The sequence below is a fragment of the Drosophila ficusphila genome, unplaced genomic scaffold (genome assembly GCF_018152265.1).
Source record: "Drosophila ficusphila isolate 14025-0441.05 unplaced genomic scaffold, ASM1815226v1 contig_127, whole genome shotgun sequence".
In the NCBI taxonomy this organism is placed as follows: domain Eukaryota; kingdom Metazoa; phylum Arthropoda; class Insecta; order Diptera; family Drosophilidae; genus Drosophila; species Drosophila ficusphila.
The window spans coordinates 2,545,451-2,686,464 of record NW_025064016.1 but is presented as its reverse complement, the minus strand read 5'-3'; the positions used below and the strand labels follow the sequence as shown (position 1 = coordinate 2,686,464).

The 141,014-nt window shown below is 40.4% G+C and overlaps 13 protein-coding genes and 3 long non-coding RNA genes across 23 annotated transcripts in view; 12 read left to right on the top strand and 4 right to left on the bottom strand.

Moving 5' to 3' along the window:
* Positions 1–3,662, bottom strand: part of LOC108095071 — a 4,321-nt gene extending 659 nt beyond the window's left edge. Inside the window, exons 1-2 of the long non-coding RNA XR_001771606.2 lie at positions 3,534–3,662; positions 1–236 (exon numbers count right to left, since the gene is read on the bottom strand). The exon at positions 1–236 is cut by the window's left edge and continues 659 nt beyond it. This is a non-coding gene — a long non-coding RNA (uncharacterized LOC108095071). The remainder of the gene's footprint in view (positions 237–3,533) is intronic.
* Positions 3,663–12,544: 8,882 nt separating this feature from the next.
* Positions 12,545–32,670, bottom strand: LOC108095086 (cytoplasmic dynein 2 heavy chain 1). The gene is made up of 25 exons (XM_017196018.2): positions 32,634–32,670; positions 32,247–32,563; positions 31,894–31,978; positions 31,644–31,773; positions 31,129–31,589; positions 30,541–31,069; positions 30,053–30,476; positions 28,018–29,927; positions 27,717–27,933; positions 27,391–27,660; positions 26,519–27,208; positions 26,060–26,242; positions 24,945–25,834; positions 22,115–22,240; positions 21,920–22,054; positions 20,877–21,804; positions 20,689–20,805; positions 20,369–20,482; positions 20,207–20,309; positions 19,108–19,563; positions 17,719–19,051; positions 16,359–17,659; positions 14,914–16,292; positions 14,525–14,830; positions 12,545–12,845 (listed from the first exon to the last, which is right to left on the bottom strand). Exons 1-25 carry the CDS (start codon positions 32,668–32,670, stop codon positions 12,573–12,575), a joined length of 12,714 nt encoding a protein of 4,237 aa, XP_017051507.2. The 3' UTR covers positions 12,545–12,572.
* Positions 13,781–24,881, top strand: LOC108095084 (transcription factor SPT20 homolog). Of its 5 annotated transcripts, none has more exons than XM_017196014.2 (4): positions 13,781–14,003; positions 19,849–19,995; positions 22,440–22,571; positions 22,847–24,881. In XM_017196014.2, the coding sequence occupies exons 1-4, from the start codon at positions 13,944–13,946 to the stop codon at positions 23,990–23,992; spliced, it is 1,485 nt and encodes a 494-aa protein (XP_017051503.2). In that variant the 5' UTR covers positions 13,781–13,943; the 3' UTR covers positions 23,993–24,881. The 5 variants fall into 5 exon arrangements, with proteins under 5 accessions (XP_017051503.2, XP_017051502.2, XP_017051504.2 ...); XM_017196013.2 differs by having other exon boundaries at positions 22,440–22,586; XM_017196015.2 differs by lacking the exon at positions 22,440–22,571.
* A 4,026-nt stretch (positions 32,671–36,696) lies between the features above and the next one.
* LOC108095066 lies at positions 36,697–39,320 on the top strand. The gene is made up of 3 exons (XM_043209450.1): positions 36,697–36,762; positions 36,815–37,645; positions 37,901–39,320. Exons 2-3 carry the CDS (start codon positions 36,823–36,825, stop codon positions 38,668–38,670), a joined length of 1,593 nt encoding a protein of 530 aa, XP_043065385.1. The 5' UTR covers positions 36,697–36,762; positions 36,815–36,822; the 3' UTR covers positions 38,671–39,320.
* Positions 39,321–42,655: 3,335 nt separating this feature from the next.
* Positions 42,656–43,757, top strand: LOC108095067 (proteasome subunit beta type-5). Its single transcript, XM_017195990.2, has one exon. It carries the CDS (start codon positions 42,829–42,831, stop codon positions 43,687–43,689), a length of 861 nt encoding a protein of 286 aa, XP_017051479.2. The 5' UTR covers positions 42,656–42,828; the 3' UTR covers positions 43,690–43,757.
* Positions 43,758–60,688: 16,931 nt separating this feature from the next.
* LOC108095073 lies at positions 60,689–61,223 on the top strand. Its single transcript, XM_017195996.2, has one exon. It carries the CDS (start codon positions 60,853–60,855, stop codon positions 61,081–61,083), a length of 231 nt encoding a protein of 76 aa, XP_017051485.1. The 5' UTR covers positions 60,689–60,852; the 3' UTR covers positions 61,084–61,223.
* Positions 61,224–61,517: 294 nt separating this feature from the next.
* Positions 61,518–62,030, top strand: LOC108095097. The gene is made up of 2 exons (XM_017196033.2): positions 61,518–61,633; positions 61,685–62,030. The coding sequence occupies exon 2, from the start codon at positions 61,705–61,707 to the stop codon at positions 61,855–61,857; it is 153 nt and encodes a 50-aa protein (XP_017051522.1). The 5' UTR covers positions 61,518–61,633; positions 61,685–61,704; the 3' UTR covers positions 61,858–62,030.
* A 29-nt stretch (positions 62,031–62,059) lies between these two features.
* Positions 62,060–62,509, top strand: LOC108095095. The gene has a single exon (XM_017196030.2). It carries the CDS (start codon positions 62,168–62,170, stop codon positions 62,507–62,509), a length of 342 nt encoding a protein of 113 aa, XP_017051519.1. The 5' UTR covers positions 62,060–62,167.
* LOC108095094 lies at positions 62,484–63,221 on the top strand. Its single transcript, XM_017196029.2, has one exon. The coding sequence runs from the start codon at positions 62,599–62,601 to the stop codon at positions 63,013–63,015; it is 417 nt and encodes a 138-aa protein (XP_017051518.1). The 5' UTR covers positions 62,484–62,598; the 3' UTR covers positions 63,016–63,221.
* On the top strand, positions 63,146–63,893 carry LOC108095096 (male-specific sperm protein Mst84Dd). Its single transcript, XM_017196031.2, has 3 exons — positions 63,146–63,277; positions 63,351–63,646; positions 63,762–63,893. Exon 2 carries the CDS (start codon positions 63,427–63,429, stop codon positions 63,598–63,600), a length of 174 nt encoding a protein of 57 aa, XP_017051520.1. The 5' UTR covers positions 63,146–63,277; positions 63,351–63,426; the 3' UTR covers positions 63,601–63,646; positions 63,762–63,893.
* Positions 63,894–65,235: 1,342 nt separating this feature from the next.
* On the top strand, positions 65,236–123,840 carry LOC108095087 (insulin-like growth factor-binding protein complex acid labile subunit). Of its 3 annotated transcripts, XM_017196019.2 has the most exons (15): positions 65,236–65,905; positions 87,994–88,037; positions 95,333–95,353; positions 113,831–113,963; positions 115,621–115,821; positions 117,112–117,239; positions 118,044–118,187; positions 118,263–118,367; positions 118,433–118,559; positions 118,667–118,863; positions 119,021–119,176; positions 120,225–120,371; positions 120,534–120,696; positions 120,961–121,092; positions 122,290–123,840. In XM_017196019.2, exons 4-15 carry the CDS (start codon positions 113,831–113,833, stop codon positions 122,871–122,873), a joined length of 2,217 nt encoding a protein of 738 aa, XP_017051508.1. In that variant the 5' UTR covers positions 65,236–65,905; positions 87,994–88,037; positions 95,333–95,353; the 3' UTR covers positions 122,874–123,840. The 3 variants fall into 3 exon arrangements, with proteins under 3 accessions (XP_017051508.1, XP_017051512.1, XP_017051511.1); XM_017196023.2 differs by lacking the exon at positions 87,994–88,037; XM_017196022.2 differs by lacking the exon at positions 95,333–95,353.
* LOC122320863 lies at positions 70,951–72,199 on the bottom strand. Its single transcript, XR_006245887.1, has 2 exons — positions 72,085–72,199; positions 70,951–72,032 (listed from the first exon to the last, which is right to left on the bottom strand). It is a non-coding gene; the product is annotated as an uncharacterized LOC122320863 (long non-coding RNA).
* On the bottom strand, positions 78,940–80,192 carry LOC108093854. Its single transcript, XR_001771526.2, has 2 exons — positions 80,075–80,192; positions 78,940–80,022 (listed from the first exon to the last, which is right to left on the bottom strand). It is a non-coding gene; the product is annotated as an uncharacterized LOC108093854 (long non-coding RNA).
* An 8,001-nt stretch (positions 123,841–131,841) lies between the features above and the next one.
* Positions 131,842–134,065, top strand: LOC108095088 (phosrestin-2). Its single transcript, XM_017196024.2, has 4 exons — positions 131,842–132,062; positions 132,507–133,314; positions 133,603–133,732; positions 133,793–134,065. The coding sequence occupies exons 1-4, from the start codon at positions 131,954–131,956 to the stop codon at positions 133,838–133,840; spliced, it is 1,095 nt and encodes a 364-aa protein (XP_017051513.1). The 5' UTR covers positions 131,842–131,953; the 3' UTR covers positions 133,841–134,065.
* A 1,301-nt stretch (positions 134,066–135,366) lies between these two features.
* Positions 135,367–137,252, top strand: LOC108095092 (protein croquemort). Its single transcript, XM_017196028.2, has 5 exons — positions 135,367–135,525; positions 135,587–135,889; positions 135,955–136,766; positions 136,831–136,921; positions 136,982–137,252. Exons 1-5 carry the CDS (start codon positions 135,397–135,399, stop codon positions 137,177–137,179), a joined length of 1,533 nt encoding a protein of 510 aa, XP_017051517.1. The 5' UTR covers positions 135,367–135,396; the 3' UTR covers positions 137,180–137,252.
* Positions 137,253–137,766: 514 nt separating this feature from the next.
* Positions 137,767–140,339, top strand: LOC108095068 (protein croquemort). 2 transcript variants are annotated; one of them, XM_017195991.2, is made up of 4 exons: positions 137,767–138,198; positions 138,404–139,200; positions 139,336–139,429; positions 139,490–140,339. In XM_017195991.2, the coding sequence occupies exons 1-4, from the start codon at positions 137,770–137,772 to the stop codon at positions 139,664–139,666; spliced, it is 1,497 nt and encodes a 498-aa protein (XP_017051480.1). In that variant the 5' UTR covers positions 137,767–137,769; the 3' UTR covers positions 139,667–140,339. The 2 variants fall into 2 exon arrangements, with proteins under 2 accessions (XP_017051480.1, XP_017051481.1); XM_017195992.2 differs by lacking the exons at positions 139,336–139,429; positions 139,490–140,339 and having other exon boundaries at positions 138,404–138,745; positions 138,850–138,974.
* Positions 140,340–141,014: the final 675 nt, after the last annotated feature.

Genomic DNA, 141,014 nt, shown 5'->3' with positions numbered 1-141,014 from the left:
GTTGTCGTCGTCTTCGCTGCCATTAATACGCTTAACATGGGTAACATGATAAGCTAACAAGTGTGTTTGTCTAGGTTTTGACTTGGTTTTGATGTGGTTCGCCCTCACCGCTCGCTGATGCCTCGCACCCACTTAAAAAGATTACGGCCTTGACTTGGTTTCTTCTCGGGCGGTTTTGTTAAGATTACCTTGATTTAGTTCCCCATCCTGTGGCAGCATATGTGTGCACAAGGGATCTGGAAAATAAAAACCAATTTCAGAGCGGAACACAACACACAAGGAGTTTATCAACTTATTAAGAATACTGCGTAAGTTGCTCAAAGTTTGCTTTTAATAATTAAAATTAATTAGAATCATGTTACATCAAAGTAATTCATTTCAAGGTTAGGCTTATTCTATTACAAAATTCTCTTTTTCGAATTGTTGTTGAACAATCTAAACTTAATTTAATTTAATTTATTTGTTGTTTTCTGCGGTATTTAACAACGACAGTGGCCGAAATTAATTGCAGTTCATTATAACCATTACAAATCCAGCAACCGCACATGGAAAATCAATTAAAAGCAGCGTAAGATAACAAAACATTTGCACGGCCACCGCAAATCGTTGCCGCAGAAATATAACACAAAAACATTTGAAAATTGAGCCACCAAACACCGAAATCGCGCCCGACAAACCAATGTGGGAATCCAACGCGGATCGTGTCAATATTGGGCCAGTTTTGTGGGCCATCAAGTGGTTCGAATGGGGAACACTTTGGTTGTTAAATGTTCAAAATTAACAAATCGTGTTTGGCTGAAAATACCACTTCATTTATTTATAAACTTTTACCATTTACCTTTTATTTTTAAGACAAGCCTTCCACTTTTGGTTAGTAAAATGTAGAAATGGATTCTAATTTCAACAATAAAATAAAACTTTTCCAGTGTCACTTCCACAAGCAGCATTTGCACTTGTTTGACTTTCGGGTAATATACACATTATAAATATATACAGGAACTTTCGAATAATCCGAGTGAATGCAGGTAAACTGGTTCCAAGTTGAGATACAGATTATCCCCAGACGAAGACACATGGCAAACAAGCAGAGAAAACACACAGCAGCTGAATTGAACAAAAAGCGCAAACAAAGAGCGGGACAAATTTGCATTTGATGCGCGTATTCCGCACCCACAAAAACCACCCACAGACGCAGGATGCAAGGACCTTGGCAGGGCGGAAAAACCAAATAAAATCCCTCAACAATATACATAAAATATCGACTGCAGCTTTCCGACTCCACTTGCATCTGGAGAGCATAAAAATTGCATTCAGCAAAAACTGTAACTGAAAACAACGAAAGTGTTTTCCAACGTTGGAAAGTCAGAGGGGAATTAAAAATGTATTTTTATAGAAAATAACAAAAATGATTTAGAACAAGTGTTATGAGGGGAAAAATGGAAATGTTTTTTAAATATTTATTTTCCTACCCCCTTTGGGTATCAGGATTTAATAAATGCGTTTTCAAAAGTTAAAATGCAAAAAGGAAACAAGCTGAAATATTTTTTGTATTTAATCTTTTCATACTAACAAATACAAAGATTCTGAATAAATGTAAAACGTATTGTTGGTAAGATTTATATGAAAATATAGGGAAAAGAAACTGTTTGTTTAACACCACTCTACAACCAAAGATCAGATGGATGCTTTCGAATTAAACTCACCCCGTGGAAACGCACGCCAAACATTCAGCTCATGATGGGGAATGCGAATGATTTCAGCATCTGAGGCTGATCCGAGTGGGTCGGCATTCGTCAGCAGATGCAAGGACACCTGAGACTGACACACTTTCCCTTTAAGCCAGTTGTAAAAGCGAGAAATTCACGGTATTAAGAGCCGTAATCCAACGCTTCCTCCTCCATTCGCAGCGATCCAGCAGCCATAACCACCAACCCAACAGTCCACTTGTGCATCGGAGCGTTTTGCCAGCGACTTAACAACATTTTGCATTCTGCCCACTGTCATCAGCCGTTGTTGCCTCTTCTTGTCCCCTCTGAATTCTCCCAACCTACACCCGAACCACCCCCCCTGAATTTTGCCACCCACCTTTCCCCAATTTCCCCGCTACAACTACCACTGCAACGGCTGTCGTTGTTTCCGTTGCCATCGCCGGGGAGGAACATTTTGCGTAATCTTGTTAGATAATTACCGTGTAGGGACCGTGTGGTTTCCCCATCCGTGTGAGCCTTACTCCCTAATGCTCCCTTCTGCGTATGTATGTGTGTGTGTGCGATTGGAGTGGGGGGAAGGGGGTTGGACCAGGTCGGTAGGCCATTTCAATTGCCCAGCATGCTCGGCTGCCAATTGGTTTCAGATACTCGGCTACCGACCCAGTTTTTGGTCCCAACTTTGAATATAACTGATGTGGGGAAAAAGTTTGAATGGAAGATCCTGGATTTACTTGGAAATCCAACTACATATTTAGAGCGGAAATTTAATTAAATTCGGACTGGAGCAACTGCAAAGCCTGTACTCAGACAAGTCAGTCCTATAGTTTCCCTTAACAATAAAAAATGTTATTTATATAATCTATTAACCTTATTTACCGACCTAAAAAAATCAAGTTTACTTTTTACAGTTAACACATTTATATTCAATAGGAATAAATAAATTAAAGTTTGTTTGCATTCTAATGGTTGGTTAACAGTGAAAATTAAATAAGCGTCTGTAAAAAAAATTATAAACTCTCTGGCAAACAAACCGAAATTCAGCAAATTATTTTTAAAAATGAAAATATCGATTTGTTATGTGAACTGCCGGAAATGAATTTCCAGCCGGACATCCTTGAACAAAACAATTCGCTATCAGTGCAAAGCTCTTACACTCGTTTAATAAGTATTATACAACAAAGCAACAAATTTCGGTTGCTTTTAAGTTTCAATTTGAATTTCGAAATCACTAAAACCAATTATGCGGCAGTGCAAAAGCCAATAATCACCAATTTAACGCAACAATACAACTAGCAACTAATTTATTTATTAAGCCAAATTATATTTGGGCAAAAAAACTTCATCGAACGCTTTCAATGGCAAAGTGCAAAATTGGAACAAATAAAATGTATTTTATTTATGCGCAATAAGCAAAAGAAATATGAGTAGCAGACTGGGAAATTGTCGACTTAATGATTCAATTGCATTTATGCTCGATCAATTGGAAAACAATTATCACAATTATGAGGAAAAAATTAAATGGGAAAATAAGTATTCAGGCGAGGGTCACGCACGTAATTTGTTTACTGTTTTTTCTCACGAAAATGATTTTCTGTTTGCCTTTGGCTCACTTTCCACTTTCACTTCCCTGCCTGGCAATTTACATAATACAATTTGCAATTATCTTTAATGCGCTTAAGTTGGGCTTTTAAATGGTTAACTTATGCGTTCCAATTGATTTTTAAGTTATTTATATTTTTACGAACTATTGTGCAGCTAACTGAAATAAGAAAAAGGCTATTACATTTTCAAACAAAGTGTTAAATATAATTAATTTAAGCTCACCTTTCCGAATATTTATTTATTTATTTTATGCATCCCAAGATGAGGCTTCAACTATAAAAATTAAGCAAGCAGCACCAAAATATAAATAAAAGCAAAGAAAATAAAAAACTATCATTTTATTTTGATGAATTTTGAAGCATTGCCAACTATGATAAATGTTTTCAGATATCCGATTATGCAGATAATCCTATTTCTGGTTGGTTATTTTGTTTAGTTAATTAATTTCAACAAAATATTTCTAGTTTAAAAAGTTTTTAAAGCATTCCTGAAGAGCACTGCGCAGGGTTTATTTTGTTTCCGATTCCAGCTAGTCAGATGAACTTCTTATTTGCTTACATTTACAATTTTAATAGTTTTTCAATTTTTCATTGAGTTTGTATTTTTTCCCCTCGCTTTTCCGCACCTCTCCCCTCAGTCGAACTTTTTGATGAACAACAAGCAGGAAGCGCCGGCAGGGAGATGGATGCCGCCAGCCGGGCCGCATAAATATTTTAGATTTTCCACGCCAGACTTTGTTGCTGTCACTGGGAAATGGTGGTGGCATGGTCGTGGGTGCAGAGGGGGGGTGCCAGCTATGAGGGGGGAGGGGTGAGGAAAAGAGTTTCTGCAGTGGCAGCCGCACTTTTGCAAGGCCTATTCTGCCAACTGCCAACTCTGGATTGTTAGCCGCTCTGGCCGTGTCGTTTCTGCCTAGTTGGCCAAACTTGGCAGCCGGCAACTGCAATGTTGACGCTGCTGTTGCAACAGGACTGCGGTGGCCGGAATGAGGATCCTGGCTGGATGAGGGGTCCTGCAAAAAATACACAGGCTGCGGGCTGCTGCACAGAGAAAAACACGCTAATAAATAAAAGTATTCAGTTATTTTTCTGCCAATTGCAGTTTGGTGCTGTAGCCTCGGGTCTAATATTCCATTTCATTTCGATGCAAATCCATTTTATATGGGGTTTTGTTAAGAAAATATAAAACCAAAACAGGAACCGTTTAAATATTGTTCGCTCAACACCAATCATTTAATAAACAAATTTACCTTGAAAGATTATTTGTTTATATTAGCTTTAAATAATATTCTATTTTAAATTTGTCAAAATCAATACCATATTTTCCACAGTGTTCTTCTGTATCCTCAACTTCTTTATAAATTGTTGCTGCTTCGGGTCTTTTCTGCTACATGATTGGAGGTCTTTGGTATTAATTTGTTGCCTGCACCAAAAGTGCTTAATAAATATTTTAATTGAGAAGAAGCACAGCTCGTTCGGGTCAGGATGCAGGATTCAGGATGCAGGATTCAGGAGCCTCTGTGCACGGATCAAATTCAAGTGGCACGCAGGTCTAAGGGTCTTGAGGTTAACGCAGATTGAGAGGCAATATGTGCAGACTAATGACACATCACGTACGTGCTTTGATGGATAAATAATGTGATGGGGAAAACAAAGTCGAGAGGGCAGTTGAAAAGCACAAAATATTATGACAGGGTGGGAAAAAGTTTATGGAAATATTCATTAGCCTTGATCAAGTTTGATTAAATTGAATTTTATATTATTATAAATTCTTAATGAAGCAATATCTTAGCTAAGCTAGATTTATTAAACATAAAAATTACACTTTATCACTTAATCCGACTTTAATCAAGAAACTTCAACACTTTATGCATATTAAAAAATGCTATTTTAATTAATCAAATTTCTCAGATGTTTTTTTTAGCCAAACGATTAAATCTGAGACTAAAGTTTATTCCGAAAGTTGGCCAAAAACTGCAGAAGTTCAAGTTGAGTCGAAAATTGCATAAACTCATTTGTATAATGCACACGCTCTGCCATGCAATCCCCCCTCCCTTCTGCCCCTGCTCCACCGCTTTTCCCCGATTTTCCTCCGCCTTTTATGTGTGTGTGTGTATGTGTGTGTGAGTGTGTGGTGTCCCGCTCATCTGCATATGCAGCGATAGAAGCGTTGAAAACTATGACTCGAAAATGTGACCTGCTGGATGCGTAGTCGGAAAATGGTAAAATTGCGGGCGGGTGGCGTTCGTTTGGGGTTGAAAAAGGGGGTCGAAGGGGGCATGGCCTGGCCTTGGGCGACATTTAGCACTCGCCACGTAGCCCGGCCACGCCCACCCACTTGGCCGCCTCCCGAACTCCCCGAACTTAGCCAACGAACATGGCGGAGCTTAACTGTGACACATTTTACACATAATTTTCAACACCTAAATCCGCAAGTTAGTGCCAACCATCAGATTTTGCACACGTTAACGCAAACATAAAGCGTCGGATTTTGGATTTTCGACTCTGCAGAAGGAGAAAACGAGAACCTTTTAGGTACCCAGCTGGACCAACGTGTTTTGTGCATTTTAAAGCGACCAACTCATCCCGGCCACGACTAAAAAATGGACCATGAAATGCACAACTTTTTGTGCATGCGAAAACAAAGGAGAAGCGAGTGAATATTCAGTGCAGATTGGCCAAAGCTGGAAAATTTCACGTCTTCTGGTCCGAAAGTTTGCGAACGGACAAGATGAACAGTTAAGAAAGTCAAAGGAGCTTATAAAAGGCCAAGAATATGAAAAAAGCAGGATAAGAGAATTTCAGAGGTTATTAAAGATAAATAAAGAAAAGAAATTCAAAGCAAACAAAATTGTATTAATCTTTTCTAAGAACATAAAGCACTTTGCAAAAGTTTATCCCGCATACAAACATACAAAAACCATTGCTCAACTGCACTGCCAACAAATGTGGAATAATGCTTAATAAATTTAGAAATTTGCATGTAACACATTATACATTTACGCAGAGGAGCAGCTCTTTTGATTTATCAACATGGGAACAGGACCCAGCAAATGTTGAACACATCTGGCTATATGATTTACATATCAAGCCGACCGTCAACTCGAGTGTTGTTTCTCTTGTTGTTCCCGAAGTTGTTGACCGTCCATCACGTGACGTGTACTGTTTGTTTTAAGCAAAAGTTTACATTACCGGGGAGCGGGGGAAAGGAGAAAGGAGAAAGCTGGCAGATGAGTCGGTTGGAGCCTCCTGCAACTTGAAGCGGAAATTAATAAAAACAAAAAATGTTTCTGGCCAGCTGGACACAATAACATAAAAAATACCAGGGAAAATTAATATGCAACTTTGTGATGTATGTTCTTTGTGGCATATGTTGCATGTTAATGCAAATGTATACATTTTAAACGGTGGCCTTTCCTTAAAAAACTAAAAGCTTATATCCTAAATAATCCAACCGTAAAATGAATATTTTTAATGCAACTTCCGAACATCTGAATTCAATTAGGCTAATCAAGTTCGGTTCGTGCTGCGGCATAAGTATTCACTAAAAAGAGTTTCGTATCGAAATATTTTCCCAATCAAGTGCAGCCCCCAGAAGACTGAAAAAAAAACGAAGAAGCCGAGCACTTTCGCCAGCAACAACAAACTGTTTGTATATATAAATAACTCGGAATACAACCTCCTTCTTTTACCTCCCCCCCTTTGCCCCATGACCTCAACCCGGTGACCTCGGACAAAATCAGCCCGGTTGGCCTGGGTTGGCACAAAGATAAAATGCCCCCAAGGAATCGGGCAACAGTTTGTAAAAGTTTTCAATAAGCTTCGGTATATCGAAGCAGTTTGTGGATGCGCAGCGGAAATGCATAAACATTTATAAGAATTTCCTTTGAAAACATGTTAAACATAATTTCCAGCCGGGCAAACGAATGAAAGAAGGCGCCAGGGGAAATGTGACAAGAGAAATCAATTGAAGTTACTTGTAAGTGAATTTCAAGTTGTCCCCGGCAAGTTTTCGTTATTTGCTTAATGAACAAATCCAAGGTTATCAGCTTCTGGGAAATACATAATTTAATTTTGAGATAAATATTTGCTTTGACGATGGGCGAAGAATATAAATTTAGAAATGAGACTGAAATAGAAAGAGGGAAAACATTTGAATTCGAATTTAAATTATAATTTCTAGTGCTATTTTTTTTCTTATATATATGTCTTATTATGCACTTATTTGATGAACTCATTCCACTTTATATTTTTTGTTTTATTAAAGTGTTTCATTATTTACCTATAGGATTTACTGAACACTCCCTAACCATTTAAAGTTAATTTGTTTGCATTTATTCAACCATCAAGTGGGCGGCATTCTCTCTAAGGGAAAAGAACAACAGAAACGAAGGCTCATCCCTGGAGGATCTACCCCGCCTAATGTCACCATAACTCAATGGGAACCTATTGAATCACAGCAAATTAACATGCATACATCTGGGCGCAGCGATGTGGTGGAGAGTCTCGTGCAGAGCAGCCCACGAGGAAACAAGGACACATGTCGCCCCATGGCGAAGCCCATGCCCATCCTGTGTGGATCAGAACAGGACTCTTGTGCCGTTTGGCATACGAAATAAGCGCAAACAAATTCGATAACAAATGGTTCGGAATCGACACAGCAACAATGCACGGGATATATATAATATATTTATAAAGAAGGAGACGGAACAAAAAAAGCGAAGCGAAGGACGCTGCTGAATTTAGGAACAAATGACATATTGTCAGGGGCAGAACAAAACAGGAGAGAGAGACAACATATGGTTAGCAGTCCGCTGTGACTTTCGGTTCGTGTTTGTTTTTGTTTAACGTAAATATAAAATTTATTATCCGGCGGAGCGCATAAATTAGCCAAACAAGAAATCAGAAGCAGACGCAAATTGAGACCAAAAGCCACTTCTCTTCTCCCCACTGAGCTCAACTTGATGATGATAACAAATGAAATCAAACGAGTGGAATGTAGGATATAGAATCACATAGTGGTTATGGTGGGGGAAGGCAGATACCATAGCTGGCATCATCAATTGCTGGGAGTTCACAATTTGAATTAATGAACTATCACATGCGGTTCTCAATTTACGAAGCGATAAAACAAACAAACTTATTTATTGATACTCTTGTATGTGTAAGTATTAAGTTTATAGTAAGTAGAATTTGAAACAAGTTTAAGACGCCAAATGTAATTATCATTTCCTTAGTAGATTCTGTTTAGTTTATTTTAGAATATTATTTATATACCTTAAAGATCTTCGTAATCCAAAATAGTTGTGTTGATATTCCCTGTGAGCCCCATCGCCTTGAATAAATATCAAATATCAGAGCCAAATGGGCCCTCGGGGCATTTCATTACATTACGTTCACACTTAACCATAAACAGGCTAATTAGTTGTTTTGCGCTCGACGCTCACAAGTGTTAATTTTCCCAAAACAAAGCACACACACTCACTCACATTCGGTTAATTAACACATTTTCGCAGTTTTCACAGTTTTCGCAGCTTTTGGCCGACATCTCTTCTCTGTTCTTAGCACCACTACCGCAAAAAGGAGCAAAGAGCATCCAAAACCTGCGGCCAAACGTGGCTTTCGATGTGTTCCGACCATAACTTTTGCGGCCCAAAGTCGCTGCCAAGGCTAAGGACCACCGTATATGCAAAGTGCCTACGAGAAAAAAAAGCTGGAAAATCCCTGCGAAAATCCATGGAAACATGACCAGCAAGCGGTGGTAACGAAAAGTTTTGGACAAACCGGGACGAAAACTTTCAAGATTCCCAACTGCAACACTTGCAGACTGCGTTGAAAGTGCACGCACACTCGTCTAATCCCGCACACAGATACCCAAAGCCCAAGTCCACACACACACACACACACACAAATGGACCATTGTGCACATCCTGCATATCCTGCCTGTTTACCAAATGAGTTTTGTGCTAGTTTGTTTAATGCCTTGGGCCGCAAAATTTATGATGACAGGCGGGGGGCAGTGAAGAAATGGAGTGAAGAGAAGGGAAGGGAGGGGAAGGGGAAGGGGATAAAGTCCTATCTATCCGGAGAGTTTCTTGGTGTAATGGACAGATAACTGTTGCCTAATTGTTCTGACATTCATATGAAGCGAGGGCGCAGTCATAAAAGTTTCATTCCATTTAATTCGTTCTCGATTCATGTGGTCTTATTTTATTTGCGCTCTGAGTTTCTGGGTTATTTTCGGTGGCTAAACGCATTTAAAGACTTTAATTACAAGTTGACCTTCGGCGTGTAAATAAAATGAGAAGATAAATAAAAAGTTATGGTTAGTATAAAGTGTTTGAAAATGAGAAAAGAAGTTTTTTTTATCATTATTTATTTGTATATCAATTTGTTCTTTATTTTTGTTTCGTGAATAACAATAACCACTGAAATTATAAAAGCCATGTTTTTTGCACAACGATAATTCGAGATAACAATTAAATTTGAATTGCCTCACTCATCATGTGTTGGCTTATGTTTATTAAGCTTTTGGAATGCGAAGGCCCTTGAATGAGTGCACCTGTTGCCCGGACAACGATGGTATCAAATTAAGTTGGTCAGAGGCAGAAGAATATTTCACCACATTCTGGGCATAAATTCCATTTCATTTAGCCCTTAATTCAATTTTATTTGCCACATTCTGCTCGTGCCCCATCAAATTACAGGGGGGTCACAATTATTGAATGCGGTACGTAAATTAACCCAGAAACGTTTTCGTGCATGAAATGCCAAAAATTTAACTAAAATTATGCACCTTTGTGCGTGCGATGGCGGCGGAAAAAACGAGACAAGCCACCGAAATGAGCGGCCTTTCGAATGGGATTTCCCGAATCCCGTGCTGGAATGCATAAAACGCTGATTGCAGCGAGGCTCGCCCACTGTTTTCACCCCCTTTTCCAGCCGAACGTGACTGGGTTTACACGCAAATAAATACAAAACTTGGCAAGAGCGCCAGCTAAAACAAGAAAAACACAAATCCCCAGCTAAGGAAAAAGTATGAAATGTGGCTGCCGAAACAAAAATGCTATTTATTTGCCAAGCCATGCAAAAATAAAAGAACAAAAAGGATATTTTTTTGAAAAAACTCGACTTTATCACGTGCCTGTAGTGCGACCGCCAGGTGGCGCTAGTCAGCGAGCGGCAAAACGGAACCGGAAACGCCGCTGACAGCAAAGCCTGTTTAAAAACGAAGGAAGACACAGCTGCCATCGCGTTATCTGCATTTTGTTGACTCTACTTCCCCTCTTAGCTCACTCCATCTCGACTGCGCATTATGCATGAAATATCCTCTATGTTTCGCTGCCTTTTCTGCTGCTCCAGAGCTCAAGGGCCAAGGTGAGATAAGTTGGGATTACCATTAAAGAAATAAAAGAAAATGTTTCACGATGCAACTGAACTGTACTCAAAAGGGTTATATATACAATAAAAAATAAACGAATTAAGATGTGTTTTTATTTAAAGCAAATGAAGCGTTATTAAGTAAAATCTGTGAAACCATTTCTTAAATTGCTACTTCTTCTGACTCATTGCACCCCCACAACAGTTTTGTTTTTCAAATAGTCATCAAATCACAGAATGCCCTCAAAGGAGCATCCGATAGAGTGAGTGGTCTTTCAAACTCTTTCAAGTGAAAGGCATAACCCGTTTGCTGGCATTCAATTGGTGACCCGAGTCATTAGATTCCATCGAAGGGGAGTAAAATTCAAAAACGAACCCGAATCTCTTGACGAAAGATTAAAGTCCCGGTGCAAAGTCAAAAGTCCGGCATTAGTGAAATCTGATTAATCACATTTGAAGGGCTTACGATTATGGCAGTTGTGGGTACCAGGAAATGGGCGGAAATCACATGCGACTGTCACATTAGCTTTATACTTTAATTAATTTCTAATCCCAGCTCATTGCAGTCTCGGCAATTAGATGCCGGTGCTTGTAGGCTGGCAAGGATTACAAGGCTACATCTACTTGCCCCTTACATTTGTCAAACACTGCCCAAGCCGAAGGATATCAATTTGTGCATGTGAGTGTGAAGTACGGACTCGTCCGCCCATCAAACACAAATTACACATTCGAAATTTAATCGGCAATGCGAATTTCGGGGGTCGGTTTGGGGCACATACCATAATTAAGCTGCAACTTTGTGGGGATTATCCAATGCGAGTTTCGAATAACCGAGCCACAAGCTTTTAACATTAAATACGATTAACTATTTGGGTATATTGGTAATCCAACATTGCGGTGGACTGAATAGTTTAGAGGTCTCATAAATGTGGTTTCGGCTTGCAAATTTGAAAAAATAAATCTGCCGGAAAATTGCATTTTATTTCTTGTATGGCTTTGTTCTATTGAACAAATATAATAGAATAGAATAGAATTTGATCCAAACATGTTAGTTTAACTATCTTCCCGCAAGCATAATTCCTTTATTCAAGCCAAACAAAATGTCTTTCGAAGCATAATTAATTATTTATTGCGATTGGCCGACAGCACAACAAGTTAAGAACGCCGTAAAGCAAAACCTTAGAAATCTTTCCCAGATAAATATGCAAAATGTGTTAACAAATAGCCACGCCCACCGCATCGGGGGCACTTTGATTTGTGCGTGGGGCAAATTTATTTGCCGCAGTAGCTAGTTACCACGCCCCCAAAGACCTGACGCCCCCAAGAGCCGCCCTTTTGCCAAGGAAGGCACTTTACACTCAAATTGTGTTAATTTGCATATTGGAAACTTTTGCCTAATTGAACATAATGCCACTTAATTAAAGTTAAGACAAGTTTTTGACGGTAAAATGGTTTTTAGGCCCAAGGGGACGAAGATGTCTTGGCAACTAAAAGTATGGCCAACATTTATGGCAGTTTGTTGTTGAAATTTACGGCAATTAGTTTAATATGAGCAGATTATGAGGGACGCAGGAGGCAATAAAATCCCTTCGGCAGTGGCAAATTAATTTTTGGGGGGCATCCCCAAATAAACACAGACAGGCAGACATATGGAAATCAATTAGCACTTGGGACTCCTGGTTTTAAATGTTTAATGGCCCCTTTTGCTGTTTGTGTTTCGGCTGCCTAATTGTTGGTTGCTCAAATATTTATTGACAATTAGTGTAGGCTAAAAAGACAACACCTATTACTTTGTTTTTATTTGAATTCGTTTATTTAAAATTTTGAAAGTTTTCTGATTATATTTATTCAGCTTTTCTTTTATTACATTTTTGATTTTCATTTAATAATCTTCTACGATCAATGCGGTTCCAGCTAAAAGGATCTGTTCCGATGTGCCCGTTACAATATCAATATTTAGGTGGCAAATTAATTTGTCCCGACTGCTCCGAGAATATAGGGGCAATTTAGGATTTGATTCGTTTTTTTGTGTGGGATACAAAGAATTTTTTCCATATTTTGAAGAATTTGCAGACGCAAGAGTTTCTTTTTCCTTTATTTTGTAGCTGATGTAGAAGGGGTTTGACTTTTCCATTCCACTTTTTGCGCCATCAATCTAAAATTAAGAAAATATTTAAATTAATATAAACAGTAAATGATAAAAATTAAAATGAAACTAACTTAATTATCATAATTAGATAAGTTCTGAACCAGTTAACAAAAGCTTCTTTTAGCTGGCACGCACATCACCCACAGCTAGCCAATACACCATCCTTCGTATAGCAAGGAATCAAACCGTTTTTGTATCGATAGTTAGAAACAATTATCGACTTTGTTGCATCTCAAATGTGTTTCCCTCTAGTGACGGAATGTCAATGTAAAGCCAATTAGCTATTTTTCAGTCAAAGTTGGCTATTAAAAAGGCCAAAACACGAAACCATTTGAGTTGACGACAAGGCCGGCAAAATTTAATGACTCCAGACGGATTTTACGGACAGACGTTGAAATGTTGTTTTTTCATTTCAATACAAGCACTTGGCGTGTCGTAAATCTACAGAATTCAGATCTTTTTCTTGTCTCTTTAGTTCGCGGTTTTCAGTCGTTAAAGACAGCTCCCTCGAAAAAGAAGGACCGAGTCAATATATTTTAAGTGGTTATTAACCAACCTTGAGAATTTTCGGGTGCCTTTTAAGCTTTTAATTCTTGATTATTCTGAAAATAATCTGCTGACTTAAGCATATTTTATGCAAAATATTACAACGAGTCTGTAAAAAATCTAAAGAACTGAAAATATGTTAAAGTAATGCTTTCATATGAAATAAACTTTTTTTTTTACTATTTTTCCTTAGTCAGTTTTGGGTGGTATGAAGCCTGCAGTTCTTGATTATTTTTAAAACAATCTGCTATTTTAAGCTTCTTTTGCGTAAAATATTACAAAAGGTCTGTATAAAATCTAAAGAACAGAAAATATTTATTAGTAATATTTTTATATGAAATCTAGCTTTTTTTTCCCCCAATTTTCTTTAGTCAGTTTTGCCATAACTGACGACCGAGAGTGGGCAACACTGACCGTCAATCAAATAAAAACAAAAAAAGCGGCGTGAGAAAACTGAAAAGAACGGGCAGCCAGCGCAAAATCGCACCTAAATCTCGATGCATTGAACGGATACGGCGGACCGGAACCAGGAGGCACAGGATAACGGAAGCCGGCGCCATGGAAACGGCGAGAATGGAGACTGCAATGGAGACCCATTTTATGGCCAAAATGGGGAAGGTAAGACACAAAGACAAGAAGACGACGCACAGAAGCTAACGAGGAAGAGGAGGGGAGGGGAAGAAGAGGAAGAGAAGATGCAATCGGTGCCACAAAAGATGGGTAGATACGGATATATCTAGTAAGGATCTCCATTGTATAGCTCAATATCTATGGATCACTCTTTCTAAAATATCTGGCTGACAATCCGTCCCAACCCAAATAAATGACCGACTGACAAGTTGAATTGGATTATCTCATAAATCATCTACTATATGGGACTAAATCATGTTAGGCTACATCATTAAAGGTGCAATCGTATGCTTCCTATATACTGTAGACTGTAGCATATAGTGTGTCAATTTCAACTGACAACTGACAACTGACATTGAAATGGAAACTATGAACACAATGATTGCTATTGGAACTAAAGTACACCTCTCCCTTGACCAACAAATCAATGGGTTGATTTGGTTAATCCATAAGGTAATTGGTTCTTTGAGTAGCTTTTCTAAATGGTTTTTAAAATGTAATACACTCACCTTCAAAGGCGCCAGCTTGACTATTGTATCTGACGAATCTCCATCGGAATTTTGTGGCTCACAAGTTTGCAGTTCCAAATGTTCAGTTGAAACGGCCAACTTTCGTGATTGCTGCAACTTCAAGCAGGCCAAAAGGTTTTCGCAGTTGAAAACTTGCACGAGATTGATCTCCTCGCCAAATTCCAGAGACAGTTGCTCCTTAAAACGCAGTTCTGCAGCCTGGGCTCTTACTATAAGGGCTCTTAAGTAATCTACGGCACTGTTGCTGCCAGGACCACTCCATAGTTTCAACCAGTTGGCAGGAATCTGGGGACCAAGATGCATTACCATTATGTTATATTTTAACGAAATCTTCCTTTTAAATTCTAGCCTTAAAGCTTTATTCTTACCTGCTGTTCTGCCAGGGCTCTTAAAGTGCTTCCATCCACATCCTGTGAGTCCTTCAGCCAGGCATGCATTTGGGACAAAGTCTGGTGGACAGTGCCATATAAATCCGCACCCAATTTCAATTCAGCCAGCACAAATAACGCCCAAGGGGACTCCCCAGAGTTGTCTTTCATCTCCTTAACCGTTTGGACTATAGTACAGGATCCAGCTAACTTCCTCCACAAATTCAGCAATGGCTTAATTTGCTGTTCCAGCTGCTGACGATCAGTGAGCTGATCGCTTCCTCTAGACTCTCCCGCTGTTCCTGAATCCCCTGCGGTTCCTCTACCGTAATGCAAGCCCCTTAGTTCCTTGATAACTCGTTTAGCCTGTTCAATTTCACGTTGTTGCTGTGCCTGATGGGCCAATCCGTACATACTGGGCTCATCTATATCAGGAAACTTTTCCAGTGCTGCGTAATAGTCCTGGAGGTTACTACTCGTGGGTATCGATAGGGATAATCCAAGTGGAGACCAGCGGTTGCTCAAAACATCCGCAGAACAGAATTGATTGAGATAGGTATTTAATATTTCCAAGTCCCTTTGATTATTTACTCTTCCTCCGAAAGCCAGAGCTTCACTTAGACGTTGCAACAACAACCAATCGCATTTTCCAGAGTTCAGTTGCTGATCCATCCATTTCAGGATACCCAAAGCTGCTTTTAGGTCCGCTTCACCAAATTCGTAATATTTAGACCAACCTTGGGGAATAAATTGTCGTCTTTGCTGAAGGACAGCGGTTAGAATAAAGTACACTAGTCGCATCTTGAGACTCTTTGGTTGGTTTTTGAGGCTCTGATCCTGTTCAGCTGCAAAGTTTTGAAGCAAGCGCATCACAATTTGCTTGAGTCCTTTGGGCTGTTCGTACCGCACTTTCAGGCATTTAAAAACAGCGGATTCTGAAAAACCTTCGGTGGATTCGCACAGAAGCCACAAACGAAAGTCCTTGGACTTTTGTATCTCACTTAGTTCCCTTTCCATTTGACTGAGGAATTCCGGAACCAAATGGACATTCTTCACACACAACCAGTGACCATCGAGTGCAGCTTGTCTCATTTCGGAGAGAACTCTCTTCTCAGCGCCTTTTCCGATTGCCATTTCCCTGTATTTTTGCTTGGCCCACTTTTTCAATTCCGTGGTGGGATCGTTTTCCGCTTTACTGATCATCAAAATGGGTCGATCACAGCTGCTTTGCTGCAGCAACTGTTCCACCGAAGGTTGAGTTGAGGAATCTGGGGAAATTCCCAGCAAGTCGCTGCTCACCTTTCTCAGTTGATGGATCATCAGGTCGGGTCGGAAAATCTGAGCTATCAACACTCGTTGAAAACTGGAGCCCAAGGCAGCTGTAAGTGGAAATATATAAATAAATTTTTGGTAATTCGAAATAATGAAATACTTCTTGAACTTACGCAGCACATCATCTGCTTGAGCCTCGATGAATCCTCGCCAGATATAATCCTTCTCCAACTGAAGTTTGCTTCTGAGATCCGGAAACAATTGTAGCAACATGGCCAGCTTTAATTGAGCCTCCTTGGCCATGCAATCGGGCAGTTTTCCCAGTTGACTTAAGAGCATGCTGCCATCCGAACTGCCCATGAAATTGTTGACAAACAACTCCCATTCTTTGGAGTGCAATTTATCGGGATATGCCCGATGGCAAACCCAAAGGGACAAGGATAGTTGGCTTTCTCTGGATGTAGCTCGTGCTAAGTTCATGTAGACACTTCTTACCAGTAACTCATAGACTTTGGACTCGTCTCGTTGATTTTTCGAAAGTGCTCCCAAAAATAGTTCAATGTAAACTAAAGCAGATAACTCATAACCCTGAATGAGGCCTGCATAAAAGTCTGATGCCCTGGAGCAAAGTTTTCTTAGGGAGCCAAATTGGGATAGTAGAGTATCCCTGATTTGTCCACTTTGCTTCAGAGCCTCATCTATTTGGGCGCTGCTCTGCTTAACTTCATTTAAGCTGCTCAAAAGTTGCTCATTTCGCAGGATATCTCCTTCTGATTTAGAGAGTTGTTCCAGAAGTTTATCCTGCATTTCCATACGCTGTTTGAGCAGATCTCCCTCCTTTTGCAAAAGTTCTATCCTTTGCTGCTCCAACTCTGCATTCTTCAGAACAATTGCCTTTGACATTAGCTGATCGGCCAAACCAGCAGTTGTTATTGTAAATCGTAAAAGGTTTAATTGACTCCTTTGCTCTTCTGGCAAATCCAAGCGATGTGATTTACTTATCAAAACCAATTGGAAACTCTCGTGGAGATCCACCAACTTTGAGCCGATGGCTAGTTGTCGCTTGTTGAATCTCACATAAATGTGTCCCTGGAGGAGTTGGAGGATCGGAGGACGCAGCTGTTCGCAATCGGTGACCAGGAGGGTCTTGCCAAAACGAACTGCTAGTTCTAGTTGATAGGACAGCCTCTCGTTTCCATGGGTGGTCAACTCACAGGCTCTTCCGCTTCCTTTGAGATGAGCCATCAACCATTCGGCTGCAGTTTGTGTGGGATCCAACAGCAGGGGAATAGGACAGGCTCCATACGGCAGGGAAAGCATTTCCCTGAGCAAAGCTGCACTCTCGATAATTTGGGCATCTCTCGCTAAACCCTGACTTTCCCAAATAATCTGCTGTTGTTCGGTGAGCAGCGATCCACGAAGATCGAAGTTTGAGGGCAGGTGGAAGTCCTCCGACAAACGTTTGAGGGAAGAGCTTAAGGATTAAGGTAATGATGATATATAATAACTTGAATAAATAACATAACAACTCACCTCCTCTGTTCTAGACCCAATCCTGCATAGTAATTAACAGCCATGGCTATTAGTAGAGTCTTGCCATCCAACGTTTTGTGTGCCTTCTTCAATTCCGCCAACTGATCACTCCATGTGGCATACTCCGCACTTAGTTTTCCCACAAGAAGCTCTGCAGCCTGCAAAGTTCCACTGGCTTCCTGGAGTTTCAGTTCCAGAACTGCTGCCTCTTGGGTGTAAGTCTGCAGTTTGGCAGACAGTTGCTTGACCCTCTTATCCACGTCGTCCAATCCACTTGCCAACTCTTGCATTTCATCCTCGGCTGCATTGAGATTTTTCTGCAATTCATTCTGTTCCCTTTCGAGGGGCTTGATGCTCTGGATCACCCGGGAATACCGAACACTAGCCTGCACCCAAGCGGCCAAAGGAGCAGCTGCAGCCGAAGCACGCTTGGCGTTTTTGGATTCGTAGGAATCACCTTTGGCCAGGAGTAACCTCTCCACAGCTTCACAGTTTTCCGGACTAATGCGAGCTGGATCCAGGGAGCGGATATCCTCTTTTACTCCCCTCTTGGCCAGAAATGTTTTCATGCTGTTCCAGGAGGTATCTCGAATGCCCATTAATCGCAGAACGCCCTCCAAAATATCCCTCACTGCTTCTGGCGGAGCTCTCAACGATCTGATTTCGGACAGGGCCTCCGATTTTATTTGACCCACGGCATTGCTGGCCTCCGCCAAAATGGGCTCCACCTCGGCCAATTCCTGCTGGATTTCCTTTTGCCGGATTTTCAATTGTTCGCTGCTCTTTTGTGTCTGTTGTTTCAGCTCCAACATACTGGACTTTTGTTCATTAGCATTTCGCATTGTGGATGAAATCATTTCGAGGGCTTCGTTGGCCAGCTGCCTCTTTTCACCCAAAGCTTGTTCTTGAGCTGCTGCATTCGATTTTAGGGTGTCCACCAAAGCGTGAGCCGAGGCCAATTTATCCACTCCCATTTGCAGTTTGCCCAATCTCTGATCGATTTCATTGGCCGCATTGCTGTACATGTGGAAATAGCTGCGGATGAGTTGGTAATATCTTTGAGTTGGTTGGTCTGTCGGAAGTTCATCGGATATATCTGCAAAGTGACTGCAGGCGGGCACCTTGCCACGCCCACTTCCTCCTCCTCCTCCGACTGATTCATTGAGCAGTTCTATATACTGTTTGGGCAGAACCGCAAGAGTTTCCCTGGACTCTGCTCTAATGTAAAGCAAATCCATTTGGCGATGCAAAGCAGGGAAGTTGTTGAAGTAGTCCTGAACTTTGGAACTGCTGGGATCCAGGACAAGAATAATGTGAAGATTATCACGGGCACCTAAATGGGGAAAACATTATATACTAATCAGAAATTCATAAAACATTGCTACTTACGCTTCATGAAGTATGTTCCCAGTGATTCCTGGTATCCTTCTAGTTGTGCCGCTTGTTTTAAAGTACTTGCTACCGTTTCCAGATCTTCGCCAAAAAGTTCTAGGATCTCGCTGCCTTCTAACAGAGCTTCTATAGGCTTAAGGATATCCGGTACATAACTCAGCCAGCAGTGTTCAATTAGCAAATACGTCATCTGCTGCTCCAAGGCAGCAGTTTGCATGGCCACTTTAAGATCGTTGTAGAACTCGGAGATGTCATAGGAGGATCCTCCTTGCAATGTCAGCACCTTGGCCTCCTGCAAAGTGGCCGCCGTGTAGATGGCATCCAGGTGTCTACCTCCAGATTGCCCCAGAATGAGCATGTGGGCATCAGTTCGCGATAGAACTCTGGTTATTCTAGCCGTGGTATTCAGGAGTTCCTCTGTGACAGGTGCTGTTATGCTATAGCTTTCGGTATCTAAAAGAAAGATTTGAACATATAAGATATTATCTTTTTACATCTTAAGGCTATACAGAAAATAGTTCATAGATGAATCAGTTATTAAGAAATTAATGTATTTAATTAATTCATCACATCCCATTTAAAAATCCCTTGCATAAGACATCATTGAAGTTGACCACCAGGTAACCGTTTCTCTCCTAACTTGAGCTTACTCTACCATCATTCCCTACCTCTACTTGAATCTCATTGTCAAATAGAACCGATGCTCAGACGAAATTCGATGATTCTGTCTACTTTCAGTGGATGACCCCCGAGGAGGAGGCGCGCCAGAAGTTCATCATGCGGGAGCGGGATCGCGAGCGGAAGCGGATCAAGCGGATGAATCCCGAGTACCGGCAGATGGAGCGCGAGCGGGATCGATTTCGCAAGCTGACGCCCAGGCCCAGTGTAGTTATCCCCGATTACCCCAAATTACCATCCATCTCCTCCTCTTGTCTTGAAACAGCGGAATTACCAACGGGCAACTTCAACTGATGCGTGAGCAGAAACTCTGACATTTCATTTTAAAGGGGAAATGGGTTTCAAAAATTTCTTTAATTCACAGATAAAAGATAGAGTTATTATTACTCAGTAATTTAAAATATGGTTTAATACTTACTGCAAATGGCAACCTGCCTCTGAACTTCCTCCAGCCACTCATCATGAGTTAGGCAATGCAATTGACCCTTCGACTTTGGCGATTTGGGCACGAAAAATGCTTTCTAAAAGGGTAGCGTTCATTAACTTAGTTTTCATTGAGCAAATCCAAAAGTGAACCCACCTCCTTGCCGTAGTATTTGCGCATCGTTTGCTTCAGAATCGCCTCGAACTGCTGCACATGCTCTTCGCTAATCAATCTGTCGCGGAACATGCCTAAAAGCTCGCAATAAAGGGCCTGCAAAAGAGCGAACATTTTCAATCTGATTAACTCTAAACTGAGAGAAAATATTAAGAGTTGAAGAATGGGATAGATAGATACGTGCTTAAATTCTTTTTAGAACCATTTCGTTTTTAATTAGAATACCCTTCAAAGTTTAGTTTAAAATCACTTCTATAAATTGTTAAATTTTCCACCAAATTTTGTTCTCACTGCAACCATACCTCATTGAAATCACTGGCGGGATAAAAGGCGAGGGCGTCCAGCAGCTTCATGATGCACTTTGGGCTGAACTGGTAGTGCGCCTGCCTTCCTCCAGTGGCGGTGAAAGTTGCCTGCAGCTGAAATGGGGTAAAGTCAATTAGCAGGTCCTGCGATGATGAATTCCCCCTTCGGAGGTGAGCGAACCAACCTTCTCGAAGCACTCCATCAGGCTCTCGCTGACGTGCTGTAAATTGACCCCGGACCCTCCTCGAATCGTCGAGCCCCTGAAATGCTCCGCCAAAAGAGGCTCCAATCGCCGCTGGACGATTTCCAGCATATCCTGACTGGAGGGTCGGGAAACGCGCAAAAACTGATTGATGGCAAAGTAACGCGGTGCGATTTTTCCGGGATTTCCGCTAATGGAGGCGCATATCTGCAAGCCGCTCACGCCGATCCATTCGAGATTCTCGGCATAGAAGCCACCACGTTGAGCCAGTTGGAGCAGCAACTCCACCACTTCGCAGGCTCCCCAAGAATCCTGCTGGCAGAGGTCCAGATTCTTCATAAAGAGCACTAATCTCGCTTGCTTCGGTCGGTACTCCCTGCCCTTAACTCCACTCACTGTGACGCAGTGCGTCCTCAAGGTGTGCAGAATGTAACTAGGAGTCAGTTGAGTGGAACAATTAATTGTCGCCAACTGATAGCCAGAGTTCTCCAGCACCGCTCTCTGGATGAGCAGCGTTTTCCCCGAACCACTTGGTCCAATTAGCATGAAGGGTGGGATTCTATTTCCCTGAGTTTTCAGCAGTGTTTCCAGTATTTCCAAATACGATTTAATGTAGGCAGTAATTATCAGTTGAGAGCCCTTCTCTGGTATCTCCATTGCGTCCATGGGATATTGTTCTAGGGAATTTCTACGGCTGTCATAGTAAGTCAGTTCAGCGTGATTGGGATTGGCTACGTAGAGATTGGCTCGCTTTATGATCAGCTGTGCGAATTCCCTCTGTCGATCGTTGGGTATATAGCCAAAAAGAGCTCGAAGGGTGGCAGCTCCGTATTCCTCTAGAGATTGAGAACCCCGGAGTTGTAGGAGTAAAGAACGCAGGAGATGGGCCCGATTTATTCCGGGAAGATGACTGTTTAAATACAAACAAATTAGGAGTTAAAAATTATTATTAATACGGGAATGTTTAAATGAATTTTTAATGTTCGATTTTTTTTTTTAATATTATAATTTTATTATTAGCTCACCTCAATAAAGCTTGACTTTCCAACCAGTCGACAGCATATTGAAAATTGCCATCCACGTAACTTTGCAGTAGATCTCCATAAGGTTCTTTGGAGAGCTCATGTTTGAGTATCTCCTTAGCAGGATAGTAGTCAAAGCTATTGTAAATAATTCCATTAGGTATTATGTATTTATTTATATGAATCATTAACACCAACCTCATGTTGACAATACCCATTCTGGAAATGGTGGCCGGTGAAGCATGCCTCACATCGTCTGTTTCGAAAATAAAGTTCACATTGCTTCCGAATTGAATTCTCCAGCCAGAAGGCAAAGTTAAGAGCCTGAAAGTATTATAATGGAATATTTTGAAATGGTTGGATACTCCGGTTTCAAGACAAGAAGAGCAGAGACAACACAACCCCGAAAAAGACCACGTTTAGCCACACAAGAACACTGCCCGAGAACCAGATTCAGATATCGAGACGAGACCCCATCTGCTGACTGCCGATTGCCAACCAACCACTCTCTCTGTAATTTCAGCTGATGACCCCCGAGGAGGAGGCGCGCCACAAGTTCATCATGCGGGAGCGGGATCGCGAGAGGAAGCGGATCAAGCGCCTCAATCCCGAGTACCGGCGAATGGAGCGCGAGCGCGATCGATTCCGCAAGAAGGCACGACGTGCTAACGTAGCATTTTTCCAATATTCTATATTATTGTACAAATTACATTATCCCACACACACACGCATTCGAAACACACGACACATACACACACACACACACACAGAAACACTCATTCGGCTTGAGAGATTGATAGGAGGGGGGTGGGGGTGCCTAGAAGAAGATCCCGGGACCGTTGACACATATCGAACCCTCCAAAAACCAGACAAACCCCCACAGTTTCTGTGGCCCGCAACGCTGTGCTTTAATGTGTTCTCCCATTGCAGTTGACGCCCGAGGAGGAGCTGCGGCTGAAGATGATCCAGCGGGAGCGGGATCGGGAGAGGAAGCGGATCAAGCGCATGAATCCCGAGTACAGGAGGCTGGAGCAGGAACGTGATAGGGACAGGAAGAAGGCGCGCAGAGCCAACGAGGCCTTCAGGCAGCTGGAGAAGCTGAGGGATAAGATCCGCAAGGATCGCAAGAAGGGCCTTCTGGTCACGGATCCCGCGCAACTGCCGCCGGAGTTTGCGGCCATGATACCGCCAGTGCCTGTGGTGAAGCCCGAGGTGGGCGTGCCACCAGCCCCGCCCCACAGTCAGCAGACCTCGCCACTGCTGCAGCAGCAGCAGCAGCAGCAACAGTTGCAGCAGCATCAGCAGGCGCAGCAGCAACAGCAGCCGCAGCAGCAGCAACCTCCGCCCACGCATCTGCAGGAGCAGCAGTTGAGTCACCAGCTGGCGCACCAGCGGAACCGCATGATGTCCAGCCAACTGACCCAGCTGGCCACGCCCCCCGCCCACGCCACGCACCTGCAGCAGCTGAACAAGTTGCAGCAGCTCTACCCGCCACGGAGTTTCGGACATCCCGCACTGCCGATCGCCGGAGTGACGCTGATGCCGCAGCTCTGCCATCCCATCCTGCATCAGAACATCAGTGCCAGCTTGTATCCGGGTCCGCCGAATGGCATCAAGCAGGAGTACGGCCAGGACATCTCCGCCTCGGCGATGGCAGCAGCTCAGGCAGCGGCATTGGCCTCGCTCAGGAATCCCCAGCAGCAACAGCAGCAGCAGGATGATGCCGAAATGGTCATCAATCTCGAGCCAGAGATTGTGCTCCAGACCGGTGCCGATATCAATCCCGCCCAGCCACCGCCGCAGCAGCAGCAGCACCACTTCAGCGCCCATCAGCAGCAGCAGCAACAGCAACAGCAGCAGCAACACCATCTCCAGCAGCAGCAGCATTGCAACATGTTCCAGCATATGGCGCCTCAGGCGCACATGCAACACATGCGATCGCTGCCGCCACCGCCCCCGCCCCCTTCGCTGACGTTGCCCCCTCTGCCGCCCCCGCCACCTGCAACACACCAGCAACAACAACAGCAGCAGCAGCAATCTGCGCCGCCACAGCAACTGCAACACGCGCCGCAGTGAGAGACTCTCGCCCGTAGTCCTAAGCTCAATTCTCTAGCCAGCTAAACGCATCCGAAAGTTTGAGGGCACACACGCCTGGAGTTGTGATCTAATTGTTTGTGTAAAGTCTTAATTTTATTACGTTTTCAGAAATTATTTGTGTTACCATGTTTGTATTTAAAGTTAAAAGTTAATTTTTTTTAAATCTATGCTCCAAGCATTCTTTGGCAGTTAAGTTAGTACCAATTACACCCATTAACCAATCTCCTACCAATCAACAAAAGAAAATACTCAGCAACAGTAAAAAATTGTATAAACTTTCGAATGAATAGACATTGTGATAAAGTGCACCTTTAGCTTAAATACTCATTGAAAACTTGGAAAGCTTGTGCTGAAAACTGATTGAAATATTTTGTGCAACTTGTCTTAAGTGTTGGTAGAAACGTGGTTAATATTTATATGAATTAAGTCTGAAAATCACAACTCCCAAGGAAGTGTGCCAACATCTCATACGCACACACTCGCACTCAAACCCACTCATGTTCATTTCTGTGTATGTTAAGTAGACGCCATTTGAAAAATGCCGATACGTATTATGTTGCGTTACGCAATCCGCATTACGTTACTTTAGTGGGCTTCCCCGTCATAATTTGTTTATGTCGTCATCGTTTCAAGCATTTCTCTGTTTTTTAGGTCTGTACGTATTTTGTTTAGTCGCTAAGTGATAGATGATACAATATTTGCCAGATTAGGATGATACGATCTACAATACGATATAACGATAACTGTATACCTATGTATATGATATAATGATATAGTATGGCCAGCTGCGAAATAATTAATACGAATTTATGCGCAAAAACACAAGCGAAATATAAGCAGCAAACTAATCGTTTGCTAAAAATTGAAATCGAGTTGTGTAAAGTAGATTTTAAATTCTGTGAAAGTAAATTATTAAGTTGGTTTTCCTTACTTGTTATCATCCAGAACCGAGTTGAGTGCCTCTATCCACTCCGGATCGATGCTGCCATCGCAGACGATCCACGAGTGGACTTGAGATGGCTCCTGATTGACCGCCACCGCCGTGTGGGTGAGCACTCCGTCCTGCCACTGACGGGTATCCGCATCCAGGCGTCCCAGCAGCTGCACTCTGCTCATGGACTTCGGACTGATGGTGTGCACCTTCAGTTGGGAGCCACTGAGCGCCTGTCTGAGAAGGGCCATGACGGTGGACTTTCCGCATCCTGGCGGTCCCACCAGCACCACGCCCATTCGTTTCTGCAGCTGCTCGTGCAGTTGCAGGGCCTTTTCAATTTGCCTCTCGCTTCGACAGAGTCCCAGTTGGGCAAAGGCGGCAGCCAGAGATTGATGGAGCTGCGTTTCTGGCGCCGGAGAGCTGCCAATCTCGGGGAAGACATTCCGCAGCAGCATCTCAAATCGAGTGACATCGTGTGGGGCCAACTTGGACATGGTGGACGAGCGCAAACATCGAACCACAACCGACATCTCCTCGTTGGCAGTTGATTGCGTATTTTCCGCGCTGGCTAATTGCCCCCTCAATCCTTCACCGCAGACCAGAAGCACTGTCTTCAGTTCCCGGAGTCCCCAGTCGTAGTGCCTTTGGGCTGATAACATCTTCCCGCACAAATCGAACAGCTCCACGATGCGGGATGCAATCGAGGAGGCCTCGGCAAACCCCTCGACGAAGAGCATTACCCGAGCGATTTCCCCCGGTTCCGGCTGTTGCATCACAATGGGTCGGAAAAGCGCCTGAATATTCCCGGGGAGCTTCTGTCGACCTCCATACTCAGCTCCAGCTGGATTTAGAGTTACGAAAATGCCACAGTGCTGGTTTAGTTGGACCTAGGAAAAGAAAGTAGTTTATATTATATTTATAAATATGTTTTATAAACCAATTTCCAATTTGTCTTAAAATATTTAATACCTGAGTACTGTTTTACATAACTCTATAATTTTCAACTAAAAAGTAGATCCGACTGAACCGTTTGCCAATGCAATTAATCATCCCATAAATCGCCTCGCAGTGAATTTCAACTTTCGACCCGCTCCATAACTCATCCTGCTCACCTGTCGCTCCCCAATCTGGACGCTATTCGAGCGCTCCTTCAAAGCACTCTGGATGGGCTGGATCAGCATGGAGATGGAGGACAGGGTGGCCTCCTGCAGCCGGTTGAACTCGTCAAAACAGCCCCACGCCCCGCAGCGGGCCAATCCTGTGAGGATGAGGCTCATCGACTCGGTGTCCACGTTCTGCAAACAATCCATGGCATAATGACGTATAGCAGGGGAATTATGATGCACTTTGCAAAATAATTTAAAATTATTTACAGGTAAATAAAATTTAAATTGATAATATGCATTTTCGTTTCCAAAATAAAAACAAATTTCTGTTATTTATCTAATGTTATGTTTTGAAAAGTATTTTTCATATGGGTGGATATAGAGGAAAATACTGCGAACCAATTTTTTTTAGTTAAATTCCTCTCAGTATTTATGATATATTTTCCACTGTGTACCCACACTCACCTCGTCGCAATTGAAAACCAACACGAGGCGACCCAACATGGCCCCGAGGGCCTTGACGCATTCCGTCTTGCCGGTGCCGGCCGGGCCAAAAGGATTACCGCCCAAGCCCATGTGCATGGCCTGCGTGAGGATGAGATAGCAGCGGTGGGTGAGCCGCGTGTGGACCAACTTGCTGGCCTGGCCCAGGAACTCGTAGGCGTATTCAAATTCGGCATAAACCATGCGCACGCAAACTTGTCGATTGGCATTAACTGGACCGCCGCCCGATGTTCCGGCCGCCTTTCCCAGGTAATATCTCAGTTGACACAGCCAGTGCCAGTCGCTGGTGTGGACCACATTGTGCTTCTGCAGCTGCTCCACCACACTCGAGTAGTGCACCAAGTCCAGCAGAAGGGCTCTCAATTTGAGGCTGACCAGGGTTCCGTTGGCAGATTTGTTTTTCAACGCAGCCAGGTGGTTGATTTCGTCCTTTAACTGTTGCTGCAGTTTTCCCAAGGACATGCCGCCGATGGCCTGCTCCGCCTGACGAGTGAAATGAAGGGCTCTGGACGTGGCCAGCACCTGGCTGGCGTAGGTTTTCAGGACCTTCTCACTCAGGTTATCGCTGCCTCCGGAGGTGTTGGTATAGCACTCGTAGATCTGATCTCGTAGAGTTTCCTGTATCACTGTTACCAGTTGGTTTAACCAGCGCTGCCAAAAAAGGTTTAAGTAATAAAATGGAATTATTATAAATATTATTATAGTTATAATCAAAACTATAAGGTTCCATTCTTAAATATCATGAATAAATTAAACAAGCTTTTTAAATAGGATTTTTCTAATATGAGTAAATATTATCACGAATTTTATGCATTTTTGACCAGTTGACTTACCTCGATGTCGCCCTTCATTTCGACAGGCTGGCTTAGCTTGAGCTCATCGCCCTCGGCACTGTGCACTGCCATAATGCTGTACTGATTGATCTCGGAGGATGTGGCAGGACTTGGATTGGCCATCTGCCGGATGCTGAGACTGTGACAACCGGGGAACAGTTTACGGATGTGCCGCTGGATGACATCCGCATCCTTGCTGGCCTGTCCAAGCAGCTCAAGGAGATCATCATCGCCCAGGAAGTAGAAGCGGGGAAAGGAGTTCCGCTTGTCCTGCAAAAGGGATTATAATTCCTGATGGATTCGGATTGCAGGACTGCATTACTCACAGTTATGTAGCTCATCAGATTCTGCTGGCACCTGGCCAATTGGGTTTCCAGTGCATTCACAATGGTGGTGATGTTGTTTATCTTTGTGAGTGAAGTTACCCGAGGGTCCATTTCGATTTCCCGCATCACAAAACGAAAGTCCTTGTCTATTCTTTTGAATAGCGCCTGCTCCTGTTGCAAAGTTCCAGAGCCAAAGACAGGTGCCAAGTAAACCCAGCTGAAAAATATGGTAATTAAAAAAACATTTATAAATATGTAAATAATATTTAAGATTCCTATTTATTTTTAATATTCAACTCACCGCCTTTGGGAATGATTTAAGCTACTAAGAAGTGCATCTAATGTATTCAACCGACTTTCCCAAAGTTCCGCCTGATCGGAAAAGCTATCAAAAGCAGCCGAGTTCTTGGCAGATTGCAACAACGATTGATTGTCCCCGATCTTGTTGAGCACCTCCTGGTAGTCCTTAATCAAAGAGACATTCTGACCAGAGGCATCCGTTCTGGTGATCAATTTCAGTTGGGCAGTAACCGACCACTGATCAAGTTCAACCAAAGCCTGTCTCACAATTTGCTCACTCGAAGCCTGTCTAACTATACTTCCAATTTCAGTGGAGGCAGATTGCAGGACATCAAAATCATCTAGGATATCCTGAAGAAGTATTGAGTGTAGAGGCTTGGTTTCCTTATGATTCAGGAGCTGAAATATCCTGGCCCAGTGTCGTTCACTCAACGAATCCGATTGCAATTGCTGCAGAATGGGCAAAGCTGCTTGAAGTCTTTCCACCTGCTGACGGATTCTCTTTGAGGGTAAATCAATGGAGGCGTGAACAGAGCCCTCCCACTTGCCAATAAATTCATTAAGGACATAGGGACGTCTTCTGTAAATGGCCCACTCCTCCTGAAGAATTGGTTGCAGTTCAGTGAGGAAAGCATCGTAAACCTGCCATTGTTTTGATTGCTGCTCCATCTGCTCTTCGATTTCCTTAAAGGGAAGAAGCATTTCCGATGGAAACTCCATGTTAAATTTGGAACACTCCTCCAAAAGTTGTTTCTTCTTCTCCTGCAATTGCTGCCAATGGAGTCTGCGTTCTTTGAAAACCTCTAAGGTAGAATTTTCATTGGCTTCCAGTTCGGCAATTGTGGATTCCCATCTTAAAAGGAATTTCTCTGCTTCGTTTTTCAGGTTTTGCAGTTGTGTTTCCGCCTGATTTTTTATCATGTCCACTTGCCGCTGGAGGATCACTGCATGATTTTCCAAAAGAGGTTGCAGCTCTTCCCATTGCTGAAGAATTCCCGAAAGAGCGGTGACTCTTTCCTTGCACCAACCTGCCAAGCAGGCATCCTTTTCCTTAACCGAATCCAAAGTTTTCTCGATCAGCGGCAGCTCACTCATTATCTTTTCGTACTTCATGCCCGATTGACTAATGCTCCCCTCATCCATTGGCACATTTTGCAGAAACTGCAAAGCACTTTGCAGGAATTCCTGAATCAAACTCACATCCGTGAGGATTGCAGTCCTTAAACTGTTCGCCAGAGACTCCCAATATCGCCTGCTTATGTATTCTATATCCGATCTTAGGGGAAGGACATTGATAACTATGCAGTCAATGGATTCCTCTGCCTGCTGAAGTTTTGCCAACTGTTGGCTAAAGTGTTTGCAGGATCTGAAGTTGCGATCCCAATCATCGGCTTCATTAAGGTGAATTCCACACAGTTGCTCCACATCCACACATCCCAAAGCGATCCAGGGCAACCAAATGGTCTTGAAATCCTCCAGTTTATCAAACAACTCAGCTGCTCTTTGGTAAAGTGGTCCAAAGTGATGACGATTCACAGTAACCATGGATTTGAACAACTCTTGGCTGTGCTCCGATAATCCATGGAAATTACAGGGTCTTTCGATAAATCTTCTCAGCTGACTGAAGTACAAGTCACGAATTTCCTCTTCCGGCGGACTGTATATCAGTTCTCTCTGTCGCAGAATTAGCTTTACATGTATGTCTGGCAGCTTATTGTTCATGTCGAGTAATCCATAGATGTACTGGTATTCAAGGACCTTGTATAATTGGTGATCCCAGTGCAGCTTGAAGGCATCCAAGTGGGTGTATCCCTGACGCTCCAAAGTGGCCACCAGTTCGCGAAGATGACGCAGCTCGTCCTTCCAGATTTGGTTTTGAGTGAACAGATCCGTGGACATTAGTTTCATTACCTGAAAATAATTTGTTTAGTTAATGAATATTCCCACATAAAACTTATTTAAATTACTCGAAAGATAATCTCAAAAATGTTACAATTAAATGAGATTAAAATTAAGGTCTCTTTTTAAGAACCTACCGTTCTCTTGGCCTGTTCATGATATCCCACAAGAAGTGTATTATCCGTCGAGAGTTTCGAAACAGCTGCTTGCAGGATATCAACGTATCGCTGGACAGAGGACTCGTCCTGCCAGGCTACAGTTTCGCTTTGTACCAATCTCTGCAACTCCAAGGCATTCTTCAGCATAATTGGCCGCTGGCAGGGAATCATTCGATCTCCAATTGTGTTGTGAAAAGTGGCGATTTGCTGCAGTCTTCTGGCATAGCACATATATTTGGCTGCATGAGTAGCAGCAGCTCTTAATTCAAGAGGGACATTATAGCCAAGATTCTCGAATTCGCGCACATCCTGGCAAAAGGTGACCAGTTTAGGGTTGAAGGTCACGCGCATCAGTTGGCGACCTTCTTTTTCGAACTTTACAACAGCTTGATCGTCACGAAGTCTAAAATAAATAAATATATTTTACATATAAAACATTCATTAGGCATTAAGTACTAAGAACTTACCTTAGTTCCCCGCTTTTCACAGCAGTAGAACACTGTCCCGACCAAATCTCAAAATTCGTACGAAGCAAAGACTCGGTTTCCTCCTTGATTTCCTGCACTGCCTTGTTGATCTTGTCGAAACCCTCGCGTCCACTTATCAAATGGCTAACCTTCTCGATCTCCTGGATCTGATGTTGCACCACTTTTAGCCAACGGCATTCGTTACAAATCACTGATAAGTGACCGGTATCGGGTTCCATATTCGAATCAGACATCGCCTTGCGTAAATCCTGCAAAAGGATGTGCAGCGATTGCAGGAATTGCTCTCTTTCGATGGTAAGAAGTTCCAGGACAGCCGGTCTTTGAATAAGAGTTTCGTACTTAGAGAAGATGAAGATCACTTGTCGTGGATTACTTAGGTGGTTATGCAATTGAGCCTTTAAAGCCGCGGCAATTCGTTCGTCGATTGGCTGCAGGACCTGCTCAAAATGGTGCAGAGCCTTGTGCCATTTTGTTTGCCCCAGCGAGGATGTGTCAAAGATGTTAAAGTCTGAAAATAAATTTTTTAAAATTAATTAACTTAGGTAAACATTTATTATGGTAACTCACCCGTAAAAGGAGCTTGTTCCTGAAACATTTCCTGCAGTTCTGCATCGTCGAGCAAAGTTGCGATTTGTTTGTAGAGCTGTTTGATGCTCCGAATCTCACTAAGTCGCTCCTTAAATTGTTGTCCCCTTTTTGGCAAGTGAGGATCTCCCAGCCACGGATGCTTTACATAATTTGGCCAAAAGAGTCGCGTGAGGGAGTCGCAGAGCTGAATCCATGCATCCACCGTATCGATGCTTTGACTCATCAAATTGTTGACATGACTTGAGTTCAGACTCCAAATGTCCTCGGCCAGCAATTGGGTCAAACAAACCTCTAACAATCGCTTTCCAATTATGTCCAGCAGATCTGACATTCGCTGCTGGGGATAATTGTAGGGAAGGCGCCACAATTCATCCAGATTGTTATGGGCGTGGTCGAGAAATTCCTCAATCGTGCCACTCGGATTTGATCCGTCAATTGTGCTGGAATAAAAAACGAGATTAAATTAGGGGCAGATTTGACTAATAAAATCTTACCTCATTTGTTTTTCAATGTTCTCCAGGACACCAATAAATACTTGTGCTGCTTCTCGGTCTAAACGAGAACTAGACTTTTGGCCTAGCTTTTGTTTCCAATATTTGATCTCATCTCGAAGACTTGTGATGCCTATTAAAAAGAATTTAAAAAAAAAACAATTTTCAAAATGGGAGATGTGGATGCATTTAATAGGTTCTGCAATTTCCAGTAGTCCTATAAATGTCCTTTAATATAGAACTGGTATCTCACCACTCTGTGGCAATCCCAAGCTGGAACCCAAGTTTTGGTGCAAGTTCTCCAGAATGCCACTCAACTCGGGCCCATATTCGCTGCGCTGAAAGTAATAAAATATTTAAAGGTAGAGCAGCGTGCAGAATAACCCTAAACCTATTGGAAAAAACAACTTGGATGGAAGGGCAAGCCAAAGTATAAATGGCAAAATGAAATTGCAGACTGGATTGAATTATGCGCAAATGCGATTAAGACTGCAGAGAATGCGACAGCGAGATGCAAGTTAAGCCGAGTGAGGGAATTAGCCAGGTAGAATATTACACTAGACTACACAACACCACACTGGCCGGCACACGAGTGGCTCGACTTACCCGGGCTGAGTTGGCAGAGGGCGAGAACACCCGAGAAACGGAATTGTAAATCGACTTGACCAGGCCCCCTTCCAGGGTCAAAATGCCCAGAAGAGGCTCACCGCCTCCCTCCCGGGGATTTTGGCCCACCTGCGGCACCTTGTAGAACAGCAGGCAGAGCTCCTCGCTCGGAATCCGATGGTGGAATCGGATTTTGCCATCGCTCTTACTGTGCACCGCCGAGATGACGGTGTGCTCCTCCTGTTCGAGGAACTCCAGGATCATGGCCGTTTGTTCGTCCAGTTCGGAGCCCGGCAAACGGGCCGAAAAATACTCCACTGAGGTAAAGAGTTATTAAAGTTTGGTATTCTATATCACTTTATGTGGTTTAAAGATTTGAAAACTCACCGGAAGTATTTATTATAAATTTAGTGCGCTGGGTCATCTTATTAAATTTTCTGCATCCAACTTTCAGTTTTTAATGAAGCTCTTTCACTTTTTCCTTTAGTCAAACTATTTGTTGTTCTTTTCGGTTGCCACGGAAACCTACACAAGGTTACCCAAGGGATGGTTTTTGCACAGAAAGAAAATATTATTAAGTTATAAAATAAATAAATAAAATAACTGCGATAACCTCTAATCTTTTTAATTGAAATGCATCTTAACAATAAACAAAATCTATAAATTATTAAATTAAATTATTATTAAATTATTTTAAGTTTTAGCATTTTGCATTTAAATTACAAACTTTTTTCTACTAGTGTATTGGCTCCTGTAACTAAGGATGTTGTTGTTTTTAGGGTTTTTTTCTCCTTGCACCTGTTGTTTGCCTTTGGGCAAATGACACGTGTTGTGTTGCCATGGTTGGCATTTGGAGTGGGGGTGATGGGAGTTTTGTGTTTGTCCCCGTCCAGCTTTCATGCATCCCCTCCTGGCTTTACCTCAATCCACTCGGGAGTCCTGCTAATGAAACCGAGCACTCGACTGGGCGGCTGCACTAAAAATGCCTCAGCAGGTTTATATCATTTGAATGCCCATTAATTGAATTGTGCGGGCGTGTTCAAATGCCATTTGCCGGCCAGCTGGGACGAATCCGAAGGAGGACTCGGCTCAGGACATTCGACAGATTCGACAGGAGCCAGTTTTATGACTTTGCCAAGGCTGTAACAACTCAATCTTTGGGGAAAAGCAGGTGAGGTTAGAAGTTCGAGGCAGAAATTAGAGCTTTTTAGGCCACTGAACTTGTTTTACCACACTAGATTGCACTTTTCAAATTGAAGATTTAAATAAAATTGAGATAAAGACAAAATCGTAAAATTAAGTAGAGTAGTTATAACATCACAATTTACTTATTATATGATTATCGCTTTAATTTATTTTATATACACCAGCTACTTTTATTGAATAAAGTCAGCCGTTTATTTCCTTTATCCCCCTTTCTTCTTAGGTAAAAGTTCACTTGATTCTAATCACATTTTCGGTGAGCCGAGGGATCCAAGTTGCGCCTAAACTTTTGGCATTGGCGCAAAACTAAGTTACGCAAACTAACTCCGTAAACTATGAGTTGGACTACCGCATATCCTAGGCGAAGGCTCAGGCTAGAAAGGATGGAGCGGAACTCCACGCAAATTTAATAACCGATGCAGGCCGGGATGATTCACAGGAGGGGTTTTCCGCCGGAAAAGCCAAGCATCAAGCGCTTAAGCTGTCTGCATGTGTTTGATGCAGAAAGCGCCGAAATGTTTGCCTTCTACTTCCTTTCACCACCACTTCACATTGCCAACACTCTTCATTGTTTGGAATCAAACAAAGTTTCATGGGCAAAAAAGGGAATCACTTTTTGCTGCCTGGCAGTATCTTTTTTTTAAACTTTTTTCTCTGAAAAGCTTAAAACTGTTACTACTGTCAACACTTGAATTTCTGTGGCAGACTTCTGCCATTTAAGCAAATTAACTGTATAATTAAGTTCTTCTATAGTTCCTTCTCCTTGTTTTATTAAGCTTTGCAGTTTGACTTCATTCCAAAAAGAATTCTTAAAGTTATTGTTAGTAGCTTGAATATAAATTTTTAAAAATTTAAGAAGCTGATACAATTTATGGTTTGCAGTTCATTTAAGCTTCTGATCAAATCAAAGCAATATCCCTCTAATTGGGCGTTTAATAAAATGGAACCGAGCATTACATGATAAATACCCAAAAGTGGGCACTAAATTCATTCACTGCTGATTTGGGCTCGCGTCTTTAGGTTGATTTAACATAATAGTCGTGATGGCTACTGACTGATGGCGATTTATGGTCTTGGGGAGATTTTATGTGGCTACCAGGGTTGCCAACTACTCGCTCCCGTATCGATAATATTTTATGCGTTTGTGCTTTTCTTTTTATTGTCTGCGATTACGAGACAGTTTTCTTGGGGCCTGCGAAACAAATCCACTGACAAAGACAATGGAAGGAACTTCCTTCGGGGGATGTGGCAATTTTAGTGCCGGCTTGGCCAAGAATTTATGGTTTATGGATTTTGTCAAATTACATGTTATTCCTGCCAGCTTTTCCGACCAACCTTTTGTCTATAAATTGTCAACACATTCAAGGCGTTTGCATTTGGGCATGGAAATGGGAAAACTGGCTACCATGTGCTTGTGTTTGTGTGTCTTAGCCTCTTTGCATTGAAATTGCTCTTTGATGTCGCCGTACATTGTTTACTTGTTTACATGCCTTGTTTTATTTTTTGCAACAATAAAAACATATAAATGTGTAAATTTTTATCGCCCCACATCCTGGCAACCATGAAGTGGAAATTATATCGAAGATTATGATTGTTATGGGTTCTACGACATTGTATTATATTTATGGTTGTCCAGGCTAATAAATAAATATAAATTGAAAACAGAAGGGCAGTTACAGGTCGTGTGTGTGGGCAGACTATGCAAATTACTTCTTATCTGGTGATTGGCAATAAAAGTGTGTAATCTTGTGGTAGATTATTAGGTACATGATGAGCCCTTTGAACGGAGAAAAATGCCTTAAGAATTATAGAATGGTGAGCAGAAATATAAAATTCTCTTGTAAGCATTTGCATTCTTTAATACCTCTGTAGGCAGTTTTTAGTTAAAAGAAAATGTGCTTAACTTTTTTGTGTAAAATTGGTCGAAGGTCTACACCTCCGACGATTTCCTATTCCAAAAACAAATATCTTTCTAGGAAAACCAAACTTTCTGCAAACATTCACCCAAATTCCCTTTCCGGTGAAACACGATTTGGTTAATTGCTCGAATGGCTTAAATGGCAAACAATAGAAATTGGGCCAACGGTCGATGGTCATTGAATTTGAAATATTTTTGGACTAGCACACCAAGCAGGAACGACAAGTCTAATTGGGGTTGGATGGGGGAAGAGTTTGAAAAGAAATCAGGTAAAATTGAAGAGCGATTGTTTATGTTTGTGGCTGCCTGTGTGGCAGTAAACAATGAATATGCATGACTTGCCATGAAGCATGCCACACATGCAACAACAGAAATCGAGAGACAGGAAGAGCAACTTGAATTTGCGAAAGTGATATTCTGGCCGGAAAAAAAAGGATATGCCATCGAGTAGCAGCAGAAGGAGATGGCTGGCTCACATCTCTATTGACATGCATAACGTTGATTAATTAATGCCGTCGATACGTCGATGACAGTTGCAGGAATTTCCTCCGTTCGAGCGGAAATAGGACTTAGACGACTTGCCTGGCTTTCATACATCTGGCTGGAAAGTTAAGAGCAGCTTAACCCGTTTCATTTGCGAAATGTTCCCAGTTCTGTTTGCATAAGAAGGAAGTTTTTCGATTGGGAAACGAACTTCGAGTCGTCGCATCTTCGAGGGTCTCCTGTCTCAGTGTCTGTTGCATAATCTGGCAATTAGTAAATGTCAAATTCCCAGCTCGCATTGAAAGTCGAAATTTACAGCCTGCGAATCGCAGTTATATATCATCGGGCGGTCCAAGGAGACGGCGCCTGTAAATATGCAACGGAAATTGCAGCTACGCATGTGATTATGTTGTCTGTGTCCCCGAGGAGCGCATATGTATGCAGGAATATGTAAACATGTGCTACACATATTCGCCTGTGTGCGTGGCTGAATCCTTGGCTTGATTAAAAGCCTTGTCCCGGCGATGAATTGTTGCTGCATACTTTGGGGCTTTCCTCAGGAGCAACACTCCTTCCTCCTTCGTCCTTTTAAGGTGAGCTGCGTCTTATGCTAAGGATGCGCTGGTGTAGAATTTAATGTTCAGGAGTTTATCAAAAGGATTCCTACATGCCACATTAAGAATGCATACATCCTTTAATCATTAATTCGCTGTTGACAATCAATTCATATTGCATATTTTAAATATCATTTTTAAAATGGAAAAACATCACTGCTTCACCAACGAATTTAGAAGCCCAAATAAGCAGCATTTGTGATTTACGTATTCAAACAACATTATTGTACGGCAAGTTCGGTTGTATAAATTATCATAGAAAACAAATAATTTTTCTGAAAAAAAAACTAAGTTATTGGTAAGCTAAAGCCAAATAAAACTAACGAAGGGCTAATTGATTTGGATTCTAGAACGCAAGATGGATGTTCTATCAAAGCCAGCTATACGTATTCACCCTACGGCTCCAATAGTTGAGGTTAACGATCCAGATGATATCCAAAATCAAATCAATTCGAGCCTTTACGATGAGAAAGAGTGCAATTTACTATTCGAGGAAATAGAAATTATGCGTAAGGATTACGACAACTGGGAGACAATTTTTAAGGACATCTATTCCAAAGTGAAGCCTGAGATTATTTTATGGGAAAAGGCTTATAAGGACGTATGCGAAATGCTAGAAAAAAACAATACCCAGGAGAATTTCACTGGAAGCGAATGTGGCCCTTATGTTAGAATTGTGCACCAGTACAAACAGTCTCGTTTTCTTAAAAAAGAAAGCGAGGAGGAACTCCCCCTTTTCACATTGCCCAAGGCTTTGGCTTTAATTCAGCAGAAAATAATTTCCCTTAAGACGTCAATGATAAATGTCCAAATTGATGAACAGTATGTAAGCCTTCAGCGGGATAAAATCAACTGCATAGAAAAGTGCCTTAAGAATAGGGAAAGATATCTTACACATAAAAGAATTGCTGAAGAGAAATTGGCAAGTTCGACTGATAATTTGGAAAAGGAATCTCAAGAGTCTTCGGAGGGTCAGCAGGATTGCAATGAAAAATTCAAGGAAGTTATGTCATTGGTGGAAAAAGACGCCTCGCTACTAAGCGAAATAAGAAATGACATTTCTCTTCTTTTCAATGAGCTACCTTCTTTTCAATCTGAAGATGAACCGGATTCAGGAGTTAATTTAGTTAGAAAAGAAATCGATGAACTTCTCTTGAATTGGGGTAAAGAAAAAGAACAAAGTAAGTCAATAAGTGTGAGTGCAAATAGTTTAGTTGAATCTATATCTGCTAATATAAATTTGAATGAAATCGATGATACTGAAAATAATTTAAGTAATTTACAATCAATTAACGAGTCTGTCAAATTAGACTCATCGGATAATGATTTCTTTTCGTTTATGTTACCTGATAATATTGATTTGACAGATTCCACTATAATACATAATGAAAATGAAATACCTAACTTGAACTCGACTGAAATTGATTTTATTAAAGAAAAAACACTTGAAATCGAATTGGCTGAAGATCAAGATAATCTCATAAGTTGTAAAGAATTCGAATCTACTGAAACCACGTGTGCTTCACAGATAGGAAAAGAAGATCACAATTTTGTAAGAAATCATAGGGATGAAATAAACTGCATTGAAAAGTGCATAAAGAAGAAGGAAATATTGCTCGCTCAGAATAAGATTGCTGTGGAAAAACTTAAAAAAATAAGTGCCCATTTGGCAAGAGAATCGCATAGGTTTTCGGAAGATCTGCAGATATCTGACGGAGAATTCAACGAGTTTATGTTAGGAGTGGAACAGGACAATAATTCTCTAAGCCACATTACAGAGGATATTGTACTTCTATTCAATGAGCTTTCGACTCTTCACTCAAAATTTGGAACGAATTCAGGTATTAATAGCGTTAAAAAAGAAATTGATGAGCTTCTTTTGGAATTGGGAAAGGAAAAAAACCAAGCCAAGCCGACTGATTTGTTTAAAAATGATTTAATAGTCTCAAATGGAATCCATCCTAATGAAAACAATTCATGTGCCATCGATTCAACAGGAAATTTAACTAAAAACAATTGGAATAAAGATGAAACTAATTCGACTGAAGGTAACATCATTGAATTTGAATCTTTAAAAGACACATTTACTTCACATTTAGGCAAAAAAGATCACAAGAATGTCAATTCTGGCTCTGAGAAAATGAACTTAATAAAAAGGTGCATACAAAAAAAGAAGTATTTCTGGCTCAAAACAAAATTGCTGTAGAAAAACTAAAATATATAAGCAGACATTTTTCACAGGAGCCCCAAAAGTTTTTGGTAGGTCAGAAGGACTTAAACGCAGAACTTTATGAGTTTATGTTGGAAGTGGAAAAGAACAACACTGCAATTAGCCATATTACAGATGATATTTTACTTCTTTTTGATAAGTTTTCGGCTCTCCGGTGTACAAATATCACAAATAATGCTATAATTGGTGTTAGAAAAGAAATCGATAAGCTCCTCTCGAAATGGGGTGAAGATACAGAAAAGGCCGAGTCAACAAGCCCTTGTTCAAATCAAACTGAAATCGATTTAAATAAAATTGATTTAATTGATTTGACTCAAGAAACAGATTTGTGGAATTTAACTATAGTTGATACGACAGAAGAAATCGGTGTTACTGAAAATGGAAAAGGTGAGTTCATTAAGATCCAGTCTACTACAAATGATGAGGTTGAAAGAAATACTTCGACTGAGGGTGAGATCAACAAATATAATTTAACTAATGATGATTCTACAAATATTGAACCTTCGGAAACCGTAAGCACTGCCCAAAATGAAAATAAATGTAAAATTGACTCCGAAGAGGAATGTCTTCTTAAATGTAGTGGTGAAAATAAAAGTACATCCAGAAATTCGGATTTTGATCATATTGATGAAGAAATTGATTCAAAACCTGCTGCTCCGGATCAAGAGCTTCATAAATCAGTAGATAAATCCTTGCAAGATTTGAGAGACCTTCTTAGCTTATGCTCCCTTAGCTGCACTGAAAGAGAAGAACCTACAGATAACGAATTGACTGAAATTGATTTGAGCAAAAACAATTCGACTAAAGTCGACTTATTTATTCCCGATTCTATTGAAAATGAATCTGTTAATAAAAACGAAGAAAATACTTCTAAGAGTGGAAAGCCAGATTTAGAAGTTCATAAATTAGTGGATAACTACTTAGAAGATATGGGAGACCTTCTTAGTTTATTCTCTCTCCATTTTATCAAAAAAGATGGTTCTATTGACAACAATTCAAAAGAAATAAAATTGGATAAAAAAGATTCGACCGAAAAAGAACCGATTGAAACCGAGGGAAACAAATCCGATTCCACAGAAAATTATTTGAAGAAAATCGACTCCACTGGAAATGATTCTATTAGCATCGATAGTAATTTAGAAGAGGAACGCAAGTCAAGTTGTGAAAATCAATTTATAAATGATGCAGAAAATATGAATCCAAACGAGTCACCGAACCTTAAACTACATAAATTTGTAGATGATTCCTTAGCAGATATGAGAGACCTCTTAAGCGTATTCTCTCTCGACTCTACCGAAAAAGACGATTGTATCAAAAATAATTTTGTTGAAATAAAATTAGACAAAAGTGATTCGACCGAAAACGATTCGAAAGAAATGAAGGAGAACACAAACGATTCTACTGAAAACTATTTGGACAAAGTCGACTCTACTGTAAATGATTTCCCTAACATCGGTACTAGCTTGGAAGAGGAATGTAAACCAAACTGTGAAGACACAAATTTAAATAATGAAGAAACTAAAAACCAAACCAAAACACCTAATCCAAAACTTAATGAATTAGCCAGCGATTCCTTACAAGATTTGGCAGACCTTCTAAGCTTATGCACGCTTCAATCTCCCAAAAAAGGGAATTCTGCTAAGAATGACTCTTCTGGAAAGGAATTAAACGAAACCAACTTGACTAAATATGATGCGACTGAACAAGATTCCACAGAAATCGGTTGGAGTACGTTTTTAAACCATAAGTTAGAACATTGTGTTAATGATTCTTTGGATGATAACTTTTTGCAATCGAAAATAAATTCACATGATTTATTTCCGGACTGCCCCGATGCTCAAAACTTAGCTGATACTAAGAAATCTATTATTATTCATAAAAATACTGGTTATTGTTCTTTCAATGAAGTTCTTAACAATTATGAACAGCCGATAATCGAATCGAAGGATGAGACTGAATCAGACGTTGACATATTTTATAATTGTGAATCTCCTGAGAAGACTTATGTATTTAAAACAGATCAATAAGTAATTTTTTACTTTGTTATGGATATTGAACTTCCTTTCGTACTTTTGTACATACAATCTGATTTATAACGCTGAAACTTTATAAATAAAACAAACGATGGCCTAAGGTGTAAGAGCAGAGCCTAAACATTTTAAAAAGTGAAACAATCATATAAAATATTTAGTTTTTATAAAGTGGTTGTTTTGTTTTTTGAAATGTTTTCACTCTGTGATTGCATTTTATGCAGCTACATTCTGTGATCTCTCTGTGTAATTAAATTATTCATTTGAGTCTTGAACAAGAAAAGAAGCTTAAAAATTGTCAATCCATCTATTAGTAGCTGAGAAACCAGAGCAACTCCACTGCAAAATCCACTACAAATGACGCCTCCCAAATGAATAATTAAACATAATTAGCCACCATTAACAAGAGCACATCCCCCGGAGCGAGTCGAATCCGATTGCAAAGCGCAGCCCTGACACACAGTTGGCCAGCCCAAGGGCATTCCGGCCAAATCAAAGCGAATCAACAGTTCAATTGGATGGGGTCAGGGGGTCAAAGTGGGCGGCAGACCCTAATAAGTCAACTGCAATGCATAAATTTCGGACCAGCAGCAGGCTTTTGGTCCAGGTGGCAAACCCAAACACAAAACCAAACCCAAATCGGAGGACCAGGCCAAGTGTTTGCCATTCCGACTTTGGCAAATAACCCAGAGATTCGTGGATAGACGGGGTAAAGGGTACGGAGCAAAGCTGTGTTTAAGGAATTTCCTGATTGACAATGCGGCCTCGATGGGACCACCCACTTTTGTCGCCTTCGTCGTTGTTCAGTAGCAAATTTGGCAATACAACAAAACGCTTTAACCTTTGACAGGCCGCACACATTTCAATTGTGGAAAATTGTGGCTCTCGGCCTTCGGGTCGGACATTAAAATTGATTACCCCAACAGTTTGGCTAATAGATGTTCTGGATCTTTGGGTTCCAAGAGCTTAAGTGTTTTCTTTTACATCCATACTGGAAAAAATATGGCTTCGATACAATCATTTTTGGTAAAGTTATACAACAAATCATACAAGGTAGTTCCGGGAAATTAAATCTAAGAATCTTCAGTTTTCTTCAGTGCATTTTCTTAGAATTTGCTGATATTTCATTTTCAACACATTGTTATCATTTAATCTGAATTGGAAGCTATTTAAACAAAAGTTGAACAGCCTTAGCTATTTTAAGGAAAATTAATATAAATGACAATTTCCGCATTGCCTTAAGCGGTTATCAATTGCCGCTGTGTGATACTAATCGTGTAATCCTTTTTAAATGATTGCACAAACAAACGGATATTAATGTCATAAACAATTCACACATCCAACTACACCACACTCACACACCATGTAATTCTGTTTATTGCTTGAGGTTATTTAATATTCAATTTTGGGCTCTCGTTTCTTGGCCATATCCTGGGCACCTCGTAAAATGCGAAAAAACTCATAAAAGCCATGGCAAGCATATTTTAATCTGCACATGGGTAAATGCTGCCAAAAACGAAAGAAAAAGTAGAAGCTGGCAACATGAATTTATGACGAGGATATTGTAAATAAAAAACTGTTTGCGTCATTTTTATTGAGTTCCGTTTAGTTGGATGTGTAAATTTGTGGCCGCAAATATTAAATATTTTTATAAATCTGCACACAAAAAAATCTAATCTTGCTTTTGTAATAGATGCATCATTATTTTGAAATAAATATTTACTAGGATGAATAAAAACTATTTAGTTTCCTATTCCCTGGAATTTGTTTGTGTTATTTTATTTGTATTTTGTTAATTTTTTTATGTAACGATATCCATCCGGGTTTAGAAAAATGCTGTCAAGGATTTCTATTGAATATGCAAATATATTTATTTACATCTTTCTTTTTTAAAATTTTTTTCAAACATTTTAATCAATACACTTGCCGAGCCAGTACTGCCAGAAATTAACGAACCCAAAAGTCATACAAAACATTTGTAAATTTTTATCTAAACCAAAAACGACCTACACGCCAATAAAAGAAAGATCATCGCGAGATTGTTTATATAACCATTAACTAACCATTAACCATTAACTATACATATTACCCACTGATTATCACCATGGCCCTGGAGCAGATTTGTGGAATGGATAAGCCAGAGTTTATGAAGGGATTTGGATCTCTTTCCTCCGAAAGGACAATCGAACAAATCAAACTGGCGTCGAGTAACTTGGATAATCCCTTCGCAATAATGGCGCCACCATTCGAAAGACCCCAGGAACGTCTTAATGAGCTGGCAGTCCAGAATAATTTAAGGATAGACTTTAATCATGGAACTACCACCCTAGGATTCATTTACAAAGGTGGCATTATTCTGTGCGTAGATTCGCGGGCCACGTCGGGAAAATTTATTGGATCGCAGACCATGCAGAAAGTGGTGCAGGTAAATAAATATATGCTGAGTACAATGGCCGGCGGTGCGGCGGATTGCACCTACTGGGATCGGGTTTTGGCCAGGGAGAGTAGACTCCACGAACTTAGGTATAAAGAGCGACTGTCCGTCCGATCTGCCGCCAGATTTATTTGCAACGTGGCTGCGGAATACAAAGGCACGGGTCTCTGCATGGGAATGATGTTGGCCGGTTGGTCCACTGAAGGACCCAGCTTGGTTTATGTGGATTCCGAGGGACTCCGCATCCATGGAAAGGTCTTCGCCGTAGGCAGTGGTGCCTCGTATGCACTGGGAATCCTGGATACTGACTATCACCACAATCTCACCGACAAGGAGGCCTACGATTTGGCTTTTCGTGCAGTGTATCATGCCACCATGAAGGATATTTTCTCGGGCGGTTTGGTTAGACTCTACCACATGAACCAGAGTTCCTGGAGAAATGTGGCCAACAAAGATTGCCAGGAGTTGCATGAGAAGTACTCAACAAGTGTAAATAATCGTGAAGTTCCGGGTGATGAACGCACACTTTAAGGCTTGTTAAATCTGGTTAAGAATTTAAATCATTACTATAAAGAATAAAATCAGTATATTTAAACACACCCCTTTGCATTTTTTATAATTAAGGTTGATTCCTATATAATTTGCTTACACGTTTTTAATGAGTGTGCCTTTTATTTGCCTACATTTTCACCCAATTTTTACACGCTTCACGAACTCTTATCTCAGCGAGCATTTCAAAGACCGTGAAAATGGCTAGTCGCTAATCATTTTGCGCTAAATTAAGTGACCTAATGGAATGCTCTGATTTTTTTTCCTATTTTTAATGCTGATACGGAAGGTTGGGTTTTCCCTTCCTACCCCCAAAAAAAGCATAAAATAAGTAAATTGCCTCCTTTTTGGACATTGGCACAACAATTAAGTTGGCATTTAAGTCGAATAAAGGACAGAAGCAGACAGCAAAAAGAGTTAGCAAAAGTCCCTGCATAAATCAATGGCAACAGCATTATTTGGGCATAGAAGGCTGGCGGAATGAAAAAGGGTCGAAATACTTAAATTTTTCTCGCCTCGTGTTTTTTGCCAAAGCACAGCAGCAATAACAAACAAGAAAGTGTGAAATAAAGCCAAATGGATATAAAAATTTGTATGTCCAACACGAGAAACCGGCAGCAGGAAAAAGTAAGGAAAAATGCAGGCACAGCAATAAAACGCGGCGAGTGCTTTTAATTTGAAATGCTGCGAGGATTGGACCAAAAGTCCCTGGAATACTCAGCTCTTTCCCATTCTCTCGACTTCCCTTTTAAGGATTGGGATTGGGATCGGGATCTGTGAAGGCGAGGGAGCACTTATAACGCTTGTGTGGATTACAAATCCCCACCGGTACAATAAACTGCTTTATTTGCAAAAGTTCGCAGCGTGAAAAGACGAAACTGAATAAAACAAATTTAAATAGTATGAAAGCATGTTGGTCGGTTGTACAATAAAATTGAAAAATAAAGTTATAGCAAAGTTTTGCCTGGCATCAAGAGTGAAAATTAAATATTAAAGTTGAGTTAGTTAATTAAAAACTAGAACACAAAAACTCACTGTCTAAGTTAGATATCCAAAATATCATTATTATAAAGAACAAATTCAGCTTTAAAGCGCATTGCAAGTTTTTTTTAAGTGCTGTGAAACAAACTCAGTAACCTAATTAGTACCTCACCTGCTGAAGAACATTTATCATTATCTTCTAGACTGCCGGGACTGAAAGTAGGAAGCCGTCTAAACTATAAACTCCGCTTCTCGTGTTTTATGTTCGCTGGCCGTAATAAATGTTGTCATTCAGCCGCTTTTTCCTCTTCCTAACCCGTTTTAAAACAAGCAATAAATGTCAGCAGCTCTGGCGAACCGGGCATAAACTACAATGGCCGGCGGATACTTTATTTAACACTTGCATAAACGGACATGACCGGAGATATCTCCCACACCCTCCGAATGTGGGGGTTATAAAAAGCGCAGCTTCCGAAAGAATGACTGGGAAACCGGAGAATGGAAGCACGTGTGCAACTCGTTATTTCTATGGGGTGCAATCAAAACGGGTCCTGGCCCAGCACTTAAGTTCTAAAAAAGATGGAACAATAGAAATTTGTGGCATGCTAAAAATGAGATAACCCAGAAAAAAGAGCATTGTGCATCCGAAGCATTTTGCTTGGCTGTTTTTTTTAATCTCTGTGGGAAAATGGGTTTTGAAACTTTTTTCTAAATTCAATTCCCTGTCTCTTCAATCTATTTTCCATCTCCGTTTCTAAATCTAATGACATTGGATTTACTCGTTTACTATACTGCAAATGTGTCTCCTAAATCTAAGCAAGCCGTCGACACTAAGCCGTTGGATAGAAAGACTCGTTGAGTGACTCGCTGACTGAAGTGCGAAAACCAAAGGGAAGCACTTGCAAAAAAAAAAAAGAGAAAAAAGGTTTACAGAAAAAAATCAAACCAAAATTAAATGGTTTTTATTAATTTTTCCCTAGAAGCATTAACACATTTTCTTACCCAAAATTTATGATATATTACTATATTTTTAACCAATATTTTTTGCAGTGGAGCAGCACAACCAATGCTTGCCACGTCCCCAAAGACCTAGCGCCTCCAGCTGGAGAAGCATAAAAAAAATATTATGTCAATAGATAAAAGTCAAAGTGGAGACGACAGGCAGCGAAGACAACATCGCGGATAACAAACAGCAAACATTGGCCAAATGTCGCGTGTTCAATTGTGCAGGCCCAGCCTCCTTTTGTGCCCCGCTTAGCACCACCCACTGTGGTGGCCCAACCCACCACCCACTGCCACCCACCACCACCTCCTGTCACTGTTTATTTTATTGATGTCGCTGACTGTGAGTTTGCCTTTGCAACTGGAGGCAACCATGACAAAGTCATCAGCGGGTGAAAATGTGAGGGAAAGTGGGTGAAAAGCGGATGGAAGAAGAGCTGGTTTTGGGGCGGGGCTGGGTGGGTCAAAGGGCAGTGGATCCCTTCTTGTTTTACGAGCAACGAAGCGGCCATAATTGTGCATTCACAGTCACAGTCATAGCCACATTCGCATTCACTTGCTTATTATAGGCACTGAGAAATGGCTGTGGCCTGGATGGATTTCCCTCCATCGCCTCCTTCTTCCTGGGATTTCCCGATTCCCTGGTAATTTGCAAGTGATTTATGGGACCTTATGCATAAAGCAAAGGAGGGACCCAAAAGCTGGCCTCCGGAGGCAACCATTTCCATTTGGCGATGGTTCTCCGCTGGAAACACTTGATTAGCCGCGATGATTGAACGGTTATTGGTAAATTGAAAGTTGTGTTCTTTGGTGCAAGCGAAGTACTTTTGGCGGATTATCCGGAAGGAATGGGATATAATTTAGGGGAATTTCTGACAGGTAAAATTATATGTATTAAGTTCGAGGTAGAATGGCACTTTTATTTTATGGAGAGTGGTCAAGGGTTCTTCCTGTTAGGAGATGCATAAAAAGAGAAATGTGAGAGTTCTATTACTTAAATACAATGCAGAAAATTATATACCTTATAAGCAATTACGAAAAACCTAAACATGACTAGTTTGTAATTATTCATTAAAAATAATATTTGCTTTTCTTTGTGTCCTTTTTAATTTCGAAATGACATCCGATTTTTGTGACACCATAAAAACTTCAATTAAATTTCTCGCCCGCTGGCCTACTTTGGATTTGATATGGCACACATAGAATTTTGTGCTTCCGTGATTTATTAGCCCCTGCCAACCGCAGGCGATGACGTCACTCAGCAGCACTCCGCAAACCGTAATTTGTGTTTCCCCAAAACATACAAAAAATAGCCCAACACCCAGATACACGGCCAAATGACAGCTGAAAAAAATATTATAAATATAAATATTTTTCGGAGCAGCAGCACATGCAATCTTGTGCAATTTTCACGCTGCAAGTGAACAAAGGGGAGCGGAAACTAACACAATCCCGAGTAGAAAACCCCCCTGGAAAGCCCATCCCCTTCCCCCGAAAAAACCAACCAGGCTGTCAGCGCAAACAGTTACAAACAGACATGAAGATTATGGTACGTAGGGGGATTTGCGGAGCAGTCGTTACAACAAGTTACATATAACTGCGAACTATATATAAATATATAAGATAGTCTTCCGGATCCTCACGTTTTTCGTTTGTTTGTCGGAGAGGCAAATTCGGTAATTTTGTTTCTAGCACACTCGAAATTATTTTCTCCCTTTAGCAAAAAAAGAAAAAACACAAAAGTTGTGAGTTTTGGCAAAACTTTTTTGTGGTGTAAGTTGAGAAATTTATTGAGCTTGCCGTTAAGCACTTAGAGTTGGGCTTTAGCAAACAATTTTGATATGGGAATCGAGCTTGAGTTTTATATTTTCTACATACTTAAATGTAAACAAATTTGTCACCCAGAGCTGTAAATCATCTTCTATTCCGTTTAAATTCGAATGGGGTGAAAAGCAGCTTTAGGGATTTTCGATGCTGATAAATTGAATTTCAATTGTAGCCGAGTGTTTAAATTTATCTGCTTTTCTCATTAGAGTTGTTGCACTTTTCAATTCAATATCTTAGGTCATTTCCTCCTAAGAACATAAATCCCGACAGCTTGAGTTTGTTTCCTTTTTTCTGACGCCGCCACGACTCAAAAGGCCTTAAGCTGTCAACTTTAGCATATTTCACGCTTTTTTTATTCATCCCACTTTGCTGATTTTCTTTTGTCTTTTTATTTGCTTTTCTTTGACTTCTTGCCACTGCTCTGGTTTTTGTTGTGAAACACTCCTCTAAGCTGCTGGAAAATTGCAAATTTATGTTAATTTTACGTAGACATTATTGTAAATGATGAGCACGGAGAGGAAATTAAATGAAATAAAATACAAAATTCGCAAACGAAGTTCTGGCAATGATACAACCAATCTTTTTTTTTATTTACATACCTATGGTTTTCTTTTTTGTGTTTTTTTTAAACTTTTCCAGAGGTCAGTTGTACGATTATTCAGAGACTCCTTTCGCAAATCACCGAAAGCCAAAAAGCTGCCATTGAAATCCACTTAAGAAAAGGACCTGCCACTGAGCCAAAGGAAATACAGACATGGTAATAGGATTTCCACTACATTTTATATATTTTCCCCAGTAGTTTATCTTGCTTCACACATTTCATTTGATTTCCCTGAATGGGTAAAAATAAACGCAAAAATTTGATAGATGTTCTGGCTGAGCAAAAGTGACGCATTTTTCTATTTTCCTTGGCAGCACTTTTTACACCATTTTTATGCGCTCGGAAAAGTTTGTTTGTCCGCCTGTCGGTTTGTTTATACATCACTATCGCCGCACCACCGCCTTCCTCTCCGCCTGTCTATTTATTTATTTTCCAAATAAATGCTAGCTTCCTGTTTCTTCCTTCGCTCTCGTTGAACTCTCAAGAATTGAATCGAATCGAATTGAATTAAATTGAACAAAGTTTGCTCGCCTCGAACTGCAGCGTTGAGATAAGGTTGCTCTGAAGACGACGAGGGAGTTCGGCATCGCATATAAATGCTCCACTTTTTGAGCGATGCATTGGGATTTTTCTCGATTTATTATGCGCAGCCAATGATGTGAACGCAGGCAGTTTAATTCTCTTTGCCTCATAATTGATGACTGCAGTGTAGTTGGTGGAAGAATGATTGGGGATTATGCGGTTGTTAATGTGGCTACGATTACTTAATACTGAATATACAAGTTCACTTAAAAATTGCAGCTTCAAGAAACAATTTTCTCTTCGAAAACATTTCAAAAATACCTTCCTTTAGGTTGCAATTACGGACTTATTAAGTCAGTTGGCAAATAGCAAGCCGAGGAGCCCAATGCAAACCTTTATCTCCACCGATTTGGAGCCCAGAAATGTGTTTGCTCTTTTCAGGTAAACGATTTCCCCGGAAAAGCCCTTTCTCCACTCGTCGGCCCGTCTGTCAGTTTGTCCGTCTTCCGCTTTTCCATGGGGTTTTGTGCTCCTGGCATTGGCATTGCCACGGCATCCTGTTCCTGTTCCTCATTTGGTAAACACACAATTACCTGAGCGTGGTTGGGCCATGATTTGCATTGCTCTTGAATTATTTCCGTTTGCAACGCTTTACATTCCCGCAGCGGTAAAAGTGGAAAGTGGAAAAGCGGCGGGCGAGGCGGAAAAGCGCCGGCACATATGCATAATTTCATGCTCGCTGCCGCTACGTGGCGCTCATTTAGTTTGCCTTAAACGCTGTTATAGTTTCCACCCACACACTTTCCACTTTCTCTCTCTCTCTCTCTGTTTTTTCCAACTTTTCTCTGTCTCTATTATGGCCATATCTTCCTGTGTGCCACGTGTTCGCCGCCTGAAAGTGTGCAATGCAGCTGAGCTGGCGCTTTGTATGCAGATTACCTGCATTTGGGGCCGGAGTTGGCCTCCCTAATGAGGGTAGAAAAAATCGCATAAAACAAAAGAAAAGAAACCCCGAGTGAAGCCGGGGAAAAGGTCCCTCGACTTCTGCGTACATGCTAAATTTATGCGCAATGAAGAGTGAAAAGCAATAAGCTCTGCCAAGTTGTGCATGAAAGGGAAATTGGCATTGACATGGGCCGGCTGGCAACCCTTCGATGTAGGTCGGTATTAGCGCACAATATGTTTATTGAATTGTCGGCGTCTGGTATCGGGAAAACTAAAGGAAAAGCGCAAAAGTTGGCCAATAGTTGGCAGGCTGAACGACGGAAATGAACCAACTCTTGATCTTATCAAGGTTTAAACAAAGGCTGAAGACCTGAAAGGGTTTTCGTTTCAAATGGTTTTAATATTATATCTCACCTAACTTATTTTATATAAAGAGCTGTTGAAAAATGCGATAGGGATAATATTGTTATGAATCAGAAAACCAACTTGTTATTTAAGAGTACTTAATACAAATCGTTATGTATAAGTAGTGCCCCAACAACGAACGATTTGCTAAATACTGCACTTAGCACCGTGTAATTTTTAAGCCCTTCCATTAACCGGCAGCTGACCACAAACTAATTAGCCGAGCTTTTTAATTAAACACTTGCATTTGGCCAAAACTCCGTGTATTTTCTACTTTGGTGCATGCCAAACACAGTTGCCTTTTTATAATCAACACAAACGCTTCATTAGCTATGGGGTCAGGAATATACACATATAGATTCGGGGCATATGCATTTTAGGCATGGTCATAGTTGTGTTTGCATTCGAGTGGGTGCGGTTTTTAATTAGTTTTGATTTCGATTCGGGTCGCCTGCAATCAGCAGTGAATTTTCAAAGGACGAGAAGCCTTGCATCGCAATGAGCCGCGAATTGGCCACTTCACAATTTGATTGCGGTCCTTTTGGCCCGACTGCTTATTTGCCAAGGAGCTTTCTTTTTTAATTAAAACTATTAAAACAAATACACAAGGCTTGCAAAAATAGAGTGGGTGGGAGCTTTAATTAAATTTTAACCACAAAAGTATTTGTTTTGCGACCAAAGACGCCTGAAAGTATGCACCACAAAGTTGGCCACAAAAGGCTTTGGCAGCTTGAGATTAAACAATAAATATTCGTGGTGTGGCCTTGACGCAAAAGCGAAAAAATTTTTTATAAATATGTTATGCTATTTTTCAGCCCGGTGAAGTCTCACATTCGTTGGGCACTTTCTAATGCCTGAGTTGTGCACATTGTTTGCCCATACTCTCTGCATAGTTTCGCTGCTTTTTGGCAGTCTGAGTGGGCCAAGTTGGCTTTGGCTTTGGCCTTGACCTGGAAAAGCCAGCTCAAAATGGAGGCTGGCCATAAATAGCTTTTGTTGATTAGTGGCCCTGGAAACGAGGGTTTAAATGGGTTTTCAAAAATGCATAGGTCGAGAGTGTCGGCGCATCTTTTTAATTATTCTTGGACAGATCCTGACAAGCGCAATCCCCGCTCGAAAAGTTTTCAATGAATTTTCCCACTCCCCGGCAGAAAGAAACCTTAATGGGCATCCTTGCATCCTTTTAAGTGGGTGGAATCGCATGTTGCGGTAATTATTATGCCAGCCTGCAGAATATTTATACTCGCACGCAACGTCGGCCGGTCAGTCAGTCAGTGTTTCATCCTATCAACCTATCAACCTCGCAGCCGTTCAGTTCTGAACAGAAACAATTACCTCACTGCAACGCCCAGTGAGTGGCAATTATAAGTTGTTCGTGTCTGTTAATTAAATGTGTCCAGCGAAGGCATTTAATAGGCTTCAGTTATTTACAAAGGCACAACATGGCGGATACGCGATCGAGGAGGCTTAAGCGAAGTCCTGCCAGAAGCTTAATCACCCGATATCGCATAAAGCATGGCTTTCAGGGGTTGCAAAAACGTTAAGTTGAAAAATTCGATTATTTCTTCGCTTGGCAGGCAATAAAAGCGTTTTCCTTCTGCGAGTAAGCAAGGATTAATTAAGTGTCTCCATAACTGTTTGCATTCCTCCTTTATCGCCTCTGGATTATGAAAGTGTGAAAGTTCGCGCTCGTCATTAAATGCCAGGTGTTAAATTGGGGTCTTCGGTCGATCGGCGGACAAACAAACGCTAATTAGGCATTAAGTCGAAGCTGGCAATTAATCAGCTCAAAACTGTTCATAAAAGCAAGGCATTTAAGTGTTAACCCCAAGTGTCAGACGGAAACTTTTCCCCCATCGTTTTCTTCTTATTTTCCACACCCGCAGCCGACACGCGGTTTTCCGGCTTCTGCGGAGGTGGGCTTTGCGAAAATGGAAAACGCACACGGGAAGTAGCTAAAAACTAAACAAAAAGCTTTAATAGCAGTCGTTTGCTAGAAATACTTACATATATACACGAGGGTTGTTTAGAAAACTTATAGCTTTGACGTTTACTCTTTAAACTTAAACATTATTCCTGCTACAGTTTCTTTTCTTAGATTATTCTGATTTTTTCTTATAATATGTTATCTTAAATAATTCTGAAACTTTTACAGAAGGCCCTGTTGCCAGTGCTTTATTTTATACAATAAGTTAGTTTAGTTTTGTAAACTTTTCTATCTTTTATAATAATAATATATACATTTTGAAACTTCTTTATAGTTTAATAAACTTAAATTTGAATTAAATATTTAAATCGAAAAGCCACACATTCAATTCCTGAATCAACCCACGCTTATTATGCAGCTGTTGCATAGTAAATATTTGCATACGTGTTGCAAAATTAGTTAAATAAGCATTTATTGTTGTTCTACACTAAGCTGGTTGCAGCGTTTGTGGGTCTTGAACATTTGAATTACTTTTAACGTTTTCTCCGCCGGGAAGCAAGAGCGCGTCCTCCACTATTAACAAAAAGGTAATTTCCCAGCAAATTGACATAAAAGACAGCGAGGGTAAAAGTTTACCCGCTTAACTTGTGTTGTTTAATTTTTCGGGTACCGCACACACACACCAAGCAATTCGCAGAGACAACATCAAAATTTATGTAAATGAAAATTGCATTGCCAGTCGCTGTTACGTATACGCAGTGTGTGCAGCAGCCAACGAGGCGAAGGCGGCCAAAACCATTTTGCACGTAGTTTTAGCGCGTCGCTTTCATTATTTGTTCCATCTTTTAAGGCCGGGTCCACGGCATCGAGCCATTAAGCCAACCATCTGCCATATTGCCCCAGGTACCAGAGTATATATACTGCTACATGGTAGGTCTATGGCAACTTTTGAGGCACTTTTCCCTTAGTTTGGCTCTTTCTTTATTGGTTTCTTGCGCCTCGTAGCCAAAACTTTCAACAAGTTTGGGTCGAGGCGCAGTAAAGGGTGAACCCACAATTCTGCCAGTGACAAAATTGCCAACTGAATACCATCATCTTTTATAGCCACTAAATAGTAAAAGACAAACACGTTTGGGATATGCGCAAACCCTTTTCCATTCGTTTGATTAACTAGTTGGAAATCTAAATCACAGCTGTTTTAGAATAATTTAAAAAACTGCAATACATCAAAGTTATGGCCTATGAAGAAGTCACTTTTTATCTCCTTTAGGCAAACCACGGTAATCCCAAAAAATCGGACAGAAAAATCGACCATCTGAAAGCTGAAAACTTTGAATGCAGTTCGATTAGGATTGCGATTACAAACGTTTTAAGGTATGCCACTTTGGAATCGGACTAAAATTGGAAAAGTAATGGCCTATGAAGTCGTAGCTTTGCTTCGAAAAATAAAGTGTTAATTGTTACTAAAACTACTATAGAGTATATACAAGTTTAAATATCCCATAAAGCTTAGTAATATCAACAGTGGTGTATCCTAATTATATCTGATTTTCTCTAGTTTAATGACATTATACCAAGCAAACACTCGATAATTGAACTCTCTCTGCAGGCCATTAAAGCCGGCATTAAAAGGGGAATGCAGGGAATTCGGAAAGCGCGGGGAATCTGAACTATGCTTTGCCAATTATCCAACCACGAAGGGTGGCTGTGCGGCTGGGAAACCACTTAACAAGCCCGCCGACCGGCCAGTGGTACCCAGTACTCCGTTGACAACTGTCCGCGGACGCGGGATTGTATCAAATATACAAGTAAATTGCTTCATTTTCGAATTTCTGTCATAGCCGACGTGCTCTCTCTTTCCTTTTGTGCTGCCGTCTCGCTCTGCCTCCCCGTACGAGTATATGTTTTGGAAATCTATTCGTGCCACGAATTTAATTTTCAAGTTGGCAGCTGCACTGTTTGTTGTTGCCGAAGTGAGACGTGCAACGGCTGCCAGGCAACTTATTAAAAATGTCTGCAGCAGCAGCAAAAAGGAACTCAAATAAAAATATATAAGGAAAAAATGAAGAAAACTGCAGACAAAAGAAAATTATTTGCCGCAAAACTTGAGGTTCCGGGGGATGAGTGCAATGTCGTGCCATGTAATTGTCGAAGAGAGTGCGACAGTAAAAGTGCTTTGATTTCCGACATTGAATTAACTGCACGCCTCTTTAATTGTCCCCGCGCACATCCTTCAATTACCAACTACCAACTGGGAAAACAGAATTTTCAGGTAAGTGGAAATGGCATTGTCAATGAACTCACACAAAGAGAAAATCTCGCCAATCGGTCAACAATGTGCATATACCATATATTATAGGGAGAGGGCATTGTCGTCACTTTTTTTAATTGCGAAATTTGTTGATAAAATAACTTATTTTTATCATGTAATATACATGGTTGGATTCGGAAAAGATCTGGCTATAAAATGCAGTAAGTATTTCGGACATCCTTTCATTTGTTTATTAATACGAAACTGTTATCTAAAAAGAAGGCAAAATTGGAAAATTAAAAATCGTGGGGCAAAGTCGTCACCCCCCTGGGGCAAAGTCGTCACATAGAATAATGAATGCAAATATAGGTACCCATGTGCACAAAACTATTTCAACTTGTCAAACACACATTTATTGATATTCATACATATAAAAAAGTGGAACACTATACCTATTTTTGCAAAAATTTGACACATTCAGATCTAAGTGAAGGATAGAAAGCAAAAACAGAATTTCTTAAAGATTTTCTTTGTGCGACCTCTTTTTAGAATTTTATTTTTTTTAAGAACATTTTGGAGAAATTATATTTTATATTTAATAATTTACATAAACAATCACAAAACAATAATAAATTGATACGAGTTTGTATTTCAGTCTGAGATAATACAGTGACGACTTTGCCCCACCCGTTGAGTGACGACAATGCCCCACGCGACATTTTTGATAAAAACATGAATAACAAATCGAAACTCGAATCAGGTGTTACACAACCTACCATCTCGTGTTCGCCAAACATTTCTCAACAATAATAACTCACCTTTATACTTCTTTGATCAAAAATGTACTTGGAAGAAAAAAGCTCTGCGCCGGAGAAAATTACTTTTGAGGCTCCGAAACACTTTCTGATGAATAAATAATTATGCATAACCTATAATTCTACCAAACTCCGTCAGTAATGTAGGAATAGTGCAATACACTTACGCTAAAAAATTGGGTTGGTACCCCTTTTATTTTTTAAAATAATAGCGAGTGACGACTTTGCCCCACTGACGACATTACCCCACTCTCCCCTATTATTAAAATAAAAAACATGTTGCTTTGCGTATTAATATTTCACATAATTATTTTAACACCTTTCAAGCAACTTTTTTTTTAACATCTTTAAAAAAGTTTATTTTTTATTGGTTTTTAATGAATTTAATTATTTTTTGTTTGATATACACTTAATCTGCTTTGTATACTTTTTGTTTTGAGTTCTATGTTTGTCAAAGTTAATTAATGTTATAACAGCCTTGCAGCAATTCAATATTTACCCATTAATGTTTTTCCTCTGTAGGAGCTTTGGCAAATTGAATCCTACGTTATGCCATATAAATCGAGCCACCTTCATATGAAATTCACTTACAACGGCAACCAGGGCCAAAGAAAGAATTGCAATCGAAATTACTTTTAGCTCTCGGACGAGAAATTCAATTTGCATTCAGGGCGGCTGGAAATGTGGGAGGTGTGTATGCTGATGGGGTTGTATGGCTGGATGGCTGGAATGACGGCTGTCGATGCATCATCAGGGCTCAAGTATCTGAACTCCCCGACTCCGGCATCAATTATGCTACGAATTTCTTTATTACAATTATCTCGTTGTGCTCTCGAGCCTTCGTTCGCATTGTTTTCCTACCATCATCATTGCACTCATGTGTGGAGGGCTCTTCACTCTTTATTTTTTCTCCTTTCCTTATTTTTTTTTTATAATTTTTTTTTGATGAGCAACTGATACGGCAGTCCATGGGAAATTGGTTTTAATTTTGCAACTTGACGAGGCAGGCACTTGTCGTGGCACCGACTCCCCTTCTTCTCCTCTCGAGTTTCCTCCGATGTCAATGTCTCGGTTCTCATTTTCAGGTGAGCTCGATTTAATGAATGAAGATTACAGGGACCGTGCGTTGGCTCAGATTTATGCGTAATGATATTCAAACAGGTTATTTATTGACTTAAGCCTTAAGACTTTGGCTTCGGCTGACTCTATTTGCTTTCCTCGGCAGCAACTGGATAATTAAAGCATCAAATGCAGACAAGCCAGTTCCATGCGGATATATCCAATGGGATAATAATGTTGCAATTCTTATGAGGCTCTGAATAAATGCTCTAAAATCAGCAGGGAAACTAAATTATTGGATGTTAATAAAATTGGTTTTAATTTTTTATGGGTATAGTAATTTGATTTGCTTGATCAATGTTTAATTAATTATACAAAAATTATATTTACAAAATGTTAGTTCCTAAATTTTAGATTTTTACAGATATTAAAAAAAAATCAACTGAAATTTGGGAAATATCTTGGCTCCTTTATAACGTTTAATGGTAAATAAAGGACCTTGTACAGTAACTGTAATATTTTTTATTAGTATTATTAATTTTTTTAAATATGAATATACCCTGAGTTAAGGGGTATCAACAATGACCAAGCCCGATGCAGAGATAGAACACATAAGCGCCGTCACACTTGAGCAGCACAACCAGAGTACCAAGACAATCGGACAGACGGAGATCTCAACAGGAGACGAACGACGAGCAGGTGTTCCAACTTATTCATTAAAAACAAAAAGGAAACAGACAGGGACAGGCAGGAGCAAACGGAAGGGGGGGTGAAGTGGGGACGGAACCTGGGCCAACACCCAGTGCCAGTTTCAGTTAAAGTCTCAAGTTCTCACTGAGGAGAAACCTGACAGCTTAATCTAGTTCTTAACAATGTTGTGCCATTCAAAATGTTGGAATTATTTATGGGCTTCTTTAGTACTCCAACAAAAAAAATCATATGAAAATAAATGTAATAAAATTGGAAATAATTTAGAAGTAAAGATCAACATTTTACACATTATTCTGATATTTTGTGAAGTGTACTCCCTGTTGTCTCAAAGTTTTTCGCCTCCTTCGGCTGGTTAAGATTGTGGTCGACACGCAATTGCGGCAATTTGAAGTTGGATGCGCTCACCTCGCTCTGCGGGGCCAACCATGCGAAGCAAAAGCCAAGCTAAACGCTTAGAAGCCCCCTTTTGCCCAGTTACCAATCCCCAGGTACACACATCCGCCACAGTCCATCCTGCCAAGTTTCTTGCGGCAGCGGCAACGGCAACGGCAGCGACAACTGGCAACCTGCAACTTGCGACTGGCAACGAGCAACTCCCAACCAACGACAGCACTGAGAACAATAACAAAGTTTATTTTTTGTTGAAAATTATATTTAATTCTTAAAATAAAAATGATATTTTCAACTGTAACTCCTTTATCGTAAGATAAATTTCATTTTTCTTATTCTGAATTAAATAACTCGATACTTTTTAACATCCCTTAGGGCTCAGCCATGTTTTTTGACGTGTGTCAACTGGCAAGTTCAACTGGCTGAATCGACTGAAACCGAAGCCGGTTTCGGGTGTGTTAACTTTCTATGCCCGGTAGCGCTGATTGCCAAGACAACGACAGCCCAATTCATTCAGCGGTCTCGCCTTTCAGCGGCAGCAGCTGCTCGAGATTCCTTTAAGCCACTTCCTCCCCTTTGTTCACCGCTTTTGTGCTCTTGGCCAACAGTTTTGCATGGCCAGAATCTCTGCAGGCGTTTCCAGTTCGATTTATCACGAACAAAGTTATGATCGCTTAAGTGCCGCCGTTTATGATTCCAGTTTTAGCCTCTTCAATTGCTCCTCATAAATTTTTCCCATGACAACACTAATTGCGGTTTGCTGGCATTAATAACAGGTTGGGTATAATTTTAGCTACTTATTCTGCAATAAATCCAATTGGCTTAAAAAGATCTTGATTCCCTTATCGATGAATATTTTAAATAATTTGAATTAAATGAATTCCTTTATTGTAGATAGAGTATAAAAGTTATACTGCTAAATAAACCTTTGTTCCATCTAGGAATTTTAGATTTGTACTTCGAATTTAGTATTCTGAAATCATAAAGAAACCTCAAGAGGTTTTCATAAATGGCGTGACCCAAGCTAATAATAAATTTCATATACATTAAATGATAGAGCTTTGAAAACATAAACTCATATTTTTTCCTGATAAAGCCTTCAATTGTTCCCCAGTTAACACTTCCATCGACCATCGAAAACATGTCATTCGATAAGCGTATTTGGCAGCCCATAATTGCTAGCAAATTAAAATTATTTATTCAACAAAACCATTTTTGATTGCCGTTCGTGCGGAGTTTGTAATTCATAATCGATGGTCGGTATGCCAGGCGTATAAAATCAAAAAAAACCACAAAATAATGTACACAAATATGTGCAGTATGAAAAGATCGTTTCCATGCTTTGGCTATGACGGAAGTCTGGCCCACCGCATAGGAACCAAGTATATATACGGAACCCCGCAACTCTTTCAAAAAGAGGCCATAAATATTGTTCATTTGTAAATAAATGGGTAACAAAAAAATAGAAAAAACTACCAGAAGTGAAAAGCCCAACAACTGGCAAAGCATATAAAACATTGTTCATGTTCATTTCCAGTACTTGGTTTTCTATTTCCTAGGCGAACATTCGATGGTGTTCATGTCGCTGTTGTGTGTCTCTACTTTTTATTACAGTATCATCTTCCGGTCACTTTGTCAGGCCCCCAGTACATTTCTCCAACAGTTACGACGGGACAAGTGGCCCCAGCGCGTGTGCCTAGTTGGGTTCGAACTTGAATTATTAAAACCAAAAGCGGACTCCAAGAAGTAATGGAAGTACCAATGACCGATAGACGGAAGTTGGATAGACAATGTCGACGCGTGGATGGTGACCATTTAGGGTCTTACACTGCAATTATGTTTCTTTATTCAGATTCTAGATAGAAATACTAAGTGATGAGTCAGTATTAATATCAACTTTAACAAAAAAGAAAAATGAAGCTGACTAAGAATTTAATGCTATTAAGATTTGAAGAGAGTATAGAATTAGTGCTTAATTTGATTTTCCAGTAACCCAATCCTTCCCAACCACGACCACCGTTGACCAACATCGCCGTCGCCACTTAAAAGCAGTTCGCGCGACTGCACACTCGGTTCAGTGGTTCTAAAAGTGCTGCCGTCCAGAGGAGAACTATTTGGCTTGGAGTGACCGGCACCCAAGCTGCCCCCTCTACTTGTAGTAATCCCCTCAACACCACCACTCCAACACCCATTCCCCAACCCATTTTCCAAAGCACCCACACACGCATCGCGTTGCGCTTTGAATATAAATTACACAAATAGTGCACACGACTTTGATGGCTGCAGCCGGCGACATTGAACACTGCACAGTGGGTCGGAAAAATCTAAAATTAATTTATTTAAAGAATATTAAAATAGATAAAATTCAGATTGTTATGAGAACTATAAGATTGAGTCGAATATCTTATTCACTAAAACAAATCTTTATCTGGAAATGTTAAATTTATTATTACTTAACTCACAATTTGTTATTTAAATATTATATCATTATTTTAGTTTTCGGTGTCTATAAATTTTTTATTTTACAACAAGTAATTTTATTAGTGTGTTTTCTATTTACTTTTTTTATTAACCAGTGAACCAGTAGAACCACTGTGACTATCGGCTGCCAGGAGCGCTGGTCATGTCACCGTCGCCCTTTGATGCTAATGACTCTGACATCGCCTTTAAACCGGCGGATCGGCCAGGAATGGGTGGCTCGGAGCTCAGAGCGCAGCGAACTTAGCGGGCAATCAAAAACCGTGCTGCAGCAAATTGGCATGCGTGATGCAGATGGATGGAGCTGCAGCTTTTCCACGGGGGGACTCCACATATTTCTGAATGGAGTTGCTCCGCGGGGGCGGGGGTATGTGGGACAAGTGATTTCCGCAACGCTTTCTGGATCGCAGAAGCGAGCCAGTGCGTTGATTGATTGATTAATTGACAAAGGAATTGCCGTTAGTTTTCCATTTGCATTTGCATATCTAATTTATGAACGGCCCAAGTCTTGTCCGCTCGAATGTAGTTCATTGTGATAGCTATGCAAATGCTGTACTTCCGCTGCGACCGACCGTCTGCACAACGCAGCTTAATTATTCATTAATTTCAACTTAAATTCCATATTTGTGGCTGCAGCCATTTGTGGCCCAGTTTCGATGGCCAGCATAGGGAGTTGTCTGTGCGCAGGCTTTTGTCACCATAAAACTGAAGTGTTGTTCGATTATGAAATAATTATAAGCATTCTGCACGTTCTAACCGGTGATTAAGGGTGTTTGCATTTGCACTTTGATTTGGCTTCAGAGTGGGGCCTATAAGTTTGATGTTTAATTACACTAAAACGCAAGCTTTTTGGAAACTTAAGATTTTATTCAATAAAACTAGTAACAAATGTGGAAAATTCTGGTACATTTCAGCAAAAAGTGTGTCAATGTTTAAAAACTTGTTGTACCATTTACACGGATTATCTGCTGACCAGTTTTATTAAATGCGTCGATGCTAATACGCAATTAACCAGTCTCGTTTAGAGCTTTGCGCATATCGGGCATCTAGTTGGCCGTTTCCATTGTGTTCTAATCCCTGTTGGAATGGGGAAGTTTTCAAGCCTCAGTGTACCAAAAATTTGCATCCAGTTAGCATCTATGTAAATTCACAAAATCTATAAAATAGGGACCACCTGCCTCCGCCATCCTCTGTCCGCCTCGACTTTGGTTCCTCGTGAAGGAGCTGCAACATGCCTTGCATATTTAATCCCGGCTACATTGGGCCCGATCCGCCTTGCTGTGACCCGGATTGCCTGGTGGAGGGGCACTGCACGGTTCCGGAGTGTGGGCTTTGTCCGGAGTACCAGCTACCCCGCTGCATTCCGGCTCCGGCGCCGAAAAAGAAGAAGCCAGAACAGACGCCACCGGAACAGAAGTCCTGCAAGGAGCAGAAAGCCCAGAAGGAGCTGCAGAAGGAGTGAAGAAAGGAGGCGGAGCAGCAAAGAGCTTGGAACAATGGTCCTTCAGTTCTTTGGAGATGTGTCGAAAGACCTCCCAAACAAACTTGCATCTATATGTTGCTGAAACACTATAAATTCCTTGTTTATGGACTTAATTAAAACCTCTTAGTGTTTATCTTATTTATGGGTGGACAATCGCAATAATTTGTTGTACATTTCTAAAAATTACAAATTAATAGAGCTTTTAGAGAGCATGATTTAGCTAATAAATAAACTTAAATAAATTCGAATATGTTTTTAATATATGTACAACCAAAACAAAAGCTTTATTTAAATGTCATTAAATCACTTTTATGGTAATCCCTGATCTGTTTAAAACCGCAGAGTTAAGACACGCATATTTTTTTTGAAAGGGAACAAACGGTTAGTTGGCAAATTCAAATTAGGATGCTTGATTTAACTGTCAAAAAACGCTTGATGATTTATTTAGTCAAAATTGAAACACAGAACGTGCTGTTTTGGTAAAATATTTATTAACACTTACATTCCAAATTTGTTTTTGAAATTTTGGGTAGGTTATCAGAGGAACCGTGACAATAATGATGTAACTTACAATTTGCAGACTCTTGTCAAGTACTCAAAATGGTCTATCTTAGCCGCCCATGGACTCCCGTCTTCAATCCATACTACATTGGCCCATATCCAAGCTGTTCTGCATGCCCCTGTAACATTGATCTTTATAAGAGATATAAGGGATCCGGTCATTGGGAGAGTCGTTGTTATCACAGCTATTGATGAGAGGACCTGCTCAAGAGTCAAGATAACCAAGAATAAAATGGAAATGACAAAAAAGTTGCAGAACATTTTACCAATTTATTATGTATACAAACACAGAAATACTACTGATTTATGTCGACAAAATGAATCCAATTAATACTAAAAAAAACATAAGCCATAATTCACAACAATTTTTATTGCGTTTTGTTTATTTTATTGAATGGTGTAAACCGAAAAAATCCGAAACATGTCAAAATCTGTGTAACAAAAAATAATTTCCCAAATTCCAAATTCGAAGACAGATCTCTTTTTTGTTTAACCTCTCCTGATGGCCGCGTCTGTGGATCACGTGGTGCACAATGTGCTGGCCCCGATGGCGATCAATGTCCTCGATTGCATAGTGCCAGTTCTCCGGCAAGTTGTGATTTCGATTCATGAGTTCTTTTTGGCGGATCACCGGGAACCGGAGCCAGTGATCGATGTGTCCCGCTTGATCCCTTCAGCGGTTCGATTGGTGCTAATGGTCAACGATTCAGGGCCGGAAATAAGTTCCGATCGGGAAACGGTGGTCAATCCGGATGCGCTTAGTGGTCTACTGAGTGATATCTCCCAGAGCATTCGGAATCTAGCCCGCTCCACCTACGATACCATGTCGGCACTGGGCGAATAGCTATGGAGTAGCCCCAGCGATAGATGTCAGCCCGGTCAAACAAGTAATCCCACATCGGTCCTCCTGATCCTCCAGAAGATCCCGCAGCCATGGAACGGGTGCACACGGCCATCGGAGTGACGTGCATAGTGGCCTTGGTCTTGGTGGTGACCCGTAAGGTGGGCCAGGTGGGTGGCATGGTGCTGGCCGAGTCCCGTGCCCCGATCTCTGACCTTGTGACCCGCGGCGGTCCAGTGGCGGATCAGCTGACGGCGGTCGAGGGAGAAACCCCGCTGGTGGAGGGGGATCGCATGGACGGCGCCTGCTCCGTGGTGCAAAAGGTCGGAGGCAAGGTGTGTGCCCTGGTGGGGCCTCTGCTGCCCAGACTCGGAAGTGATCGAAATTCCGGGGACTCCACGAAGGAGGAGGGGCAGGATAAGCAGGAAAAGGCACCGGAAAAGGAAGCCAAACCTGAACCGGAAGCACCGCCTGCACCGGATCCGCCGGAGGAGGAGGCGGCAGAGTAGATCCAGCTGGCAAAGGGAATGGGACTTCGGATGTGGAACTCCCTTCCTATTTATTTTCAAATTTTAAGTAGGCCTTGGATATTTAACTTTATTTTTTTGTCGGCTTTGTCAAATTCGAAACCTAGAGAGCTCATTCATTTTTAACAGCTCGGACTGATCACACCTCTTTCGTTAAATAAAAAATAATATGAAAATTTGAAAAAAAATTTTAAATTCATAGCCAAGGACTCCAACGTATTTCTTCGGCAGTAAAAAATTCCAAGTAATTTTTGTGGAACTTGTGCTTATTTTAAATGTGTTTTAACAAATTGAAACCTTTTTTCGGCCCTTGACAGCTGTGGCATTTGCGCTCCAGCTGCTGATTCTAGAAGAGATTCGCGAGTGTCCCGAAGCAACTAGAAATCTTTCAAGATGGTTCTGATGCTCTGCTGCAGCTTCGATCCCTTCTACGTCGGTCCCTGCCCGCCCGGCTGCCTGGCTCCTCTGGGTGGCGGTTGCTGCGGTCCTAGCTGCGGTCCCTGCTGCAGTCCTTGCTGCGGTTGTGGTCCTTGTGGTGGTTGCAGCTCGTGTCCCTGCGGCTGGTGAAGCGCTTATGAAGGATGGTGGTGGAGATTAAGGTCTCTGATCATTGGTAAGTTAAAAGCTAAATCGCAGCTATTAGTATTTGAGAATAGAAATGGTAGTTCTTTTAAATCCATTTGTTTGTATATATTAAATTTTATTTACTTTTTTATGTTTACCTTTAGCATTCCACCTGCTGAAGAAATATGTTGCTGTGCGGAATCCTTTCCTTGGCTGGTCCTCTAAAATCTGAGCTCCATAACAACGTATTTTTTTAAAAACTGCTGTTCAAAAATAAATGAATTAAGCTAAAATAACACCATGTGCTTTAAATACATCTGTTTTAAATAACAGAATTTTAATTACCTCTTGTTATTTTTCAGAAAATAGTAAAAAAAAAATGATATTTTATAACTTGAGCGAATAAACAAGGCGGTAGGAGGATTATGGCAATGTAAACATCGGTGGCCAGCCTCCAGTCATTTGGTGTTTGGGCTGCAAGGACCTAACGCCCTCACGGATGCACATGTTGTCCTAGGTAAAGGACTCGTCTAGAACAGCTGTTTCGCCCCAAGGATAACTGCGCAGTCGCGTTTCCAACTCGAACTCGAACCTAAAACATAGAATGTAGAGCATTGTGCCAGGTCAGAGATTTATTTCGGGGATTGTGCCACCCTTCTATTCCCTATTTCATCCGAAACCGAAACTGAAATCTGATGCCTGATACTATGTTTTGTTTTGGCTAAGCGCGATTTATGGCGCCGTGACTGAGGTGTCCCTGTGTGTGCGTTGTGCCTCCTTGAGGTTTACCGAGAGGGGTGTGTTTCCTCCGAATCTCAGTGTGTGTGTGTGTGTGCTCGACCATTTCACTCTCATTTTGGCATCGCTTGCGTTGCTTTTCCCGCGGAATTTATTGCGGTAGGTCGGAATTTTCATTGCTTTGCCACGGTCCCTCCTCCTGAAGGTTGCTTTTTTCCTTCCTTCCTTTTTTCCTAGTTTTTCCTGGGTTTCCTGCGCGTATGAGTGTGTGGCTTTGTGCCATGTTTTATGGCCAAAGTTTCCTGACTTCTTATATTTGACTTTTAGTTTTTGAGCTGAAACTTTTCGACTGCATTGTCGTTCCCCTGAGAATGTTGCACTTGGGATAAGTTCCTTTCGTTTTATATTGTTGTGATAAAGCAACAGTTTCTACCAGGTGTCACCCTGAACTTTATACATTTAGCTGCACAATTTAGCTTTGCCAACTACAATATTTTTGGACTTTTGTCGTAAGCATAAACAGGTTAAAACACCAGCATCAAACTATTTACTAAATATTTAGGAAGTATAAAATGGTTCTATTGTAACAAATATTATGTATATTAAATAACAAATAAAATGAGTACAAAAAATTTAATTAAAAAAATGATCTACAACTTTTGAAGTCTTTTTTACCAGACAAAAATTAAGAAACTAAAGTTAAACAATTACTTGGCGTGCAATGAATCAAGAGCAAAGATCGGAAGTCCGGACTTAAAAACATAGAACCACGAAGTTGACAGCGGTCTTGCAACATGTTGCAAGTGGCAGTCGGATTGACTCGAGCCGCTGGAAGCTCGAACCCCGTTCTCGAGTTCGGATTTAACTTTCAGCGCGCTTTCGGCCGACTTCAGTGTTCGTTTGGTTAGCGGAAAGCGCGGTTTGCCGTTCGATTCAGTGGCAAACGCTCCAGTGTTTTTAGCGTATTTCATCCGAAGGATTGCCGCAGATCTGGCAGATAAGTTGTGACGCCTGCGAACTTGGCCACAAATCAGGGCCTAATCCTGGGTTGCCGGCCTAATTGAATTCGGGCGAGTTAATTGGCAGCCAAAGTGTTGCCGACGTAATGATGCTGCCATTCATCTGGCATTTAATTTAATTCTGTTCCGCCGATCGCTTAGCTGTGCAAAGCCTCTAATATTTGATTAGTGCGCGTTACCAAAAAGTAAAACAGAAGACGGGAAAATCAACAGAAAGTACGGTTCATTTGCTAAATACACGGGACCCAGCCGAATTTTCCCACTCAACTCGTGTGTGTTCATCTGTATATGAATGTGTGTATCTGTGTGTGTGTGTGTGCTCAGTGAGTGAGAATGTGTAACGAATTTCATTTATTGGCAGCCAGCAACTGATTTGAATATTCACACACACACGCCAGGATCTCCTCCACTGCCAAAATACTACTGTACTAGACCAGATTGTGGCTTCTGTAGGCCAGTGTGTGTGCAGCATGATTTATTGGTCCTGCAGCAGGCGTGATGTAAAGTGACAATTTCTGGTAATTTTCGATTTACATGCCGCTGTGCATAGGGTAAGTTTGAAGGAAGGTCCCTGAATTTTATTTACAATGTTTAGATTGCATTACCTGGAATTAATGTAATGCGTAAATTTGATTGTCCTTGTAATGGAGGAAATGGCGGAAAGTGTTATTTTGCATACTTCATTTCATATTGCTTAAATTCTGAAATATAAATGAAGGTTTTATTAAAAGATCTATTCATAAATATTTTTATTTAGTTTCGGCTTAAGTGCTTTACGTTTTAAGGAAGCAATCAATCGCTTAAATGACTCTGTGTTAATCGAGAAGATTTTTATTTATTTTTCCCTTCAAAAGCCACGCGTGAGTCTTAGCCACATGAGAAGTTACCTCCGTTTTGCTATTAGCTTACACCTGCTCAAATGACTTAGCAATGAGAAACCGCGAAGAACATATCATATCGCTTCTGCTTCCGCCCTTAAAAGGTTTCTATTTAAAGTGCTTTCCACAAAAAAGTTATTTTCTAGAAACTTAAGAACATTCAAATAAATCAATGAGTAATTACACCCAGCGAATCGATTTCCTATTCATTTCCTCTGGAGCATAAATTAGCGCCCATAAATATCGCGACATTAAGGAAATTTTATTGGTCTCGGACGGCCGAGGATGATATTAATGGCAGCCATTAATATTTAATCTTCGACAACAGGTTTTGCCAGCGTTGAGAGCGAAAAGTATTAAAAAATATATAAAACCATCCATCCAATTATTTGGCAGAAGGCGAATCGAAAAGTTTTGCCAAACTGCACCTGTGTCTAAGGACTTTTAATAAAATCTCCCGAAGAAGTGGTGAACTCAACAAAGCCATTCGTCATGCTCAAGAAACTCGAAGGTTTCGACTTCAGGGATTTTTCCCCCTTTTATTTTTTTGCTGGTCAGCCAACCAGTTTGGCAACATAATTATGCAGCCAGGCATGCAGCTGAGGACACAGTCGCCGGTCGCCAAAAGGGTTGAAAGAACCCTTTCTTCGCTTTTTATGCACACTTTAATTTGGGTCACTTGCGGCCGAAGCAGATTGTAATTAAAATATGAAATTTCCATGCAGGCATTCAAAATTTCACTTTTCATCTTAATCATAATAATCGCAAAAAAAAAAAAATTGAATTTATAATGGAACAAAGCCGAAAGAATTTTCGCTTTCGCGACGGCCTTGGCGGGTTAAAGAGTCCTGGCTGGTTGAAATTATCGTCATCAGCCGCAGGATTCCTAACCACCATCATTATAGGCTGCCGGTCTGCTTTGCATAATTTCATACATAAACTCTCGTTTTTTGTGCGCATAATCCGCAGCTTTGATGACAACAAAATAGAAAAAAAAGCGCCGGTGAAAAGTGTCATGCCACACACTCCAAAAAGTTGGTCTGCTTAATGCTCGAAAAATGAAGCGTTGAAAAGTTGGTCGCGTTACGCATCCGCCGTGTTGTGCCCCAAGTGGCGAGGATTATGGACGAGCGCTCATATAGTTAATGACATGCAGCTGCTGTTTTACTTGCGGTTTCTGCCTAACGCCCCGAGTTCTCGGTGAATTCACCATTCCTGCTTCCGCGGACAAACTTATGAATTTTAAGGTGATTTCCATGTCGAAAGGACCAAGTTCACGAAACTTTGGAGCGGGAATCCAGCGGGAATGGGGACCCCTTTCGGCATGTCACATCGGGAAGTTGTCAGCAAAGGGTTGATCGCATCATAAATCAAACGAACTGTTAGCCCGGGTCGCAATCAAAATCATTCTGCGGTCTCCAGCATTTGTTCCTTCGAAATGGTAATTAATCATCGAAAGTAATTGGTTTTCTGTTTTGATTTGACATTTGAAAAATTGCAGCTGTGACAATTCAATCCCAGTTCCGTTTATTTGCGTTTCCTCCACTTTGGCGATTTTTTACGCACGATGTTGCAAAACAAATGCAAAAGTTTGTTTTCTTTTTTTTTGCCGAAGTGAAACGGTGACCTATGCAAATGTTTGAATGCAAATTAAATACAAACGAACGCATAAATGCGGCTTAAAAATATATTTTCCCGCAATATAGGCGAACAATGGGATTAACTTGAAAAAGTTCGAGAGTACCCTCGAAGTAAATGTTTGCTGCGCGGATATTGATTGGCTAACAAGCCAATATTGCAGTAACTCTGGCTTTAATGGAATTATGTCGCTAATTTAATGCGTACAAATTGAATACTTTTCTGTAACAGTCACTGAGTTCAACCGTTTATGAAACTTTTCAAACAATCCAAATAAACTCAGAAATTAAACAAAGACGTAAATAAAGTTTCTTAAGAACAGCCGCGATGTTGGCACTTAAAACTTCTCAAATGCAAATAATACCCCAGCGAATTCTTTGACAATAAAAAATTATTAAAAAAGCGTTAAAGTCTTTAAAGAGAATTATGCCCTACAGAAGCAGACATAAACCCAACTTTGTGCTTCTTTTTTGGTGGCACTTCAAAAGGAATAAAACGAAGGCACAAAAATATCCACACAAAAGTACACACAAGTTCTCAAGCCTGAAAGTGCCTCTCGTGGTTCGTATTTGTGTTTTGTTTCAGCTTTTCGGGCGATATGAGCAGCACTGCTAACTCAATATCACAATTTATGTTATTTTTTTCAAGTGGCGTCGTCGTGAACAGAAGCACCGCTCAACGCCTGTGTTTGTTTTTATACTGGAGTTTATTTGGCATTTTTATGATCATGGTAAAGGGGAAGAATTAAAGTGCTGTTGATTGCAATGCGATTCGAAAAACAAATAATGAATTAAGATGGACGTATATTTATTTCGAAAAGAAATAAAGTGTATCTTGAAAAAGTGTATATCAAACAAATATTGAAAAGCAAAAATGGAGTATTCCTTTCAATTTGCTTTGGCAGTAATTCATCATTTCTATGACGACAAAAAACACTTTGAATAAATTCTTTTACACCGAATATCTTTGAAAGCTTCACATTCTTTATTTTTTTTACCGCCACGTGCTTCTTATATTTTACTTCTCAATTAAATACCACTTAGCCCGTCATGAATGCGCATTTTTGCTGCTGCTGCACATAAATATTTATGCGGGACTTAATCAAAGGGAAAACATGGCATTGAGCTCTAAGCCAGCTTTGGTCCTTTTAGCCTCCAGACTCTTTTCATTGCGCCTGTTCTATTTGCAGCAGATCAACTCATTTCTGTTTATTTAAACATTAAATGTGCTTACATTTGATTAGCAGGCCGTGCTTAATTCCATATCAATGTGCTTTGCCAGATCTCTCTGGTAAAAAGCCATATAAAATTTATGTGTTTGTCTTCCTTTTAATTTGTTTTCATTTTTGTTTATTTTTTTTTCGGCTTGTGTAATTTTCCCTTTTTCGGTTTGAGCTCATTACAATTTCTTTTGAGTTTGGGTAGATTTCTTTTATGTGGGCAGTCACATTAAAATGCATGAAATGCGCAATTAAAAACGAGGACAAAGTCCCTTTGTAGATGGCAACCAGATACAATTTCCTTTTAATTAAATATTTAAAGGCGTTTCATATTTAAGTACATATCGATGCTTAATTAAAAGCACTCTGTGTGTTCAGTACATTACGCAAAAAATGGTTTTACCATTTGATCAGAGGGGGGTACTTGTGATTTATTTTTGTGTATCTTAAAAGCAAACAGATTGAAGAGTTTGCCACTGGGATTTCTGCTGTCGGGGCTTTTCGAAACACTCAGCCATGACAAGTGGCACTGAACTGTTGTCAGCTCGTTGTCCAAATGACAAATGGGTGCATTTGCCTTTTGTCAGTCGGCGGAGGCATCGAATCCAGCATCGATATGGCAAAGTCGCGACGCCGGGCAATAAAAATAAACTGTTTCAGCGGCGAATTCGAAAACAAATCGCTTTCCTCCCGCTCCTTGGGACTTGGCCACACACGAAGCGATGAGCAGTCGAGTGTGAAAGTATGCGAATAACTTGGCATATTTATTTATATTCCGCGACCCGCCAAAAATTGTCAACATGGATCAATACGATGCCAACTTTCATCTGGCTTTGTCATTGGGTTGTAGCCCGGTTATGTAACCGTTGGCAGATAAACATAAAAACAATGTATTGTGGCTTAAAGTATCATATTCTCCCCATATTCAAAATATTATGGGGATTATCGCCAGGAATCGTGTGAGCGTGTGGTGGGGGAATAAACAAGCCGACAAATCAGGCACTGAGAAATTGTGTTTCCAGTTCATTTGGCTTGCTGCGTCCCTCGTTTGCCGGCAATGAGGTTAAATGGTTCAGGAACATAACAATCGCAGACATGATTGAGCCATTAAAGTGGGTGTAGATGGATGAGCGCGAAAGGTTAAGCTATACCTCCTTTAAAGTTTTTCATATGCATTTTAATCCTAAAAAATTGTAGCGTGTAACGAAGGTATTCTGTGGTGAGTTCTAGGATCTGTCCTTGCGGGTGCACACTATAGGGTCCGGCTCTCGCTCGTCTGCTTTGGGGGTGGAGGTCTTGCTTAGACAAATCCGCACACTAGCTACATATTATTATTTTTAAGACCAGAATTGAGTGTGCTGACGAAAATAAATGCGAGATATCAAAATCAGAAGAGAAATAGATAAAATTCAAAAAAAACAAGAGATAGAAAAGATCGAGAAAAGTTAGAATCAGCGATGCCACAGATGTTGTCGTGGTCGCGAAATGCCCACCCTACCTATGATCACCATCCTTCAGAGCTAAACTCCGGTGACCCCTAATACCCTACGATTGTGGAAGCATCAGCCGAGTTAAAAAAACGTGAACTACTCGAAATTCATTTCAAATACAATTTAATTAATAGTTATACAAGAATTCATTATTGTTATTTGCTAACAGGTAGATACTACAAATTTTATATAAATATAATAAATGATATACAGGCGATAAAAATACTATTTAGATACTTAAATATTTAAATGATGTTATCCTCATAAATTAAAGTAGTTATAATGTTCGTATATATTTAAAAAGATAAGAAATAAGAAAAATATAGGGTATTCAGATATCGTACTTCACCAATAAAAAATATTACTCTGGTATAACAATAGATATTTAAATTTCATTGCTTTAATTTATTTTTTTATTTCACTAAATCATCTTCATTCTGTTTGATATCTTTTTGTTTAATTTAATTTAGTTTAGTGAGGCTATCGGTTCAGGGTTCTTTAAATTCACAGTTTCATTCAAGTAGATTGTTAAAAATTATTTCATAGAGTATTTCGCAATAAGATATAAATAGAATAGATATAAATGCAATAATGAGAATAATAAACTCACAGCTTATACGTTGTTCCAGCGGCGAAAGATCGATCTCCCGGGCAGGTGGCTGTAAAGGGTGAAATTGGGGCTCGAAAACACAAAACTATTCTATAAAAATCTTTTAACTTGGAACCCTTTTAGGCCTACATATTTTACTGAGAACCGACTGTGATATCTTCACTTAACCACATTTTTAAATTTAATATTCACTATTGTTTCTTATCAGAAGTTGCTATTTTCAAATTATATTTAAATTTACAAAAAAAAATAAATATTTAATTTATCGCTTTTAAGTCATAGTTGAGCGAATTTTCCAAAACAAAATCGATGCGTAAATAACTCCACTCGTGAAAAATTAAGTTTTAAATTTAATTTAATTTAAATATTACGTTTTAGACTGAATCATTCAGACTTTAGAAAATATCACTTAAACTTGATTTTTACGGCATGTTGCTATCTTTGATTCATTAAATTTTCTTCACTTTGGCACGTTTCAAAACTTTCAAATTTTTAATTATAATATTTCACTTTAAAAAAATCGCAGTAGCGGCTTAAAAGCAATTCCAGGTTATATATTCCCTTTTGTGTCCATATTTGGCTATACTAAATCTGCTGCTGCTGCTGCCGTGGGTAGAGAGGGTTAAACATCTCTCCAAATCACTTCTTTAATGCCGCATTCTTGAATTTAATTCCAGTTGAAACTCCTTATTTTTCCTTTAATTCCGATTCTTATTCCTTAATTTTCCTTATCCGATTTAATTTGGGGCACGATATACAATCATGCCCCCCACTGTCTTGAAGGGGTGCTCCCACGGATGCCAATATTGATGGCCACGTGAGAAATATATATATCATATATATCTAAAGAAAATCTGGGGTTAGAATTGATAAAAAATCTACTTCCACCACTTACATCGCAATAGTTTTCCAAAATTAATCACAAAAAATATTACTCAGCTAGGCTCGCTGCACTTATTCCTCTTATTATTTTCCACGATTTCAATATATAGTATTTAAACAAAACTTTGTTGACGTGAGAAAAATTGGCACGTCTGCTCATATCGGATGTCAATCAGAAAAGAACCTTACCAAATATAGGTAGTGTTAGGCTAGGGTATGGTCGGAAGTTCGCCACAGATGATAACACCAGATGTCTAAGACGAGCTTCCCACTGCATCTCTGTTACAGCTGATTTATCAAACATATGTGTAATTAGCTAAGACACTAAGCCGAGCTTAGATATATTTTAAAGCATGCTTCTAGGCCGAACTAAACTATCTGGTCGCTACAGGCGCCGTTACAAAACCCCCTGCCACAATCAGACTAGGGTATTTCATTCTAGATACCCTAGGCTGATACCGCCTGGAGTGACGTCATTGGCGAATGTCTTTGGCGTGATAATTACCCAACAGTCGCCCTTGCAAATCTTCAAGCTCGTAGTAATTATTACCTATCTTTCTTTTAATGCGTGCTTTTACGAAGGAAGGTCCAAATTTGGCGTTGTAACCTGTTTGAAAGCAACTCTGCTTGAAGTTACGTCGAAATACCTCCTGTCCTACCACAAAAGATACTTCTCTTGAACGTAAGTTGTATCTCTTTTCGTTACGATCGTGAGCTTTCTGCATTTGCTTACCAGCTTCTTCGCGAATTATCTGGAAAGAATCCTGTCTATTAAACAATAGCGAGCGGTCGTCTAGCATATTCAATTTTCTTAACAAAGCATAAGTTGATCCTGAAGTAACCATATGCTGACCAAAAGCCATATAGTATGGTGTGGTACCAATACTAGAATGAAACGAAGATCGTAAGGCACAACATATCTTGTTCAAATACTCATCCCAGTCTTTTTGATCAGGACGCAAGTACGCTCTAATAGCTGAGATGACAGAACGATTTACGCGCTCAGAAGCGTTGGCCTGAGGCGAGTGAACAGCTGTTAGCGTGTGTGAAATTTTGTACTGCTTCATAAGTTTCTGAAATGCTACAGAACGGAATTGTGACCCGTTGTCTGATACGACAGTTTCTGGAACACCAAATGTCATAAATAGTTCGCCTTCAAGGTACTTTATTACGACATCAGCATTTATCTTTCTAACAGGTTTTAAAAATACAAATTTAGAGAAATGATCGAGGACAATGAAAATGCCTATGTTTCCACTTCTCGATCGAGGGTAAGGACCAAGAAAATCAATGAAAATTCGTTGGAAAAGCCTAAAAGTTATTGGTGCTTTTCCTAAAGTCGGTCTGAGAACTTGATTTGGTGATTTGGTTGTTTTACATGTCTCACAAGCATTGATATATGCTTTGATGTCAGGCACAAGACGAGGCCAAAAATAATATCTTCTAACACGCTCGATAGTCTTATGGATGCCACCATGGGAGGCCAAAGGACTGTTATGTGCTTGGAAGAGGACTTCAGGTATCAATTCTGTCGGTATCCATAACTTCCAGGCATATTCATCGTGAACCTTTTCACCTGTCAAATGTTCTGCTTTTCTGTAAACATAGCCGTCTTCTGTTTTTAAGTCAGGGAAATTTACTTTATTTGCCGAAACTTTTGCTACCAAATCTTGATACGCAGCAGATTTAAAGTGCTCTGAATTTAAATCAACCAGCAACCCTTCACGAAAATCTAATGCTGCTACTTCATCTTCGTTAACGCGAGACAAGGAGTCGGGAACGATGTTTAAAGAACCTTTTCGATGCTCAATCTTAAATCGAAATCTTTGAAGAGATAATGCCCACCGAGCTAAACGAGAACTAAGGTCATGATTGGACATGAGCCACTTGAGCGATGCGTGATCGGTGATGATGGTAAATTCGTGTCCTTCCACGTATGCTCTAAAATTCTTCAGGGCTACTATAGCTGCTAAGCACTCCTGTTCGGTTACGGTATAGTTTCTCTGCGCACGATTTAGTTTCTTCGAAATAAAAGCTATCGGACGTTCGTCTCCCTCTTGAGATAATTGTACCAAGACGGCACCGACACCAGTCTTGCTAGCATCACAATGGATGGCGAACGGCTTAGAAAAATCCGGGCTACTCAATACCGGAGCTTCACTAAGACGACTCTTCAGCGCTTCGAATGCCTTCAGTGCTTCAGGAGTCAAACAGAATTTACGTTTTGTTGTCATCAAGTCGGTTAAGGGAGAAGCAAGAGAGGCAAAATTTGGTACAAATTTGCGATACCAGCCGCATAATCCCATAAAACTCCTTAAACCTCGTAAAGTTTTAGGAACAGGAAATTCGGTAATTGCTTTGACCTTATCAGGATCTGTTCGGATTCCGCCATCGCCAACAATATGGCCAAGATAACGCACCCGTTGCATACAGAAATGACTTTTGCCAATATTGATTGTCAATCCTGCACGCTTGATGTGAAATGCGATCTCTCTGAGAACGTCAAGATGACTGTTAAAGTTGGAGGAAACCACAAGAAGATCGTCTAAATAAACGAATACTTCGTTTCTTAGATGCGCTGGAACGACTTTGTCCATTAAGCGAGACATAGTACTTGTGGCATTGCATAGGCCAAAAGGCATTACCTTAAATTGGTAAAGAGGCCTACCGGGGACTGTAAACGCAGTCTTGTCTCGAGAATTAATTTCTAAAGGCACCTGCCAATAAGCATCTTTCAAGTCCAAGCTTGAAATATATTCCGCCTTAGGCAAACGACTCAAAATTCCGCTGATTTGAGGAAGCGGATATGCGTCTTTCTCTGTAAAGCTATTGACTTTTCGACAATCTAAACAAATTCTAACTTTACCAGGTTTGGTAACCATCACTATAGGGGAAGACCAAGCGCTTTCCGATTCTTCAATTACGCCCATTTGCAACATCCTGTCAATTTCGGCGTACATACTCTTCTCAACAGCTGGCGACACTGGAAAATGGCGCTGTTTAATCGGCTTCGCTCCACCCACATCTATTGCATGAGTTATTAAATTCGTTTTTCCAAGTCCTTCCTGCGTGAATGACGGGAAACAATTGATGACATTGCCAAGCTTTGCTTTTTCCTCAGCAGACAAGTCGTGTTGATCAACTTCGACCTTGCTGCTAGCTTCGATAGTAGTTTCTAACTCTGATATATTAAGGTTTTTGGGGAGAAGATCATATAGTCTCCAAAAATCTATACCTAAATAAAGATCATGTTTCAAAGACGGTACTAGGTAAATATTTAAAGGTTTTCTCTTGTCTCCATATTCTACGTCAATTTCCATTCTTCCTACTACTTTCTGAGGTCGTCCATCTGCTGTTTTGGCTTTAATGTTTAATGGCTTGTATTCGGTATCATTCGCCATAACTTCTTTAGCTAGATCTCCTCCAATACAACTTATTGAGGCCCCTGAGTCCAGCAAACCAAAAACAGTACGGTCTAATAAGCGAATCGGCAGAAATGGTCGTGGATCTCTTGATCCCGTAGGGAGAGAACAAATATATTTCAACCCGAGCCTACAGCTTTTAACATTCTGCCAAAACCTTTTAATTCTTTCGGCGCTGCGAGACTTACGGATTTCTAAGAGATGTTCAGAAAACACAGTAGGAGTTAAAATCTGAGGTAACTTTTTAAGTTTACAATGCAGTAGAGAGCCGACATTGCTTTTTGATACGTCCGGGGAAGTTGGTGATGCGACTAATGGTGCATTCACATCTGATCGGTCATAGTTGATTGGTGACGAGAGGCATTCAAAGTCTTCGGTTTGAACTGCGACTTCGAACTGCCGGGCTTTAAGTTTTTTGAGCACTTAACGCAGTTTGGCTTATAGGTGTTAGCGGTTCCGCAACCGTAACAAAATACGCGCTTCTCTGATAAGCAATCTTGGTATCTGTGCCCTTCTTTGCGGCAATTCCAGCATACCAAGGAAAATGCGTCCACCTCTAATTCACTTTCGGATTCGGACCCATTCTGAGAATCTGGCTCTTGAATAAGCTCTGAGACTTCTCGTCTAAACGGTGTGTTTTTACTGTATCCGTGAGAGCGTTTGACATCGTCTAGAAAAGCTTCGCGTCGACGACAAGTTTCTCTCAACTCAGATACTGAAGAAATGTCAACATTCAACAATTCATGGCGTATTTCGGGTCTCAAATTGTTTTTGAGAATTCGGACAAGTTTTCTCGGCGACCATGGTACTTCTAACTGATCGACTAATACGTTTACACTATCGTAAAAACTATCAAAAGATTCATTGGGCTTTTGTTTTCTGTTTCTGATTAACTCTTCTACATCAATATCGTCCCTTTTTTGACGAAATTGCAATCGCAAGGCAGAACATAATCTATCCCAACGTACTTCGGTTACCGATTTATGGTAACGCCAATAAAATTCGTTGGCTTTGCCCTCGAATAAGACGCTAGCATTTCTGCAAAGCACTGAGAAGTTGCCTTCAAGTGTCTGATGCGTCAGCGCTTCGACTCTGTAAATAAAATTGTCTATCGATACACCTGATCCGGAATATTTTATCTTCCATCCATTCAGGATATGCACGACCTTGTCGGGTCTATTTAAGAGATCAGAAGGGATACTTCTATGAGAACTTGGAGAACCTAAGTTAGGCGCGACAAAATTTGTGTTTTGGATATGTTCATTGCCAGAAATTGGTCGGTCTAAGGGTGGTGGAGTAGCTGACCTATCTCTGTCATTCGCATTGGAGCTAGATGGAGGGAGATTAATCTCTGAATACTGTCACTCACTGAAGTTTGTATTAACTCAGTCATTTTCTCTGACAACACTGTGAGCAGTCTTCGCTCCATTGAGAGTAACGTCATTGCATTAGCAACATTAGCTGGATCTACATCCCTACTGCTACTACTATGAGCGCCTCCTGACGTACCAGGGACGTTTTCAGATATATTTCTATCATCAATACTTTCTGTGCCACGACTTTTAGATTGGGATCGCGTTTGTAAACCTTTACTCTCGGCTACTGGCCTGCAAGAAATTCTGCATACTGGACAGCTTTCACTTTTCTTCAAATGTGCCTCAATACATTTCTTGTGAAATTCGTGATGGCATACAGTTTCAAATAAATCGGTTGCTGCCTTAATATCTGCTTTTACATAACGGACAGACTGGCTTTGCACCTCCTTGCGATGCTTTTCCCGGAGAACGGTCTAATCCCATTTTGAAAATTTATAAAAAATATAACAAAAGCAAAAAAAAAAAATGTTGTATCCTTAATTTCCAACGATTTAAACAACAGCTCAAAACCAAAATAATTTAAAACCAAAATGTTGTATCATTAATACCAAATGATTTCAACAACAGCTCAAAAAGAAATAAAAAGATAAAAAAAAAATGTTGTATCATTAATATCAAATGATTTCAACAACAATCGGTAACTCTCACGATATAAACTGTGGTTATAATAATAAAGATAAAGCTTTAACTCTAGCTTGATGTCCACAACTCGTAGGATAAAAATTTTATTTACTACTAACATTTCTCAGGAAAGAAGAAAAGAATACAGATGAAGTGAATTTCTTGCCTTTCTTACTACAAGAAAATTCAATAAGGGAAGTAATTAGGCTTTAATAAATATGAAACGGATAAGTTATTCTTAAAAAAAAAAGTTCTTATGTTCCAGTCTCAACTCACATAAGTCTAATTCCTCTAAGAAAAATTATAAATAATTCTTTCTAAAAGTCAACCGTGGATAGGGCACTTCAGTAAAACAATGCCTCTATTTTCCGAAACGCCTAAGCTTGAAGAAAGCATTTATTTAAGTAAGTGTGAATATTGTAGTGATTTGGTAAACCAGCAAGGGCCAGAAGATCAATCGCAATTTGATACTCTCTGTATTTTCCTCAGACTAAGTTTTCCTTATCATCACATACAAAAGGAAGGAAAATTCTTACACGGACTTTTAATTAAGGCCAGACGGAAACTAATGTTCACTTGCTCTGTTATCCATAATAAATAAAAATCAACATAAGAGATTTTGATCAGAAGTTAAAGTTGAAATAAATGAAAGAAAGAAAAGAGATTGAATTTATCTATCGGTGAGTCTTAATGAGGTAATACTGTACTCACTAAGGCCCCACACGTTGGGCGCCACCTTACTTAATAATAATAATAATAATAATAATGATATTATAACTGTAGCGTGTAACGAAGGTATTCTGTGGTGAGTTCTAGGATCTGTCCTTGCGGGTGCACACTATAGGGTCCGGCTCTCGCTCGTCTGCTTTGGGGGTGGAGGTCTTGCTTAGACAAATCCGCACACTAGCTACATATTATTATTTTTAAGACCAGAATTGAGTGTGCTGACGAAAATAAATGCGAGATATCAAAATCAGAAGAGAAATAGATAAAATTCAAAAAAAAACAAGAGATAGAAAAGATCGAGAAAAGTTAGAATCAGCGATGCCACAGATGTTGTCGTGGTCGCGAAATGCCCACCCTACCTATGATCACCATCCTTCAGAGCTAAACTCCGGTGACCCCTAATACCCTACGATTGTGGAAGCATCAGCCGAGTTAAAAAAAACGTGAACTACTCGAAATTCATTTCAAATACAATTTAATTAATAGTTATACAAGAATTCATTATTGTTATTTGCTAACAGGTAGATACTACAAATTTTATATAAATATAATAAATGATATACAGGCGATAAAAATACTATTTAGATACTTAAATATTTAAATGATGTTATCCTCATAAATTAAAGTAGTTATAATGTTCGTATATATTTAAAAAGATAAGAAATAAGAAAAATATAGGGTATTCAGATATCGTACTTCACCAATAAAAAATATTACTCTGGTATAACAATAGATATTTAAATTTCATTGCTTTAATTTATTTTTTTATTTCACTAAATCATCTTCATTCTGTTTGATATCTTTTTGTTTAATTTAATTTAGTTTAGTGAGGCTATCGGTTCAGGGTTCTTTTAAATTCACAGTTTCATTCAAGTAGATTGTTAAAAATTATTTCATAGAGTATTTCGCAATAAGATATAAATAGAATAGATATAAATGCAATAATGAGAATAATAAACTCACAGCTTATACGTTGTTCCAGCGGCGAAAGATCGATCTCCCGGGCAGGTGGCTGTAAAGGGTGAAATTGGGGCTCGAAAACACAAAACTATTCTATAAAAATCTTTTAACTTGGAACCCTTTTAGGCCTACATATTTTACTGAGAACCGACTGTGATATCTTCACTTGACCACATTTTTAAATTTAATATTCACTATTGTTTCTTATCAGAAGTTGCTATTTTCAAATTATATTTAAATTTACAAAAAAAAATAAATATTTAATTTATCGCTTTTAAGTCATAGTTGAGCGAATTTTCCAAAACAAAATCGATGCGTAAATAACTCCACTCGTGAAAAATTAAGTTTTAAATTTAATTTAATTTAAATATTACGTTTTAGACTGAATCATTCAGACTTTAGAAAATATCACTTAAACTTGATTTTTACGGCATGTTGCTATCTTTGATTCATTAAATTTTCTTCACTTTGGCACGTTTCAAAACTTTCAAATTTTTAATTATAATATTTCACTTTAAAAAAATCGCAGTAGCGGCTTAAAAGCAATTCCAGGTTATATATTCCCTTTTGTGTCCATATTTGGCTATACTAAATCTGCTGCTGCTGCTGCCGTGGGTAGAGAGGGTTAAACATCTCTCCAAATCACTTCTTTAATGCCGCATTCTTGAATTTAATTCCAGTTGAAACTCCTTATTTTTCCTTTAATTCCGATTCTTATTCCTTAATTTTCCTTATCCGATTTAATTTGGGGCACGATATACAATCATGCCCCCCACTGTCTTGAAGGGGTGCTCCCACGGATGCCAATATTGATGGCCACGTGAGAAATATATATATCATATATATCTAAAGAAAATCTGGGGTTAGAATTGATAAAAAATCTACTTCCACCACTTACATCTCAATAGTTTTCCAAAATTAATCACAAAAATATTACTCAGCTAGGCTCGCTGCACTTATTCCTCTTATTATTTTCCACGATTTCAATATATAGTATTTAAACAAAACTTTGTTGACGTTGAAAAATTGGCACGTCTGCTCATATCGGATGTCAATCAGAAAAGAACCTTACCAAATATAGGTAGTGTTAGGCTAGGGTATGGTCGGAAGTTCGCCACAGATGATAACACCAGATGTCTAAAACGAGCTTCCCACTGCATCTCTGTTACAGCTGATTTATCAAACATATGTGTAATTAGCTAAGACACTAAGCCGAGCTTAGATATATTTTAAAGCATGCTTCTAGGCCGAACTAAACTATCTGGTCGCTACAGGCGCCGTTACAAATATAAATTAACTTGCCATAAATATTGTACTACGGTTACTCAGGTTTTTATGAACATTATTTTGTGGGTTTTAATCAAAAATAGATAACAATTTAAAAATATAAAATTAAGAGCACGCTTGGATTACCAAAGCTTATAGGAAAACCGCTTTAAATAACCTCTGTTAATATATCTTTAATGAGCACTTCCCTCCCACAATAACTTTTTCTTGTCTAGGCGGTCGTAAAAAATGTACCCGTCGAGAATCACATGTAAATTAATGCCAGCCAGTTGCTGCCGCTTGCTAATTTGATCTAAATTCACGCACTCATTTACTTAAAATATGCGTAATGACAATTTGATTAGGGTAATTTGATGTTGATCTTCAGCGGCGCGTTGCCAAATCCACAACATCGTCAGAAAGCCAGCAAGGATACCGAGGACAACAGGGCGGAGTGTCGTGTAATCATTTTGGGGGCAATTTGGTGATGGTTGTGAGCCGTTTATGTTAAATTAATATGCAGCAACAACGGCAGCCGAGACGCGCAAGGCAAATTGCGGCAATAAATTAGATGCTGACTGGAATGGAAATGGAAATGAAAATGTTTCCTTTGGCTCGTTCCTGCCGCAAGAACTTAACCGAAAAGTTGTCTCCAACTTATGAACAATTTCGTCCTGAAAAGTTACACGTTTAATGCGAAAACTCTTTCCGTACTTTGAATAATTGCACGTTTTTGGGGTCTATTCGGTGGCCAAAAATTTAACTGCCGTAAATGTCCTGCGGCAGGCGCTGCCTACGTGTCCTGGCATCTTAAGAAGTCGGCCCAAATCAGTTTGCCAGTTGGCGAACAATATCGTCTGGCTGCCTAATTTTCATTAAGACATTTTTCACCCACTAACCATCCAGCAAGTTATTCAATTTCCCTTTCTCGTTCCGCCTCGTGCTAAATTGGGCAAGGATTTTTCATGTCCTTAATTTGGTTCAGTAAGTATTACATTCACTTGGTTGAAAAGGAGAAAAGGGTAGGGTGAGTCAAGCAACCGAGTTGAGAATACCTTGGAAAAATAATACAAGTATTTCAAAAAGTATAACAACTATTGCATTAGCTCATGTATTGTGAAGCAATAACATGAAATATTGTGTAGGCACTTGGAAAAGATAATGGTTATATTTAGTTAGAACAAATAGACTTTAACTTACGGTCAAAATCACACTTTGGCTGCCGTGAAATCCCGCAAACACGTTACAAAAAAAAAAAAACCACAAAGAACGTAAAGCAGCAGCCGCAAACAAAAACAGAAAGCAGAGTTTTCCAAGCCAGACGAAAACTCAAAAAACACAATACATTTTATAAATACACACACACACACTCCGACCGAAATACTTAATGTGTGTGAGTGCGCATTGTTACAAATGGCGAACTGAAAATACAATTTGAGGCAAGTGTAGCGAAAATATTGTGGTAAATACTTTAAATTTAATGTAAGTGCCCGACGAGAGGAAAAACCAGCTCTTGGTTTGTGAGTGAAAGAGAGAAAAAAGAAGAGTGAAAGAGAGAGGTAGTGGGAAAAGCATCTTTTCGCCCAGAAGTGTTTGGGCAATATTTTCATAATTAATGGCACGTGCATTGAGTGGCCAAGTCCATCAAGGAAATAATTACAATTTGAGGTGTAACGTGCCAACATTGTGGTCAGCTCAATTAAATATAAATAAAGCTCGGTCAGGATGTGTGGAGCCTCGATTGCGGTTATCGAACAGCAGGCTTTGGCCACCAAGGAGCTATTTCTTTGCTGCGGTTTGCCAAAGAGATTAGGCCCTTATTGGAGCACAAAGCTCTTTAAAATTGTTTGGCTTACCAAAAAAAAAAATGTATTTTAAGCGATTTAAAATTGTTAGGTTTTACTAGCAAAACTTGTTGATAGATTCATAAGAACATTATTTACTTGCTTTAATTTTGTCTTTAAAGGTAAACAAACATTATTAAGTTCAGTAATTATTTTTAAATTCTCCATCCAATAAACTAAAATTAGGAGATTAAGTTTTGCTTCTTTAGATCCATTATTAATTTGCCATTAACATAATTCTTCCAAGGGCTGGCCACTTTTATTTTCAGCCAAGCTTTAAGCAATTACAATATAGAATTATGAAAATTTCATAATTTGCTTAAATGGCCAGCAGCATTAAGTGGAGGAGCCCCCAACCCAAGACCCAAATATTTCTCCCCCGAACCGCCGAAAATGAAGAAGAAACAAAAATGTTGCGGGGAAACCGCAAGGACGAAAAGCGGGGAACAAAGGACGAGGAGCCTGCCGTCGCTTATCTATGGGCATAAGTTATGAAGGCTGGGGCCAGAAGCTTCTCATCGTTAAAACGTGTTCAGTGTCACGTTGGACAAGGATCCCACGCCCCGCCTGTTTTTTTGCACGGCTTAAAGCCAGATAGGGAGTATTTAAAATGGCAAAATAAAATGTTAACGTGCTAAAGGGAATACATTAACACATATTCACAATTAAGGACATCACGTGGACTGTGCAGGCAGTCGTACTCCCCAATGCACTTATGGGCAATGGAATCACTGTCAGCCGGATAGACATTCAAAGCCAGAGTCCCAGGATTCGATTCGCTCCTAGGCAAGGCCATATAAAATTAAACAAGAGCGAAGGGAAATCGTACGAGTGTGTTCCGGCTTCCTTAATGCGGACTTGGAGAAGTGACCGCAAATATCGGACCCAATCCCAATAAAGCACTGAAAAAATAAAACTAGTTTTTCATAAGGAAAAACATTAAGTTACGGTGAATGGAAAAGTAATACATATTTATTGAAAATATTTATTATTGGTTATGAACTGAAACTTTTCTTATACATTATTTTGAAATGTTACGGCAACTCCAACAAGGGCTCAGAAGTTTCTAGCTTGTCAGAAAGTTCCTGAAAGAAATTCTTATTTGTGTAGAAGACTGATTCCTGAGCTTCAAGCATTTATTTTCCTGTGCATTTTTGAAGGCGATGAGGCGTGCATGAGGGCATCCAAGGAGCCTGCCCAGCTGGACCACAAAACCTTTATGGCTGCCCATACACACATACACTGGCATACCGAAGTGTGCGGCTGCAGTGTGAGTGTGTGTGTATAAATGTTCTAGTACTTGTGGGTCTCAAGTGCAGCAGGGACATACTTGGTAAACCCTCGCAGAAATCCTGGCTTACGCTAAAACCTCCCAACAGTCTGCCTCGTAACTTCTGCCTGCCCCTTTACGCATTGTTAATTTTTTATGGGCCAAACGAAAATTTTCACTCAAGATTTATGAGGCAACCGACAAAGTGCTCGAGTGCAGAACTCCAAAAGAGGGGCTTTTCGACCAGGAAAATGTAACTGAGGCATACTAAAGGTAATGCGAATTAGTCACTCCAGTAGTCTAGACCAGTCTACGAATTTAAGCTGCAATAGCTGCACAAAATGCAGGAAAATGCACCTGTTAATTTTTGTAGGCTTGCATTCCTCTTTAAATTCAATCCTGAAATAGTTTACATACAGCTTAAAATTCATAACCTGATTTCATATTTTCTAAGAATAAATGTCATTTTCATTTTTTAATTACCAGAGAGCCAAATATTTGCGAATCCTAAATCATTTTGCGACATCTTCGGCCTTGAGTCGTTGGCAAAGCTTCAAATATTTAATTTTTTAGACATTTTTGGCCGCGATGTTTGCCTTCCTTTGGTCACCGCACTCACCACAAGTGCTAAATTTCCAAGGAACCCAAAAAGGAGCAAAAACAGAATTTGCCAGGAACCGAATTCAATTAATGCGGAAATTCGTTGGCACTGCAGAAACCTAAAATCAAAGATAAAAATATATTTGAGGTGGGGAGTACACATCGAATCGGGATTTTACTCCTTTGGGCTCCATATAATATCGATTAGCCGACCCGTTGACCACAGAATTTTGTTTACCATTGCCAGTGGAGAAACTTTGGTACAATATTTATGTGAAGCCAATCGCACCGATGGCATTCATTTCAGTTAGTTAGCACGTTCTAATGCATTTCTGACCCAAATACCCATACACTTTTTGGCTCGTTTCCGTTGAGATTCTCTTCGTTTGCTTTCGTTGGCAACCAGAAATACCGAACAAAAATCTGCATAGAATGATAAAAATATTGAATTAAATCTACGGAAAACGAATTGTGGCCGAGCTCGCTTTAAATTTTCGAAAGAGGTGGAACATGCAATCAATTTATCTTCATGGCTTCAGCTGTCTGGCTGCCAAGTAATCCATAAAACGCATCGATTGAAAGTCCCTCGCTAAATATTAACACCCTCGAAACTTATGCTGTGGAAAATTGAATTTACATCACTGGCAGGCAAATTTGATGGATCACCCTGGGGTGTGGAGGTAGCAAAAAGTTAGCTACTCCCTACTGCCGTGTATCTGTCGGACCTTTCCAATTACTAATTTTAATTATCCCCGCCGTCGGCCAAGTCAGACAAGGCTTGTCAGTGGACCAAAATGCGCAAAATGCAGGACTCACAATGCTCTGTGTTATTCATTCGCTGGTGTTGGCTTTTATTCGATTGTTTGTTTGCGGAAATTGAGCGCTGCATTTGGACAAACTTCTATTTGGGTCAGACAAACAAACAAGCGAATTGGTTGCGGGTCTCATTTGTAACAGATACCATATATCAAAATTTCATTTCATTGCGAGTTGCTGATTAGCATTCGATTTGCATAGTGGGACACCTAACACGATAGTTTCAGTTAAAAACTAATGGGTAACACAATAACGGTTGTCTTTAAAACAAACAATGAAAATTGTTTACTAAATATGATAATCATCTGACAGTTATTTAATGTTGATATGATAGCTTACCAAAGCAACAAGAAAATAAACAATAAACACACAAAGCATTGAAGCCAATAAAACATTGCAAAGGGAAAAAATGTGCATATATTGTAAATAAGCTTTACAAAAGCTAGTAAACAAACATGGATAAAAAAATTTGGTTAAATGTTAAGAATCACTTTAATTGTTTATAACCAATATTTTTATTGTGGCTGGCGTTAAGGGTAAATATTTGTAACCTTTATTAAGCTTAAATCGATTGCTCTTTTTGCTAATAATGCATATGATGATCTCGGTGAACTCATTCGATTTTGTTTGTTTTTCCAAGTCGACAGCGTGTTTGCAGAAGCTCGAAAATCCATTTCAATTTCAGACCATTAGTGTCCCCGTTTGAAAGTGCCGAGTGAGAGAGGCAGAAAAAGTTTTGTTTTCACGCTTCGACATTAAAAGAAAACAGTTTGGCAAAAAATAACCGAAAAAGAATCGCCAAACTTTTGCAGTTTTGTCTGCAGTGCCCCCATTCGCCCCATACTTTCTGCCTCTTCAGCCATTCAATTTTTTTCCACGCGCTGCCATTTTTCAACTTTGGCTGCTTTTTTACTCGGTTTCTTTGTTTGTTTGTTTGGCGGCGAAAAATTAAAGAAAAATAGCAGCTAATGAAATAGAAATAAGCGAGCGTTGACTCCGAGAATCGAAATGTGGTAGCATATGTGAGCGGTTTGCTACTTTTGCGGGTTCTTCACACGACTTTGTTGCTTTGAAAAATATCCTAGATCAACTGAGCGGGAAACTTTGGCTAGGAGTTTATAACTGCTCGACAATTAGTCAAAAAAGTGTACGAAACGTAAGAGTATTTTTTAGTGGAATGAAGCTTTCAATTTGCTGATGTAATCCCTGCTGTGTTGCCATGCTTGCACCAACTTTCTGTGGGAAAGCGTCTCTTTGGGACGCTTTGCTTTTAAGATTTAAATAAAATCTCTAATCCAGTTGAAACTTTTGCCCACATAAGTATGCAGCAGTTTTTGAGTTTTGCCTTTCGTCGGAAACCACAAGTCGCCCCTTATTTCGGTCTCCATGTACGCACTGTTATTTAATTTAATTAAAAATATCTCTTTCTGGCTTCGTGTTTGCCAAAAAGTTAGCACAGCTCGGTGAAAAAATATGACTAACGATGTGCAGGAGTGCCACGCCCCCGTCACTCAGACACGCCCACACTTCTAAGCTACCCGAACCAAATAGCTGGGATCCTGGATACAGGGGGCACTCTGGGGGCATCCACGTGCCGTCGCTTTCTTTTGTTGCCGGGAGAGTGGGTCATGTGGGTCAAGTGGTCGGTCAAGTGCTGGGCAGTGGATGGGTGGTGATGTGGTGCGATGCGGTGTGGTGTGGTGCGGTGGTCTCTGATGTCCTGGCACGGGTTAAGTGGCTTTTAATGAAAGTTAGCATCCGCTTTAATGCAACTTGTTGTCGGGAGTCGTGTTGCCGAGACCGGAACTCGAATCATCGAGCACTTTCACCCAGACGAAACTGAAAGCCAACAGCTTTGGCAGTTCGGTTAAATAAATTAAATCTACTTAGCCGGGGCTTTAAGGTCTCATCGTCTCATTCATTGTTTTGGCTCTGCGGTTTCCCCGCCGCCAAAAGTTATTAAATTTATTGTACTCAATTTATGATCAAAGGGAAGGTCGCCCATTCTATCCGCGTCCTTTGCATTGCACTTTTTTAATACAAATATTATTTCTGGTCTTTTGTTTATTTTGTAACCTTCGTTTCCCCAGTTTTTTATGTGAGCTGCGAGCTTTCGCTTTGGCTTTGCGTACTTTTTTGCGGCACTTTTTACTTCATTTCCTGACCCCCGTGCTTCCTGATCGGAATTCTGTATTTCCGGTACGTCCATTACGAATTTTAAATGCAATTCTGCTTTGTTGTGGCCCTGTGTGCTTTTTTGTCTCGTATTTATTTTGGCAACTGGGGCACAAAATTTGCAGCTTTGAAGTCTTCAACAAAGATGTAAAATTGTTGAAACTTTTAAGGTTTGAGGATAAATGCTTCGATTGTTATAAAATAACCAATTAAATTTACTTAAACATTAATGTTATGCAGAGAATAGCAACTGAATTGTCAAGTGAAATAATAAATAAATAATTGCGTTAAGCTTTGACCCCTATTTTCCGATTCAAGTCCACACCCTCTTCTAAATTAATTTGTTTGCATTTGGCATCTTTACACCACATTTAATAAACCCGGCCAGATTTGTATCTGCAACATTTGTCTTTCCTTCGCCGCTGTGGTCAGGGGTTTTCCGGCTTTTCCACTCAGTTTTCCCCAGAGTCTCCGAATTCCCTACAGACTTTCGGGCTGCTTAGCATGCCTGTCGCCTAGGCTCAACGTTCAGTGATTTTAATTAACATTTCTGATTTTGCGGCTCACCACGACCCCAACTCTAATTCTCCAAGTTAATGAGTGTATGTGTGTGTTTGGGTGTGTGTGTGTGGGTTTATTAGCACACCTGTGTACAGGTTACACGCAGATTCCTTTCCCACGTGACTTCGGCTTTAACTTCGTCTGCCCAACTAATTGAATTGCTACTTGCTTAATTAACTAGAGAGATAACTTGTCCCTGATTAAGATTTTGTCAACATTTAATACGCCTAATGCGACTTGATTAATGCATTTTAATCATCATATATATTCCGCTCTTCATTGCAGACAGACGACCAAATTGAAAGTTCAATAAACCCACACAGAAGAGGGTAAGATTATTTGATTTTTCCCAAGTTGTGTTGACATTTGTGACAGATTTCAATGCTTTGACAGTTGCACTCGATTTGTGCCATTTATCATACTATCAATCGATGGGAATGATTTTGTTTTCATAATTTTATTTCTGGCAATATTGCGGCAAATTCATTGCAACTGTCTTGTATTTAAGGAAAATATTTTCAATGGGAGCTGCCAAATATTTCGGCCCTAAAATGCCAAAAGCTCCTGCCAAAGATGTCGATGGCCAATCGTAGCTTGTTTAACAATATGCTGACCATGGCTCAAAGGCAGCAAATTCGATATGTGCAGGAATGAAAGAAATTCGAACTGAAATCCAATATCAAAGCGCAAAATGACTGCAAGCTAAAACTACGACTGCTATCGTATCTTTCCTGGATGTGTGGGTGGAATCTGGAGTGTGTCCGACTTCCTTAATCAATCGGAGGAGAAATCATATTATGAACACACACACATATATTCCCATAAAAAGGTATGGCAGAAAACTAGGCAAGGAAATGAGAGAGCAAATGTGGAATTAAGAATACTTTGAAAGACAGGAGAGTACTGTGTCAATAGTTAAATTAAAACGAGGTTCTGTATTAAAATCCAATTTAAATTATTAAACAAGCATGAAAATTGCTACATTTTTAGAAATTTAACTCTCAAGGAGTATAGCTCTTCAAGCTTATTTAACACTCACTTGGCCCACTGCCTAACTAACCGATGAAGTTGATAATGATAAAAAGGCCAGATAAGATTCGCCTGAGAAATGCCTTAAGATGAATGGCGAAGGAGGAAAGCAGAAGAAAACCAGGCAGCACAAAGAGCCGGCGGAAGGAGCAGCATAAATTATGAAAAGAAATTTTCATGCATGTGCATGAGAGAGCGGAGGATCCTTCTTGCGAACTGCTATCAGCCCGTCGTCTCCGTAATTAATTTGATTTCTTTCATTCCGGCGAAGAAAATGCGAAAAGGGTCCCAAAACAGGACGAGTTAAATTAATTGAAAGGCGAGCGGAAGAAAGCGAATTAAGCGAGTGCTGCATATTAATAATTTTTCAGCAAGTTGGGGGCTTAAAGTCGATGTCCCGGCCAATGAACTCGCCATTTTAACCGAGACACGAGTCCTGAAAACCCCGTTGTCCTGCCAGCTTCGCCTTCCACAGGCCAGGCGTGTCGACATTGGTAATAAAGCGCTCACTTGCATTTGTCCAGGATGCTGGGAATTCATGTGCTTGTGTGTGTTTGTGTCTGTGAGGGGGGGTGTGTGTCTGTGTGAGAATGCCAAGTGTTGCTCTGTGTGTGTGTGTATGTATGCCCGAATGAGGTTAAGAGCTTAATGAGTGCTGACAAGGCAACCTGTAGTTGACATATGACATTTTTATGTGCCTCGAAGCCTTCGCAACAAGGGTTTCCTATTAATACACATCCTCCTCCTCCTCGGAGGCCCCAAGATGGATCCTTCGCCCCGTCCATTACTTCGCTCTCCAGGAGCACTTGCCTCAAGGTAAATGCTAAGGTTTTGACTTAATTAGTGCCGAGAGTTAGTCAAGTTAGCCTCGTTTTTATGCTAGTTTTCCGTGTGTGTGTGAGTGTGTGTGTGCGCGGTTGTGGCAGAATGCGTAGAAAATGTGGCACCATTTTCGGTCATTTAACTCTGGTATTTTGGGTCTGCTCGGAAATACTTGAGAAATAAAAAGAGGCGCCAGTTATTTACGTATGGAAACGCTGCATAAATACAGATGATAAAATGTGGAATTAAAAGAATTTTTGAAGGTCAGTAAGGTTTTCAGAAGGGTACTTACTGGGCAACTACTTCAATTAATTTTAATTTTTTGTAAACATGGCCTTCTTAGGGTAATTCTTTAAGTGGTATGTATGTATCACTGAATATAAAAAGCCTTTGCAAAACAAAACCGTATATTAAGTGCTTATAATATTATTACCAGTGTTATTATCTATCTAAAATATTTCAAAGTTTTTTTTCTCCACAAGATATACCCACGTTGAGAAGATTGACTGAGCACCCTTTTGGCTTATTTACTTCGATTAAATTTGTGTCTGATGCTCGTTCTCGTTTGACAATTAGTCAGCACAAGTCAACAAGTTATGCAGCTTGCAGTGCCACCCCGTTTTAACAACATGCAAACACACTCGCCGCAGATCCCCGATATCTCCCCCCTTTATACATACATATATCCCTTTATCCATGGCCAAGTCGGGTGACCACTGGACCATTTTGTACTCGGCCACGTTGTTTGCCATTGTTAACCACTCGTGGCCATTGTTTATTTGACTGCCGTTGCCGTTGCCGTTGTTGATATTGCAAGCTGATGACATTAATTGTTACATTTCCAGTTTGGCCCTCCCTCGGTTGCGCTTTTAACGCCTGGCTGGCTTTAAGTTTTGGCTTACCCTCATCTAGGGACTTTCATTTCGACCCACTCGCCATTTTTCGCCGAGATGGCATATCAGTTTCGTTAACGCGCTCTTGATTTATTACTCCGACTTGGCAACCCGCAGGCGGCATTAGTTTTTACGACGGAGGAGAGTCCCGTGCCAAGTTAGACAGTTTTAATTAAATTTTAATTAATTATTCATAATCCAGTCGTTTTCCGCCCAGGGAGCAGAGGTTGCTTCATGTGCTGCCGAAAATGTATAGCCGAAAGTGTGTTGCATATTTAACAACCCAGTAAAGTGTTCCAAGGCCTGATTGAGTGGCTGCATAAATGCTATGGCGCTTTGGGGCTTTAAGAAATGTTAAACAGTTGAAGTATACCTCAATTTAATACCTTCATTAAATTGTAAATACAATTGTACAATACAGCCATTATATAAATCAAGAACTCTTTCTGTGTTAAAGTCTGTTCTACACAAAACCTATTAAAAGCAATTACATTACAAAATATTCTACGAATTCTATTAATTTCGCCCTTGACTTGGTTTCGCTGCACATAAATTAAGTATTGCAATTGTTGGGCGTGCAGTGGCCGCTAATTGAGTGCCAAATGTTCGAGTTCACAAGTCAATTACCCGCACTGCACATCCAGCCGCACTTGAGCAAATCATTTGACAGACAACCGGGAGCAGAAAAAAAAATTCATCGTACATCAAGTACAAAAAAAAAGGAACAACAGCAACGTACTCACGCAACATCAACAAGTTCATTAAAAAAGTTAGCACAAAAGCAGCTGAAAAAGGCAAAAAGCCGGCGAATGAAACTCAGGCGAACGGAACCCCACAAATGTAACGCTTCACTAGAACTTGGCAAAATTGTTTATTTTTTTACCCCTGACGCGGGGTGATGCGGCTCATTTGTGTGCGACCACAAAATGGCGGCAAAGAGGGAAAAGCGCAATAACTGCAGTGATTAACAGGAAGACAGCTGGCAACTTCTCCTTTGTGAAACAAGTTCATAATGAGAAGATTCCAGTGAAAGTGCAATATGCACTTTAAGGTGATACATTATTTAACAGAAATCAAATAACTATTACGATCATTATATAAAATAATTCATTGAGGTATCTCAAAGTGTAAGGAATAATATTGGCCCGACAGTAGTTTTATTTACCCAGTAAATTGTTTCGATTGCCAATTTAAGCCATTTGCATATCATAAATAAAGTTATTATCTTTAGCACGTTCCCTCCAATTACCAATTTACCAGACGTGGGAATATCTTTTGCTTTGAACGCGTTTTGCACCCTCATAAAAGGGAAATCATCTTGCCAGGAGCAACCCCAATCGAAGTCAGTTTGAATGGGTTTTCAGGGGTGTTAGTCGAAACCGGAAATGATTGTGCAATTGAATTGTGCGAAATGCCAGAGCTCGAATGCAAGGTAACCCCATCGAAGCACTTCCCGTATGCACATTTTGTTGCACCTTAATGACGCCACCCAAGTGTATCGATGTCCGGAGGTCCAAAGTCCGCAGAGAAAGGGGAAAGGAAAGTAAACCCGTGAAAAGTTCAGCCCGACATTTGCTCTTTGTTATGCACATGCATTGTTAACGGGGATGAATCCAGCGAACACCATTCTCCCCTTTTTATTTTGTTTCCGGAAGTTTGTGGTGGGAAATTTCATTTATGCTGACACTTGACTTGGCTTTCCGTGCTAGTTCGCCTTTTCCTTTCGCTGTTAGCTCGCCCCTTTTTATTCGAAGGGTCGGACTTAATTTGCTGCAAATAAATAATGGAAACAGACGCTGAGCTGGCCAGTTCGATTTGGCCTTGGCGCCCAATGAAGTTTATATTGTGTTCGAGTTGTGCACTTTTTCCATTTCCTCCTTCGGGCGGAGTGGTTTCACTGAGGAAAAAACATACAAAGTTTTTTTTTCAATGAATGGAGTATGTATAGAAACAATCTAACTAATAAACAGACATGACAACTTTTATGTTGAAGTATGTATGTATTATACTTTTTTTTATTTAAAAAATCTGAAACACTTTTATATTTTCATAAAAAAAATTGTAAAAAAAAATTGTATAACAGTGCCTGAAGCGGAAACGTGTTGACTGAGCAGCCGTCGGATGTCCAAGAGGAAAAAGGAAAAGCGCCGAGTGGAAAGCAGCCAAACAGATAGCGCTTTTCCTTCTGCCACACTTTTCCTCTCCTCACTAACCTTGACTTGGTTTGCTTTTCAGTGTTCGGTGTGACAATTTAATTGTTTTGTAATTGTTTAGACTTTGCAGGGAGTCCTGATTTATGGCCAAATTGATTGGGGGTCAAGTACCCGCATTATATTGACTACCAGCAAGTGACCCAAAAACGATGTTCATAAATGTTGCAACACCTGCTGCAATGTTGATTCGGAATTTGCAAACGAATTCCCATTCAATTGTCAGAAGCCAGTGATAGATTAAATTTGTAGGAGCCAAATATTTGTAGCCGGACATTTATGTGCTTGTTAATCGGGTGGCAAACTAAATAAGTTATGAGTGGCTAACTGTGACATCTAGTCGAGCATTCGTTGCATTCGGATTTACTTTCAAACGTATTTGGCCAGCCATAAATCCCCATCGAAATGTGGGTTAATGTGGGCTCGAGAGTTGGCCTTTTAATTCCTCCTTTGTCCTGGCTATAAATCTCCTCCAGAACGGGCCAGGAAATGCAAGTGCAACATTTGTCTAGCGAACTTTTAGCCTGCCAGTCGAGTGAGTGCTTGTGAGATGCAAAATTAGCTATTTTAAAGCTAGGAAGATAGCGAAGAATAGATTTGTTTGGAGGTAATCATGTCGAAAATATAAATTGTGTATTAAGATTTTTTTCTTGTGTTTCGGCTTTACGGTGTTTTTAAAGAGTTAAGATACTTAGAAAATTATTTCTGTTTTTCTTTTTAGAAATCCGTTATGTAAACATGAAATTTATCTACAAATTTTCATATGTGCAACTAAGTGTTCTTTGTTTGACGGTTTGGGATGCTTGATTCCGCTTCTATTTGTGATCTCTACCCTGAAGCACTTCCCTGCAAACAGGATACGCCTAAGCAGGTGTAGTGGTGGAAAAGTTTTGTAAAGGATTGCAGTGCGTGTAATTGCCTGGCTTGGGGTGAACTTTAACCCTTTACATGGTGGTGATGCATATCTGCATCATACCGTTCAAATTCATTTATTTTTCAACGGGCGTTGCAAAACTTTCTGAAATCTTTTTGATGCAGTTCAGAAACTTTCGTTTTTTATATAACAAGTGTTAGTCACTCAGAATTCTGTCCAATACTCAACAGATAATTACTTTTCCCGCCAATTTGGTGAATGTGGAAATCTGAACTGGTTGTGCAGTTTCTCATCCAAATTTAAATATCAAAAAAAAAATGTATAGTTAATTTAATTTATATTTATAAACAGGTAAAAATTATATTTAGTTATATATTGTCGAGTTTTTGTGTTTGTTGCATTATAATACGAATAAATCAACAATTTTGCCTTGTTGCAGATATGCATTAAAGTAGCTTTACACATAGAAAAAATAAGGTAAAACCAAAAAAATTAAAAAAATAAAAAGAAGTGTATTTTTTATTTTCACTTATCTACCAAACAAAAAAAAATGAAGAAAATCGGAGTTATTGCCATGTAAAGGGTTAAGCCAGCTTCATCAGCTGGAAGGCACCCGCCCACCTAGCACAAAAGTTTCCTGCCGTTAGTTGCTCAAATGAAGTTAGCAAAACTGATTAACTCTCGGCAGCTTGGCTTGATTCCCTCCTCCAGCTCTTGGCCCAGAATCCGGAGCCCAGAGACCCGGCTAACTAATTGAATTTCCCCGGCGCACTGCAGCGTCCAATAAAAATTATACTTTCCTCCTACTTCTGCTTAACGATGGTTTGTGCAGCAATGGCATTTTGATGTCTAATATGGTTTTAATGGAATACTTGCTGCATTTGCAGTGGCATTAAAACCCAATTGCATTTTGTCCGACAGCCATGGGTTCTGACCTTAGCCATTTGGTGTCTGCATAAATCTTAACAGCCAGCCACGCCCTCTTCCAGCCTTCATTTCACTGGCTTTTAAATCGTTTGGATAGTTTAGCCAAGGGCTCACTCTCAGCGCGTCAATGTCGTTGTCATGCCATTTGGACCCCGGGCTTTAGTTTGGTTTTAGTTTCAGTGCAGGCCATTTATAGAGAAACGCCCTCTGGCGGCGATGACACGCGAGTGTCACGCCCACTTTGGGATAAACAAACTGGGCAGCCAGTTAGTCGCTTGGCTAATTCAGCTTTTTTCCATGATATATGGCGCGTTCTTTCGAGCACAAAATATAAAAATTCTAGGATTTGAAAAAATGTTAAATTGGTATCACGCATTTAAAAATAATTGTTTCTAAGCTGCACAAAATTATTTTTATATACAGCAATAAAGTTTTCTCCACGTTTTACACATTCCTAGTTTAAATAAAACCCGCACTTGCATTTGCAAACAGATTCCGCAGCTCGTGTGCCATTGAAATTAATGCTTCCTTTATAAGTTGCCATCCTCCACTCGCTCAATGACAAATTTCCCTGGGCACTTTGGGCCATAGTGTGTTTACCAAAGCTTATGCAGCTGAAAAGGTTGACAGTTGCCATTGAAATCTCAGCGCTGCCAAGGTGAGAACGCTCACATTGGCCTTACTGCATACGAGTTTATAAGTACATTATATATCCAAGATCCCTTAAACGTCACTTGAACATTAGCCAAGGGGACTCACTTTGGCACCAGTAAATGCTGAGCATGTAGAGCTCTCTGGCTAATTAATGTAAACGCAACTTGGCCTGGAAAAAGTTTTTTAATTATTATTTTCCTTCTCTGTCATTCCAGGATACCGTAACTATAGCAAATGTGAGTATTTGATTATGAAGTTTATTGTGGTGGGAAGCCAACCATTGGTACAATGTAAGTAACTGATAACTCAACTAAATTAGAAGTAATTAATTAAGTCTCAATAATGCCATAATCGCATTATTTAATTCTACTGTTCTCCTTGTTTCGGGAAAAATTCTTCAACGGTTTGATTTCTAACTCAAGCAAAATTTACGCATTTTTCAGCTCGATAAACTCTGCGCGTTTAATTAGCAGCTAAATTGAGTTTCTTGGCTGTTCAACTCAAAGACCAATTAGTGTCAATAATCAGCTAAGATTTTTTGCCCGCCTTTGCGTCTGCGATCCACTTGCGCCGCAATTATTCTTCAATTTATGAAATTGAACACACTTTTTGATGACCCCATAAAATGGAACATAAAATTCCATAAATGCCGGCTGCTCCGCATGAATTTCGTTGCGAAATGGAATTTTGCCATTTAAGAAAACATTTTCTAAAATCCATTTTGCGCTCTCTGTGTTTTTACTTGATTAATTTTTGCGGCTATAAAGAAAAATAATGAAATTTCTTTGAGAAAATAAAAACAGAAGAAAAAGGTAGCGTTGCCGTGGTTCCTGGAAAATGTAACGAAATTAAATTATACAAATTTGCATTTAGTGGGCGAATGAATGTGCGGAAAAGTAGGCAGCAAAAAGTTTTCCTACACGAATCCATTTGCAGCCAGCTGGAAAAGTCTTCTGTCGATGATGATGATGATGGCTTTTACTTTGTGTATTATTTTCTTTCCGAACTAAATTAAAAAGTTTTTTTGGGCATCGGTATCCGATTATAATGAGCTTGTCATGCTGGTTGATGGTCGAATAAACCGAAAAAACGGTTATAATGTAATATATTATATGTGTTTTCCTAAAACACAACCAAATTTCAGCAGCAACAAATGAGTTGTGCAACAGTTTTTAATTGACATGAAAAAAGAATAAACAGCAGTATAAAAATAACAGTCATATATTTCCACTGTTTGCACACAAGTTTTGCTCGCTGGCAATGTTTGATTAATGCGAATGTGCGGAAAACTGCGCGGCAAATAATGAAAAATGACTGCCTGCCACAGACACACAGACTGGGAAAACTGGCTAAACAACTAAAAACGAGTAACACACACAGCTGGCGGCTTCTGGGCCCTGTTAAATATAAAATTCTATGAATTTGTACGTACATCATTTGAAAATCGTAAAACTTGCAAGTGTTTTCCACCGTATATATACATGCGGTGTGTGCTGAGTGAGAGCTGTCATAAACAGGAGGGAAAAGGTAAGCTGTCTGCGCCTTTTTCACTGCCGTTTCCTGCGTTTATTATTTTTTTATTCCTGTGTAAAGAGCACTGCCACAAAAAAGGCGCTTCTTTATGTAATTATAATGCCCTGGCAAAATGCTGATGATCATGCAAGCGCTGCTGACGATGATTACTAAGTTATTTGCCCAAGTTTATGGCCGTGCAAAATGTAAAGGATTTTATACGCACCCGGGCCATGTGCACAAATTAATAATCTTCACTCAGGCAAATTAAATTTAGAATTGAATTGCCTCCTGCAGGGCTTGCATAAAATTTGGGAGCTCAGCCAGAGTTTTTAAGGGATGTGCAAAATAAACTATTCTGGAAGCTGAGCGAATTGCACACAATCGTGTTTAGGATGCCGGAAACAAATAATAATGTGCGTTGGCGCCAAAATCAATACTGGGGTTAAACGGGAAGTTGACATGTAACGACATCGTGCCAGTTGCTAATGAATGTCAGGGAGTATATATGCCGTCCCCTTTCAACTTTCACCTATCTGTCAGTCACTCTCGGCTCGTCTGCCAGTCATGCAAACGAATAAAAACGCTTTTATTGTAATCCGCAATGTCAAAATGCTGCAGCGGATGTTTAGCCAAATGTGCGGACATGGGAAAACTCTTGGGGAAAGTGTTTTCCTTCACCCAAATGTATATGTACCTGGGCCTTATCGCATGCCACGCAGTTATTTCGGGTACGGCCCTGAATTTCTGCCTGCCAAACTATAAAATTCTCCCCGGGCACACACACATACAAAATCCAAACAAGAAAAAATGGTTTAAGGTCTATTGATTATCCATTGATAAATGGTGGACATTTTTTTTTGTGCGACAGTGAGAGTGAGTCTGCCACTTCAGGTTAAATAGTTTAAGAATGTCTGCCACATTAAAAAACAATTTCCGCTAAATCACTTTCAAGGAAACCAGGAAGCGGGAGAGGAAGTCATCGCAGACATGACTTGAAGAGAAATTCCTGCGGAGAAATTTCAGCATAAAAGAAAGTATGACAGTAAAAGTAAGCAACACGCCTTATGTAACAAATCAAGTGCCAGAAGGTTTATTCTCCTCCGGCTTGGCGAATGCTTTATGTCACTTGAAGGGGAATTATAAAGCTTATTGATTTTAGACAGACCGAAGTGCGGTGAATAAGCGAAAGGAAGCATTCACGTGGGTGTAGGTATTAAATTCATTTAAAAGTTTGTAAGCTCCAGAAATATGATATTTGTTTGTTTGTTCTATTTTGGGAGATATTTCTTGAGTTTACTTTTCTAGTAGTTCATTCAACTGTCTGCTAGACCCAATGGCACAGCTCACCCTGCGGCGGGAAAACAGCAGCATAAAAATCTCAAAGAAATATTAATAAAAGATGAGCGACATTAGTGTCTTGGTTTCGTTCCCTCCCATTACAGTTTCCCCTTCTCGCCGCCCGTTTTTTAGGATTTTTTGTAAATGTCCAACCCAAAACCGTAAAACGAAGAAGAAAACAACGTTTTTACTACTTCCTTTTTTTTTGTGCTGTTTTGGCCAGCGTCTCTAACCTCGAGCATTCTGTTGACCTTTTTCGAAGCTGTTTGGCTTCGGATTTAGCCATTGGGTGCGAGATGCTTTAAAGGGTCGACGAATGCAAAAAGAAAATGTCATAAATTTGTAACACTTTTGCGGGGAGGATTCCAGACAAGATGACGAGCAGTTGGCCTGGTGAGGGAGAGGGGTATAGGGTCCCGGGAAAGAGACAGCAGATTACAAGCTCGGAGCATTTTGTTGGGAGCTGTGATGTGCCTGAAGGTCTTTTAGCCACTTTTAAAAAATTATAAAAAAACTCAAAAACTAAAAAGGAAACTTTACATTTTTACTAACATTTTTCTTATTATTAATTTTTAAATTAAATCTGTAAAAAGTTGGTTCTAAACCAGAAACATCACACATTTGTTTAGTTATTTATAATAAAATATTAGTCTTGACAGCTGTTAAAAAACTTTTTTTTCAATTTAGCTATATCTGTCCCTGGTTATGACATCTCTGTTCGAAAGCAATATCCCTGCTAGAGCAGAAAGGCAAACAACAAAATGCGAAACTTGGCCTCCGGCACACAATTTGTCACACATACAGGGCACATAAATTAAATATATATACACAAGTTGGAGATGACTGGACTTTCTGGTTTCGGTTTCTATTTCAGACTCGGATTCGGATTCGCTTCTTGTGACGATTTTTTGGCCTTCCTTTTTTGGTCCACAGCATAGTTTGCTGGACCATTTGATTAATAAATTGTTTAGAACACAAACTTACTGACTTGTGGCTAATAAAATATGAATGCTAAAACTTTGCGGGCGGCAGCATCAAAGGCCAGACATGAGTCGCAAATTAGTCATGCGCATATATGTCGAGTAATTTATGTTTGCGTTGATGTATGTGGCCCAGAGGCAGTCACATTTAACCCCAGTTAGCATTAGTGAGCTGCTCCATATGCTTTCCCGCCGAATTTCCATAACGAAACGAGGTTTGGGTTGCAAAAGCCAACACGGACATTCCAGTTCGTTCCACGCTGCGTATGCGTAATTTGATTTTTCGTTCCTTTTGCGTTCGGGCAATGATTTTTGTTCCCTTACACATTTGTCGCTTTTCGCAAAAAAGAAGTGGTCCTTCCTCTGCTTTTTGTTTGGGTCGCCTTTTTGATTACATCTCAATCAATTGGTGGCAGTTTTATGTTTGCACATTTCAACATCTTTCGGCTCTTCAAATGTTCATTTTTACGATGCCTGCGGTGATTCTGGTTGGCCCATGAAAATTTGTTAGCTTTTCAAGTTTTTCCCCTTTTTTCCTCGATGTATGGCCTTATTTTTGTGTGTGCGTAAAAGTTTGTTTATATCATATTACCATTTTATTGTATTGTTTGGATCTCTTCGAACTCTGTAAAAATATTTAAAATTGATTTTCAAGTCTTTTTATGCCTGATTGTGTACAATGAAATTCGTTTGAATTGGAAAAAACTTATTTAAATTAGCAAACACTTTAAAAGAAGCAACGCCAATGTCATTAACCGCTTTCCATAGAAATTTAAACCTGCGGACCTAAAGAGCTGTTTAAAAATTCTGTTTGAAATGCCTTCATTTCATTTGCTTGCCCAAAAATAAAAAGGACGTAAACAAAACAGAACCCTGGGGCCCGGCGTCAGTCAGAATACAATTCAATTTTGTTTAGCAAAGAAATTTTAGAGCCCGGCTTTTCGGGGGGTGAAGCTCACTGATCTGAAAAAAAGGGCCAAGTTATTTTATAAAATTATATTTCATCTAGCAGAAGGCACGAAGGAGGCCCAAAGACCAAAGCTCAGCCAGTCGAGTGGCAGCATAATTTTCATTCAATTCCGCTCATTCGTTCTGCGTTTGGCCAGGTCACCGGAGTTGTGGACGGGATGCATTCATGGCTATTTGCCATCATTTGTGTGTTTATCCACTTAGAAATGAAGCGATTTGATTTCCCGGTAAATGAGGCATTTTCTGCAATCAGTTTGCATTGACTGGGGTCCTAATTTCCACATTTCCCTTAATTCCCTTCCCTTACAATTTGGCGGGGCAGGTTTCCAGTTGTATTTGCAGCTTCATTAAATCGCGTTGTGGTCGCTCCTGTTATCCGCCTCTCACTTTGACTGGAAGTGCACTTTTAGCACAAATTTCCTTTTCTTGTTGGCAGGAGCTTCCTTTGTTCTCGGCCAGCCTGCAAGGATGTGGCTGATGAAATGACGACGATGAGGATGAGGATGAGGATGGGGACAAGGATGAGTTTGCCGGAGGCCTGGTCGTTCCACTTTGCCAGCACTAAAGTGTTAAATCGCATAATTATGTCTCTCATGGCGCGCACTTCACTAAACTGCAAAGTTATCCAGCGACTGCCTTTGGCATCGTTTGTTCTTCGCACTTTCCTTCGCAGCTAAGCTTTCTAAGGACACAAAGAAAAGTATAAAATGATGAAATTACGTCAAGGATGGCACACTTTCTTTTAAACAAAAATTACAGTTTTCACAACGCCTTTCGGCATTCGCAAATTAATTTTTAACTACTTCTACTCAGTATCCAAAAGTCGGCTCGGTTTCTTTTACTTTTTATCCCAGCTCCCTCACATGATGAAAGATCCTTTGTGTCCCGGCTCTTTTATTTTCCTTTCCACTTTCCACATACTGTGCGAATTTCCTCGCACTCCAAGGCATTTTCTTTTGGCCATGTGTTTGCTTTGTCATCCGAGGCTCAAGCTCGACTTAATTATATTTTAAGTTGACTGCTTGCATTAATACTCGCAGCGCAAAAGGAAACTGGAAAATGAAAAAAATTGTTTTCCCCGACACTCGCGAAGAAAGCAAAAGTTTCGCCCAAAGCCTAATGACTAAATTGAGAGCCAGTTTGCCCGAGTTCTCAACACACATTAAAGGCAAATAATTTGCATAGCCAACCCGGCGGCCAACAGCTCGAAAGTATTTTACCAACTATTTGAGTGGCGGAGATGGAGGCGGAAAACTCTGAGAAGAAAAGGAGCTTTAATTGTGGGGGTCCTGTGAGAGAAAAATGGCTTGTAATAAATCTCGGCGTTCACTCACGGAAACGGGGCCAGGCGGTAAAATGCGAGTATCCTTAAAGATAAGACCCACTACAGGCGCTTATCTGGGCGTGAATGCCATGATGCCAAATCCCTTGTCGGCAATTCGAAACATTTAAACATTGAGTCGGCGACTGAGACTGCGACTGCCTCTCCTGGCTTCTCGTCCTGGCAACGCCCGTTGGGTTCCCTGTTATGGCCATCCTGGCCAGTTTCTAATCTATAAAAAACCAACCCCCCACATATGCGTGTGGCTGCACAAAGGAAAAAATATCAAAAGTAATATATTTAGGGAGATATATTTCCATGAGATTTTTGGAAAGCATTTTGGGGAATCAAGGTAGCTTTTACCTAATTAAAAAAAGTTTAAAAATATGAGGAAATGGATTTATTTTAGATGTGATATAAAAATCTATGTATGTACATTTCTCCCAGTGAAAAATTGGCTGCGAAGGCGAAAGTAATGTTCTGACAGCCGCCTTCCAAACTGTTGCGTTGGCCTGACAGATAAATTTTCGCTCCTTGTTTCGGTTTCCAGGAACAGTACATTAGGGGCATTAAGTTAAAGGACACCCACGGAAAGGTATCGTGCGACATGTGTCATGTGCCTTTGAGGCATTTAAATCGTTCACACCGCACTTATCCCATTTTTTGTTCTATCAACTCACAAATATTAACTTTCAATTACCAGATGACAAAATCAGGTTAAGTGTGGGCGAAAATGACGCTCAACATCAAAAGGAAGCCTAATAAGGCTATCCAATATTTGACAGAGAAGAAACATTAATGCTTTTGAGGCTAATTGATTGGAGGTCTCCGAAAACCGCAGACGAAAATCTGCTTCAAGGACTCTGCGGTTTCGCCAACATACGCAATTAGCTCTGAGGAAAGATCTTCTAATACGCACTTGACAGATTATTTATATAGCCTAGAAAGTGGCTCTTAATGTCTAATCAAATATGCCAATAGCGGCCTTGCTTTTCCCAAACAAACAGTTAAGACCGAAAGGCGTACGCATAACTTTAAGTCACTTAAGCTTCAATAGCAAATATTTCGTCTTCTCTTTTAAAACTAGCCGGGTGGAATGTATTTACTTGTCTCTTCAAGTACAATTGACAGATTATTTGGATAGTCTGACAAGTTGTTTCCAATGTCTAATCAAATATGAGGCCAGCGATGAAGTGCGGCTTTGGCTTTTCCCGTTCGCATTCTCCAGAACAAACAGTGCGGCCCACGAGGCGTATGCGCAATGCACAGACGTCAAAGTAAATTTTGCGAAATTCCGCTTGAATTGCGCACTGATGATGACAACGAACAAGAATAGTAGCGGAAAACGGAAACACCGTAGAGCAGGGATGGGGGTGGGGTTGGGAAATTCCAAAACTGGGTGAGTGTTGGGTTGAGTTTGGGAATGTTCGGGAAATGGGGCACAACAAAAAAAGAGTCCTGTCTGACTCGGTTACAGCGCAAATCGGTAAATTGCAAAAACATGTTGCCAACGCTGGTGTGAGCGAGAGGCTCCTTGATTGTGTTTTGGTTGGCAGTCTTCCCGTAGCCGTTGAATGACTGATGAATGAGCCGAAGTGCAGGCCCCCCGAGTGTAAGACTTTGAGTATATGAGTTAACGTCGACGCTCGAAAGCGAGAAAAGCATGCAAACAATGCCGTTAAAAGTGGGCGGAAAGGGGAAAGGCGAAGTGGGTGGAAAAAGCGGAAAACTGGCAAAGTGGTGATGGCGGAAAATGGGCAGTGACAGGGACAGAGAGACAGGACTCGTCGTCCTCGCAGACAGAGAAGGAGACAGCGAGTCATGGATTTCTCACGTGCTTCTTGTTCCACATCTCTGGCATGCCCTTTTTGCTAATTAGAAAATATTTGCCGTGGCAAAGGAGCTTTTAAAGTGAAAAATTAGTCAGTTTAAAGCAGGCAGGGTATAAAAAACCAAAGTAGTTTACTGTTCGTAGCTTTTAAATAAAGAATTTTCGGTTTTATCTTATGGTGGTTATAACTCCATTATTTTTCGCTATTTTTCAAAGATCAAAACTCCATCTCCAGCAAAAAACATAAAGCGGACCCAATAAATAAACTTTAATCTGTTATCGATGCAGTGCTCTTGCTATTTTATTATCTCTTCCCGCGTATTTTTTAAACTATGCCACATATATCAAAAACTCCCATGCTGACCCGCGTTCCTGTGCCAAGCATCTCATAAATAATTTCAATTCCAGCGTCGACTAAATTGAATTTTTAATCATTATGCGAACAGCAACCCCATCGCTTGGGTAATATCTCATAATGTGAGTGTGAGTGTGTACAAGTGAGTCATAAAACGAAATTACCCGCATATATCAGAGCATTTTGGCTCAAGGAATCTGCAGAGCGAAAGCGGAGAGAAAAAAGCAACACCAGAGACTAGAAATGTAGTTTTTAATTAAAACTAGCATCTAGTTAATGGGCCAGTTTACAGCCAATGCTGTTAACACTTTCTCCCCCAGTTTCTGGGATTTTCTTTCCGCAACAAACTCACTCGGCTGAGCGGTTTAAAGACGCTTTAATGGGGGGTGAATGAATTTTTGGGGGGTGGGGAATTGAAGACCTCGGGTGCGGTTGTTGCCATTCCGTCGCGCATCTGAGATTGCAGTAGCCAAAAGCGAGATGAACAATGGCGGTGGGGATTTCCATCTAAGCCCGAAAGCTTTAAATGCGCACTTTGACACACACTCGCGCGTGGGGAAAACGTAGAAGAGCAGACACCAGCATTATTGGCACACCGCAGGCACCACATGGCGTATGAGCAACGCGCTGCCATTCGCCATACGCCGTTCGCCATTCACCATTCACCATTTACCATCCACCAGTCGCCAGTCGCCATTTACCAGGCCTTCAGCGTTGGCTTATCTGTCCAGCTGCACAACGACTAATAAATGTGTGTAAATTAGTTATCAAACCCGGCGGATGCGGAAGGGTCCCGCGCTTAATCATAACCTCGCCTTAATTAATACGATTCTCCTGAAGCCCGCATTATGCCAGCCGGCTTAGAGTTGATTAATTTTTCTGCAGTGCGGTCGAAAAGATAAGTTCGCTCAAAGGAAAGAATGTGGGAGGAACATATGTTAAAAATATGCTTATAAAATAAAAGAGAACCCTTTAAAGTGAAGTAGGAAAGAGAGTCATATGTGCTATTATCTAATAAATAAATTCATAAAAAAAGAATTATAAATTAAATTAAAATTAATTACTTCATCTTGGTCACTTATCGAGTACTTGAGTCTGCCATTGAATGTTTTATTTTGTCGCGATACTCGACCGGCAAAGAAGAGCCATTAATCATTTTGCTTGCGGTAATTTATGCAGTCTGAAATGCCATAAATGACGCGGGATTCCCAGCTTTATTCTCGGTCTATCAAAACCCGGTTCAATTGCGAGTGCTTGTCAAAATGCCCATTAATTCATTCAACTTTGGCCAAACTAAGCGGGCATTGTTCGGTGGATCGGGGAAATTCCCTCCCGAATTTGCATTCATCAATTTGCTACCCAAGTTGCTCTCCCAGCTTATTATTTCAATCAATTGCGGAAGGATGGAGCGGAAAGCAGCAGGGCAGGGCAACAGACTCAGTGAACCGATGATGACCTGCTTTTTGTGTCATCCCACTGCCCTTCGCCTCGTTATGGCATTTTGTTCGAATTGACGTGAAAAGAAAATATGTTTTCCACAGCTTCTGCTTTTCCCCGTGGCTCCTGTGAATGCCTTCGCTAATTTATCAATGGCAAACATTTTGCAATGGTAAGTAATATTTTTCCCATTCCCATTCCCTTTTCCCGTTTTCAGTTTCCGAGACTTGAAAGGAGGCCAAGGACCCTTGGACTGTGTCGTCATTTAATATTTATAACAAAAGCTGAAGGCCACTCGAACGCATTTAACTTCTGCCAACGGACTGTCACGGAGCGGCTTTTTAATTACGTTTTCGGATTGCCAGAACCTCAAACCGCTTTCTTGCTGTTCAAATATTTGCCGCATAACATTTTTACGAGGCATTTTTCCATTAAGACTTCCCTTTTACCCCTTTGCTGTTTTTCTGCCCGAGTGAGTAGTGTGTGTGTGTCGCATTGTATTGACTTTTAAACACATCGACCGCAAATACCGCATCGGATATATGGGAAAACTCAATCAAACTGTTAATCGACTTGTGGCACAACGGCAGGACCCCTCCGCAGGATCTCAGTCGTGCGTGGGTGGAGCACTCACGTCACCCTTTTGATTGTTTTTCCATGAATTTCCAACCATAAAATGTCAATAATATGTTTGCTGTAGGCTCACCCAACCTCCGGCCTTCGCATCGCAAAAAACTCCGTACGTATTTGCGATGCTTTCGTGGGACGGTCTCTCCATTTCATCCTGGCATTCAGGCATCCTGGCATCCAGGAGCCATCAACTCTCGGCAATCGACCTGTTCAGTGTCAATAGGCAATAATAAATATTGAAACGTGTGGCGATGAAATTGAACAGCTTCATTCGCTTTGAGTGGGCCGCAGAAAGGGGTCAAGTGGATAGGCTCTGATTTGATGGAGTTTAAACAACTCAATTCCATTAACAGGTCACCGAATGAAAAAGTGATGCCTTTGCCGTACTAATAAAAAGGGATTTTTGATTTCAATTTACGGGACATTTTTTGCCATATGAGGAATACCTTTATTTAATATTAATATAGCAGCTTGCAAAGTTTTTTCAAAATGGCTTATTAAAAGCTATTCTGGTACTTTGATTTTATATTTTTGAAAACCACTTTGTGATTAGAACCACCTTTAATTATAGAGACCAGACTGTCCATTCCCATTAATGTTTTAGATGCCGATTCAGCCTTGACACAAAAAGGTTTCATTTTTGTCTCGAGCTCACCTGGCTTGGCAACGCCTGCAGATGGCATATCATGTTCGACTTTTCCAATTGTCCTTGCGGCGTAGAGTAAGTTTCCACCCACAAATCGACAGCAATTTGATTCAACCATTCGGTTAACAGCTCTCGCAGAGCCAAAGGTCTCCGATGTCTGCTTTTCAGAACGTAAAGAGCCATCCAGCTGAAAGTCTGTGATTTAATTGGAGTGACTCGGCGTCTCGAATAAGTTAAATTAAACGAATCTAATGAAGAGACAGTCGCATGTGCTGCCAAGAGATAGACGACTTAGCCGGAGGACCCAACCCACGAGGCACTTCCTTTTGTGTCCCTTTGCAGGACTTGCCACAATGAGGTGGTGTGTGTGTGTGTGTGCTATTTTGTGGGGAGCGGTGGCCAAATGAACAAGCGGAAACAATTAGCGTTGTAGCGTTATTTGTAACATGCTGTTTGTGAATCCCACCGCCCCGTGTGCCTCTCCGTAATTAAGAGACTCATTAAAAAATGATAAATTTAAATGGAAACATCTTCTGGGCGGCCCTTGCATTTGCCCCACGGCTTTTGTGCGTCCGCAGACAGTCTCGAGTGCCCTTAAAGCATCTCGACTCCCTGGCTTAATTGAAAAATTTGCTTTGCGAAATTTAAAGCCGGAGCAAAGTTTCGCCCGGCAACTCAAATAGAGAAGGGAAACAACAGGGGATCGGAGCTCCTTTGTAATCGACAAATTGGCGCCTTTGCCGAGAGCAAAGCTGACAAATCGAAAAGTTTCGCCAAAGGTCCAACTTTGGATTGTTGTGTGCGAACAGAGAGAAAGTTTTCTGCATTCCGGTTTGCCGAATTCCACTGACGTTTTCCTTGCCACACGACTGTTTAAGCCATTTACAGAATTACCTGTTAAAGCGCATCCGTCCTGGCCGGCAATTGAATAAAAATAAAATCCGCATTCTGAGCGCTGTCAGCTCAAGTGGCATTAAAGGGCATTTAAAATTAAAGCTCCCGCCACACGGAAAGTGCATTAAAATCAGTGGACTGTGCGTCCAGGTGCGAGGATAATTAAAAGTTAAGCGAGGGGAAGGAACAACAACATTTTGAGGCGGGTCCTTAATTCAATCAACGAGCTATTATTACGCCATAATCCTGCTCTGCGCTTCGTGCAGTTCGTACTTCCTCGGCGTTTCAGTAGCATTTGCAATTCAATTAAGGCGAGGCTGGAAAGGGGGCCAAAAACAATGCACTCACGCGGCGTGAAGCGTTAAAAATGCAATCAGAGGGCAAACAAAGCGCACAAAAGGAGCCGCAACTGTGACCATGACCAGACTCAGACTCATACTCCGACTCAGACTCAGACGCAGGTAGGAACTAAAGCCGGACAGGTGCTTCGACTGTATATATCCAAAGCTCCTCCCCTTTTCCCTCACTCCGCCGACCAAAGGAAAACCGCGACGAAGACGATGACGACGTCGCTGAAAGTTAATATCTTGCCACGCTCGGCCAAGTGAAACACAAAACAGTCTGTCCGTAAGTGGAAGTGGAAGTGAAGGGTTCTTGAAATACCAACTCGGGTAAGAAGCTGGCCCAGGGAGGTTGGCCACACGCAGTTGCTGAATTTCGAGCCGGTGAAAGGTAAATGGATTCATCGAAAATGCTCTTTAATGCCGCCGAAGATCAATAAGGCGGGGAACTAATTGGAATCAATATCTGAGCGAGGAAAGCAGCAGGGATGCACTGCGAAAAAAGTGTCGGAAATATTTACAAGTTTTTGTTACAAAAGAAATGGATATTAAACCAATTTTATTTTAATTAAAAGTACTCAGTTTAACGAATGTAAATATACTTTAATCACACAACACAAAAACATTGAGTAAAAAAGTGTTTATTCTGTCAGCCACTCATATAAACCAAAAGAAATTGAAATATGTACATTTTACAAATATTTTTATTTATTTCTTTACCAAAAGAGTAATACATAAAATGATATCAACATACAAGTTTTTATAGAGACAATATGCAAATTTATTGAATACGAGTACTCAACCGATTAAAACATGATTTAATTTAATTTATGCAATTAGATTTTAAAATCGTATTTGCATTTTTGTTCGAGTTCATTTTTTCCTGCCAATGTCTGTGGTCAAGGTGTGTGCGTGTGTGCGGTTGTGTGGGTGTGTTGGTGTACAGGAGGTGGGGGACACTAATCCCTGTTTCAGGCATCATTGCCTCAAAAGATTGCTGCTCATTTGGCGTGCCTAATTGGCCAATGTCAGCTTAATGTCGTCCCCACCGCTTTGGCCTTTGCCCCCTTACTTTCTCCTTCCACTTCGACGGACTTCCGCCTAGAAATCACACATACACAAACACACTTAAACTGATTCACAGACAGCCACACCGACAGTGTCTGTGTGTTTCGTGTGGGTGTGGCCGAAACTAATCGCATTGACCAAATGACCCAAAAAACAAGCGACAAAATCTGCAGCTGATTGCACACACCCTGAGGTTATCCTGGCAATTTTATATAAATTTCCTCGTGTCCACACACCAAGGCAATTACATGAAAATTCTCACATTTAAGTGTGTGAAATAAATCAGGAGGAAATACGTTATTGTTGTAGTAAAGAGACACCAGAGCAAGGAGGACGTGCCCGTGGCTTGAAAAAACAACAATTACACGTGTGTCCACCCACTTCCATTCCAATTTAGCCCAGATACAGATGTATCCATAAACGGCAATTTGGTTTTCCCATGTAAATCCCCCAGAAGGTCACCAAGCGGTCGGCGTGGCTTAAAGCTCTTCAGCGGTTTGCCTGGCTTAGCTTTATGGCCAGATGGCATGCGATGTGCCCTGGCCAACGGACAGCACGTGGCCAATTCCGAGAGCAGCTCTTGTTCCCACTCCTGCTTCTGCTTGTATCCCATCCTATCCTGGCTGATCCTGTCCAAGGACATGGCGCTCTCCTCGCTCTCATGCACCGCACGTTCTGCAGCTAATCGCTCAAGTCCTTTATGCCCTCGGCAGGCAGGAGCACTTTCGTGACCATGCAGTCCTGTGTCTATCATCCCGGTGGAAAGGCTCCTCCATGGATTTGCAAACTTAGAGAAAAGCCTAAACCGAAATTTCATATAAAAACCAAGAATGTAACTTATACATGTATTTAAGTTAAGGGCGCTTATAATAAATTATTCAATGAAAAGTATTTATAGTCCATTAATGGTTCCTATATTTTCTTGATGTTCTCTCTTTTTATATTTTTCTCCCAGTGCATTCTAGCTGAACATAACCACGCATCGCCATTGCCACTTTGCTCAATCCGAGCAGCTTACTTGGCAGCCGCGAGCATAGAATTTGTGGCTCGAAATTGATAAAAATGTTTGTCCTGCTCGCCACACAAAAGGATTCCAAATGGCCAAATTTAGCGAGCAAAGCGAGAGTGCTAAATATTCAAGTGGTATACATTTGGGCTTAGCTAAATATGAAATATGTGCTTAACCCTTCATCTGTGTGCAAATTTCTTTTCGTGGGATGTTTTTCAACCAAAGCCCTGATACAAATTACTTTCATATTTATCTGCAATTGATTGCAATTTTTTATTAAAATTTCGCCAGATCAACAGTTTTTGCTTAGTAAATCACCCAACATTTCCACGTCTGCCCGCACTGATGACGGTTATAATTTAAAAAGAACAGCCAACAAAAAAGGAGCTGACGCCTGAGAGCCATAAATTAAATGTCAGGTTGAAATATCAGAAACTGAAGTATGAAATATACGTAGGCTTTAAAATAATTTTGAGGCGCATTAAACAAAGGGCCGACCCGAAAACAATAATAAAAAAAACCAATGCTCAGTCCCAAATATATATTATATTGTAATATAATTTCTCGAGCGTAAATCTAATTTATCAATTTATGTGAGGGCAAAAAAAAAAACTTTTGGCAAGCCCGGCCAACAAAAAATCCCGTCAAACGGAGTCCGAAATTTATTTTGTTACCAACAATTTTGTTTCGGGTCCTGACCTGCGATTGTTGGCCTTCATTGCCAGCACGTTGGCCTTGTGTGTGTGGTGTGGTGTGTGTATATATACGTATATATGAAACGTGTCCGGGGCCTTGCAGTAATTGGCAATAAATGTGTTCATGAATTTTAATGTTGCCCTCGTCGGTCAGCGAAAGGCGCAAATCGGCCACGCCCGCCATCGGGCATAATTCATAATGTTATGCCAGATGCTTGTTGTGTTTTTTTTTTTTTTGTATTTTCCTGGAGGCCATAGCCTCTTCGAGGGACTTTAACGTAATTTGATTTTGCTCCCTGGGCGAATATTGAGATTTATTTGGTTTTGAATTGAGCCGGCTTCTCGGCTCATCCCCTCCTGAGTTTAAGCAAACTTAATACCGTTCAGTTGGCCGGCAAATGAGAGTTTATTGTGTGTGTAATTTGAGCGAAAGGAATGCTTCAACCACTTCCGTTTTGGCTTAGCCCGATGGTTTGGGTAGAGTTGCCTTTGATTTATCATATTCAATTACAAAAGTAACGAACGTATTAAATGCCACATCCGGCGGCCGTTCCAGGAGGCGTATGAGTAATTTTCTCCAGCCCTTTCTCTATTTTATCCACTTGGCCTTTGCTTCCGGCCTTCGCTTCTGTTTGCCCTCTGGAGTGGGCAGCGGGCCAAACAAATTTGCCAATGTTTAAATAGCAAACGTTTTGCTGCTGAAAGCCGATATCAACAACTACTCAGGATGCTCCCTTCGCGGCCCACAACTCTTTGGCCACTCGGCCACTTCGCGTGCACAATTCGCCATCTGCAGACGACTAAAAGTTGGCCGAAAGTCCAAGTGGAGCGTGTAGGCCGTCAGCTGCTGGCCATGTATTTGTTGTTTCTGTTCCGAAGTGAGTGGCTCCCCTTCCGCCTTCCAGTTCTACGGCTAACGGCTCAGACAGATGCTGATTTCTGGGCCATCCATCTCCAACTGAATTCGGTTTACCAAAGAAATGTGATTAAGTTTTGGTTTTGAATGTAAATAACTTCTGCTTAAGGCGCGACCATCGAACTTAAATTGTTTCTAAAGCTGTAGACATTGGCGGTTCAAGGATTTGGGTAAGAACAGGAACCTTCACAAAAAATAAACATTTTAATACAAATGTCTCAAAATGCTTTCTTGAAAACGTATTTAAGGGTATGCCACTTTGGAATCGGACGAAAATTGGCAAAGTTAATGGTTGTGGACCTCAAGACCCAGGTCTCCAATCAGCAAAAACTTGGAAAAATCTGACATGCTGTTCATGTCGAAAAGTCGACCATCGGGAAATGGAAAACTTTGAATGGACGCAAGCGATTACAAACCTTAGAGATATGCCACTTCAACGGGAAAATAAAAGATATGGCTTTGAAGATGCCAGTTAGGTCTGCTTGGCACACCACAAAACCAAAAACCGATCACAAAAAATACCACAAGAAATGGAAGACTTTGAATGCAGTTCGATCAGAAATGCAATTAGCAACTTTAAAATCTGACTAAAATTGGGAAGTTAAAGCCCTTGGAAGCAATTTTGATTCTCTTTTGGTCAAAAAGTGTACCTTCACCAAAAATAAAATTTTGAGTGCAATAACAGCACCTAAAAGTGAACCGGTCTAAAAATTAGTTAAAGCAGTGATTTGTTTAACAGCTTGAATGCGAATCTAATTTGTATCTGAAATATTTATAGTTACGGTTTTGAAGATTTAGTTTTATGGCCGATTAAATGCAATAGGCCACGGAAATACGATTTAGATTTATTTTGATGTCCTAAATCCACCGCATTATTTCCCAGGTGTGACACCCAATTTGAATTTAAATTTCCGCCTTGAGGAACTCGTATGCAACAAGAATTTATATTCGGGTAGAGCGCCACTTTTCCTCCGTACTACTATACAACTTTACATTTTTGAATGCAGTTTTTGGGAACTTTATTGTGAGTTATGTCCCATGTAAAAATGGGTGTGAGCGTGCGAATAAAAAGCTGGGAGTGCGCCTTTGGAACTTTTCGCCGACTTGAGTGGAAAAAACTGTCCTGACGGCGGAGTTGCGCCGGAGGCTGTCGCAATTTTTCACTTTTACCGCAGCAACTTTGCAGGAATATTACTCAGACGGGCCCAGCGGCAATATCCTGACAACAAATCCGGCGAGCACAACTAAGGTGCCGACTATGAGCCGGCGACTTGACAGTTGCTGCCTGCCAGACAACTCCTTTGGTCCTCCGCAGAATCCCGCCACTGCGATCCTGCCAAATATGTAAAATGAAAAATATGCTGCACATAAATCCTTAGGATTTCGCTTGTCCCCAGAAAAGTCTGCAAGGGAAAGCCGACGCGTCCAAGCCAAAAATTCTCCCAGCTGAAATTTAATTTCCCAATGCATTCGCAGGTCTTGGCTTTTAGGCAAATTGGAAATGGTTAACATGACACACAGAGACAAATATATATTTGGGCAAAAACAAATAATTTTGTAAATAAATATTTTAAAGTTTATAGTTAAAATATTATTATCAACAACTAACAGCCCAAAAATTTGAATTGTTATAAGCATTAATACAATAAATTTTAAAATGATAATAGTACAACTTATTAAAAAATTAGTTTAGGTTAACATTTAAAAATCTACTAAAGGCCTACAATACCTTGAAATTTTCTAGGTAATTTATGGATAAATAATCCGATAAATATTTTTTTTTCATTTTCTGCGGATTTTTTTGCTACAACCTTTGATCTTGCGTTTGTTTTTTGTGTTGTTTCCTTACCACAATGTGCTGCGGCTAATTTATGCAGCACGCTGGACTGTTGGGCTGCATGGGAACCGCAGGACCTGCACCACAGTTTATCGTTGGCCGCGGCGCACAAGTGTCCTAGTGCCGGCGACCACAAATCACCGAGGTCAACACGGCGTATACGCAATGCAAACACCCTAGCCAAACAAAACGAAACTATGTAACAAAACCACTGAACTTAAACCAAATAAAAAAAAGAAGTATAGTATAGTATGGTATAGTGCAGCAACCACTGGCGGAGCAGCTGAAACCATGTCAACATGTGACACCACGTTGATTTCAATTTGAATGGGTATTTGGTGGCTGTTAGGTGGAGTGTGTGGGAGTGTGGTTTTATATATAGATTAGCAGCTGCGGTAATTGAAAGCAGAGAGCGAAGAGGTGAAAAGTTAAATTAGTCCAGCCAGTCGTTCAATCACCAAGCAATCCAATTTAAGTGGGGATAATTAGAGGATGAATTTACGGCTTCGTTAGGTTTCACCAAAAGGCATTGAAAATAAATTAAAGCAAGATAAATTGTATTGGGTTAAATATAATGATTTATTCTAAGCCTTTATACACATAAACAGAAGCTATACTGCAATTCCCACAGAATGCTTTGAATGAGTAATAATTGCTAATCGTTTAAACTTAAGAACTTAGTTTAAATAACTTTTCCGGTAACATTAATTTAAGTATTTTACGTCTCATTTCAATAAGTAGCTTTTATCCGTAAAACCTTTAGTCTAGATTAAAATTCACATTCATTTCCTGTAAAGAAACTTGGAAAGGAAGGTCGAAAGGAAGAAACCACTAATTGCATTGACTAACCACTGACTCAGATGCTGAACTAACTCTGGTCCTTTCTCCTCTTTTCTTTCATTCTTTTTATCCTGCGGCTTGTCCTTGACAGATGCTGTTCAAGTGGCTCCTGTTCAGCCTGTGCATAATGCCGGCGATGTTCAGCAACACGAGGAGGAAGTGCCCCATTGAATGCCAATGCAGCATGGACGACTTGGATCGTTATCAGGCCATCTGCACAAAAGGTAAGTGGCGCAATAAATGCAAAAGGCGGAACCGATACGGGTGTGGCTGGAGCTCGGTGAAACCCCAGTAAATGCTCGGAAAATTATGCAAAAGAAAAGGGGGCGGGGGTTTTGGAATAAAGCTTAAAACCCGATAAGGCGGTCTCCGCTGGATACTATCATAATTACACATCCAGCGGTGATGCGATTCCTCGATTGGCGCAAATTCGCTGCTCACACGCAATCCACGGATGTTGGGGGATCCCCCGGACATTACTTTTAAAGCTCGCCCATTTATTTCCCTTAAATGTCTGACAATTTCAATTTGTTCAACTGTCATTTGCCGTCGTCGCTGTGGCTGGGGAATTTTTTCTTCGATTTCCCCTTCTGGCTCATCTGCTCTTCGTTCGCCCCCCAAAAAATCTATAATTTCAATTTAACGCTTGTTTGGCCAGCACTCACATATAGTAAGTCCTCGAATTGCTTTGAATGCGGTGCTTCTGTCGTTTTAATTTCACTTCAGAAACTGTTGGGCTTCTAATAATTGCCATGGCTTAGATTTGGCACTAGAAATTGGATAAAAATTCAAGATGTTGGATTTTAATTGTGTTGAAATAATTGTAAAAAGTGCCTCAAATGAAAACAAGTTAGTCTGCCTGAACAAAAAAAAATAAATGCTTTCTTGCAGGAATTTTTGGAAATCAAATGTTTTCAGCTAGAAAGACTATCAATTAAATAATACAAAATATACGCATGAGCAAACCTTATCTTTTAAATCCCAACAAATAAAAAAAAAAAAAACAAAAAGGAATGATTCTTAAGACCCGTTGTACTTTCCAAATCCAAAAACCCTCTGTAATAAATTCAACTAAGTTTCTAGGAATACCTGCAGCTAAGCTAAGCAACCCTATCTTTTATCCCAACACGCCCCCTCCAAAAAATAAAACTGGGTGCGCGTAAATAAAATATGTTAACAATCAGTGTTAATGCTCAGCATTTTTATGAAAATTCCCGCAGCGTGCTCGGCCAACATAAAACCGCTGCAACAACAACCCCGTCGAATACAATGAGGTCATTATAATGCAACTTCGCCCCTTAGACATTCACTTGTCCATGGAGCACAGCCATGCAAAATGCATAAAGCCCAGATCCGAAGCCCCAACAAAAAAAAAAATAACACAATGGAAGTGAGCGAAGAGTAGAAATTGTGCTGCATACAAATGCTATGTTAATGGTGACTGGGATCCGTTTAGTTGGTTGTACTCACAGTTACTCGGCAAATTCTAAATAGATGCTATGCCAATGGCCGACATTGTTGGCATACAATAGTTCAACAAGAGGTAGAACCCGCTGGGTCTGCAATTAATGATCTTGTTAGCAGTGTAACCGGGGCTGTATATTTAGAAAATTATTATAACTAGCTTTTCTATATTTTGGAATAACATACAACATGATTATTATTTGAATACATTGAATAAAACACCTTTCAAAGAATATTTTATGATTTTTGAACTTTTTAGCTTTTTAAAAAAAATTAAAATTCAACCAACGTAAATTGTTTCACTGCAAAGTTAGCTTAACAACCGAGAGCCGCATAAAATTAGTTCAAGTATCCTTGACGCCGCCACTCGACCTCAACTATTTTTAACTGTTGTGGTTTTATTTGTTTATTTAACAGGAGGTCTGAACTCACTGCTCTCGCCCAATGAGTTGGACATTGATGTTAAGGTTATTATCATTCGGGGCCCACGGAATTCCATTACAATCGGACCTGCTCTGAGGCAGTTCATGAAACTGGAGATCCTGCGCATCACGGACTCCAATCTGCCGGCAATCGGAGCCGAGTCGTTTTGGGGCCTCAAGTATCTGCGGATATTAGGTGAGTAATCAATGCCTTTACGAGTCGGAACTCTTAAATTCACCCCGACAGACATTAATCCAAAAAGGGGCAGCGATTTCAATTTAAGCAGCTACGCGCTCTTAAAAGCCGGCTCGCTGATATGCAAATAATACGGGAACAATCGGAAGAAAGGCGCGGGTGTGGCGATGCGGTTGTCCTGCAGCCTCGTAAAATGCGAAACGCAAACGAAAAGGCAAATAAAGCAGCGGACGCGTCGCAAAACGTTAAATGAGCATACCAGTGGCAGGCCGAGAAAGGACATCACAGGATAACGCAGGTTTCACATTTCGTGGAAGAGTCCTTCCACTTTTTTAATGCAGTTTGTGAGGGGAATAGCCAAATGAGGAGTTTTCTTAAGAGAAGAAGTGATACCCTTGATACTAAAAGTAAAAGAACTGTGCGTTAGTTATATTATTTTAAATAACTATTAAGTATACAGAACTTTTTAGCAATCTGATAAACACAATCAAAAGTTCCAAGCAGCTAATACCAAATCAATGTAAAAGAGCATTTCCGCTTCGCTTTCGCACCGCTCAGCGATTGTTGTCTTGTCAATAAAATTGAAATTGATGCGCCAAACAGCAGAAAGCGCCCAAAAAATAAAATAAGATTGGAAGCCTTCCTGGCGGAGGCAGAAAGCAAGTGTAAAGCCAACGAAAGCAATGCTCCGATATCGTTGGGGCTTTAAACTTGTTTATTTGTGCTTTATGTGGGCCACCCCCCGCTGGCGGTTTTTACAGCCACGGCACTGCCCCCCAATTATTTACATGCTCGGATCTTATTTTTTCGGCTCTGCCCCCTCAGCCATTGGTGTTTCATTCGCCTGTCGGGGAGTTGTACATGCTACATGCTACAAAAACAGAGTTACGCTGCAGTTCAGGATTTTTTTGTTCCGGGCTGCCAGCAAAGAGCAGCGAAACAATTGGTATTTCTTTTGGCCTCGCTTTTCCTCTTTTCCTCCTATTTCTATTTAAATTAATTTTGCTGTATGTTTAAGGGGGCTTGGCAGCAAGTACTCTGTTTCTGGTTCTTTGCTAGACAATGGGGCGTATGTGTAATGTGTTTTTTGTTTGCTTTAGCTGAGTCAATAGGACCGGAAGAGTGCTCGTTTAAAAAGTCTTTAATCCCAGACAATCTCAAACAAAGTTTAATAATTACGCAACAATGTATGTTTTTCACATTATTTATTCCGCATATCACCCTGACGACTGTCATTAACAAAAAATAACGAATAAAATCCGCGATTGCCGCTACTCATGTCTGTTGCAGATCTTTCCAAGAACAACATAACGAACATCACGGAGAACAACTTTCGGGGCCAGGATAATCTACTGGAACTGGATTTATCGAAAAATAAAATTTTACGCATGGCCAGCTCAACTTTTCGCCATTTGACGGTGAGTATATGGCGAGTGGTTGACTGATATCCTTTGTTTGCAACCGTCAGATTCGCGGTCTTTGACATTGAATCTCATTATGTAATTTATGGAGTTATGAAACTTCGTTAACAGGGAAAAAAGAGACTGTTGAATGAATAAGGGACATTGAAAAATATTTTAAACCTTGGGTGAATTTGTACTTCAATGAATAAATCAAATTAAAATCCAACAAATAGTGAAAAGGCAATCAGTATCCCCACTATTTTAGTCGATGGCTGTAATTGCTTATTTACAGCACTTGTTTTTGAGCCCCGTCAGAAGCAAGTTTTATCTCCAAGATGATTGCAATTTTCGCACGAGTTCATTTGGCGCGCTTGTAATAAATTGTGTGGCATTTTTAATAGCCTTGTTGCCGCTGCAAATTTGTTGCCTACTTTTCGGGGCGCAAAAGGAAAAGTTCTACGTGCTTGAATTTAAGTTAGGTTCTCCTGGTCCACTTTCCCAATTTCCCACTTTTGCCAGCAACTGGCGGAAGTGCAAGTGCACAGAAGTTAGTTTCGTTGTCTTCAATGTGCTTTCGATTTTGTTTTGCGCTGCGCACTGCGCTCTGGTGACTTCCTTTCCCGCTTCGCTTTTCCGGGAAAAGCCAGTGCAGCGCTTGCAACTTTTTTGGCTCTTTCCGGACCCAGGCAATATTTGTCTGATTTATGAATTATTAGCCGTAGCCGTAGCCAAAGCAGTAGGGCCTGATCATAAAACATAGTTAATTCACTGCATGCCGTAGTAAACTTGGAAAATTGCTTCTTTGCCCCCCAAAAAAAGGATCTGCGTAGTCTTAATTTGGCCGACAACTCGATTGTGGAGCTCGTGCAGCGCAACTTCTTCATGCTGAGCAGACTCAAGTATCTGGATTTGAGCGGAAATCCGCTGCAGGATTTACAGCCGGATGTGTTTCGCGATGTGCCGGTAAGTTGACCATCCACCATTTATACTCGTATGCTTTGTTATGACAGCCAAACTGAGTGCATTGTTTTGTCGCAGGAACTGAAAGTGCTCAAGTGCCGCAACTGTCAGCTGAAAAAAATCAATCCGCAGATGTACAATTTATTGCCGCTCTTAAGCGAATTGGATTTGGGACGCAACGAGGTTTGTCTTCCCTACTTTTCCGCCCCTCCTCGTTGAGTTTTTCCAATTATTTTCTTTTCGCACAGTTCAAGTTCCTCGACAAGGATGAATTCCGGGATGTTAAGCGATTGACCAAAGTTCTGCTCGACGGCAATCAATTGTCCGTGGTGGTGGACCAACTCTTTCGCATGCAGAAGAGTCTTAATCACTTGGGTGCGCCATTGAAATTATACTCACTCCTTTTACGGTCTTTTAAAAACTCTGAATTGCTTTCCATTTCTTTTATTCTCTACTCGGGTTTTTCTTTTGAACCGAATTAGATTTATCGTACAACCGGTTGGCCAAAGTGCCCAATGACTCGTTTCTGCAGCTGACGAACTTGACCTTCTTGGACTTGTCCTACAACAAATTGGTGCGTCTGGAGCCGCAGTCAATTAGGAGTCTGAGCAATCTGCTAATCCTTAATATAAGTGGCAATGTGCTGATGGATCTGAGGGAAATGAGAGAAACCTTTGAGGTGAGTTTGAATCTGATTTCAAATAATAAATAAGTTGGGTGTGTTAAAAACCAGAACGTGATAACTGCAATACCTAATATATTTACATTTCTAAAATAAGAATTCTATTCTTATTGATTCTCCAATTGATTTATGCTTTTTTTTACCTTTTCTCCAGCTCATTCCCCAGCTGACCCACCTGGCAATCGCCGATATGGGAACAATGCCCATTGGACTGCTGCATCCTTTCAAGCAACTCAGATATCTCAATATCTCTGGAAATTCCTTGAACAACACGGCACTGGAGGTCATCGATCCGTGTCGAGAACTGGAGGTAAGTCACTCACAGAAGTTTGCTGCACCTGGGCAATAATTCAGGCTGGAATACCGTATATATTTGCCTCGTAGATCTATTGTCCTGCAGCCAGGACTGTTGATTCTTTCTGGCCAATTTGTAGAATATTTCACTGTGAAACATTGCCACAACGAGGGTATACACACACACAAACACACACACACAGAGGCACCATTACTGAAATTGCGGGTGGCAGAAAGGGGTATTTGCAGTTTTCGTTAGCGTTTGCCCTTTCTGTTTATACATTTGTGACAACAGTCGAAAGCCGTGGCTTTATTCCGTTCCCCAGCCAGAGGGATTCATGGTCGGTCCGTCTGTGTGTCACCCAGCTTTCTGTTTGTGCCCCACGTCTGTCAGACGGCCCCTCTCTATATCCCCCCATATATCCCCTGACTGGTGGTGTCCTTGCACTCTTCTTGCGGATTGTTTTCGGTGCCGTGATGGAGATCCTTTTGTTGCCACAGTCCTGCCATCGAATTTGCTGTTATTGTTGCCGTTGACTATGGCAAATTTATTGGGGCCCAACAAAAGCATCAGCAGCCTGAAAACCAACAACAATCATTTTATAGCCATTAAGCCTTTCATTTTAATTGAATTTAATTGTGTATACACTTCACTCAAGCCATTTGGGTTCCATTATTGTGGAAGGCCCAAAAATTTTCAGGTTATTTTCCTTGATTCCCTGAGTTTTCTAAACACTCAAGACCAGCGGATCAAATATCTCAAAACAATTAAAAAGAAAAGTTAAAAAATATTTAATTTATTCATTCAAACATTTTAAGTAATACTCAGCTATAAACTATATTTCCTATTGGTTTCCTCCTTAAAATATTTATCGTTTAAACTATTATTTTTAAGTGTAAGCATGCGTGTTTCCTAAGCTAATTGTCATTTAACAACCAGAGTTTTCCAATAAAAATTAAACTTTGTTTGAAATCCTCTCTTCTTTTCCATTTCCCCCCTTGTAATGCACTTTTAATTGAACATTTCTGGCCATTTTCCTGGCCTTGTTTCTGTGTTTCAACAGTTTTTGGATTTATCTCGGAATCAATTACACGGCATCAGTGAGGACACAGCCCTCAGGATCCAAGGCATTCGCAACGTGCGACTCGACAACAATCCTTTGATATGCGACGAGTGTCACATGGGGAAATTAATAAATGTTGTGCGCCAAGTAAGTGGAATTGCAGTTGCAAACAAAATAAACGAAGCCCTCGGCACTGAAAATTCAATTTCAATTAGTTTTCAAAGCCTTTGGTGATTGACGATGCCTTACAACACCTTCATGACTCACTTTTCAATTTTCCGCCCTTCTCTGTGTTTCCCTTGTTTGCAGCTGCAGTGGAAATGGGATACGTATCCCATTTGCTTTTTGCCAAAAAGCCTGAGAGGTGCAGAAATAAATAATTTGGACATCAACGGGCTGCACACGTGCCTGACTTTCATCACCGACGAGGAGCAGAATGCCGCCAGCACTTCATATAACTTTCTTGAGCACGGTAAGGAATTTCTGAAAATAGCTTGGAGAATGTACTACATTCAGTTAAAAGACCAATTAAACCAAGTAGGTAACTGATGCAGGGCTAGATGAATACTTGACGGCATTATAAAGAAGAGCCAGGTTACCAAATCAAAACCATTTTAACTACAGTTTACCCCTTAAATAAAAGCAAAAGCTACCTTTATTTCCATTTAATCGTTTTGTTTTATAAGAAGAAAATGCAAAACCCTTAACATTTAAATCTCTGTTAATTAACCCACAGGCGGTCTCAATACTCTGGCCATTCTGGGTGGCATCATCTTTGTTCTAATTGCTGTCATTATACTTTCGCTGGTGGCCTGCTTCTCGAAAAATCGGGCTCGTTACTACACGAGAGAGGACCATCTGAATGGCAGTAAGTACAGATTAGCACCTGAATTTAAATTTAATTGCAGTTCGCGGAGGAGGGTGTCTTAAGCTCCGACTCCGGGCAATTTGCCAAGTGCAGGCGGTGAAATAAAAAGAAGAACGGGCCAAAGATATCCGGAAATTTATTTCCCGGATACTGGCACGCGCATGATTCACCAAATTAAAAAAGGAAAAAGTCGCCGCACTTAATTAATTACAAGAACGTGCTTCATTATGCCGGGTCTCCTTACCTACAACCCCCTAACCACCCACTCGCAACTTAATTGGGGAATAAATAAATTTCACACTGACCAAGTTCCGTTGCCGCCGGCGGGCGTTAATGTTTGTGCTCACCTGAAATTGGCGCTGGGGCATCCGCCATTCAGCAGAACGCACTCGAGGGAAGCCCCACACAAAAATAAGAGGCGCAAAAAGGGCAGAGGGCCGGCCAAAAGGAAAACAAAGGCAAACTTCTGAATTTACGCAATTGTAGCATTTCTGCACAAACAATAAAATGGCCTTAGAGGCTGTCGCCCTGCCACAACGAAAACTTTTTGCCGCACACCCAAATTCGATTCCCCCGATAAACGGAGAGAAAAAGCGCGCCGAGGGAAACAAAAAATTTTTCAGCTGACAGCAGGCAAAAACCGCTACCGCTTTCCCCACACTCCGGAAATGAGTTCTTAGAATTGAGAAAAATGTGGAAAACTATGACGCCGTCGAAGCCTTTCAGTGCCCCAGTTTGCAGTAGGGAACTTGAAGAAAAATTTAGATATGTTTCTGGAAACGGGAGATTATTCTTTTTTATTTAATGTTAAATGTGTTTTTGCAATAACAAAAATAGTACGACAATGTTTTGCTTTGCAATAAATTTTTTTTAAACAATTAATATGTATTTAAATTTGTATTATATTTCCGCAATTTATTTTGTAGGAAAAACTTAATTGGTGTTAAAATTGTATGCACCGAAATAGTCGGAAATATGATTACAAGATTTTTTAAGCAATTTATACTATAGTTTGATAATTAAGTTTTATTCTCAAAAATCTATATTTCGATTTAATTAAAATTTTCTTTAATTTTAGTACCAAAATAATATAAGTTTTTCTATTTTTATATTTACTCATTTAATTCTTGCAGTGCAGCTAGCCACTTGCTCCATAACTGGAACTCATTTTCTCCTCATTTTTTCTGTCTTCCGCAGGCGAGAGCAAGTGCCTGGAAAAGAACCTGGAGGCGACCACGATTACAACGCTGGGCAATGGCAGTTCGCCCACCACGACGACCACTCTGACCCTGGCCACCTCGCCGTCTGCGCAGAATGGGAAAAAATCGGGAGGAGAAGTCGTGGCTCTGAGTCCTGCCAACGGCAGTACGCCAGTTCACGGAACTCAGGGATTCCCCGAGGACAAGGGCAAGGAAATCAACTTCACCTTCCCCGTCGACGATCGCGTTTGCACAATTGACGAGCTGATGCCGCCGCCATCGAATCAGCATCCCAATATGGGCAGCCTGATGTACAGTGTCTCCCATTCGCCGAACTCGGCCACAACCCTGGCAGCCGTGGCAGCGGCGGCCACCGTCATTCCCCCCGGAGCTCCCTCACCGATGCCCATGCCCACGCCGGCGGAGGCGGTGGTCGTGGTGCTGCCACCGCCGCCACCACCACCGCAGCTGCACCAGCACCACCACCAACAGATGGACGGCAGCCTGGCCAGCTTGCGGGAGGTTCAGCAGCAGCTGGTGCATCTGAGCAGCACGCTGGAACCGCTGGTCAGCGTCAACTGACCCAGGGGAACCATGGGAGCCACCTCGTCCTCCGCCGCATCTGCAATCGCCATTGCATCCCCATCCGCGACCAGGTTTGCCAAGCAAACAGTTGGCACCACACCGACGTAGGCCGCTGGAGAGTTGTAGTTGGAGTTTGCAGTTTGTAGTTTGCAGTTTGCGCGGCAAACGTTACGGAAAACGGACGACGGGGCGTATAATTAATGGCCATGCGGGGTCGCATTGAAGTGCAGTAATTAGGATTTGAGTTTCGCAATTAAGTTCATTAATCACTCCAGACGACGATCATCATTATATTCCTCTTTTTTTTGGCCCATAACATCCCATTGGGATGCGGCAAAAATTAATCCATACTGCCATTCTCACAATTAACGAACTTTACCAGTGTTTCACTAAGATACTTGTAATCTAATTTTAATGTTTTTTATATGCGCATCTGTATATAAAACTGGTCTACGTTTAGGCGAGAAGAACCACGATTCATTTTTGACACATTTCAAATGTGATAAAACCGAACGTATTCTGTACATAAGTATTAAGGCAGACGAACCATAAAAACTGAGTGTGTAATCTTTAAGCGAACGACATAATGTTAAGCAACTTGTATATTTGGCCAATGCGATTCAAAATTGAGCAGCCGCTGTTTGAGAATTTAAAAAGTAAACATTAAAATAGCACGTAGTTAGAGGCATAGATTTCCCAAACACATACAATTACACATATAAACCTAGTGATTAAGGCATGTCAAAGATATAATGTTGAGAACCCAAATTAAAACCAAGTAAGCTGAAATCAGCAATCATTCAAATGGAACCCCCACTAGAAGCCCGAAACGATTTTAGGTTAACCCCCGAATCAATAACAGAACTTGGCATTTTCACGTATTCTTAAGTCGGAAAATTGTATTTATTTTACACAGCAATAACCGTAATCCATAATAAAGTGTGACTGTTTATGAAACCAAAAAGAGAAACGTGTCATTCGTGGAAACCGAAGGGAATCCGCAGAAAATGGTGGCGTCTTCCTGCCAGCAATTTATTTAATAAAAATTCACATTTACTGCACTGCACACTTGCATCACTTTGCGGTTTTCCGGTCTTGGCCCGGCGCCACCCCATCTATCTTATCCCATTGTGTGGCATCTGAAATTATGTTGGTAACATGTCGCCGAGCATGTGCTGCGTTTTTCCTGTTCTCCTCCGACCATCCAACTCGCCGATTTGGCAACCCTTCGCTTTCCGCCGACCGAGAATCGATTCCTAAGCGACCGCAAGGACGACACCAGGCTAAAACCAAACTCAACGCAAATGAAAATTGCTTCCGCTTCCGCGGTGGCTTGGATACGGCACTCGGATTGCCATTGTTGCTGATTCTGATTCTGATTGCATTGTGAGCACTGAGCGGGCTGCCGCGGCATCAGTTCGCTTTGATTTAGCTCGCCAAAGTTGGATGAAGAGGAAACTAGAACAGTCGATACTTTCAAAAGTAATTGGAGTGACGGTAATGTTGATTAATTTAGTCCGCTTTTGTGGTAAACAAATAAACATTGTGTAAAAAGAGTGCACCTCTTACAAATCCGTTTGCGCAAAGCCATAAATCTATATCCAAATATCTTAATGAATGATAGTATTCAAAATAGGTTTTATCTAATTTTAAATAGACTTAGCTTCAGAAATCTAAAGGGATTTTTCACGTGCTGCATTAACGAACTTAGTTCGCTGTGCTGTTTTATACAAGGTAAGAATATTTAAATAGACTCATTATGTATCGTGTGGCACATCCTACAGTCAGTTATCCATTATGCAAACTGAGCTGATCAATAAGCAGCCCAGTCGATGTGAAAAATGGCCTACCATTTTTTGTCCGATATATATATCTTAGAGACAATGTCCAGGGCGAGTCCGAAGCCCATTTATTGGCCGGGAAAACATTTGAATTTATGCATGAAGCTTGTAAAGGCCCTCAACTGGCGGCTGGCCCGAGTGTGCGGCCGGAGCATTGAAAATGCATTTCCAATTGCCGAGCAGTCAGTCGAGTGGCCAGGCGCATGCAAATTGAGCAGTGCGGTTGCAGCTCTCCAGATTGCACATCAATATTGCTACACTTGACACATCCGGACGGAAAGGCAGGAGCGAAGGAAGGAAGGCCGGACTGTCCGGTTCTGATTAACATTTGAAGTGTGCGATCCCTTCAGATGAGCCATCGAAGGGGTCCTAAATTGCCACTGGAGATTCTCCGGCGGAGGAGATGAAATTTGACTATTTTTCCATTTTTCTTAATTCGTTGCATCCGGGGCCCTCGAAGTCGAGCAGCTGCTGGCATTGCTCATACGCAGCGTGTGCACTCGGAGCGGTTATAAAAACTTTTACAACCACCCACTTACAGGCAATTGACGAAGGAAAATGGCAGCCACTCGGCTCCCATCTGCTCGGGAGCCATCAATTGATTTCCTCCTTTAATGCACAGAAGCTTCGACTTCCTCGGCTTTGTTCCCCGCTGACGGGGATATAAAATTTGCTCCGACTCCTTGCTTTTTATTACTTTCTCGTATGCCAGTGTGCAACAGTTGCGGTTCGATGTGTAAATTTAATCAGTCAGCTTACTCAACTTTGGTGCAGTGCAGCAGCAGGACCTCTGGATCCTTTCCTCGCATCCTTTCCGCGCCTCTGTCTCAGTTTGCTCCTTCCGCTGCGCTTTATTGGTTTACTTAGGTTGAGTGAGGAAAAATGTCGAAATTAAATTAAATTTCAGCCAGGTTAACTACCTCTTTTTAGCCGGGTTTTTATCTAGCTGATGCGATGATCAGAAAGGTTTAGTAATTTCTTTAAAAGTTATAGTTTTCTGCAAGGACTTTTAAGTTAAGCTTACATAAGCTGTAACAGCACTTATAACTTTTTAGAAACCAATTAAATAGCCATGAAATTCCCCAAAAAGTAAATAAGCCTTCTCTTTTCAATTAAATCACTTTAAATTATTTATTAAGTAGTCGCCCGCCTTCTCGACCCATCAATCATTATTCCTACCAACTAACATATTAAACCTTTCGTCTGGCTGCCATGACAAATCGTTTAAACACAATGACAGGCAATGTCTTCAGTTATAGCAATGTCAAGGCACGCATTTGTCAGTTCTAATTGCTTTTCAAAGCATTTGCAAAAGTTGCAAAGCAAAAACCATTAGGCTTTAACCTCTAACAGCTCCGGACAAAAACCACTGCTCATATCAAGGCTTCTGAATACGTTCCACACAGGAAGCGCAAATGAACAATTTGAATTGTCCACGGGGGCTCTGAATAAAAAGGGGGAAACGGAGCTGGGGGGCACCGAGATTTTTGCAACGCTTCGACACGTGTGACAAGCCTGCTGAGAAATGTCAGGACACGAATTTTATTATAGCAGAGCTGATGCTGTTATGCAGACAAAAAAAGGGAAATATATTTCAAAATAAATACAATTGTTTCATCAACATATGTACATTTTTAATATTAATTAATAGCAGGTGACTTAAATTATTTCCGTAAAAAGGAAAAATGAAATAAGCATAACTTGAAGGTTTGCAGATCGTATACATTTTTACATTTTAAGATCGCAGTAAAATGTATAAAAATTGATGATTTTTAAAAAAAATACAAAAAGTAATTAAATTTAGTTTTATTAAAAATACAAACGTATATTTTTTTCTCTGTGCACTAGGGTTGTAGGACATGGAAAAACTAAATTCAAAATCGAAAAGACTTTTTTGCGGTTCGTCCCAGATGCAAAACTATGCGCACCAAAACGAACGGAAAAAGAATTGCCGGCTATAGATTCAGACAGCCGCCGGATACTTTAAGGGCTTAAGGAATTAAGGTTAAAAGAGGGAAAACCTAAAGGAGAACCAATTAAAGCGTCTCAAGTGGCCAAACTTTAAGCCGACTTGAATAAAAGTTATGCGAATAATGCTCACCGCTCGATTTCCATCGATGAAGCAGCTAAACTTTTTGAGACACAAGACTCAAATTTAGAGAAATATATTTCTAGAATAACCCAAAAACGATGAGAGGACGAGACGTCAACATTTGGATACCTCAAGAAGGCAGCTGCCTCTCAGTTTGTTTGCCAAATGGCCGACGATATATTTTCACTGGCAGCTTGGCCAAAAGCGGTCCCTTGGGTGTTATTACCAACTTTTTGAAATTCATAAATTTTTGCGGTACAGATAAAATAATTTAAATGCCACACGTATAGCCTGGCCACTCCTTACGCATTTGGCTAATTTTGGGGATTTTTGGCAAAGTTGACTGTTTGTGGCAACTTTGGCCATTGGCCATAATCGTAGCGGCATAAATCCATACGCTACCTGGTAAGTGAAAGGCATAAATATCCAATACGAGGTACATATATCAAACAATGCTGTGGCTTCCATCTTTCACCCCGACTGCCATTTTTTACGCTCCACAGAGAATTACCCGCTGGGCTGGCTTCTCAGATTTATGATGAGACAAAGTTGCGCGCGTGTGTGACTCCATTAAATCCCTTAATAGGATAATGTGGCTTACGGAAATAGGCAGAGAGAAAACGTAGATATTGTCAAATTTATTTGACACCCGCTGACAGTCTGAAATGCAAATTTAAACCGGCCAAAGTACTTTAAAATGAAACGCCAGATCTGAAAATAGAGGCTTTTCCGCAGGGTGCTACTTTTTCAGAAGTATGTGATGAATGAAGTGAAGTTCTGCATACACCAAGTTGCAACAGTGTTGTGATATATTTGTGGCAAAAAATCCAGTAACATTTTATGAATTAAAAATATATTTTTAAAGTAATTTCATGTTTTTATGTTATTGAAATAAAATTGTATTTTATTATTATTATTTTTCTCACATTTTAAACGTTTTCTTTTTTGGGTTTTAAAGATGATACTGCATAACGAATGTAGGGGAATTTCTATTTTGTAAGTTTTATTCATGAAAGTCGGCTTAAAAATACCCAAGTTAGCAGCCCACACCCACTCACACTTGGAACACTGTGGCGCTGTGGCAACCCTAAACACGTGCTGGCTGCAAATATCGAGGACTACATGCAGTAGAGGCTCCATGGTACAACAATACGGATGAGCGAACTTAAGCACGCAGCTTTGTGTATTGAACATGTCATCGGCAAAATTTGTGTCAAAAACCCGACCGCAAACACAGTGTCCTGAAAGGAAAGAGGGAAAGGGGGTCGCTGCGGAGGAGTGGGACCTGGTACAGGTGCCTTCATTGCTGGCATTGTTGTGTGCGGCGGCCACTGCCGTTTTCAAAATATTTTCAGTTATGCTGCTTGCTGCCCTTTGTCCCCCTTTTAACACATTGCCCGCCACTTTTGTCCCCCTTCACCGCATGCCTCTGCTACGAACTTGGGTTCGGACTTGGCCTGCTGCTATACGCTACAGAGTATGCTATACATCAATTTAACAAGCAAGCATGCACCTGGGAAATTAGCCGGCAATAGTGGTATTTTTTGGACAACGCCAACACCAGAGCTTACGACACGAACATACAAAGCGAATTGGCCCGCTGAAAAGGATCCCTTCACATTTTCCTGGCATTTTCTTTGCATGCCGTGCACTCGAATGTCTTACTAAGGTGTTTGTTTTTGCGAGTTTTCACATGTGAATTACTTTATTCCATCGATTTGAGAGGTTTACTTCGGGACGTGGGACTTTCTCTTTATGTTTAATATTATATTTTTAAACTGGAGGTGGAAGAACAAATATTTAAAGAATAAAAGCAGATATAACTTTGTTTCGTTAAAGTTTAAATTAATTTGTAGGGTGATAAAGTTACTAAATTTTATTGGATATAATTAAATAAAAGTTTATAACACAAAATGTATTGCAAAAAGTTGTAGCTAAAAAGTTGTTGTTAGTTGCTCTCGATAGCATAAAGTTAATGTTTATAAATAGTTAGTAAATTATTACTCAAACAAGCACTAACTTTACCATCATATTAGTTCATCCCCCAGCTTGCCCCAATTAAATCAAACATTGACTTCTGGGCGGAAAACTATTAGTTTTGAACCCATTGCCGATGCAAATGTCAAAGCAATCAGGATCCGGCGGCATGAAAACCAGAGGGCGAAACACACCTGCAATCGACTGGCGTCAACAACAGCTACCTGTCCGCAGCCCTTGGCAACAACATTGTCTGAATTGTGTACTGACTCGGATGGAGGTATGTATATATATATATATATGGATATGCCCGTATATACAAAGATTTGTTCACCCACGATTAGTTGACGTTGGCGCACACACAGTTTCCGCGCCATTTGCTGTCACTTCGCCAGTTTGCACATCGTCAGACGGCGACGACATCGCTGCCAAGTCCGCTCATGCAGCACAGGAGCTGTATTTTCCTCTAGTTTTTCCATCCGTTTTTTCAATCCTCCGTCCGTGGAGGGCGCGACATGTCCTTCCTCCGACTAATGGTAACTGGAAATGGCAGCAACTCGCGCCAAGGCTGGGCGCCAATTCTGTTTGCTTTTACTTTTCATAAGACAACAATTTCGGGCTCGCTGCAATTTTCCGTGCTATTGGCCCTGATCAGGCTGATGAGCGAGTGGCCGGCCCACCGCCACCGACTTTTGGCCTAAAACTTTGTGGCCGCTCCAGCGCACGTTTCAATGGCAGATGTCGGCCATGCATCAAGGTGATTTGGGCCAAGTTGCTACCTGCAGGTTTTTCTTTCTGCTCGAAATGGGACACAGAACAAATTTCACGTATCTTCACTTTCCATTCTTTTTTATAAAAAAAAAAAACCATTTCAAATAGATATTTTAAGGAAAGTTTAGTCATATGAAATAAATGCAATACTTTTGTTGCTCAAAAGTATGCTATGTTTAATGTATTTTAATATTACTTATTTTCTTTATTTATATCTCATGAATTACTTAAAAACTATTCCAAATTATTATTATTAAAAAATTAAAACAATTTGGGTTTTTTCCTGTCTAAACGTTTTTATTTAATAAACGAAGCCGTTCATCCTTTCTTTTCAATCCCGCCTGATTCTTTTTTCGGGACCTTCTGAAGGCAGTAGTTGGTTGTCGATTGGTCGAAACGACAATTGCAGTGGATTCTATGCCTGTTCCGGCCTCTTGGCCAAGCTCCGCAGCTTGGACCGTGGCAATCGGGCTGATTGTGCAATGCAATTGGACCGACTACTTTGTCTCGCCATGTTCAGGCAATTGAACTAGCCAAATTAGCTCTCGAGTGGGCCGAAAGGGAAGAATAGTTCGAAACTGCCTTTGACGCTGTTTAAATGGCTGCTGCCTCAAGAGCGAACTGAAATTATGGGAGTCTGAAGAGATACTCCCGAAAATGGGCTAATACAATTCGCATCTGGCACAATTGCGCACACATAATACAGACTGCGATTTGCGGTCGCAAGCAATTCTGGTGCTTGGTCAGATATATATAGAGGATATATATAGAGTGGAGAACCACAAACCAACTTGAAATGGTTTGTGTTTAAACCATCTACAGACTACATTCAGCTTAAAACATGGCTTTAATATTTCCTAAAACATTTTTTGGAAATTTTAAATAATTAAACTTCAAAATCTTTGAAGTGAACTGATTTTTAAATTAAATTACTTGTTCCTTTATTTCGCAGCTAATTTAGTTGGGTCTCTGAAGGAAAATACTTCAGAAGTCTAGGGACACAGTCTCAAAGTTAATTGAATTTAATTGCCCCTTAGATTTTTCCTACAAAATCTTGAGCACGACTCATTTTACAACATATTGCCAACTCCCCAGGAAGAGGCCGTGTCCACGCCTCTCGGAAAGTTCACTTGTAATGTATTTAAATGAGAGACAAGCCCATAACCAGCGCCATTTTCCTGCTGGCCCACACGTCGTGAGTGCAAAAGTTTTGCTATTATTAAGGGCCTCATTGTCGGTTTTGTTGGACCCTTGGCGACTGTCCGCCGCCACTCTACCCCCTCCATTTTTCCACACACGAATATGAGAGGATGGTAAGAGGAAAAATCCCACTTTTCCGACTGTACTGGCCCCAAACCACACAATAAAGAACAATATATTTCACACAACTTTGTTCATATTTTTAATGTCAGGAGTATAATAATTACGTTCATTGACTTTGTTAAGTAGCCTACTTTATGCTAATGTGATTTCATTGCATAAAATGGAAATGGGACTGGTTTGAGTTTTGCATAGAATATTTTTACATAATTGAATGTGCACGTTCTTTAAGTAGCACTTGCTGGAGGAGTTTAAGTACTTATGCCTGATTACTCACTCAAAATGTGTTTATAAACTATGGGAGACAAACTTCCAGCAAAGTACAACATTTAAAGTTTGTTTGATAAAAGACAAATAATTTTTCAAAGGTATTGTTATGAATATTATTTAATTTATTAAACAAATAATTACATATATTAATAAAAAAAAAAGGCATCGTATTATTCACAGAAGGTTATTGCACCTTTTTTAATTACAGTAATTTTTAAACACATTCTGTAAGAACTCAAAGTCGTAACTGCCATAAAAGCTACCCGCTTATCAAGACTTAGCAGAGGGCTGGCTGTAAAAGCCTCAATTAAATTAAAAAGAATTACATAAACAGGCAACGGAAATCGGGCAGCACGTAATACTTGTATATAAATACGTCATCCGGCGAGGAAAACAACAAACCAACAAAATACGCAGACTATATTGATTTCGGTGGCTATTTTTGTGCTTTTGTGCCCTGCATTGCTAATGCGCGGCGTTGTTCGGGCATTATTTAATGTTCCAGCCATCGACTTCGCTCGTCGGCTGCAATGTCAATATCAAAGACTCTATGTGGCAAGGTTGTGGAAGCCGTAGCAGTTCGCTGCCGGAGAACCGCTGAATTTCTGCTGCGCTGCTAATTGAATTTACAGGGGCGACAGGTGCCACAATGCCAGGTATAAATGCCGGATTGCCAATGAGCGCTAATTAATAGTCAAGCGGACCACGCAACGCGGCGTATCCCGAGACACACGAGCGCGGAACGTTAAACTCACATTAAATATTTACACCACTTCCGCAGAAACTATCGAATAAACGGCTTCAAAATGGTGGTCAACTTCAAGGTGTTCAAGAAATGTTCTCCGAACAACATGATCACGCTCTACATGAACAGGCGTGACTTTGTGGATTCCGTCACGCAGGTGGAGCCAATTGGTAGGTATTCAAAAAAATTGGGCTAAATTGCATGAATTGCGGAATAAATATATCTTAGATGACTTTTTTTCCAAAAACTGAAATGTTAGAAAAATGAATAGCTTTAAATGCTCACATTTTTTGAGCTCAAAAAACAATTGTGTCTCCACAAAAATGTTTTTAAAATTAAAGGGCTTTGAGGAATAAACAAATCTTAGTTTGCTTAAAAAGAAAGTTTTAACTGTCCTGAATCTAATAACAAACTAAACTGAATTAAATTCCCATCAAATTGAAATGCCCTGGATAAGCTAATATGAATTTCCCTTTGGGCCCAACTAAATTCTTGTGTAATTTATGCAATCCAAGTCTGTTGCATTAACCCAGCTTATTAGTTACGTGACCAGGCAACCATTCGACTGGGCCATTGTTTCCATAATCCCCGATTAATTAGCATCCCGTTTGCAGACGGAATCGTGGTTCTGGACGATGAGTACGTGCGCCAAAACCGCAAGATCTTCGTGCAGTTGGTCTGCAATTTCCGCTATGGACGCGAGGACGACGAGATGATTGGGCTGAGGTTCCAAAAGGAGCTAACCCTGGTCTCGCAGCAGGTGTGCCCACCCCAGAAGCAGGATATTCAGCTGACCAAGATGCAGGAGCGCCTGCTCAAGAAACTGGGCTCGAATGCGTTCCCCTTCGTCATGCAAATGCCGCCCAGTTCGCCGGCATCGGTGGTCCTCCAGCAGAAGGCGAGCGATGAAAGCCAGCCCTGCGGAGTGCAGTACTTCGTGAAGATCTTCACCGGAGACAGTGACTGCGATCGTTCCCATCGTCGCAGCACCATCAACTTGGGAATCCGCAAGGTGCAGTATGCCCCAACCAAACAGGGCATTCAGCCCTGCACCGTTGTCCGCAAGGACTTCCTCCTTTCGCCCGGAGAACTCGAACTGGAGGTCACCCTGGACAAGCAGTTGTACCACCATGGCGAAAAGATCTCGGTAAACATCTGTGTGCGCAACAACTCGAATAAGGTGGTCAAGAAGGTGAAGGCCATGGTGCAGCAGGGAGTGGATGTGGTGCTCTTCCAGAACGGCCAGTTCCGCAACACGATCGCCTTCATGGAGACCAGCGAGGGATGTCCCCTCAATCCGGGCTCCAGTCTGCAGAAGGTCATGTACTTGGTGCCCACTCTGGTGGCCAATTGCGATCGGGCAGGAATCGCTGTGGAGGGGGATATTAAGCGAAAGGAAACTGCTCTGGCCTCAACAACCCTGTAAGTATTTTAAGAAATATATAGCATTGGTTCTAAGATTGAATTCTTTAATTTAATTTATTTTAATTTTATCTGCTTTATTTTCTGAGTCATTAATGTTGTTTAAAGAAACTAATTCCATTTCTAAAAGTATATAACTGGTTTAATCATTTTTTAAGTTTTATTAAAACTAACCCACAACTTTCTTAATATAAGAAATATCTATCATTAAGTATTAGAAAATATTCTTTAAATATTTTTAATTCAACGATACATAAATTTTTTATAAAATTTATATTTCCCTTTCAGAATTGCCAGTCAGGATGCCAGGGATGCTTTTGGCATAATTGTTTCTTATGCTGTGAAGGTTAAACTCTTTTTGGGCGCTTTGGGCGGTGAGCTCTGTGCTGAGCTGCCCTTCATTCTGATGCACCCGAAGGTAAAAAGAATGCTTGCAACCATTTTATTAATGTTTTTAAATTATGAATTACTTTTGCAGCCAAGCCGCAAGGCCCAACTGGAAGCCGAAGGCTCCATCGAGGCCTAAATATGAATGGCTACCTCAATTAAAGACAAAATGGCGTATTTCTACAAGTCTACCCGAGAATTAACGAATTAAAAAATGCTGGTGTTGCTGAAATGTTCTGAACTGCAGTCGTCGTACTTTTCCTATATAGCAAATCCAATATCCATATATGTGTGTATGTGTACTATATTTATAACTCAGAAAATGATTAAATATGAACAGAGTTTATATATATTAAAGACAAAACTGAATTTTACACCTGAACATAACCTGGAAAAAGCAAAAATTAAATTCCTCCTATAATTCTACTATACAAAATATTTCTCTGGCTCTTTGAATTTTAAACCCTAGAAATCAAACTGAAAAGCAAAGACAATTTAATTAGTTATCTTATCCTGTATCTTCTCATTCAATTGAATACAATTCCAAATGTAAAACACCAAATAGTGCAGTATCTCAAGGTATTTCTTGGCTTTTGATATCCTGCCATTTCTACTAATTATGTACTTATTGAAATGCAAGGCGGAAACCAACATAAGGTAACAAATTCTATTGAAATAGTAGAAGTAGAGATTGCCTTTCAGGCTAAATAATTGTATCCTCATACTACATTTTGGAATGGATGCTGAACGAAGCTCACTAAACTTACTTCCAGTAATTTAATTACCATACAGTGATATTTAATATGCATTTTACAAGTTTTGTACATTCAACTATCACAATTTAAACTAAAGTTTAACTTTGTTTTTGTCATGATTCACAGCTGAAATGCAAAATATGACATTAGGAATGTTTACATCAAAATGGTTTGTGGCACTTTCAATTAGCCACAAAGATTTACGATACACATCTGGCTGTTATTAATTTTCTGGCAGTCACGGCAAATTTTGCGGTTGAAATAATTTGGCTTCAAAAGTAGCTAATCACGTTTTGGCAGCAAACCAACATTTTGTCAAACCAGGTAGATGATTAGTCAAAATGATTTTCCATGATGGTTTAATCGAATTTTTATTTTGGCAGATTGGGCAATCTTAGTTGAAAGTTATCTTTAGTAGCGCCTGACAGTAAAATTGCATTCCAATTACAAACAAAACATACTATATAACCGATAAGATGGCGAGACTCAAGGCAGAAATAGTTGACCGCATTAATAGTTTAATCAACTAGTTATGAATGCCTTAATAAGGCGAATTAGAAAGTACTCTACTTTCCCATAAATAGATTATTCTGATTAAGAATTAAAAAATAAATAAACAAGTTAGAACATTTGATATCGGTTACCGAGGGGTTTGAGTAGTTTGTGCTAGGAAGTGTTATGTTCGTCTGGCTGATAAGTCAACACCCAGAAGAAGTTTGGTGCATTTATCAGGGTCTACTGCCGATTCCCCAATACATACAATTAAATCCCAATCAATTCGCGTTATCGGTTGAGCAAACAGAACCAAGCAATTATTAGAGTAGACATACTGATTAGCCGCTGCGTTAAATTCAGTGGATAATCTATTAAGTGGTGCATGAATATAAGCACTAGTGCGATTTTTCCACTGGGCAGTCGCTTGAAAGTCTTTGTTCCGATCATGTGTTGCAGCTGCTGTGGAGTGACCCAACAAAAGGTCTGGGTTTTCGGATTGGGAACCCTTTTCGTGGTCACCGGACTCATGGCAGTAATCTGCTGGCCAGGCTTCATAGACACGCAAATAATGAAGGTAAGGCTGGTGAAATTCAAGAAGAATAATTAATGGGAGGTGCTAAACGATTAATTTAAAGGCCCTGCAATTGACACCCACTTCGAAGACCTTTGAAAAGTGGGAGGAGCTACCCATCCCAGTTTATGTGTACATGTATCTCTGGAACTGGACAAATGCGGCTGATGTCCAAGCTTACGGGGTGAAACCAAGTTTCGAGCAACTGGGTCCTTATGTTTACCGGGAGGAGAGGAAGAAAATGGATCTGGAGTGGCACGACAATGGAACAGTGACCTTTAATCCGCGAAGAACTTGGTTTTGGGAGGAGGAGCTGTCCGGTGGCAAGCAAACAGATTTGATTACTGCTCCTCATTTACCATCCCTGGTGGGTTAAATAATATTTATACCATATATTTTACATTCTATATAAATATTTTTTAATTTCCTTAGGCTGCTGCCAACCAAATGCGCAATAGCAACGCCTTTTTAAAGGTTATGTTCAATCAGGCTTTGAATGCGAATGGAGGACATCTTTTTGTTACCCACACTGCAGCGGAATGGCTCTTCGATAGTTTCTACGATGAGTTCTTGCACTACGCCATGACCTTGAATAATCCTTTGGCTCCGGAAATCGAATCGGATCACTTTGCCTGGTTCCTGAATCGCAACGGATCAAAGGACTTCGAAGGACCCTTCACCGTTCACACGGGAGTGGGCGACATCAAGGAGATGGGTGAAATCAAGTATTGGAAGGGTCAGAATCACACGGGCTGGTACGAGGGTGAATGTGGAAAGCTAAATGGCAGCACCACCGATCTTTTCGTGCCCGACGAACCGAAGGAAAAGGCCTTAACTATTTTCATACCCGACACCTGTCGAATTATAAATCTGGAGTTTACGGGTGAGAGCGAAACTATCCAGGGAATTACTGGTTGGAAGTACGAAATTACACCGAATACTTTCGACAATGGTCAGCTAAATGGGAACATGAAGTGCTGGTGTCCTTTGGAAAGGCAACCGGATAATTGTCCTGCCTCTGGAGCCACAGATTTGAGTCCGTGTGCCGAAGGAGTTCCCATGTATTTATCAGCAGATCACTTCATGTACGCCGATGAGAGTTATGGCAACACGATCAACGGCTACTCACCAAACTATGATCAAAATAACTTCTATATCATCATGGAGCGGAAGATGGGAGTGCCCTTGAAGGTCAATGCCAATGTGATGATAACACTGTACATAGAGTCGGATACAATTATCGAGTATGTTCCTCTTAAATATTAATTTGTTACTTACTTATAATTTTTTTTATTTCAATTTCAAAAGCATACTGAAAGATCTTCCCAGCTTCTATGCTCCACTTTTCACCACCGCCAGTCGTGCGGAAATTGACAAAGCTCTGGCTTCAGAACTGAAGGTAATATTCTCTTCAATTTTTTATTTAACATATGTGTTTACTAATTTTTTGTTATTTTAGTTGGCTCTCAATCTACCAGCAATTGGCAGATATACAGGAATAGGATTCCTTTGTCTGGGTTGCATTCTTATAGCCGTCGGCGTTTTATTGACCGTAAAGAGGAAATGGTACGGCCAAAGTGAATCAGACAGGCTGGCTCTTAAGGACAATGAAGAAACTCAGAATGAACCGGAATTAGCGGTCAATCAAGTTGACTAAAACTTAAATAAAAATGATTTTAGTTGTAAAATTTTGTATTACTAAAAAACACATAAATGTGATTTTCGTAAAACCAGCCGTGATAAATATTTATAAACTTTTTTGATATTAATAATAATAACATTTGACCAAACCATTGTTGAATATTTAAATTGTTTTTTACATTTATATAAACAAAACTCTGAAAATTTCAAAACTGAATCTTTATTTCGGTCAATGAATGACATTTTTTACAGTGCACCCGATTAAGACCAAGACAATTAAGATAATTTCGTTTTTTGATAAGCTTTGTGCTAATTTTAAATACTGAACCAGTTTCACTCAACTCATAAAATTAACCTCTTGAAAATTAGTTTTGGGGTGTTGAAAAGTGAAGCTTTCGGCGATTAAGCTATCAGAACTGTTAAGAATAAACAGTTCACCACAGATTAAAATGGTAAAATCAGCCGAATGTTAGAGGGGGGCCTTTTTCGCTATCTAATCTTGAGCGTCAATCAGCGAACATCAATGTATCCCAAAAAGTCGGCTCGCCTATAAATAAAGCGAGTTAAAGTGGCTGCCTTTCCAGTTTCAAAAATCGATCGGTCGTGATGTGTTGCAATTGCTGCAGTGTTCGCCAGCAGAAGATTTGGGTTTTTACCTTTGGAAGCCTTTTTCTCGCTATTGGACTTTTTCTGGTCACAAGCTGGCCAGCGGTATCCCGTCAATGGATTCGCAGTCTCCTGCTTCTGACCCCCAATTCCTTTATCTACAAACGATGGGTCACCACTCCGATGCCAGTGTACAGCACAATTTACCTCTTCAACTGGACTAATCCCGAGGATTTGAACACCGCGGGCGTTAAGCCCAACTTTGAGCAGCTGGGACCGTACACCTTTAGTGACTTTAAGGTCAAGGAAGACTTGGAGTGGAATCAGCCCGAGGTGACTTATTTTGGCAAGCGCACCTGGCATTTCCTGCCCGATAAATCTAATGGTTCACTAGAGGATGTGGTGATTGCCCCACATTTTCCATCGTTGGTAAGTCTGATTTGCAGTTATTGGTTGCGTTCTTCCAGCAATAAAATAACCAGTTCACAAGCACTCACAATTATCTAGAACCATTTCACAAGCTCTCCCCAAATTTACTCCATTTAACTTGCAACTTTAAATCAGGAGCACCAAATATCTGCGACTATCTGTCACCACATCGAGTAATCCCCGCTAATCCCGTAATTCCATTTAGACAGCTGCCTTGTATTCCCGCCAAATGCGCCGCACCCTGCGCAAGGTCATGAACTTTGCCCTCAATCGCGAGGGCGGTGCCACCCACATGACCCACTCAGCTGGTCAGTGGCTCTTTGATGGCTACTACGATTATCTGCTGGACTTTGTGGAGCAGTTGCATTCACCTTTGCTGCCGGTTTACAGCAACACTTTTGCTTGGTTTTACGAGAGAAACAACTCGAAGACAGCCGAGGGAAACTTTACAATACACACTGGCCATGGTGATCGCACCAAGTTGGGGGATCTCCTTGCATGGAATGGCAAGAATTCTACTGGATTTTATCCCGGTGAATGTGGCAAGGTAAATGGCAGCACTGGAGAACTCTGGTCACCGGAGAGAAGGTGGGATCAACCCACTTCGATTTTCCTTCCCGATGCAGCGCGTTATTTGAACCTTTTCCCCAGAGAAAACCTTACTGTAGATGGCATTAAAGTCTGGCGGTATGAGTCCACCAATCTCACCCTCGACAACGGACAAATATCGCCTGACACTAACTGTTTTTGCCTGGAGAACCGCGAGTGTCCGCTGAACGGAGTCCTGGATTATGGACCACCTGCCTTCGATGGTCCTTTCTACATGTCGCATCCGCACTTTTACCTCACGGATGAAATGTACAGGGAGAACACCACGGGATTGAGGCCCCAGGAATCGGAGCACGGAATGTTCGTCATAATGGAACCCACTCTCGGAATACCATTGAGGCTGAGGGGACAACTTATGATTAGCACTAAAGTTGTGCGCGATGAGGCCATTGAGTAAGTTATATTAAGGTTTAATTTAGGAATTAGAAACTGGAACATATTTTTAATGTAATATATTATGCAGCTAAAGCTATTTTTAATTTTTTTAATTTAATTAATTTAATATTCTACTAATTATTTCTTAACTAGCTTATTTAAAGATGTGGCTTATGATCACTATGCACCACTTTTCACCATGAGAATGCATGCAGATCTAGATGAAAGTCTCACCAGTTTACTAAAGGTAAGAAGGTTAAACAAATATAAGAGCAGAATAAACCAAACTAATATATTTCCCTGACAGATTGCCCTAAATGCTGCGACTATTGGCTTGTATGTGGGAGTCGGATTTCTTCTTGTGGGTCTAACAATGATTATAGTCGGCCTTTTGGTCACAAATAATCACAAATGGAACAACGAACAAAAGACCAATGGCTGTCAAGAACCCAAAGTGGAGCACAAACAAGCCAAGTGCACTTGATACCGATAAGACTGTTAATGCCGACAAAACAATAATCTCGTCAATAATTTGGGAAAATTTTGGGCATTGTTTAAGGCCGTAATCAGTCAGAGGTCTTTAAAGACGGGCCATAAAAAATGCAAATTACGTGCTTGGCCAGATTATCCAATTTCGTTCAGGTGTTGCCCAGCTGCAGGCATCTAGAATTACACTAAATTATGGCCTTTCAAATATGCTAAAATTTATTAATATGTTAATAATTGTTTTTTGCTGTTCGTTCATGCCATGCAAAGAAGGAAGGCCAGAAATCCTTGAGCACGTAAGCTGCATACTTTATGGCGTACGAACTCTTTCACCAGGCAAAGCCGGCAAATACCGAACTGGAAATTTGAAAAATGCCAAAAGAATATTATAAGCGACTAATTTATATGCACCAAGCACGCAAACTTACGTTTTGCACACACATTGTTTGTGGCCCACGAAAGGGACGAAGTAGCAAGTTAAACAATGTACGAAAATATGAAAATTATATGACTGCCAGTATGTGTCGGCCATAACTTTAACAAAATCTCCGCTGGAGTGAGCAAACTGGGGTAATAAAAATACATTGTTAAAGTATTTCCATAGACAAATAACAAGGTTTGCAGAAAAGATATTCAAACAACTGAAAACAAATCAAATCATAAAAAATAAATGTAAGAAAAAGGTCATACTCTATTGTATTCATTTTTTATAGAGCTGACAGAACTTGGTTATTGTACTTTTTCAGAATGAGACTTTAATATTGCTAAGATTCCAGCTCACTTCAGTTTACAAATTTAATCTTGACAAATTGCCAAAGACATTTTCAATAAAAGGCTTCCGACATATTTATTAAAATATATTTTCCAGCAGGCTGAGTTTATTATTTCTGTATGCTTTTGCCTTTACCACTTTATTGGATTTTCTTTTTAAATGTTTCCCAGCATTTGATTTACGGGCATGTCTCTGCCGTTTATTATTTGTTTACGTAAATTTAAAAGACTCTCTATTTATTTTAGTCTGAAACATATTGTTAATAGCCATTTTCGGATAGTGTTTTGTTTCAAGCTCAGTTTAAATGGAATAATTTCTTTGGTAACTTTATAGGGGTTGACTTTAGATTTATTGCCCTTAAAGCTGTTTTTCGTAGTCAAGAAACCACCGCAATGTGCAATTGCGCATGAAATTTTTAATGAAACATTTAACCCACGGTCCTAAAATGACAGTCTGTCGGCCGAATAAAAGGTGGCCAACAACAAATGCGCTTAACTTTGGAAAATTTGTTGTTGCGGTACTCAGACTGGCTGACGTTTTTATACTTTTTGAATGCCTATGATACCTAATAGTA

Bases quoted from the DNA above. Each gene is read 5' to 3' on its own strand.
- LOC108095084 (XM_017196013.2), top strand. From the start codon at position 13,944: ATGGAAACGGCGAGAATGGAGACTGCAATGGAGACCCATTTTATGGCC. The intron at 14,004-19,848 runs GTAAGACACAAA...GTCTACTTTCAG, and splicing joins TTATGGCCAAAATGGGGAAG to TGGATGACCCCCGAGGAGGA. The intron at 22,587-22,846 runs GTAGCATTTTTC...CTCCCATTGCAG, and splicing joins AGAAGGCACGACGTGCTAAC to TTGACGCCCGAGGAGGAGCT.
- LOC108095086 (XM_017196018.2), bottom strand. From the start codon at position 32,670: ATGACCCAGCGCACTAAATTTATAATAAATACTTCCG. The intron at 17,660-17,718 runs GTGAGTTGTTAT...TTAATCCTTAAG, and splicing joins TTGGGTCTAGAACAGAGGAG to CTCTTCCCTCAAACGTTTGT. The intron at 12,846-14,524 runs GTGAGTGTATTA...TCTTAATTTTAG, and splicing joins TCAAGCTGGCGCCTTTGAAG to ATTGATGGCGCAAAAAGTGG.
- LOC108095066 (XM_043209450.1), top strand. From the start codon at position 36,823: ATGGATGTTCTATCAAAGCCAGCTATACGTATTCACCCTACGGCTCCA. The intron at 37,646-37,900 runs GTAAGTCAATAA...ATTTTATTAAAG, and splicing joins GGGTAAAGAAAAAGAACAAA to AAAAAACACTTGAAATCGAA.
- LOC108095067 (XM_017195990.2), top strand. From the start codon at position 42,829: ATGGCCCTGGAGCAGATTTGTGGAATGGATAAGCCAGAGTTTATGAAG.
- LOC108095073 (XM_017195996.2), top strand. From the start codon at position 60,853: ATGCCTTGCATATTTAATCCCGGCTACATTGGGCCCGATCCGCCTTGC.
- LOC108095097 (XM_017196033.2), top strand. From the start codon at position 61,705: ATGGTCTATCTTAGCCGCCCATGGACTCCCGTCTTCAATCCATACTAC.
- LOC108095095 (XM_017196030.2), top strand. From the start codon at position 62,168: ATGGCCGCGTCTGTGGATCACGTGGTGCACAATGTGCTGGCCCCGATG.
- LOC108095094 (XM_017196029.2), top strand. From the start codon at position 62,599: ATGGAACGGGTGCACACGGCCATCGGAGTGACGTGCATAGTGGCCTTG.
- LOC108095096 (XM_017196031.2), top strand. From the start codon at position 63,427: ATGGTTCTGATGCTCTGCTGCAGCTTCGATCCCTTCTACGTCGGTCCC.
- LOC108095087 (XM_017196023.2), top strand. From the start codon at position 113,831: ATGCTGTTCAAGTGGCTCCTGTTCAGCCTGTGCATAATGCCGGCGATG. The intron at 120,372-120,533 runs GTAAGTGGAATT...CCTTGTTTGCAG, and splicing joins TAATAAATGTTGTGCGCCAA to CTGCAGTGGAAATGGGATAC. The intron at 121,093-122,289 runs GTAAGTACAGAT...TGTCTTCCGCAG, and splicing joins AGAGGACCATCTGAATGGCA to GCGAGAGCAAGTGCCTGGAA.
- LOC108095088 (XM_017196024.2), top strand. From the start codon at position 131,954: ATGGTGGTCAACTTCAAGGTGTTCAAGAAATGTTCTCCGAACAACATG. The intron at 132,063-132,506 runs GTAGGTATTCAA...TCCCGTTTGCAG, and splicing joins CACGCAGGTGGAGCCAATTG to ACGGAATCGTGGTTCTGGAC. The intron at 133,733-133,792 runs GTAAAAAGAATG...TTACTTTTGCAG, and splicing joins TCATTCTGATGCACCCGAAG to CCAAGCCGCAAGGCCCAACT.
- LOC108095092 (XM_017196028.2), top strand. From the start codon at position 135,397: ATGTGTTGCAGCTGCTGTGGAGTGACCCAACAAAAGGTCTGGGTTTTC. The intron at 135,526-135,586 runs GTAAGGCTGGTG...ATTAATTTAAAG, and splicing joins TAGACACGCAAATAATGAAG to GCCCTGCAATTGACACCCAC. The intron at 135,890-135,954 runs GTGGGTTAAATA...TAATTTCCTTAG, and splicing joins CTCCTCATTTACCATCCCTG to GCTGCTGCCAACCAAATGCG.
- LOC108095068 (XM_017195991.2), top strand. From the start codon at position 137,770: ATGTGTTGCAATTGCTGCAGTGTTCGCCAGCAGAAGATTTGGGTTTTT. The intron at 138,199-138,403 runs GTAAGTCTGATT...AATTCCATTTAG, and splicing joins CCCCACATTTTCCATCGTTG to ACAGCTGCCTTGTATTCCCG. The intron at 139,201-139,335 runs GTAAGTTATATT...TTTCTTAACTAG, and splicing joins GTGCGCGATGAGGCCATTGA to CTTATTTAAAGATGTGGCTT.